Raw genomic sequence first — 144179 nt, 5'->3', positions numbered from 1 at the left:
AAGGCCAGGACTCCCAGTTAGTGAATATGCATCCCAAAGGGGTGTGCTGCCTACAACAATATTAGACCTTGGTCCTTGAATTTGGCTAAGAAATAACTCAGTTCCAAGAACTCAAATATAAGCAAAAGTTTATTCAGAAAGTCACAGGGTGCAAGAAGTGAGCCAACTGGTTTGCTCAACAAGTTACAGAAGTAAAAGGCCCTTGGAGGTAAAAAGAAAGAAAGTAAAGGCACATTCCTTGAAAGAAGAAAGGGGGAAAAGAAAGGCATAGCCGAGAGCGCGAGAGAGAGAGAGAGAGAGAGAGAGAGAGAGAGAGAGAGACAGCACACACTGGGTCTGTCTCCTTAAGGGGTTTTAGGGAAGGTCTCAGGGGACGTGTCCTTTGAGGGATGTGGTTTTTACTAATTGGTAGGTACCAAGGCAGAGTGTCATTAGTCACTGCAACTGGTCCTGATGTCAGCCATGGAATCACTTCATCTGGTTTTGCTCCTTTTCTGGGCCTAGAATTGCAACAGAACTTAGGCCTAAATGTCTAGTTTAACCAAAACTGTCTCTGTGGTCAACACAGCCAAGGCTTTGCTCTTAAGGTTATTTGATGTGGATCAGAAACTCACTGTCTTGAGTCTTTAGTACCTAAAGGGGTGGTCATGTAAGGGCTTATATGGGAGTAGTATGTGGCTATTCTCTGGCCCCCTTGTTCCTCCTCTAAGGGGTCTACCACATACTAGTGACATGCCAGGGAAGGAAAGGTCAGCTAAGGGTCTCATCTCATGACTAGCTGTATGAAAGTTCACAGGGTCTAACCACATAATCAGCAATATGCTGGAAGGGGGATGCAGGGGAAAGGTCACCCTGGGGCAAGGTTCCACCCTCTAATATCTGTTTTCGTAGTTTTGCCTGTTATTAGGCACCAGGGTCTTTCCACCCTGGCAACCTCCTGTACCTGGCCTATTCTTCCTACTCTGCTCGTGTCTGCCTAACTGTCTAGTATATCAGTTATGATGCCAGCTTTCTTTTATTCAAGCATAATGAAGCAGGACAGAAAGAAGTGAGGGGAAAATCCCCACACGCGGAATGACAAAGTGGGAGCCAACCTCCTCTCACCAGAGCCCCCACTTCCAGGCATGGTCGAGGGGACACAGTCAATGGCAGAAAACTCCTGAGGTGGTCCTGAAAGGCACAGCAACAAGGATCCTCCCAATCTGAAGACAACGCTCCACCCCTGGAAACACATAAAATCCCAAGAACTAACCACCCGCGTGCACAGCTCACTCTGGAGCTGGCCTGCCTCACCGGGTTGCTTTCCCCTTCATTCACAGCAGCCACCGCGACCTGGACTCTTTCTTTTCCTTTACCTGAGTCAAACTTGCTTTTATTCTCACTCCAATTGGTCCTTAAAACCTTCCCTGAGTGAGTCAAGGACCTGGAGGTCACCGGACATTCAAAAGGTCCTGGGCCATGCCCAGGAAGGGCCAGCCTCTAGCTCAGAAGCAGTCTGGTAATAATAATAGACTGTGGTTCAAAAGCTACTTTCAATATCAGATTCATGGTTTCCTTTGGTACTCACATACTTTGAGAATTGGAGTTAATAGAGTTAAAACTTTAATAGAAGTTCTCATTGACTGCAGCTTTTTAAATCTGTATTTTTAAATTCTTTAGCATAATCTTCCCTATGCTAAATCTCTTATTCAAAAACAAAAACAAATATAAGAAAGTCAAGACCACCACTTGCTCCTAAGCCATGGCCATTCCCTGATGAATATGGATGAATAGAACACAGTGAAACAATGTGTCCCCCAAAACATTGTAGCTCAGTAGATGAGATCTTTGTAGGTTTGAGGAAATGGATAGAAATACAAAGTTTGATTCACTAAAATCTTTGTGCTTAAAAAAAAATCCATTACAGAGGCTGTCATCATGAACACTCTGGTTCACATTCTCTGTACATTTGGAGAGCTCTTAGAGATTAAGATCTGAGCCCTGCAAGGGGCCTACAAGATCAGCACTCCCGAGACTCTTTTAAAAAATCAATTTATATCTCTGCACTGTGTATGTGAGAGAGTGTGCATGTGTGTATAACTTTATTCACTCTTCCTGGGATCATTTTTCCTCCAGTGCTCTTCGATGTCACAGATTGTTTCTAATGTCACTTCCACGGGAGCTCCGTTCTCATCTTCCTTGTGGACACTCAGCACGTTGAAGAGCAACGATCTGCTTCTGTTTCTGACTCGTGCTTCCTGATAGCGCTTGCATGGAAAATATAGACTGCACTCTGTACTTTATTTTTGTAACTGTACCACCCAGCAGAAGGCCTGATGTACAATTAGCACTTGAATTATATTTGCTTCAGAAGAAACCAACCAGTCACATATTCTGTCATGCTTAGTTTATAGTATTTTTATTTTAAGTGGAAACCTTCAAGGTGAATACTTTTCAGCCAGTTTGATAATATTTTTCATATCTTTTTTTTTTTTTTAATTGAAGAGCTACAAAAAGGTCAACTGCAAAGTAAATTAGACCTTACTCCCAATGGCATAAAATATCAAACTCTTCACTTTCTGACAGTGAACGGGGTAAAACATTTTAAGGATCTTGTTAACTAATATACAACCCAAAGGAGAAAAGGAGGTATAAAAATGAATTTTAGCAAAATAGTATAAAGGCAATGGGTGTGATCAGATTAATTCACAAATGCAAAGACTTTGGGGAAATAATCTTAGTGTTAATTAATGGCCATGGACACTTCAAAAAAATGCCTGGTGTTTGTGAATAATTATATTGTCTTTCTTCACTGGGTCCTTTACTTCCAGCCACTTGCATGTCATTTCATCCAAAAATACTAACACGAAGCATCAGACTTAATCACTGTCAATGCTTCATTATCCTTTGTAATTTCATAGAGCAATAAGCCATTCACGACCTTCCTGAAGAATCCAGCCTGGATATCAATTCTTACAATGGCAATATGGATACAGAGTAAACGAATCTGATAACAGCTGTATCGTTTGGATCCCCAGAAAGCTTGGGGGTTTTACATTTCTTTCTTCATTGCTGTACTTCTGGATGAATAACATTAGTGTTATTTTTAAATACAAGACGACTTTTCAGTCAACTTAACCACCTCTGTAACTCCAATCCAAAGAGAAAGTGGGTTTTTGTAATTGGACCTTTTGCAAACTGTTCCTCAATGATTCTTCTCTTCACTCCCTGCAAAGTGAGTGGTCTCAAATCCATTTTTCTCCAAATTATAAATACCCCACATTTTATGTATGTGCTGGTAGCATTTATAATTCTAATTCTCTAGCATCAGTGATATCTGGTGTCAGCAGTTACACAGCAGATAAGATCACAGCTTCCTTTTAATTCCCCTAGCTGCTTGCTTCTTTGTCCATTGCTTCCTCAAGTTTGCATCACTGGCAAATTAAATGTATTTAATATATATATAGTTATATATATATTAAATACATTTAATTTATCTATATCTATATCTATATCTATATCTATATCTATATCTATATATGTATATTTAATCATCATCTGAGGATATTTTTCCATTATATCTTCAGGTAGAGTGGGAGGAAGAGAGAGAGAGCAGGAGAGAGAGAGAAACATCCACATGAGAGGGACACATCAACTGGTTGCCTCCCTCTTGCATAACCCCAACCAGGGCTAGGGATGAACCACAGCTGAGGTACATGCCCTTGACAGGAACTGAACCTGCCACTCATTGGTCCATGGGTGGATGCTCTAACAGCTGAGCCAAACTGGCCTGGGCTTAATTAAATTATGGAGTAGATTATTTAGCCTAAGAGACATGAACATTATTGAGAGTTTCTGAGTCCAATATAATGTCTTATGCATTCAGTTTATTACATATTTTATTGAATAATTTCACTCACTCTAAAAGACTTAGCAGTGATAGTGCAATGTGGAATTTTAATCTAGAATATATGGTGCAAGAACTCCATTTTGTTGAATAATTCTCTATTATCAATCTAATAACACTTTATATAAAAATTTAATATTATGAGAAATATAGCATTTCACTATCAGTGTAGCAGGGACTGACTAGTTATATGTATTATACTTAGAGATCTTGGAGCATTTTTACTCTAAAACTTTCATAGGATTTACTTTAGTAGGTGAATTATTGAACAATATTTGTCAAGGACCCACTCTATGGAGTATTGTAGTGGTGTAAGTGTAGTGTTCAGTAAAGAAAAAGATACAGAATTGAGTTCGTAGAATCAAGAATATGAAAACAAAACAACAGCAACAAAAACAAAGTCAAGGAATAGTTTGATGAATTTATAACCTGTGGAACAACAGAAAATACTACTGTAAGGGTAAAGGAAAATAATTTGGCAAAAAATTTATTCTCTTTCCCCCTTCCTCCTTTTTAGAATGTTTTCTTGAACACATAGTGAATCTGAATCAGTATTCTCACTTTTGGAATAGATATAAATCTCTCTAGAGATAAGCTCAGTTTGTAGGTTTTACAATAAAGAGATATCTCCAAGGCATATCTAGATAATCGAGAGGTTATCTCAAATAAGCTCTAGATTTGTAAAAACACACCTTTAGAACTAATTTAGGAGTCTTTTAGAAGACTTACAAAATATTGTCACAACGAGGAGCCCCCTTTGTTTGTGGAAGATAAGGAAATTATTGTTCCTTCTCTTGCTTTGCTTTATGAAATGTGTAACATTTTGTCCTAAGTTTGTAGTTACTTTCATGCTAATTTACATAAAAATAAATCTGTTAATCCAACCCAGTGATAAATTGTATTTTCTCTCTCTTCCATGTTGACATGATAGTGTCTTCCATGGACAGGACTGTTTTATTTCATTAACATACACACTCACACATAGACATAGGCATACATTCACACATAGGAAGACATAAAGATTTAGGGCAACTTTGAAAACCAAATATTGTACAATTGTATATATAAGTGCTAAAGGAACACAGATTCAGTCTACATAGATTTAAATCAGCAATTCCCAAATTGGGAGTCCTGAGATGAAGAGAGTTAAAGTATTTCCCTAGTTAAATTATTTGGGGGAAAACTACTTACTACTTTTCTTTACTCCTATTTCAATTTTTATAACACGTCTGAGCATATTAATGTCTTTGTAATAGAAAAAAATACCTTTTCATTTTTATATTTATAAATATATGTACCTAATGACACATTTTTTTCTGTGCATGTGGCCAATTTACACAATCTAGAGATAACTTCCTCTGGAATACATTTTGTGAAAAACTAATCTTGCTAGATTAAATGAAGGAAGACAGGTGACTGCTGGGAAACTTTGGAGAGTTTGAATATTGGAAAAGGTACAGTGGCAGCAAAGGATGAGGGAGAATTGCGGGTATGGTAGGGAGAGTGCAGCAAGAAATAGATGTGCCTATATACACAGTGGGTATCTTACATTCTTACATAACTGAACATGTATACCCATTGAACAGCGACCCTTCCATCTTTCTCCTTTGCCCCATTCTCTGGCAATTTTCATTCTATTTTCTGTTGCTATTAGTTTGACTATTTTAGATATCTCATATAAAGTGAACTTGATTTGTTCTTCTGTGACTGGCTTATCTCACTTGGTGTTATGTCCTCCAGGTTCATCCATGTTTTATGTAGGGTAAGATTTTCTTTTTTAAAAAGATTGAATAATATTTTATTATATGTATATACCATATTTACTTTATCTATCAGTGAACATTTAGGTTATTTTTATATCTAGTACATTGGAAATAATGCTGGAGATATGCTATGTAGAAAGCCTTAAAGACCCCACCAAATAGTGGAACTAATAAGAGACTTCTTATTCTGAAACCTTGGCTATTGGGAACACCGGGAATTCAGATAGCTCTTTGAGATCCTACTTTTGATTATTTTTGCTATGTACCCTAAAGTAGAATTGCCGGATCACATGGTAATTTTTAGTTTTTCTGAAAAGTAGTCCTACTCTTTTCTATAGAGATTGTGCCAATTTACATTTCCCTCAACAGTGTATAAGGATTCCAATTTTTCCATGGCCTCAATAATATTGTGTGGGTGTGTTTTTCTTAATAGCCATCCTAACAAGAGTGAGGTGATGTATCTAATAAGTTTTGCTTTGCATTTACCTTATGATTGGTGGCGCTGAGCTTTTTTTTTTTTTTTTTTTATGCCTGTTTCCCTATTAGCCACTGGTATATATTCTTTGGAGAAATGTCTATTCAATTTTATGCCCATTTTAAAGTCAGGTTGTTTTTTTGTTACTGTTGTTATTGACTTGTATGAGTACTTTACATATTTTAGATATTAAAAGCAGATTAGATAGTTTGCAAATATTTTCCCCTTGTGATTCAATTTTCCCTTGTGATGATTATTTACTTTGCTGTATAAAAATATTTTATTTTGACATTTCCCACTTGTCTATTTATTGCTTTATTCTTGTGCTTTGTGTCATATTCAAAAAAACTATTGCCAAGACTTATGTCAATAAATGTTTGCCCTATGTTTTATTCTAGGACTTTTACAGTTTTAATCCTTACATTTAAAGCTTTAATCCATTGTGAGTTGATTTTTTGTGTGTATGGTGTAGGATATGGGTCCAGTTTCATGCTTCTGCATGTAGAACCCCATTTGTTAAACAGAACAACATTTTCCCATATTGTGTTCTTGCAACCTTGTGGAAAATCAATTGGTTGTATCTATATATATTTTTTTCTGGACTCTCTATTTTGTTCTACTGGAATATATTTCTGGTTTTATGCCAAAATTATACTGTTTTAATTAGTATAGCTTTTTACTATATTTTGAAATCAGGAAGTGTGATGTTTCTTCTTTTTCAAGTATGCTTTGACTCTATCCAGGGTCTTTAGTGGTTTCATGTAAATTTTACCATTGTTTTTCTATTTCTGTAAAAAATATAATTAGGATTTTATCAGATTTATTCAGGTACTATAAACATTTTAACACTATTAAGTCTTTCAAACCATGAATATGGATGTTTTTCTACTTATTTAGGTCTATTTAAATTTGTCATCAATATTTTATAGTTTTTAGTGTGCAAGTATTTTGCCTATTTAAGTTTAATCCTAAGTATTTTAGGATGCTATTATAAATGAGATTTTTAGTTAATCTTATTTGTAAATAGTTTGTTGTTAATGTATAGAAATGCCATTTATTTATTTTTTTGTTGTTGTTTATTTTATATTCTGAAACGTTACTAAATGATCTAGGTATAGAATGAATTTAGCTCAACATAAAGTTTATATATGAAAAACTCATAGCTAACTAACATCATACTCAATGAGGGAAATATGATAAAGTTTTTCTCTAAAATCAGAAAAAAGGCAAGGATGTTCACTTTTGCTACTTCTATTTAACACAGTAGAGCAATTAGGCAAGACGTAATAAGAGGCATCCTATCAGAAAGTACAAAGTAAAATTATCTTTGTTAGCTAGAGATGCATTATGTAGAAAGCCTTAATCCCTGCCTCCCCACCCCCCAAAAAGACCTCTTATTCTGAGTACTTTATTTCTTTGCATGTCTTAGGTAACCCAAATAGGAATAGGGAGGAGAAGTAGTGTTGATCAGTCAGTCCAAAGGATAGACAGCTCATCAGTGTTAGACCAGCTACTATAACATAGATCTGTAAGTCTAAAGTTCTCTAAGGTTTAAGTTATATTCACAATGACTTTCAAAACACATGAAATAGAGGGTAGGCCAACATATTATAAAATAAATGAAATAGAGAGTAGAAAATTAAATAACACAATAAATTAATTAGGCTAGCTTTACTTTTACCTGTTTTAAAATTGTTTCATTCATTTAAAAAATAATAGTTAAAAGATGTGAAAGTGGGATACAGACTGACAATCCCCTGAAGAGGGGGTGGGGAGAGATAAACCACAGACTTTATATGCATGTATGTATAAACGATGGACATGGAAAACAAAGGTGGGTACAGGGTGGGGAGGTAGGGGGAGGGGGGAATCAACTGGGGGAAAAAGAGAAACATCTGTAACAAAAATTAATTAATTTAAAAAAATAATAAAATAAAATAAAATCATAAAAAATAATAGTTAATATGATTGTTTATAACAGATAAATTGCTTCTCAATAGTATCTAAAATATAATTTCCAAAATTAAAAATAAATGTATCTTAGAAAAATTTACAATTGACTTTCAACTTGTAGTCTCTAAATTTTATAAAAGTGCATTTTATATCAATGTTGTGCTATTATATCTAATTTAAATTCATATAAACATGTATTACTCTATTAAATCTTAATACTTCTATATTTTGTCATATGCTTTTAATAATTTTCTAAACATAAAATTAGATAGTAAAATTTGCAATGTGAATTGATCAAAGTAGGAGTAATATGATGCTTTTAATGCTTTCTATCAATCAATCAACACTCAATAAAGATGGAATATTTTTAATTACATAAAAGCAAGGTTAATGCTGATAGACTTAAAAGCTTATTGTTAGCATTAAAATCCATTATATAATCTGTTTTTAAAATAATTGCTAATTAATGGGTGCCATCACTCATTTGTGAAGAGTGCTTGGAGTGAAGTTTTAAAACAGGAAAACTTTCAATTCAGTTGCTATATAATTTAATTTAAATTTCTGGTTGTAATTTTCTACTTTTGCCCCCTTTTCAAGCTCAGCTCACCAATCCTGCTTTTAATGCTTTCTGTTAACAGACCAATTCATTCTACATGGAGTTGCTATTTATTCTTCTATTCTCAAGATTATTTCTCCTTTAAATCCTGCCCAGCAGGGGGTGGCACAGGATACTTTAATGGGTGGAACAAGAAACATCTAAATGATAAAATTGAAGATAGCAGTAACAGGCTATTGAAAAAGAAGTTTGGAGATATGTATCAGGCTTTCTACTTCCTTTGATATTATTGGGTGCAGAATACAACCAAATTTTCCAAGAGTTATAAGTCTTTTTTTGGGGGGGGACATGCTGAGAGAAAATTGAAATTATATTCAAATCAACCACCTGTGTTAGGCGGCTTAACCTTCGTGTTGAAGTATTTAGAAGTTCCTACCTGCATGAAATTTCCCTTCACAGCAGATATGTACCATTGCCTTTGATTATCTTTTCTGAAATTCTTTGGTTAGAATTACTCCTTATGGTTAAACTATGAGTACATACACCCACTTGGCTGTTAACAGCCTCAAAAAGCAAACAAGCAATCAAAGCAAATAAGCTTGCTCAGAGCAGAGGAAACATGCCAGAACTTTGTTAAACAATTACTTGACCAATGAGAATATGGCCACAAATATTCCTCAAACAATGCCTCTTTGTAAATGCCCTTAAGACAAATTCACACCTGGCAGACAGCATTAACATGGACTGCTTAATTAGAAATCCAATCTCTTCTTCATACACATTTCTACATACAAGTGATGGTAATGGTCAAAGAAATTAATGGGAAACTGTACTGAAGACACTCTAGTTTAATACTTAATATCCATGTGTATATATATATTTTTTATAGAGAGGTCAGAATGATTAAAAGAACAGGTAGACATTCATTGACTGAGCTAATAGCATTAGTTTTAGGAGGAAAGCTTAAAGTGCTATATAAGAAAGTAGTCATTTGAGTGTGATACTAACTGCAGAAGACATTCCCTGCAGAGTTCTGGCGGCATGCCTAGTATTTCAGAAGACATTTAACTTTGATTCAAACTTTCAAAGAAAAAAATGGAATAGTTCTTTATTTTCTCAAATATGCTTCATAACTATAGTTATTTTAAGAATGTTTTACTCTTATCACAGAATACATTCTTGTAGCAAATTGATCTTGAAGAGGTCCTCTTTCAATTAATTCAGCATGGCTGATTCATTGGTTGTAGAGTATTTCAAGAATCAATCGAGGAGAATATTCGAACTTACTTCTAAAGCTTAGCTTAGAATGATAGCATATTAAAAACAGAAAAAGAGAAGGAAATTAGTCATTTTAATTCTATAATTACACTGTAATATTTAATATTGGAAAGGCAATTAATAAAGTTAATGGCAACCTACTAAAATAAACTTAAATGAAACATTTAATTTATATAATATTAATAAAATGTTTGGAAATTGAAAGCATCCTATTCATAATTTCACAGTAATAAATTAGACTCTTCTTTTTAAAATGTAAATGTGAGAGAGACTATAACCCTGGCCGGTTTTTCTCAGTGGTTAGAGCGTCGGCATGCGGTCCAGAGAGACCTGGGTCCGGTGTCCGCTAAGGGCGCATACCTCGGTTGCAGTTTGTCCCCGGCCCTGGTTGGTCGTGTAGGTGGCAGCCACTTGATGTGTCCCTTTCACATCCAAAAAATGGAAAAATGTCCCCTCAGGTGAGGATAAAATATCTCAATATTTTTATTGTTATCTTCAAATGAATTGTATCCTGAAAATGGAGGACACATTTACAAATATTGAAGAATCTTAAGAAGAGACTCCAAAATTATAGCACTTTTTTTTGGCTAACTTTTAAAGATGACTTGAAGGTATACATAAATCAGGTGTGTGTGTGTGTGTGTGTGTGTGTGTGTGTGTTTTTAATAACAATATCAAAATGCAGTCTTAGAGGGCAATAAAATATTTCATCTCCCTTTTTTTAGAAAATTTTTTTTTTATTTTTTAATCTAGAAAATACAGTGCTTTGCCACCATACTCATATAGAAAGAGCAATATACACACTCCCAAACATAACTTCTTCAAAATGTTAGTTTTCTTATACAATAAATTGTAAGCCATTTTAAACAACATATTTACATTATATTCCTAAGTATATCACATGGGAAAAGCTGATCAAATTTGAAGAAATAATAATATACATAGATACAATAGCAATGATGCTAATAAATACACGATGTGCATTAAGTCAGGTTTGCCACAAGAAAAATGTGTGCTCTTCCTCATATAAATTGTTCCCAATTCAGAGTTATGAAGGTCACTCTTGCAACAAAGTAGAAATTCAGGCGTCCCAGGTTAAAAAAAAAAAAAAAAAAAAATCAGAGCTGGCTTTTATCAGAACTCTGTTGGAGTCCACATGATCAAATCAAGTCCATGTAACTAAATCCATTGAACCACATTGAACCATGGGTTGAGAGGGCAATGGAAGGATGGGCAGCTGGCCAGCAGGAAGTCTTTTTAACAGATCTTCTAGGTTAAAACACATAATACCAAAATAATCTTATTGCTTATTATTATCACAAAGTTTTGTACAAGTTTGTAAGTGAGAGGTCAGTCATGGGAAGACTTTTACTTTTGAGTATGTAAGAACATTTTCTGAAAAGTTCAACTGATGTTCATCTCATAACACGTTTTTCCCATGTTGTTCCATACCTTATTCTCTGCTTTCCACTCTAGGGTGGTGCTACCAGGTGGCATGTGAGAGGTCGGGACTTGGACTAGGTTAAACTCCGGTATGTTTTCCAATGTAGAACTTTTTCTCAGGTAGAGTGGGTCAGAGCCTGGTCAGTTACCGTTGCTGTGACTGGTGGCTTGAGTTGAACATTTTCTCATGAAAGCAGTAGTAAATAAGTTAAAAAGGGGTCTCCCAGTTTACCTCAAAACAAATCTAGAGACCAAACACACATACAGTGATACCTCGGTTCTCGAACATAATTCGTTCCAGGAGGACTGTCGAGAACCAAATTGTTCGAGAACCGAAGCAATGAAACCAATAGGAAATAATGGAAACTGGATTAATTCGTTCCAAGCCCAGAAAATGCCTATTTACTGGCCTAATTTGTATATAATATGTAGAAAAACATAAGTCTCAACAAGAAATAAAAGTGTACAGTATGTCTAAGGGTTAAATTCAGTGTAAAGCGTGACTCTCTCCACAAAGCATGACTCTCTCTCTGCACTCACACTGATGACGCAAGCAAGGCGCTCTGGGCCGAATGAACGCCATTCGGCTCAACTCGGCTCATCTCGGAAGTTCGAGTTCCAAATATTTGTTCGGATTCCAAGACAAAAGTTTCTCGAATCTCCTGGTCGAATACCGACTTGGTCGAAATCCGAGGCGTTCGAGAACCGAGGTATCACTGTACTTACACTTGTCTAGCTTCTTTACCACCAGTTGATCCATCCTCCCCATCACTCTCAAGGCAGAGTAAAGTAAATATACTTCTTGTGACTGTAATTCCTTTCCACAGGTACCTGTGATGCTAATTCTAATAAAATAACTCAAATTATATATGTATGTATATATGTGTCTGTATATACATATACACTCTAATATTAGGTATATCTATCTATATTATATATCTACTAATTATATATAATATATTCTATCTATCATCTATCAATCTATTTATCTATCTATCTATCTACTTACCTATCTATTATCTAAATTTATTATTGGCCAAGTTTCATGAAGAATGTGTTGGAGAGACAGTTAGGGAAACACAGATTGTGTCATTAATGTTATGACTTGCATCCTTATTCCAGTCAGACAATCCTGTCTAGCTATATTTGTCAAGGCAAGTCATTGGTTTAGATCTTTTTGGTCTCCAGTTAAAAAATCTGTTAGACGTTTTAGTTATGCTGAAATAATATATTTCTTTCTTTTGATTGTGTTCTTTCCTAGCTAAAGTTGAGCTAAATTCTACATTTCAGTAAGAGCTGACTAACTCTTCTAGAGTTATATTTTCTCATTAATGATCTGCTCTTTGGGTAATCTGTATAAAAGTGTTACTCTTAAAAATAGACATTTCAAAATGGCTGCATCAGAGAAACTGACTTTGTAATTTGGATATAATGTTTAATTATTTGTGCACATTTTCAGGGCCACTAGTCAGTCCATTTTGTATTAAAATAAAATAAATTGTTGTCAACAGTGGCAAAACGTCTCAACTTTATTCATTTGCCTCTCCTACAATAAGACAACACATTGTGATTGCTAGAGTATGTTAGCTCTGAAAAATACAAAAAGTCACCATGATAGAGGAATAGAGACACCTGGAAAGGGACATTAGGTATAATGGTCCACCTATCTCATTGTTTTTTCTGGTAGATACTAAATTTGAAAAAAATATACAATACAAGGAACTAGCAAACATTTACTGACATTTCATCAGTCTCAAATGATTTAAGAGCACATCTGCCTGAATTTAGAAATTAACAAAATGACTCTGACATATATCCAACATTATGAACTTCCACAATAGGAGCAAATGTAAACATGTCAAGTTTCTCAGGTTATAGAAACTAAATTTCCTCAAGAAAACTATTAAAAATTACTATTAATACTACAAATTTATAAAGAACTATTAACTGAAAAAACATAATTAAACATGATCTACATATTGAACTGTACATTATTTTGTTTCTAATTTTTAGTTTGCTCAATTATTATTTTTATTTTTATAGTGGAAACATAGCCCTCTTATATAATCATTACAGGCTGACTCACACAGATTGAAATCATACTATTAAAGAAATACTTTTATTTCCTCCAAAAATAAGCAAGCTAGCTTGTATTTATTTTACATTGAGCATTTTTTCAATGTATCAATGTATTTTCAACTGCACTACAAGGGATGAAGAATAACTTTGCGCAAAATAAAGAACATCCAGTATAGTAATTATATTACTCAACAGCAAAGAAATATGAGAACAGTGAAAAAGGAATGATACTAGGAATATTGGTAATTGCTAGGGTATGCTGAGTTCTGTATACTTGCTCAAACACACCACATAAATTATGATTTAGCTATCAAAAGAAAGAGTCTACATTTTAAAGTGGTTTAAGTCAACATAACAAATTTTATGAATTCATCCCTCATTTATTTTCTCCCCATGCAACAGAGCTTCAAATTGTAATATCCACAGAGCATGTCAAGAAAATATTAGGAATATTTTACTAGAATTCATCAACTAGAATGATTTTTATTTCTCAATATTCTATCTGCTGCACTATAAATCTAACATGTTTAGACATATTTCATTTTTTTCCTCATTAGTTTTTGAAGTATTACAGCATCTCCAATGTCCAAGAAAATTCATTAAAGAAATTAGCCGATCAATGTTTCTCCCTCACATGGATGTTTCCATCTCTCCCTCCCTCCCTCTTTCTAAAAAGTCAATAAAAACATATTTTAAAATATAAAAAAATAAAAAAAGAAATTTGATTTTTTTATTGTGCACTTTTGATTAATACATAATCTTGCGAAATAAAAAAAGTTCTAAAATTGATCTAGAATCTTAGGAACCATAGATAACCAAAACAATCTCAAAAGAAAAAGAAAAAAGTTGGAATACTCATATTTCCTGATTTCAAAACTTACTACAAAGCTAAAGTAATTTAAACAGTGTGGTACTGGCATTATAATAGACATAGAAGTAAAATGAAGTAAACCCTCACAAATATGGGCAGATGATTTTAAAAAGGATGCCATGAGTATTCAATGAAGAAAGGGTGATCTTTTCAACAAAAGATGTTTGAAAAATAAAGATATACATGTAAAAGAATGACTCAAATATTTTTTGATATATTTAAAAAAACATTTAATTTCATAGATTTTTCTCAATTGTTTTTGGTTTTCAATTTTATTGATTTTTTGTCTAAGTTTATTATTTCTTTTTTTTTCTCTCTTTGCCTCTGATTTTATTTATTCTTCCTTTTTTGTTTTTTAAGATGTAAATTGAGGTCAATGACCTTTCTTTCTTCAAGGTTGTTTTGGTTACCCGGTATGCTTTGAATCCTATATTAGTGTGCCTGTGTGTGTATATGTAATTTGGGATTATATAGCTTCACTAGTAAACTTTACAACATTTAATGAAGAAATAATATAAATTCTGCAAATCTCTTATAAATAAATTTTTTAAAGAAAATATACTTCCTAATACATTATATGAGGCCACCATTATTCTGACACCCAAACTAGACAAATTCATCATAAAAAAAAAAAAAATAGACCAATATTCATCATGAAAAAGACATACATTGTTCTGTAATTTATTTGTAATTTTTAGATGGTTTGGGGGAAAATGCACATGCCACATTTACAAATATTCTAAAAAATGTTTTTCTTTTTTTTATCCTCATCCAAGAACATTTTGTCAGATAAAATGGGAGGGGGAGAGAGAGAGAGAGAGGGAGAGAAACGTCGACGTGAAAGGGACACATTGAGTGGCTGCCACCTGTACGACCCAACCAGGACCGGGGACAAACTGCAACCGAAGTACGTGCCCTTAGAGGGAACTGAACCTGGGTCTCTCTGGACCGCAGGCCGATGCTCTAACTGCTGAGCCAAACCAGCCAGGGCTGTAAAAAAAAAAAAATTTAACCTATAAAATCCAAAGCTGGGAAAGGGGCTTCTAGTCAGATGATGGCATAGGTAAATGTGGCATGTGCATCTTCACCTCAAAATTACAAATAAACTACAGAACAACCAGCATTCAAAACTGCCTGAAATCTAGCTAAATGGAAGTCCTACAACTAGGTATTAAAGAAGAAGCCACATTGAGACTGGTAGGAGGGACAGAGACACTGAGGGGGCTGATCCCACACCCACTGTGGTGGATAAAAATTGGGAGGTGCTCTGGTTAGTGTGACTCAGTGGTTGGAGCATCATACTGCAGACCGAAGGGTTGCAGGTTCAATCCTCGTCCCTGGTCTTACAAGAGGCAACTGGTCAATGTATCTCTCTTGCCAATGTTGCTTTCCTCTCTTCCACTCTCTCTCTCAAAATCAATGGGAAAATATCCTGGGGTAAAGATTAACACAAACAAATTGGGAGTGATATATTGTCTGCGGAGGTCCCAGCCCCACACCAGGTGCCCTCAACCCACAGGTCCAGAGCCAGGAGAGAAGTCCCATAATTTCTGGCTATAAAAACCAGTGGGATTCGAGGCTGAGGGAGACTGAGGCTCATGGAGTCCCAGGTGTTCCTCTTAAAGGGCCTGTACATGACTTACTCAAACTTACTTCCCCTGAGCTGCAGTGCATGGGTAGCAGCCCTAAAAAGTACCAAGGACATATGGAGAAGATCTGCATTATCTGGCATCTGAGAGAGAGCGAGAGGGGCAGATTTCTCCCAGACAAAAGTACAGGCAGAGGGCATTGTTCCTTTTCTGAAACACTCCCCACCTCCACAGGGCCTGCAGATGGGTGCCATATGAGTCTCCATCAACCTGGCTCACATTGTTGCCCCTCCCTGATGATTCCCTAATACCCCACACCATCCAACTTGCAAGCCCCCAAGCTATTTCTGGGGGCTTTTCTATACAAATATCCTCTCTTGGCTCATGCTTCAAACTTTCCTAAAATCTTTCCAAGAGCAACATCTGGCCTCAGTGTGCCTTGTACCTCTGGCTAAGTGGTCCCAGGCCTGGCATTAGCAGCAGCCAGCCTTGGTCTGCAGCCTGTCCCTGCCTGGGCACCTCCAAGCCCAACACTAGTAGCAGCCACCTGCAGATCATTTCCATTTCTGAAATAGGATAAGAAAATAAAATTAAAGGCAACAAGATTTGAAGAAAAAGAACTAAAATTGCTTAATTAATAGACAACATGATTATCTACAACAGAAAAGATGATGAAATCTACTTAAATGTTAGTAGAACACATCTGTATACCTATCAAGGTTGCAGGGTAGAAGATTGATACAAAATATTATATCACATGTATGTTTTCTCTACTTTCATCAAACAATTCAAAATTAAATTAATAAAGTAATGCCATTTTAAGATAGCATTTACAATATAAAGTGCTTATGGAAAAATTAGAACTGACTTATGCAAGACCTTTACTTATGCAATTGAAAAATATTGCTGAGAGAATTTTTAGGAGAATTATTAGATAAATTGAGAGACAAACCAAGTTATTGAATTGGAAAATACAATATAGTTAAGACATCAATTTTCCCAAAATTATCTAAAGATTCAAGGCATTCCCTGTCAAAATTAAAGCAAGTATTTTTTATAGAAATTGACAACCTGATTGTAAAATTCATACGAATATACAAAGAATCTAGAATAGCCAAAATAAGCTTGAAGAAGAACAAAGTTAAATGACTAACAATACATAATTTCAAGACATTATTAAGCTACAGTTACCAAGAAAGTGTGTAATTGGCATCAAAACAGATAAATAGATTAAGGGAGTAGAATAGAGATTCCAGAAATAGACCCACAGTTATTTGGACAATGAATTTTTAACAGAGGTGGAAAGACCAGTAGTGAAGTCTAGACTTTTCAGCAAATGATGGCAGAACAACTGGATATGTATATGCAAACAAACAAAAATAGGATGTGGACTCTAATCTCAAATTATACATAGAAATTAATTTAGAATGCACCTAAGTCCTAAATTTAATAATACTGTAAATCATCTCTTAAAGATATGAGCATATCATTGTGACCTGAATTAAGAAATTATATTTTAAGTACACTAGCAAAAGCATGATACATTAAAGAAAAGCAGTATAAAGTTACTGTTAAGAGTAGGATACTGCAAGTCAAAGAATGTGAGAAAATATTTACAAATCATATAGCTAATAGAGTATTTTTATTCAGAATATTTAAAGGTTAAAATTTAATAAAATAAAACAATGAAACACAAATGGGCAAAAGTTTTTTTTACAGATTCCTCACCAAAGGAGATCTATTGATTGAAATTAGCAGAAAAATGATGCTTTATCACATTATTAGAGAAATACAAATAAAATCATAACAAATTAACATAACACACTAATTAGAATATCTAAAAGTAAAGATTGATCATGCTAAGTGTTGACAAGGATGTGGAGTTACTGGAACTTTAATGTGCCATTGGGATAATGCAAAGTGGTACAACTATAATTTAAGAGTTCTTAACAAGTTAAAAATATACCTATGATTGAGGCATTTTACTACTATGTATTTATTGGAGAGAACACATGTCCATACAAAGGCTTGTACATAAATGTTCACACCAACTTTATTTATAATAGCTAAAAGCTGGAAAAAGAAATAAATGTCCATAAACAGGGACATGGATACAGTGTGGTACAGTTATATAATAGAATAATTACTACTCAGCAATAAACACAAACTTGCTATCAATATACATATGCAAGTATCAACATGGATGAATCACAAAATAATTATGTTGAGTGAGTGAAACTAGGTAAAAGAGAATGCACAATGTGTGATCTCATTTTATAAAATTGTAGAAAATGCAATGCAATGTAGAGTGAAAAAAGAACACATGTTTGGCAAGAAATGGAGCAAGAGAAGTAGGGAGAAGGATTGAGTCATTACAAAGGGGCACCAGGAAACTATGGGGGCTACTGGTTATATTCATTGTCTTCATTGTTTTAATGGTTTTGTTGTATACATAGTCAAAACTGACCAAATCATGCAGTTTAAGTATGTGCTGATGATCATATATTAATGTACCTCAATTAACTGTTAAAAACTTAATACATAAAACATTTATTACTTGGGAATATTGTTAAAGGACAAATCTGGACTAAGCAGGTTGGGGTGGGCCTGAGATTCTGCATTTCTAACAAGTTCCCAGGTAATGCCAAACCACTTGTCTGAATGCTGTACTTTGAGTATCAAGACTGTATTTCAGTTCTTCGCAAACTCTCTGTGTGAATGAGCATGGTTTCCAGCCCTCCCCATTGTTCACTGATTTTTTATATATATGTGTGTGTGTGTGTGTGTGTGTGTGTGTACATATATCACTATAAAAATAAAATAAAAACAAAGATATAAAAATATGAGCCAATTTTATTTGATTTCACAGACATAAGGTCTTCTGTGAAATTGCTATTAAAGTTTTCTAATTGCTTTCTCTAATTTCTGCAGTCAAGTTCTGTGGAGTGCTAACAGTTGGTGGTAAGACGCTGTCCCATATACCACACTGTGAGCATTGCTGCCCTGTCACATACTCAGAAAAATGGCAATGCAGCACTGTTTCTTTTTCTGAAACTAATCTCCATCCACGCTGAGGTTAGGAATCCTGGGACAGTATGCTGTGTATTTTATGTTTCATGCTTCATGCTGTATCAGTACGGCATTCACATCTGGCTGATTCACAAAGCTAGCACTTGTCTTGCAGAACAGTCATTAAATGATATTTGTTGAAATGTTGACATCACACAGTGCCTTGGTAGGTACTTAATGATATTTTTTTCAATAACTACTTTAAATAATTTAATGAGACAAGAAAGCTAAAGGATCTCCTTCAGAGTGTGTTAAGAGATGGGGAATGAATGGCAGCAATTTGAAGGCAGCCTCTGCTAAGAGTAGTAAATAGGCTTGTCTTACCTAAATAAGTTCAAACCCTAGAACAGGACAAGAGGGCATGGATGGATTAGTACAGATCCAGCTCTATTACTACAAGAAAAATGTATGATATATTATTTTTCTTATTGTGGCTTCTTGAGGTAAGAGAGCAACCTTTTCATTTTGACTAATCATTTCTTCATAATAATGAAACGTGAAAAAGATAATTATTTCTAATGATTTTCATGTTAATAAAGAAAATACAGGTCATCATTTTTTCTGACCACTTATAAAGCATTGTGAAGGAGCATTGGCATTGCATGTGTATATAACTACCTTACATAGGGTGGTATTCATTGACAGTGAGGCCTTGATAGTTGAAAAAAATAATTGTTTGCAAAAGCAAAAAATCATATCTGAATAGGCATTTAACCTATTTAGTGGCCCTAGCAAATTAGACAGCATCAATTAAATTATTTCTCTGAATAGTAACTTTTCCACCCTACTTATCTTTCATTATTCTCATTTTCAATTCCCACAGTGGTATTCTCCATCTTTTAGTCAGTCTCAGTCTTTCTTTTAATGAGAATAACTACCACCATTCATGGGAAACTTACTATATTTAAGGAACTAAGTATTTTAACATATTATCTCTGTGACCGCCCCACCCCTCACCCTTTTCTTTCTACAACAAAACCAGTTTTCAAAAGCACTGCATAAATTTCCCTGCATCTCACCACTAGTAAAGGGAAGACCTGGGATTCAAAATAAAATCTGACTCAAAAGCTCAGTCCTCAGACACAATACTGCCTTACTAATAATCATGCAGGGTATACCATACCAAGACAATAAATTTGCAAATAGTAACCATTTTATGACTCTTTTCTCTGCCTTAGGTGAGAAATATTTTCAGCTAATACAGAGACAGGAGATACTTATTCTCTAAAACATTAAGCAGCAAGTATATATTTATAAAACAGACAAAAGGAACGTGTTTGCCTCCACCCAATATGTCCTGCCTTGTCACATAGAGTTAAATCTGTCATTGCTGTTCTTTTACATAGCGGCCCTAGCAAATTTATTCCTAGTTTGCGATAAGTTATAGGTTGAAGAATAAGATGGGTTGTATTTTTTAAAGTGTGGCATGAGAAATAATTTCTAGGGAGGAATTACCACTTTAGGCCAGTTTTGGTATGTTTGTTTATTTGTGTTTTCAAAGAACTGTGTGCGTGATGAACAAGGACTCTGGAACGACATTCCTTGCAACCTACCCCGGTGCACAGTCACATCTCTCAAACTCTGAACCTCAACAACAACAATAGGTACTCACTCTACCCCAGCCCCATGGCAGTCCATTACCAGAAAAAAAATATATACAAAGAGCATGTTTCTGTTTTACGACATTTCTACATTGATAACGTCTAAATGATACTAAATATCAAAACAATGACATGGGAGGGAAAATGAGAAGGGATGAAGAGGAAAAGATGAATTCAGCTATTTCTTCCTTAGCACTTGAGGGATTGAGCATGTGTTCAATAAAATACAGATTTTTTGTTGTTGTTGTTATTTGAAACAAAGTTTTCAATGTCAAGTAAGTATAAAATTAAATTTCTATTACTTTCTCTCTCTAAAAAAAAAATGTGGGTCTCTAAATTCATTGTCATATATTTTGTGCAAACACACAAACATTTTCCATTTTCCTAGAATACTGCCCCTGACCCTCATCAAATGAGAAAAATAAATAAAACCAGTATAGAAAATGTGTATGTTTAAAGGAACTTGAGGTGGAAGAAGGTGAACTGCCCCAAATAAAAACGGTTGAAAGATGTGACTTCCTTTGTGTTCTATACATCACTCTTGATATTGATGCATCTCACAGTTTTTGAGTCCTGCTTTGTCTAGTGCATTTTCTAACATATATTCTACCTCTATCCTTAACTACAACTTTGATTTTCTATAATTCTCCTTCTGCATTTTCTTACCGGAATCACTCTGTTGTTAGCTGACCAACAGTACAATAGAATAAACAATTTTACGGCTGTGATTTTTTTTTTCTTTTGTCACTTTAAAAAGTCAAAAGGATGAGAAGAGTCAATAATGTTATTCATCTCTTATTCTTCAGAGTTGTGTGTGATAAATAAATTAATTTCATTGACTTACTGACAGTGTTTTGTGGCAGGAAGGGAACTATAGAAAATCTTTTCTTTTTCTATCAAGACAAATATAATGTAATTCATCAACCTTTGTCTTACTTCACAATACTGAATCTTAGAAATTGTGGTTAAGTATATATTATATCATGAAACTGACATTGTATACTTTATATTGCAAGTTGTATTATTAAATAACTCATTACCAAACGTGCTCTGTGTCATTTTCACATCCTTCCTTGGATTGAAATAATTAACAAAGATTCTATTACAGAAATTGAATAGGACATAAGACTGACTGATTAAATATCAGCATAGATTCTTCTTATGTATAAGTTCTTATAGTAATAATTAGTATCAATGTTTAAAATCTAAGCAAAATTTGATTAAAATGTATTTTTAGTAACTACAACTATTTTCATATTAAATACTTGAAATGTGTATTTATGGTTAAACAAGCAGTACTTGTAACAATTAACAACTTAACAGCATTTAAAAGCTGTTCTTTTCATTAGTGGAATGAAAGAATGGGCTGCGGAGTGATCTAGGACAGTAGTTTCCCTATTCAAAAGTGCAAATGTATATTTACATGGGTAATAGGTTTTGGAGATGGTATTATATTTCTGCAACATAGTAGCTGTTTCTGTATGCATTAAATCTCCCTTTGTTTAAATTACTCATTATTGTTTTATTTAAAGAAACAATAAGAAACACATTACATATCAGCACAAATAACATTTTTTTCAATGAAAAATAATTTTTTAGAACAAAAGCATCGGTGAGAATATCAACATTGTTTTAGAGTATGGCAAACTTAATTTCTGGTTTAACAGAAGATGGCTGGATGCTTATATTTTCTTCTGCATTCAATCTGTTGTGATGTGTTGTTTGGTTGAATTTTGCAGAATTGGAAAAGTTATGAGGACTATTTTACAAGCCTTTCAAATAATTGTAGATATTCTTTGACACTATACTAAAACTTGGTAAATAATAGTTTCTTAAATGTTAGTGCAATGTGAAATCTGTGATCATATCAATGGACTTTTCATACTTTTATTATATTAAAGTCAGTTTGCCAATCTTGTGGGTTGTTTTACACATTTATAATATTATATCTTCATTTGTTAGCCATTTGCAAAAGATTGTCTTATTGAGTTCTACAGGTCTTCAGGAGACTGACACATATAATGTAAAAAATACATTTGTTAATGTCACCTATTTCATCAGAAAATATGCAGCTATAAGAAAGCAGTGAAGCTGTCAGTGGTGGGAAAAAGTTCAGTGGCAACAAAAGTATCTGTTGTTATCCTGTGTGACAGGCTCACTCAGTTTTCATTTTTGAGAGATGGTAGACCAATTGCCTAAATCTGAATAAACACGGATAGTATATAAATTGGTCTTTCAGGTAAAAATTGTGTACTGTGAAAAAGGTTCAGCTGGTTCAGTTCATAATTCACCCCACCCCCGCCAAAATCACAGAGAGCTATTTTTTGCGATAACTTCTCTACTTCATGTAGCAAACAGGCCTTTACTTCCCATTTCATCAAATATCACAAAGTCTGAGTTGAGTAAATTTCCCTTTCTACACAACTTTCTTTTGTGAATTGCATCACTGAAAACATCTTCCTTTTCACTTTATTTTCTTCAGACTTTCATCATTCTTCAACAAGTCATAGTATTTCATCTAAATATAATAATTTTATACATTTTAATTATGAAATAAAACATGAACAATATAATTCACTAATCATGCAAAAATCCACAGTTAGTGAATAAAAATATGTTACATTAGCTCCATATTTTTTAAATGAAGAAAAAAATAGACATTTTCTCTATCACTTCCCTTTGTCCATTTTCATCCCTTCTTTTTAAAATATATAATTAATGTATCTAATTATATGTAAACTTTTTAACATTCGTCTTTAAGCTTATAAATGTTATTACATAATTTCTATTGTCTCATCTGTCTATAGGGACTTATAGCTATACTGATACAGAGAGATTCCATTTTCTCACTTTAACTGCTAGATTATAATTCATTTTATTAACAAACCATGCTTTAGTTATCTACATCCTATATAATGGGCTTTTGGAATTTTTCATTCGTCTTCTTTACTAAAAGCGATCCAATAAACATCTCTATAAATGTTTTCCACTGCACATCTGTAAATATTTATATAGGTGATATATCTAGAACTGTAAGCTATTCACACAATAAAAACATTTTCAATTCTCTCAGATATTCTCTAATACATTGCACAGTGGTGGTAACAATTTACTTTCTTCCCAACAGGCTAGAGAGTTTTCATTTCTCTAAACCTTTCCAACACCGTTGTTTGCCTTCTTTTAAATTATTGTTACCTTTAATAGGTATAAATTTGTATCTCAACATGTTTCTTTACCCCTCTTATTTTTCTGATTACTAAAAAAAGATTAAACACCTTCAATATAGTATGTTCTGCTCCTATTTAATGCAAACCATTTGACGTTTGTCTCCTGATTGAGTTTTTCTAGTGATTTGTTGGACTTCTTTATATATTGTAGGTATTCATTCTCTTCATCTTATAAACGACAATTGTTAAATGTCAACTGCTTATCATTTAATGAAGATTAAAATGGATTTTTCATTAAACCCATATTAAATCTCTAGCTACTGCTCTTCCTAATTTGATTCTGAAGAGATCCATGTAATGCAGAATTATTATTTTTGCTCTTCTTTAGGATACTTTCATCAAGATTTCACCAGCATCTGCTGGGTGCACAGGAATGGATTATTTTCATGTGTGCCAAATCTCTGCTCTACACTTTGTCTTTGCTCAGCATTGTGGCAGTAGTAGCAAGGATTTGAGTTAGGAGTGGTGGGAAGAAAATCGCTTAAAGGTTACCTGGAAAAAATATCTTCCCTACTGGGCAGAAGTAATTGATTCTATGTCAGTTGTTTAATGGCACTATAAGGCATGCACCCTACGAACAACCCAGCTGTAATAGCCTAGAACTTTGCTACTTACATTTTTCATGTCCACTAAGTGTGCACTACATAAACATTTTCATCAATATTTTCTAAGTATTTTAAAATCTTTTGTGAATGCTTGGGTTTTGCTGAAGCAGATACACTAATACTTTTTTAAAAAAAATAAATTTACTGTGGTGACATTGGTTAATAGACCCTAACACTTCCAATCAAGAATTCTTCATGACATATCTGTCATGGTGGTACAATTTCAACCTTACAGAACAAAAAATGACTTAAAAAACATTTAATTAATTTTCATTGTAGAAACTTGACTCCCCTATAAAAGTAATCACTCCCGTGTGTTTCTAATTTACTACTCACACAGAACAATCACTTCACTGTGGACATTTCTGGTGCTAAAGAGAAAGTTTTGAATGACACTTGTTAAAGATGGTAGGGCAGACGTTATTCAGGATCACTGTGAGAGGAATCGAGACTCGTACAATGGGATTTTACAGTGAGGGGTAGATTAGTTTCAACACTGAATATAGCATTGGCAAGTGGGAATTTATAGTCTGGGAGCAGAATGGGGATCACTGAATGGCAAGTCACTATGAAGAAACATCAAGGGTGAGAGGAATTATGACTAAATCAAACTTACAGGATTCTTGCTGAGGCCAGGACTGGGAGAATGGTAGGGAACCTGATCAGATATCATGGGTGACCAGGTATCACAAGAGGGGGTTTCTAGCTAAACTGACTTAGCAGGGTTCTTCGTAAAATTGGACTTTACAAGAAAATGCTTAGAGAGCCCTAGACAAAGTTTCAGCAGCCTGTCTAAAGTTTGGTCAAGTAAAGAATCTTTGTCACTGGTAACCAAATATGTGGGTTTTTAAAAAACCCCACACCAAGCAATTGTCTGGGACACCATCTGGGTGTCCTATGTTTCAATTCAATTTTGATGCTACCTACATGGAGTTAGCATCAGATTCCGAAAGTTAAGTGCTTAGTCCCACAAAACTGCCTAAATTTTATCGATTTAACATTGATCTATTTTCCCTCTGTCTTACACAAAATTTTCTTTGCCAAACAATATAATATTATAAATATTGGGTCAATTTCACAAAAATTACATTTACACATTGTGACATAATAAGGAATATTACTATTACTTGGAAGTCCTTGCTTGTCACCTGTACTTCTGACCTGCTGTCTATAAATTGGGTTCTCATGATCCTCTCCTTCAGTCATTTGCTAGGGTGACTCACAGAACTCAGAGAAACACTTGTTTACCTGATTATGATATAATAAAGGCTATGATAAAGAACACAGATGAACATCCAGATAAAAACATAGATAGGGCAAGATCTGGAGGGGCCTTGGATGCAAGAGCTTCTGTCCCCATGAAGTGGGGATGCCTCTCTCTCCCCGCATGTGGATGCATTCACTAATCTGGCAACACCCCAAATCCAATACTGTCGGAATTTTTATGGAGGCTTCATAACATGGATTGATCAATTATTAACCTCATTCCCAGGCCCTTTCCTCTCTCTATAGAATGGGGGATGAGATTGGGCTAAAAGTCCCAAGCTTCTAATCACGGTTTGGTTTTTCTGGCAACTGGTTCCTTCCAGGAACCCACCAAGACTCACCTCACTGAAACGAAAGAGGTTCTTATTGCCTATGAAGTTCCAAAGGATTTAAGAGGTTGGTGTTGGATGCTCCTCTCATTCAGGAAGTTGTCAGGAATGGGAGTCAAAGACTATATGTTAGAACAAATGATTCTCCTAGCACCCTTACTTTTAAAGGTTTTAGGAGTTCTTTGTGAGTAACCGATGTACATATATCTTATTATTTCATAATGTATAGAAGAATATTTTTGTCAAATTTTTGTAAGATTAATATTATACTGTTTGGCAAAGAAAATCTTTGTAAAATGTTTTTAAAGTAAGGAACTAGGTCAAATGTTAAATTGATACCATACAATTTCTCAATTTTCTCTTCTCCTCTGACCCATGTGTAATACTTTTTTTGGTGTTGTTAATCCTCACCTGAGGATATATTTCCACTGATTTTTAGATAGAATAGAAGGGAAAGAAGAAGAAGAAGAAGAAAAGAAGAAGAAGAAGAAGAAGAAGAAGAAGAAGAAGAAGAAGGAGGAGGAGGAGGAGGAAGAAGGAGGAGGAGGAAGAAGAAGAAGAAGAAGAAGAAGAAGAAGAAAGAGGAGAGAGAGAGAGAGAGAGAGAGAGAGAGAGAAAGAGAGAGACATTTATGTGAGAGAGATATCAATTGGTTATCTCTTGCATGACCCCAAATTGAGTGAGGGAAAGGTATATGCCCTTGACCTGGAATCGAACACATGACCATTTGGTCTGTGGGCTGATGCTCTAACCCCTAAGACAAATTGAAGAGGGCTATATGTAATTACTTGAAAACAGTTGTAAAGTTTTGTTTTAGAACATTCACTTAACAAGAGTTATTTATATGCCTGAGAAAAGAAAATGTAATATGTTATGATTGTGGAGATTATTATTTTTTTCCTCCTGAAATAGTTTTGCTTGAGATATTATTTACAAAGACCTTTTCACCTTCAGCTGTGTACTAGCTGTTTGCCTTTCTAAGAACCTCATCATCACCATCTTCTCCCCTGTCCCAAACTTTCTACAAAGTCACACTCAAATTTGGTCACAGCTTATGAATCAGTCACCCAAAGCATGAATGTGTGGCTGTCTAGGTGCTAGACAAGAGAGGAGATATTCTCTAGTGTGTTTTGTATTTCGAACCTAAACCCAAAGTTCCAGGGAGTTAAAAATCCATCACAAAAATGTTGAGAGCGATTTGTCCTCCGACATTTGCTTAACAATCTCAAACAACTTTGTCATTTCATTATCCAGAGTTGTATGGTTTATAGAACACTCATTCCAGATCTCTCTAGATGACTTTCCTATCATGCTTTGGAATATAAAATAGCTAAATGAAAAGATCATGCATTAATTTCTTCTTCTTACAGAACAATTGCATGTGTAAGCATTCCAATAAAGGGGAAGGTGTAAGAGGATGTCATAGCCAAAATTTTCAGGCAAGAAGCATGTATTAAAAACTATATATAACCAACTTTGGTTTCAACTATATTATATGATGTTCGAATGTCTCCAACTCATTATTATAACCATTATTCATTTATGCCTGAATATCAGAATAAACTACTGAATATTAAAAATGGCATTTGTTCTGTTCTTTTGTTGTGTTTTTCACTTACTGCATCACTGACTGTGTTTTTCAGTTACTTTTTAATAAGCATTATTTCTTTATGCTTAAATCTACATAATGATGCATCCATGTATTTTCTTTCTTCAAGATTATCTCACACATACTGAAAAAAGTAATCATATTGAGAGTTCACTGTATTTCCATAACTTAAACAATGGCTCTAAATATTTTTGTGCTCTTTGCAATTGATTTTTAGTGCTTTAGTTTAAAAAATAAGAAAAGCCCTGGGAGGAGGCAGTGGGAGCGGCTAGGGCCCACCAAACTGAGCCACCAGTGCACCTGGCACCATTGGACCAGTGGACACTCTGTGTCAACACAGACCAGTACACAATAGTGGCACTCCCAAGGTGCTGGTCGTGGAAGCCACAGATAGCCCGGAGCCCAGCACCATCCTGCATAGTAGCAGCCTGATCAGACTCCAGATATACCCCCAGCAACAGAGGGTGGGAAGCAGATATCCATCCCCAGGCAGCAGAAGCACAGACCAGCAGCTGAGACCCATCCCCAAAAACTACAGCAAAAGTTGAGCAGGAGTTGAGCCCCACAGTGCAGCAGCACTCACCAGCCTCCAGCGGCAGGACCTGGGGCTCCACAGAGGCCTGTGTGGTCCAGTAGCCCACAAGAGCAGTGGGAAGCCTGAGCCCTAGAGAGACTGGTGCTATCCAGCTGCCCTCCCTGAGGAACTGTAGGGCGCAGAGAGGCCTGTGTGACCAAGCAGGGACTGTGCCATCCAATGACCACTGGACCTGCAGGGTGCGGAAGCACCTGAGAGGCCTGTGCGACCCAGCAGCCCATAAATAGGCATAGAACTGGGTCCCCAAAGGGAATGAGTGATCCAGTTACCCAGGGGACCAGCAGGGTGCACCAGGAAGGACTTCGTGACCCAGCTATGCACAAGAAAGGCATAGAGGATATGAAAATGGAGGCAGAATGAATGGAAGCTACACAGATGATCTCCCAGGACCAAATGGGAATTGCAACTAAAATAAAGACTAATCCTCAGAAAAATAAAGCAACAGGAAAGCAGCAGGACAGGACCATATAACCAGGGACACTGGTAGGATATGCAGAGGCATGAGAGGGTGGCAGGCTGGGAGCCCATGGACAGCAACAGTCTTAGCTGGGAGCAGTGCCCTTGGGGAATAAAAACCAAGCCCACTCCACAGAACAGAAAGCCGGGATAGAGCATTAAAATAGCCACAGCCACTCACCTGGGGGCTATGGCAGAGGGAGGGCAGACTGAGCTAAAACTCTGAGGGGACCTCCGGGATTTGGAGGGCACTCAGAGTTTTTGCTGAGTTGCGGCCACAAAGGACAGTGGCCACTGTGCTCCTTCCCAGAGCTGTGGGGAAAAGCAGCAGCACTTCCGCCCCCCCTGAGATTCAGCCTTTCCCAGGTGAGGAAAATAAATGCAAAGTGAGGCTCATTAACAACCAGCATATATCCCACCCTCTGGAAATCCTCTTATGCAGAACAGCAGGGCTACATTCCAAGGCACTGAGTAACAGAGACTACTAGCCACCAGGAAAAAGCTAGAGGATAACTGAACCATTCCTGGGCTTGCAAATCTACCCAGGAAAGTAAGACTTGACAGTAGTATTTAATGTGGACCCACCCAGGCTCATCCAAACCCAGTAGAGGGAGCCACAAACAGCAGAACACCAACACCTGCAGGGAAAATTTGGCAGACTCCAAAACCCACTGAGACAGCCAAAATGGTGAAACAAAGAAACAAATCCCAAATGAAAGAACAAGAGAACTCTATCAAAGATGAGACAAATGAAAGGACTGCTGTAATTAGTAAAAGAAATAGGAAGAAAAATAGAACCACACTAAACAAAAATGGCAGTAAATAAGTACATATCAATTTTCACCTTAAATGTGAATGGTTTGAATGCTCCCATAAAAAGACACAGAGTAGCTGACTGGATAAGAAAGCATGACTCACATATATGTTGTTTACAAGAGACCCACCTGATAACAAAAGACTCACATAAGTTGAAAGTGAAGGAATAGAAAAAATCTTTCAAGCAAACGGAAAGCAAAACAAAAAGCTGGGGTAGCAATACTCATATCTGATAAAGTAGATTTCAAAATGAAGGCCATAACTAGAGACAAAGAAGGCCACTACATAATATTGAAAGGATCTATCCAACAGGAAGATACAACCTTTGTAAACATATATGCACCCAATTTAGGACCACATAAATTAAAAATCTTCTGGAGGACTTCAAAGGAGAAATCAACAGCAATACAATCATAGCAAGGAACTTCAATACCCTGCTGACACCACTGGATAGATCTTCTAGACAAAAATTAACAAGAAAACACAGAATCTAAATGAATCACTAGACCAAATGGATTTAATAAATATCTACAGAGAATTACACCCCAAAACTACAGAATTCACATTCTTTTCAAGTGCACATGGGACATTCTCAAAGACAGACCACATGTTAGGACACAAACTAAGTCTCTACAAGTTCAAGAAAATTGAAATCATATCAAGCATCTTCTCAGATCGCAATGGCATGAAACTGGAAATCAATTGCAACAAAAACATGCAAAGACATTTGAAAACACAGAGGCTAAATAGCATGTTATTGAACAATGAATCGGTTACCATGGAGATCAAGGGAGAAATTAAAAACTTCCTGGAAATCGATGAAAATGAACACACAACAACATAAAATCTATGGGATGCAGCGAAAGCAGTTCTGAGAGGGAAGTTCATAGCACTACAGGCCTACCTCAAGAGGCAAAAAAAATTTCTAGTAGACTACCTAACGTCACAACTTAAAGAACTAGAAAACAAACAAAAAGGAAACCCCAGAGCAAGTAGAAGGAAGGAAATAGTAAAGATCAGAGCAGAAATAAATGACATGGAGACCAAAAAAAAAAACAATACAAAGGATCAATGAAACAAAGAGCTGGTTCTTTGAAAAGATAAACAAGATTGATGAACCCTTAGCTACACTCACCAAGAAACAAAGAGACAGAACCCAAATATACAAAATCAGAAATGAAAGAGGAGAAGTAACAACTGACACCACAGAAATACAAAGGATTGTTAACAAATATTATTAGCAATTACACGGCAACAAATTGGACAATCAAAGCAAAATGGACAAATTTCTAGAAACACATACATAGTCTCCCAAAACTGAACCGGGAGAAGATAGAAAACTTGAACAAAATAATAACGACAAAATAAATTGAAGATGTAATCAAGACTCTCCAAGAAAACAAAAGCCCAGGCCCAGAGAACTTCACGGGGGAATTTTACCGAACATTCAAAGAACAAATACCCATTCTTCTCAAACTATTTCAAAAACTTCAAGAAAAAGGAAGATTTCCAAACTCATTTTATGAGGCCAGCACAATTCTAATTCCAAAACCAGAAAATGACACTACAAAGAGAGAAAACTACAGTCCAATATCCCTGATGAACATAGATACCAAAATCCTGAACAAAATACTAGCAAATCGAATCCAGCAATACATCAAAAAACTTATTCACCATGACCAAGTGGGATTCATCCCAGGGATGCAAGGCTAGTACAATATTCGCAAATCAATAAATGTGATACACCACATAAACAAACTGAAAGATAAAAATCATATAATCATATCAATAGACTATATCAAGAGAACATTTGACAAAATCCAGAACCTATTTCTGATAAAAACGTTCAGCAATCTGGAAATAGAGAAATTATATCTCGACCTAATAAAGGCCATATATGAAAGACCCACAGTCAACATCATACTCAATGGGCAGAAACTAAAAGCATTTCCCTTAAGAACAGGAACAAGACAGGGATGCTCACTTTTGCCACTCTTATTTAACATAGTACTGGAAGTCTTAGCCCCAACAATCAGACAGGAGGAAAAAATGAAAAGAATCCAAATTGGAAAGGAGAAAGTGAAAATGTCATTATTTGCAGATGACATGATATTATACATAGAAAACCCTAAAGACTCCATCAAAAACCTACTAGACTTAATAAATTAATTTGACAAAGTAGCAGGATACAAAATTAACGTCAAGAAATCAACAACATTCTTATACACCAATGATGAATTCACAGAAAGAGAAACTGAAAAAAGAATCCCATTTACCATTGCAGTACAAAAATTAAGATACTTAGGAATAAACTTAACCAAAGAAGTAAAGGACCTATTTGCAGAAAACTGCAGGACATTGACATGAGAAATAAAGGAAGTTATAAAAAAGTGGAAGCACATACCTTGTTCATGAATTGGAAGAATTAACATCAATAAAATGTCCATACTACCCAAAGCAATCTATAGATTCAACGCAATCCCCATCAAAATACCAACGACGTACTTCACAGAACTAGAACAAATACTTCAAAAGTTCACATGGAACCAAAAAAGACCTGGAATAGCCACAGCAATTTTGAAAAGGAAGAACAAAGTTGGAGGGATCACAATACCAGATATCAGGTTATACTACAAAGCCACAGTAATCAAAACAGCCTGGTACTGGCACAAGAACAGGCATATAGACCAGTGGAACAGAATAGAGAACCCAGAAATAGACCCAAGAAAATATGCCCAATTAATATTTGACAAAGGTGGCAAGAGCATACAGTGGAGTAAAGACAGCCTCTTTAATAAATGGTGCTGGGAAAATTGGACAGCTACATGCAGAAAAATGAAACTAGACCATCAATTCACACCATACACAAGAATAAACTCAAAATGGATAAAAGACTTAAATGTGACTCATGAATACATAAAATTTCTAGAAGAAACTGTAGGCAACAAAATTTCAGACATCGTCCATAGCAGAATTTTTACTGATACATTACCTATGACAACAGAAACAAAGGAGAAAATGAACACATGGGACTACATCAAACTCAAAAGTTTCTGCACAGCAAAAGATACAATCATCAAAATAAAAAGACAACTGACTGTATGGGAGAGCATAATTGACAATGATACATCAGATAAGGGGTTAATTTCCAATATATATAGAGCTCATACAACTCAACAAAAAGAAAACAAACAACCCATTAAAATATGGGCAGAGGATCTAAATAGACACCTCTCCAAACAGGACATACAAATGGCTAAGGGACATCTGAAGAAATGCTCAACATCACTAATCATCAGAGAAATGCAAATTAAAACAACAGTGAGGTATCACCTCTCACCTGTCACAATGGCTGCCATCAACAAATTATCAAACAAGTGTTGGCGAGGGCATGGAGAAAAGGGGACTCTAGTACACTGCTGGTGGGAATGCAGACTGCTGCAGCCACTATGGAAAACAATATGGTGCTACCTCAAATAATTAAAAATTGAACTTCCATTTGATCCAGTAATCCCACTTCTAGGAATATACCCTAAGAAGCCTGAAACACCAATCAGAAAAAATATATGTACCCCCATGTTTGTAGCAGTACTATTTACAACAGCTAAGATCTGGAAACAGGCCAAATGTCCATCAGTAGTTGAATGATTACAAATCAGTGGTACATATACAAAATGGGGTACTATGAAGCTGTAAGAAAGAAAGATCTTTTATTCTTTGAGATGACGTGGAGGGACCTGGAAAGTATCATCCTAAGCGAAACAAGCCAAACAGAGAAAGACAAATATCATATGATCTCACTTATTTGTGGAATATAATGAACATAACAGTTTGAGGAATGGGGTAGTCCCAGAGACGTGGAAGTGGGGTACAGACTGACAATCCCCAGAAGGGGGGGTGGTGGGGGTAAGATAATCCACAGAACTTATATGCATGTGTGCATGAACAATGGACATGGACAACAAAGCTGGGGACAGGTCATGAAGGGAGGGGGAGGGGGGAATCAGTGGGGGAAAAGGGAGAAACATCTGTAACAAAAATTAATTAATTAATTAATAAAAAGGAGGATAAACAAAAAAAGAATGAAAATAAAATAAAAATAAGTAGAAAATATAATATAAAAATAGAAAAAATAAGAAAAATTATGTGTTTAACTTTAAATGTACAAGTGTTACTAAGTAGACAAACACGAAACAATATAAAAATACAAGACATTTTTATTTAGAATTATAATATATAAGCTGGCATTTGTTAACCACCTAGATGTGAGGTCAGTCTTAATTTAAAATATATTTATTTGAGGTTTCTATTATTACCTTTCTTGTAAAAACATATAACTTCCAGAACTAGAATTTTTAACTTTAAGTTGAAATGTCTAAAAAATAAATACTAACCTATGAAACAAACGGAATGCAGAATATATTTAATTTCTTCTTATTAAATTATTTTCTAATTATGCTCATTCATTAGCTTTTTTTTTTAGCAATTCACTTTTATCACATTCAAAACATTTTTATACCAAAAGCTCTATTTTTCTTCCTTATAGTTCATTTATTTGCATGATCAATTAAATGCAATAACAAGTTCAACTGGCATAAACAGGTTTGGGTACAAATACAATGGAAACTTAGTCATCTTAAATTTAGTTTTAGAGGACTTATAAGTATATAGAAAACTGCAGTATTCAGTATTGTACAACTACTAGTGTGCGGTTTCTTAGAGGCATTGCCAGTATGATTTACACAGGAACTATAAGATGTATGAACATTTTGGGGAAAATGAAATTTAATAATAATTCCTTGAGTATAATACTAGAATTTTAAAAAAACTTTAGTAGTATCATGAACGGTAATTTTCTTCCAATCATCAGCATTTAAAGATATTAGTATTCCCTCTTGGAATAATTTAAATATTTCAAATAGCGACTGAATTTAGTAAATGTGTCTGCAGTCCCAGGAATATAACCTTGTTCAAAAATCAGAAGTGCCTATTTCTCCCAAGTAGCATTGACTGGGATACTTGGTCCCCTAGTGAGCAGTCCCAAGAAGGCATGTTTGACCTTCTTAGGACCAAGACTCTGGCAGATTAGTTTCACAGTCTTAAAGTCCAGAGTAACCAGGGTGTTACATTTCAAACAGTTGCCCTGGATCCCACATATGCCCGACACTGTCATGCTTTCTTGAACTGCTCAACAATTGATGAGTTCTCCAGGGTTTGAGGTAAAGGGGCTGCTGCAGAACCTGTTTTCATATAAGATTAAAAACAGTAAGCCATCATGTGAGTTGAGTATTTGATGCAGAAAGATGTAAAGTTTTTCTTCAAATATTAAATTCTTTGAAAATCAGTGTTCCCTCATCTTTTAATAACCAATGAATAAAATGGTGTCATATTACCAGTAATAACCTACCTTTTATAGGATAATGCTCCAAATTATTTATGATTATCCTCAACACAGCAATCTCAAAGTACTTCCAGGGATGCCAAGAAACTTTTTACAATGACTCGTGAAGAATTCTTATCTGTCATCACAGACAGTGTCCAGCTCAACTATGATATACATAGGGCTACCACAACCGTGGCTGAACCAGGATTCCACACACATGTCTCTGATGATTCTGACAGCTGCCACTTCCCAAGAGAGTTAGTCTGGGGGAAAGCCGGGACACATTTTCTCATTCATACTATTATATTCTCTTAGTTAATTCCCAAACAGTGCAGTTTTGGCTCCAGTGTCTTACAATCAGGGTTTTGGAAAACATCTTTCAATTTTTTAAAATAATGTTTTCTTTATTGACTTTAGAGAGAGGAAGGGAGAAGAAGAGAGATGGAAACATCGACAAGAGAGACCATCAACTGGCCGCCTCCTGCATGCCCCCCACTAGGGATTTGGGCCACAACCTGGGCATGTGCCCTGACCAGGAATCAAACCGGCGAACTCTTGGTGCATGGGTCGACACTCAACCACTGAGCCACACCGGCCAGGCGAGATCTTTCCATTTTTACTTATAGTGCTCTATCTCCATAGAACTAAAAGTTGAATCAACTCAAAGACTGAACACGAAGACAATCCAAATGACATATAGTATGTCATGCTGAGAATTGGCCTTTTCTGAATGAATTGCGTTTAAAAGCAAAATGAGAGTCAGAGAGGCAAAGTTTAGCACATCCCTTTCAAGCCACCAGACTATGGATACTCCAGTCACTTTGATAATAATGTCCCCATTGTGAAGACAGATGCACCAGGTTCACTTCTCCAGATTTTACCTCTTATGACTTTTGTATAAGATTATTTCACAATAACGTGTTAAATATTTTAAAGCATATAATACTGTCACATACTTAGTCCTGAGGATGTGCTCATAAAGCAACTTTTCAATTATATTTGGTTCCATGTTGATATACTAAAAAAGACATAGATTTCAGTCCAAGTGATTTAACTAAATTAATGTATTTTATATGGGTTTGTTCTTTGTATGGCAAAGTTTCTGGGTGCCAGTGCCGAGGAACACTAAGGTAGACCAGATTGTGCTAAACTGGCTAAAGGCCAACATGAAAGGATTCTTGGGGGTTAACCCATCACTTTTGTTGTTGTTAAATCTATTGTATTGGTTTTGTTAATCTAACTATTTTATTTGAAATCTTCTAATACCAGGCTTCTCTCTGTCCCTTCAAACTGTGAACTTTACATAGATGTATGCTGCTGGAAATTTACCTTTTTTTTTTTTTTTTTTTTGATAGGCTCACCATTTATATCTCCTTTGATTGCTGCTGTGTGTTAGGTCTGGGTAGGGCTAAGGCTCTGCTGATTGTTATTTGCCTTGGATGTTTGGACAGGCAAAATATGAAGACTTTTTTCTCACATGATCCTAGGTCAAGATGTTACATTGGACATGTGGGTTCAGATGAATAGCTTTAGTGCTTACTCCACATCTGTTCTGTGAAGGTTGCTTTTTTTTTTTTTATCCTCACCCTAGGACATTTTTCCAATTTTTGTACAGATAGAGTGGGAGGGAGAGAAAGGAAGAGAGAGAGAGAGAGAAACATCGACATGAAAGGGACACATCGAGTGGTTGCCACCTGCACGACCAACCAGGGCCGGGGACAAACTGCAACCGAAGTACATGCCCTTAGCAGGAACCGAACCCGGGTCTCTCCGGACCGCAGGCCAACGCTCTAACCGCTGAGCCAAACCGGCCAGGGCTGTTCTGTGAAGGTTTCTAAACAACTGGACCTGCTTTTAACTGCTGAAAATCCTGGCTTCTCCATCCTCACTTAGGTAATTACATCTTCTAAGCAAAAACCCTATTACCTTAAGCATTACATGAGTTTCAACTTCCTAAATAAACTCAAGATTTTGAATATCAAAATAAAATCACATTAAAAGTAATATTGATTTCAATCTATAAAAGGCTAAAAGATGACTGTCTGAAGGCTAAATGGTAATTGCCACATTTGAAGTTCCGAAACCTAGATTCCAATTCTGTGGCTGTTTGATTTTAGAAAGTCACTTTAATTCTCTAGAACTCTATGAATTCATCTGTAATAGGGTTCAGCTGGATTAGTATTTTTTTTCAAATTGCATTTCAGAGTGGTAAATATTTTAAATTATATTACAGAGACCCTAGAAGAGAAGCAGAAAAGAAATGAAGAAAAAAGGAAAGCAACAATTTGCTTTTGTTGATTCAAAGACAAGAGTTGTGAAGTCTTCACACATGTAAACTTGAATTCTGTGCCACTACTGACCCATTATTAGCCCATCATTCCTCGTAAATGACGTGAAGACTCATTGATTTTCCACTTTCTCCCCTAGTGTCTTTCTTTAAACAAAAGAAAGCCTTTTGAAAAGAGCTTTTGAAGCACCAACAATAAAGTTTATAACTACACAACAGAATAAAGTATACATTGGTTTTAAATTCATGACCTTGTTCTCATAATCAATGTTCCTTACATAAATGGGTTAACAGAAAGAGGGCAAAACTTGATTATGTTTATCATATTTCAGAGGTATTATTAAAAAGTACATGTCACCATTTTGCTTTCAGATCATTAAATGTAGCACAAATGGAACACATTTATTAAAACATAATTATAGCCCTGGCTGGTTTGGCTCAGTGGTTGGAGTGTCAGCCTGTGAACCAGAGAGTCCCGGGTTCGGTTCCAGCAAGGGGCACATGCCAAAAAAAAATATATATATATATATAAAATATCTACATTTTCAAAAGCTATCATGGCACAGATATATTAGTGATTTTGAGATGCTGCTGAACAAAGACTTGGAATCACTTGGTCAATGCAATACCTCTGACACTTACAGCGCCCCCAGTTCTCCGGAATGTACTCATCATGTATTTATATATCTATCTATGTCTGTATCTATATCTATATCTATATCTATATCTATATCTATATCTATATCTATGTCTATGTCTATGTCTATGTCTATGTCTATGTCTATGTCTATGTCTATATCTATATCTACTTATCTATATATATTCTCTCTCTCTCTCTCTCTCTCAGCTAATTAGATCTCTCAATTAGGTAGGGTTATTAAAATCTAAGTATATTTATGCACTCTAATATAGCTCACAGAAATACAAACTTCATGGATGCTACTTTATAATCTCCTTTATTCACTGATCTGTTTTCTCCTTTTTTATCTCTATCATAAAGATACAGTTGAAGAAGTATATAAGTTCTAATTTTGCTCTCAGGAGAATGTATGTTGTCCAATTGTTATTGAAATTCTAATTGATTATTTCACTGTGTATGCAGTTCATTCTTAGTCAAACAGACATTCATGAAAACACATCCCCAAGGAATCATTGGCATCACAGTAGCACCAGGGTACTTCATTGATTGGGGCCTTTGCTAATTGGCACTGGTGGGGATTTTGATTCTCGAACAAACCACTTTGAGTCCCTCTATCACACAGACTACACTTATAAACATTGGCAGTCAAGGTTACTGGAGCATAGCATTACTCACAGAAGAATGGAAAAGTACACATGGATAGGTCAGCATAAATCTATCTGCACTGCCAGAAAAGATAATGCAATGTATATAGATTTTTAGCACTAGAAAGGGCTTTGGAGATCAACAACTGCCTCATTTTACAGAATAGAAATTTATATCCAGAGACACAGAGACGATCTTGCTCAGACAGCTAATTAGTGGCAACAAGATAAAAGTCCCAGTCTCCTGGTTTTTAGTCCATTGCTTTTCTTTTTCACCTGATGTATATCCTGCTCATAGTAGGTCAAAAGCTGCCTTGCTCTGTGAATTAGCACCTTACAATTAACTGCATTTTGAAAAACTTAAAAAAAAAAGTCTTATAAACATCATTAAAGACAACAATATTTTGGATGTTGTTTACAAACTAAATTAGATGGAAAGATTGGGGTTTGTCTTTTCCAATTATGTAGGCTGTCAGTTGTAAATAAATCCAGTTCTCAATTCAATAGTACATAATTGCCTATGAATCTCATGAAACGTGTTTCAGAAAGCTAATACAACAGCTTAGCTCAGGGTGCACCTCTTTCTCCCTCCCACAACATTCTTTTCTTTGCCAAATCTCACAAGCGTGTTGAACTTGAGAATAATGAGAAATTTCCCCTTTGTGGCATTATCACTTATCTGTTGTTGCTACTCTAACATTAAGCTTTCTCCCATTTCCTATCCTCATATGCATGAGCAAGCACTGGAAGAGATCACAGGCTGGTAAATTTCACCAAGTTCTTCCCACTGACTTTGCTGCGAACGTTTGAAATGCATTCGGGTAGAGGAGATGAGATGTCCTTCCCTGACCTCGTAACTCTGAGGAAGCATTATTCTCAGTACATAATGGTTTTGACATACTTTGTCCTTCATCCCCCGTTCTAAGGATGAGCATAAAGACCTCTTGCTGAAAGTCTCTTTTACGTTCTACTTTAGTACAAAATCATCTTTTGATTGAAAATTTGAAACAAGTTAGTTTGAATATATTTATTCCTAGTTAACTAATAAAAAGGCCTATACATTTAAAGGAAAGTAGCAAGGTTCTTAGCTTAGCTTTCAAGGTATTTGTAATCTTAGTAAACTAATCAAACTATTGAGTAGTTGTTACATGTTTGGAAGTATTTCAGAGTTGTGAACTTAAATTTTCTTTTCTCCTATTAGTTATTTTCTTGTCTGAATTTCTTTATATTTGTTCCAGTTTCTTAGGTAGTAAATGTACACACAGTATCCAGAAGATTTAATGCCAAAATCCCTATATTTGAAAGACAGTTTATCATGATGTGTTTTCCTAATATTTCTTTCAATTTATTGTCTTCATCTCTTTGCCACTGCGTGCCCTTCTCCTGTCTCCCCTTCTCTTTCATCCTATTTCTTACCTGCTTTCTCTTTTACCAGTTCCCTTATTTGACAATTCTAACATTATTTTCTCCTAAAAACATATAAGCTTTTATTAGTATAAAAGGAAGTGGAACAAACTACACCCATGGTGGTGGTGGGGGAGACTCTGCAGGCCTATTCTAGGTGGTCTCTTAAGCAAACTTACTTTGAAAGATGTACTTAACAACAATAATCAGGACGACTTTTCCTGATGATCCTAAAAATGAGCTCTAAAATGTTAACAACACATATTTTAAATAATATTCCACTTGTTTATAAAATTGCAAATGGCATTTTTAGCTATCTGAAACATCCTCCATAGCCTGTTCAAAGATGGCTAGATAACACTAGGTTTTCTTACAGCAAGGTATACTGAAACCCCGGCACTCTATGTGAAAATGCATAATAGGGCCCATTAAAATGAAAAACAGAGTAGGAGGATTCATCTGGTCGTCCACAGATGTCTAATTCATTTGCGGGAATATGGTATGGTGCATTCGGTACAGCGTGAATATCTGTAAAACAAAAGAGATGTGCGTGCCTAAGTGCACACAGTCAGAGAGAAGTCAGTCTCGGGAGCTTATCCTGAGGAAGTGAGAGTGTTCTACATTCTCGTCATCTGTCGCATGATTTATTACAACTGTTCCACACGCAGCACCCAGCAGAGGAGCTCTAGTAAAAGTTGGCTTATTCTTTCCATCATAAATCCCCTTTTTTTGAATAATTCATAATTTGGCTGTTTTTATTTGCTTTTCCCTGAAAGTTGGCATATATATACTTATACTTTAAACAGTTACTTTCTTAAATTTAAATGAATGTAGTCTTTGCTTTATTTTCTCATCATCATCAACAACAAAACAAGCACAAAATATGCCACATGGTACATCATCACAGAATGTTTCAAAACAGGACAGTTGCCAACAGGAAGCGGATAATTATCATGTGAGCATCCTCTTTTAAACCCCTGCTGGGGAAAATGAGTATGCAGAGTATTCAGGGTCATTCAGTCCTCTTTAAAAAACCAGCTTCTTATATAAGTCAATAAAGCTTATTTCCAAATACAATTTGCAGCACTGCAACTACAATTATAATTTAAGGTATCAAGAACTCTAAATATATACATAATAGTAATTATATTTTTCAAAACACCTGAGTGACTTGTGACTTACTCGAAGATCCAAAACTTTCCAATTCTCTCAAAAAACTGGGTTGGCTCTCATATTAATCTATTTTATTTTAAAAATTTTATTTTTCTCTATGGAAACATATTTTACATCATAGGGTCATGCTATAAACAAATATGATCACAAATCTTATTTTAAGTTTTACTTTCTACTAAAGCTCAGTATTTCTGCACATATTCATTAAGTGCCATAAATAGGCACATAGAAGTTAGTCGTACCTCCTGATTTTGCCCTTCGACTTTCCCGGCTTTACTCTATCGTGTTTTTTTCAAATATAATCATTAAAAAGTTGATCGAGACAGTGAAAATGATACAGCACGCACTCGGTTGTCTGAGTCAATTATACACCCCTGTGTTACAATTAAAATTAAAATTATTGTACGTATGGACTGTAGGCCTATGTATTTGAGCACCCCAGGAATCCTCCAATGCCAGGTGCAACCGCTAGAGTCTGGAATGGATTAACCACGATAAATGAGGGATGACTGTATATAAATAAATATGCATTAGTTAAAATGTTGAAATAGTTTATTTAATTGTGAAGTGCACGCAGCATACCTTGGCATGTAAACGACTTGTGGCTGTATGGTGTTTGGGGGACATGCATTCCCTCCTACCTCTGTCATCACCCCTATGCTGTCTGTTGCCATCTCTACCTGCTGTGTTTCATCTTTACATTTTGTTTGTCAGGTGTTGTTTTGTGCGCTCTTCTATTCTTCATCTAGCAGATCTTATTAAACTTATACTATATCCTTATTTCACTTCACATCTGTGTTGAGTCTTGACTTCATGACGCAGTCCAAGGCTCTGCCTTGCACTGTGCACCCGTGTACCACGTACCTTAGTATATGCATTTACCTGAAGGTTCTGCAGTTCCTGAAACTCAGCTACACCAGAATTCTTTATCTTGTTCTCAAAGACTCCTCACCCCCTTTTTCTCTAGTTTCAGTGAAAGCCATAATCCTGTATCCTTTCCCTCAAGCCATTTATTGGAGAGCTTTCCTTAAATTTATTTTTAAATTACAGTTGACATACACTATTAATTTCAGGTGTACAACATAAGGATTAGACATTTATCTCACATCAATTTTTTTCTAGAAGTGCATTCTTTTAAATTCTACAGATTAAATAAAATGATTGACTAAAAAGCACCCTGAGTGCTTTTATTTTTAGGTACATATTCAATCATTGGAACTTAAAAGAAAACAGTTCTAGGGAAAAAAAATGTGTTCCTATACCACTTTGCATAAACCTTAGCATACTATCTGAACACTGAATCTTTAGTGGTCTATCTTCTTATATGCATGGAAGAATATTTTTCAGGATATAAATTAAATATAATATAATAATGTATAACTATTATATCAAAAGCAACAAATAAATTCAATGCTAAATAAATTCAATTCAATTTATTTAACAATACATTTAATTCAAGGCATCCTTGGTACCTCTAAAACATTCAGCTCATAGACTACATTCAAGATGTTCATTCGATAAAAGCATTCAATATAAAAACATACTAAGAGATTTAATTGTATTTTGAATCCTTTTCTTTGTTTCAACCATTTTTATTAGCTTTCATACTTATCTATATAATTTATTCGATCTCTTTTTATATTTTATTATATGCCAGTGATATTTATAGTTTATTGAGTAATAAAAGGGAAGCCATCTAAGTTATGACTTAACTCATAGCTATAAATTATTATGTTTGTTCCCAACTAGAACATTGACATTATATTCCCATATTCCCCATTAGCTTATTCAAACCTTACAAATGATCTAAACTGAATTCATTCCACTCTAGTCTATAAATCCATCCCTGATTACTTCAACCAACTATACTTCTCCTTTCTTTAAAGCTCATTATTGCAGTTATTTTTGTTGTATTCCATTGAAATAGCCATTGCATGCTTAAATTACATTGTGTCATAAATAGATCATATGTCATTGGGAATGGAATTTAGGAAATTGTAATTTCTTTGTGTACTTTGTAAATTTTTTTCTGTGTGTACTGAATTGCACTAAATATATAAAATAGCAGGTATGTTAAGAAATGATTTAATTAAGTAATTAATTACAAATATTAAATTTATGTGTTTATTACTACGAATATTTTTGCGAAAATGCCTTTTTTATTTTTGGATTTGGCTAAGTGATGCACAATTACTGAAATAAGTTAATACATTTAATTTAGTTGAACTAATATTTGGATTTGGATAAAAATCAATCAATTAAACTTTTGGAAGTCTAATTGCTCTATTCCTTCAAAATACTTGGTATGATAGATTATTTTATTACAGATATTCTAATGGGTGTCATTTTAAGGTTCATTATCCTAATTGTTACTGCTGTTGAGCATCTTTTCATGTTCTAATTTGTCATAAGTATAGTCTTTTTAGTGAATTTTCTGTTTAAATATTTTGTCAAATTTAGAATTAGCTTGTTACTTACAATTGAATATAGAGTTATTTTATGTACATAGTTCTTTAATAGGTATGCGATTTGCAAATATTTCCTCCTAGTGTGTGAATTGTCCTTGTTTTAGCAGTGTCTTTTGAAGAGCAAGTTTTCAGTTTTTACATAGCTTATTTTATTAATGTGTCTTATTATGGATGCTGTTTTTGAAATTGTGTCTAAAAAAACTATTTGCCTAATATAAGGTCATAAAATTATTCTATAATTCTAAAAGTTTATTTAATTTAGGTTTTACATTTATTTTTGTGATCCATTTTAAGTTAGTTTTTGTATATGGTGTGGTACAAAATTAAAAGTTTTCTCTTTTGCTTCTGTTTTTTGCATATGGATTTCTAGTTGTTGGGGTACCACTTCTTGAAAGACTGTCCTTTCTCCAATGAAGTGCTCCTGTACCTTTGTTAAAATACATACATATCTATTTCTAGACTTTATATTCAATTCAGTTGATGCCCTTATACATAGTTATGCCAATATCCCAGTCTTGAATACTGTATATTGTTTTATTTGTCTGAAATAAGATACTGTTAGCTCTACAACTTTGTACTACTTTTTTGTTATGGCTTTGAACAACCAAGGTCTTTTGGGTTTCTTTATGTTCTTTGAGTCAGTTTATAAATTTCTACAAAATGTTGTGCTGAAATATTAATTGAGAAAGTTGAATGTATAGATCTATTTTAGGAAAATTGACAAGTAGCAATGTTACATATGACTCATGAACATGGTATATCTCTACATTTATTTAGGTCTTCCTTAATTTTTCTTAGTATTATGTTGTAGTTTTTACTGTACAGATCTTCTATATTTTGTCAGATTTAGGCATAATATTTTATATTATTTCTTGCTACTATACATGATATTGATTATTATAATTTTATTTTCTGGTTATTTTTAAATATTTATTTTGTATCCTTCGACTTTGTTTAATTCACTCATTAGTTCTCATAGCTATTTTGTAGACACATAACATTTTTCTACATAGATAATCAGGTCATCTACAAATAAGGACAAATTCTTCCAATCTTCTTTTTGAAATTGAATGACTTTTATTTCATCTTCATTTTGCCTTACTATACTATTTAGTTAGTAATGCTTAATGTAAGTAGAGAGAGTGGAATCTTTGTTGTTGTTTTTCTAAGTTTAAGGAGTATAGATTCATTCTTTCATAAGTAAGAATGATATTAACCTTAACATTTATAACAGGTCAAGGAAATTTCCTTCTATTCTGAAGTAACTGAAAGTTCAGATTAGAATTAAATATAGGATTTCTAAATACCTTTTTTAATCAATAGAGATGATCATAAGATTATAATTTTTAGTTTTATAGTGTAGTTGATTACATTAATTTTTAATTATGTCAACCTTGCATTCTTGGAATAAAGTCCCATGATCATAATGCATTATCATTTTGTGTATTATTGGATTCAATCACATAATGTTGTGGTCAGAATAGCTGCACCTTTGTTTAGGAGAGATGTTGCTCTGTAGTCTGATTCTCTTATAAAATGTTTGCTTTGGACATCAAGATAAAGCTCATCTATTAAAATAAATAGGAATATATTCAATCAATTTTACATTAATGGAAATTTTTATGTATAATATATAATATTTTACATAAATATTTGGTAAAATTCATCAATTAATTTTTGGAATTTTTGGGGGGAGGAAGCTTTAAAATACAAATTAATTTTCTTTATCAGAAATATGGCTATTCAGGTTATCTCTGTCTTTGTCAGTAAGCTTTGTGTCTTTCAAGGTTTTTTTTAATCCTCACCCAAGGACATATTTCTGTTTATCATCAGATAGAATGGGAGGGATGGAGAGGGAAGGGGAGAGAAAGAGAAACATCAATGTGAGAGGGACTCATTGAAGGGTTGTCTCCTGCACGACCCCTACCAGGGATGGGGATGAATCGCAACCAAGTACATGCCCTTGGACTGAAATCAAACCCGCAACTCATTGGTTCCGGGCTGACACTATAACCACTAAGCCAAACCAGCCAGGGCTCAAGGTACTTTTTCCCTATCTATTCTAAGTTGTCAAATGTTTGATCATAAATTGTTCAAGATATTTCCTTATTGTTGTTTTAATATCTAACACTCTCCAGTGATTTCACATTTCTCATTCTTGAAATCAGAAATATATATTCTCTCCCTCTTGCTCTTGCTCTGATCTTCGCTCTTAATTTTTTCTGCTTATTTTTGATTTTATTTATTCTTACTTTTTATTTTCTTTTTAGGTTGAAGCTGAGATTATTGATTTGGTATCTTTCTTATTTTCTCCCAGAAGTGATAAATACTGTGAATTTTACCATAAATCATGTTTTATCAGTTTCTCACAAATTTGGATATTTTGTACTTTTATTTTTATTTAGTTCAACATACTTTTTTTTAATCCTCACCTGAGGACACTTTTTCATTTATCTTCAGATAGAGTGGGAGGGAGGGAGGGAAGAAGAGACAGAGAGAGAGAAACATCAATGTGAGACAGACACATCAACTTGTTGCCATCCACACAACCCCAATTGGGGCTGGGGACAAACTGCAACCGAGGTACGTGTTCTTAGCCAGAACCGAACCCGGGACTCTCTGGTCCATGGGTTGATGCTCTAACTGCTATGCCAAACCGGCCAGGGCAGTTCAACATACTTTTTTTTTTTATCCTCACCTGAGGACATTTTTCTATTTTTTGTGCAGAAAGAGTGGGAGGGAGAGAGAGGAAGAGAGAGAGAGAAAAACATCAACGTGAAAGAGACACATCGAGTGGCTGTCAGCTGCACAACCAACCAGGGCCGGCAACAGAGGTATGCGCCCTTAGCGGGAACCGAACCTGGGTCTCTCTGGACCACAGACCGACGCTCTAACTGTTGAGCCAAACCAGCAGGGCTCAACATACTTTTAAATTTATTATTGAATTTTAATTTTTCCATTAGGTTATTTAAAAAAGTGTTATTTTGTTTCTAATTTTTTTGTGATTTTCTAGTGACTTCCCTAAATTGCATTAACTTAGTTTAATTAAAGTCAGATAAGAGAATTTGTATAATTTAAATATTTTAATATTTATAGAGACTTGTTTTATAGCCCAAAATATCTCCTATTATGGTAAGTGTTCCATATAAACTTGAATATTCAAATTGATTGATAGTATTTTCAAAGTCATCTGTTTTGTATTTACTGATTTTAGGCCTACTTCTTCTACTGATTTTTGAGGGAAAACTATTAATTATAATCTTAGAAATTTTTTTGAATTTGTTATCTATTTCTCCTTACATTTCTCTAGGTTATTACTTCATATTGTTTTAATCTGTTATTAGGTCTATAACCATTTAGGATTGTTGTATCTTCTGCATGAATTGATTGCTTCATTATCATGATATGATTGTTTTATTACAAGTAATATTCTTACCTTCACTAGGAAAGTAATGCCTGAAGTCTACTTTGATTAGTATTAACACAAGATGTCAGGTTTTCTTTGATTAGAGCTAAAATGGTCTTTTTTTTAAAAAAAAATCATTTTAAACTATTTGTGTCTTTATATTCAAACCATATGTAGGCAACATAGTTGATTTTTGTTCTTTTAACCAATTTGACAATATCTGCCTTTAACCAGAGAATTAGACCATTTGCATTTAATATGATTATTAATAAAGATAATTTTATCATCTTGCTGTTTTCAAAAGGATTCATCTGTGCTTTAAAACATGAGAAAATCCTCCATGGCCAGGTTGGCTCAACAGTAGAGTGTCATCACATGGTTCAATGAGTCGCAGGTTCGATTCTGGCCAAGGACATGAACCTTGGTTGCCGGTTGTTCCTGGCCCTGGTCAGGGTTGTGCAGTAGGCGACCAGTCAATGTGTCCCTCTCACGTCGATATTTCTCTCTCTTTCCCTTTCTCTCTCTCTCCTTCTCACTCTATCTGAAGATAAACAGAAAAATATTCTCAGGTGAGGATTAAAATAAATAAAATAAAATAATAAAAAATGAGAAAATTCATAGAAATTAATAATGTCTTCCATAACTTCACCATCAACTGAAAATGGTTTTTAAAGTTTTAGGGAAATAATTCCCTTCCTTGATTATATTCACATGTAGGAAACACCTATTTTACATTTAGTACATTTCAAATTTTATATATTTTTCATTTTTCATTATATGATACTTTGAAAATATCATATTGAATAAAATAACTTCATACTTTATATTATATCTGGTACAAAATAGGCATAAGACAGTCATTCACGTAATTCATATCTCCTTATCTCATTTTATTTCTATAGGATAAATACTAAATTGCTAGTCAAAGCTTTGAGTTTTCTGAACTTCCCACCGTTTTTATTTATTGAAACATAAAGAAAATAAATTGCAGCATTTTGAGAGACAAAAATATTACATTGAACTATAAGGCTTGGAGAAAGGAATTAGAAAAGCAGAAAACTGCTTTGAATACAAAAAAATAAAAAAGACACGAAGTCTTTGAATTCTTATTTCCTGCGGCTCTCCACAGTAGAGACGAAGCTCTTCATGCCTGACCTACCTCAGAGTCTAGATTTGGGAGCAGCTTTCTTGCTAAGCTTCAGTCACTTTCTGAATCTTGCTCTTCTGTTTATTTTCCATTTTCCCTTTCCTTTGAAATGTATGCTTTCTCACTTCCTTGAATGTATAATTTAATGGTAACTGGCTTATGCACTATAGAAATTGGGCTCTGCTCTTGTCCTTCATTCCGATTCAGCTCACCTTTTGGGGCTAGAGTCATTTTATTGTTCATGTAGATGGCCTATTAAAAACCCTTTTGTCATAGTTACTTTACTTCTTCAATTTCAACTACCAATTCCCTATGGCCACATTTTACACGTTTAAAATCTAAATTTAATATAAGGCTAGACCTACCATTCAATTCCAGTTCTCTCTTCATAGTCTTCCCTCTAGACTGATTTTTCCAAGTCATTGAAATAAATCTCCTTTTTATACCTTCATGTGATCTGCTTCTATTATAGTTTCTTCCTTTTCTTTCAGACCATGTTCTGCTCTAACATCTGACATGATTCTGAGTTACGCCAGCATCCCTGAGTCACTTTCTCTCTCACACTTCTCCCCAGAAGTATAGCAAAACCTCTACCCTGAAATCATGCCAAACACTGACATTTTCTCCTCTGTTCCTGTATGATATAGAAATACAGGCAAATGGATAGATTGATTCTTCCTTAAGAATACAGTCTCAAACATCAGCAGAACCTTCAAAGCCAATCATCAACCTATTTACTTTTTCTGGGTCAGTTACAATGTGCTTGCCCTGTAATAATTATTCCAAACTTTAATGAATCTTCATAAGCGCCATACCCAATATCCACTCTATCATTCACAGCAGACAATGGTGCTTCTTATTATATGGAGAAAATGAGGAATATTGATGTGTTATCCTTTAATAAACCTCTTCCCACCTACAGAAAAATATCAATTTTGCAGGCCTGCTGCTAACCCTTTCCTGCTCAGTAGGCCCTTTCTCCTCTCCTTTGCGGGTAATCTGTGAGGAAATGGAAATCATATTCCTGTGGCTGGTGTGAAATAGCCTGCAGTTCATGTGTTTGAATTGAAATATGGAAAATAAAGTATATGGACTATATTGCTAATAGTAATCTTAGTCTCTCTGCCCTCAAAGAATATATAATTTAGGATTCTATGTGCATGACTTATCTCACTTTTACAAAATAATTGCAAACAAATGTAATTTAGGAAATGGAACAAGGAGCAGCAATAGATTGGCTCAGCCACCCTGTAAAGCCACCCCAGATGTCAGCCAAAGGCTCAGGCCTCCATCCTCCCATGGGGTAGTGTGCAGTGGGAACAATGAACTGTTATCTTTCATGTGGCTTGTTAGGTCCTTCAATATTTTTTTCTCAAATCTGGTTTTTATTAATTATATTGAAAGTTTTACTTTCTTTCTTTTTAGGTTTTTTTTTTTTTTTTTTTTTTATACTAACCCGAGGACATTTTTCCATTTTTTGTTCAGGTAGAGTGGGAGGGAGAGAGAGGAACAGAGAGAGAGAGAGAAACATCGATGTGAAAGGAACACATCAAGTGGCTGCCACCCGCACAACCGATCAGGGCCGGGGAAAAACTGCAACCGAGGTACGCGCCCTTAGGGTCTCTCAGGACCGCAGGCTGATGCTCTAACCGCTGAGCCAAACCGGCCAGGGCTCTTTTTAGTTTTTTTTTTATTAAATTTATTGGGGGTGACAATTGCTAATAAAATTATATAGGTTCAGGTGTACAATTCTATAATTCATCATCTGTATATTGTATTGTGTGTTCACCACCCCAAGTCAAGTCTCCTTCCATCACATTTATCCCCCCTTTACTCTCTTCTGTCTCTCCCCACCCCCCTTTCCATCTTGTAATCACTGAACTGTTGTCTGTGTCTATGAGGTCTTTTTTTTTTTGTTTTTGCTTAATCTCACCTTCACCTTTTTGGCAGATTGGTGCAGCCACTGTGGAAAGCAGTATAGCAGTATAGACTTACCTCAACAATTAAAAATGAAACTGACTTATGACCCAGTAATTCCAATTCTAGGAATATATCTGAAGAAAACTGAAACACTAATTCAAGAGTTGGTTTCTGAAAGAAAATGACGAACATTTAATTATTATTCCCAACATGTTTTTCCTTAATTTTTGCATATTTCTATGTAATGGCCTATGAGAGCAAACAGCCACATCAGGCTGACAAAATCCAATCCCAGAAGTCAGGAGCAAGTAGGGTAACACCTTTAATAAAAATCTTGGGTTTAGATTCTGGTCTCAGCTCTATCATTAATCAACCATTACCTTGAATAAGTCTAATGAGCTCTGAAGTACTCAGGATCTTTATGAAAAATTATAAAGTCAGCCTGGATAATCCCTGAGGTCCCATTCTGGTCTATCATTCTATACTATATTCACTTAAATGACTTCTGTGTAACAGCATCGTCAGTACTCAAAGGACCCTGCTATGAATACAACAAATGTAAATCTACGGGCATGCCAACCAGACCCATATAATACAACCAGTGTACTCCAGAAGTTACATCTATACATTCATATTTGTTTTTTGTTTCAGTCTTAAAGATTCCATTTTCCTTGATCTTTGATGCTGCTATAGTGACACAAACTCACTAAATAATTTGTGTTCTGCATTATTTAAAGCATATTTTTTTTTTATTTAAAAACATAAAGGCAGAAAAATATCACCCATTATACTGAAGCACCAGTAGGAAATACCTAAAGTTATAGATATGATTACTATGTTTTCATTAAAATAAACCTATATGAAAATAAAATCTAATTTCTAAGCATATTATAATTCCCCAATATTCAATGAATAATCAAAATGATTAAATTGACTACAAAAGGTAATATTGAGATCATTTGTATAACTCAGTGAACATACAATTTTCTTTTTTTTTTTATTGATTTTTTAGAGAGAGAGTGATAGAAATATCTATGTGAGACAAAAACATCAATCGGCTGCCTCCTGCACATGCCCCACTGGGGATCAATCCTATAACCTGGGTGTGTACCCTGACCGTGAATCGAACTGGGACCTATCAGTCCATGAGACCATGCATGCTTAATCGACTGAGCCACACCTGCCAGGCTACAATTTTCATATAACAATATTATGATGTTATATTATGTATGAAAAAATAAATAAATGAATTTTAACTCAAAAGAGTATAAACAGGCTATAAGTGTGGTTTTAGATTCCACATTGTAACCAATTATCACTTGTCAACCTTGTATAGAACCAAGAAAGAATATTCACAATTATATGAAAATGTTAAAATACACCACCCTTTTCTTTCTTATCTGGAAGAGACTAAATTATCTTATTATTATTATTCAGCCAAACATCAAATTGAAACATATTGAATGTAAAGCAGATATGTAAATCCAGCTTTTTTTTTTTTTAAGCCACACAATTAAAAAGAATTAACAAAAACTTAAAAGCAGCAAGGTTTTCAATTTCTTGTTCTCTCTTTTAAAATTTAGTTCTGATAGATGGGTAAGTCAGTAGTTATTCAGTCACTGCTAGAGTGTATTAGTTTATCTTCACTGTGAAATAGTACATTATTTTCAATTGAATGTTACGTTTTTAGGGTCCCAGATTTTAGATTTCTTTGGTTGACTTATTTTGGAACATTATATCAAATGTAGTATCAAACATTATATCAAACTTCTCAAAGATGACTCAACTGCAGCTAAATAAGACCTTCATTTTTGAAATGGCATGACTGTATAAATACATATCTGTTTATGTCATATTTAATGATTGTTAATTAAAGAGATTTTAACTAGAGTATTAAAAATGTTCACGGGATTCCAAAATGGCAGTGAAGTGAATGGAAGCTACACAGATCATCTCCCAGGACCAAACTGGAATTACAACTAAACTAAAGACAAATCATCTGTGAAAAGCAACAGAAAAGCAGCTGGAGAGGACCCATATAACCAGAGACAGGAAAAAATGACAATGAGTTGAGCTTGGTAGGTCTGCGGAGGTGCAAGGGGGCGGGCAAGGAGCCCATGGACAGCAGATGTTTTAGCTGTGAGCAGCTTCATCGGGGTTAAAATTATTATAATTATTAGGTCATTAAGAATTGAGATATTTAGTGTTAATGATAATAATAATGGCTAACATGTACTGGGTACTTCCTCTGTGGTAGGCATTATACATAGGCATTTAATGCTCTATGGGAATGTTCTGTTTTAATAGTCGCAGTGACTTTATGGTATAGTTACTAACATTCACACATTTTACAATTGTGGAAACCTGAGCCACACAAATTTTAAAAGTTTCCTGGGGGTGGCTCAGCAAGTGGTGGAACAAGGATTGGAATCCAGAAATTCTGTCTTTAAGAGTCCAGGTTTCTAACTGCATTGCCTGCTGTGGTATATAGATTTGAAAAGCTGAGAGACAGGAAAACGTGAAAATTACAACCCATCATTAAGTTTTTCAAAAAGCTTCTAGTACAGACATATGCCGTTTAATAGACATGGGAGGGAAACTGCGCAAAAAGAATTAAGGGAGGACACATTTTGCAGAAGTACTTGATTTAAAATTCAAAGATTGCACCACACAAGTGAAAAATTAAATTATTTAGGCCTAGGTTTCCTAAATTAAGGCAAATGGATGCAAATCAGAGTGTTAATGAGTCTCTTGAAATTGTTTGTAATACTGAATGTAGGTGGGTAATACTTAAAATAATTTTTAGCAATAAAATCCTGTAGCTCTCATCAACCTCTCTAAGAAATACTGTAGCATATAATAAATAACTGATTGAAATTTATTATTTTCCTTTTAAAAAAGATGAATGGAAAGAATAAATTATGAGAAACAACACAATAAAATAATAATGTTAAAAAATATAACAAAATAGAAAAACATTGGTAAATATCAATTCTTATACTGTTATTATGCCCATGAACCATTCTATGTAATGGCATAATACATTAATAATACTAAAACATTTTTATGCATATGTGGTAAAGACATTTTGAAAATAGGAGTGTTTTTTATTTTGAACTTCTCTAAACAAGTTTGGATTGTTGGTAATAATATATCAACATTTTGCCCCGCCACTGTGGCTCAGTGGATTGAGCGTCATCCCATGGACTGAGAGGTCCCGGTTCTATTTCTTGTTAACATACATGCTTGATCCCCAGTAGGGGGCGTGCAAGAGGCAGCTGATGTATGTTTATCTCTCACACCAATGTTTCTATCTCTCTCCCTTCCTCTCTCTCTGAAAAAATAAATATAAACATATTTTTAAAAATTATATATCAACATTTTAACTTTTAATGTATTAAGTTTTATTTATTTATTTTTTTTGTGAGTTATCATAGAGTGGTAGCATAAATAAATACTTACCATTTTTTTACTCCTCTGAGTGAGTGAATAGATGTACTGGTATTCTCCTGAAAACATTGCCACTGGCTTTCTCTCGGACGTTTCTCTGCTGTATTTTGAGAACTGTTTAAAATATGTCATAGTTGTGTTGACTTGTACAGAGGAGAAAGTTTTTCTTGATTAAAATGGGAATAAGGTAAAGAGTTTCTTCTTTTTTACCACCAGGAAGAATGGTATCACTAATCGAAAGATAGAATTTGGCTAAATAAAAATTTACTTCTGAGAAAGAACTATACAGTCAACGACTTAGAAATAAACACTTCAAAAATATTTGACTCGTTTTTCTTCATCGCTTAATTTCAAAGAATGGACATGCATTCTTTAAACTGGTTATATATTAGAAAGCTGATTGACCTTTTAATTTATTTGCTCAGGGTTGTAGACTAATGAGAGAAATGTCTATTTTGGCATTTCTTTTTAGTAAATTTTGCATGATTTTCTGGTTTATGCATCTATAAGGTACATTCAGGTAATGGAAATCTTTTTAATGTTGTGACACTTGTGTTTACATGTGAAATGAGAATATTTCTCAAAGGGCTAAGACAAAATATATTTATATTCTATATATTTAGAGTTCTGTAAAAATTATCTGTGAAAAAATTTAGACATATTTTACACAAAAACTCCTCAGCTTATAATGAGGTTATATCCCAACAAACCTACTGTAAGTCAAAAACTCATTTAATACACCTAACATATGAGACATCATAGCCTAGCCTAGCTCAGCATGTGCTCAGAACACTTACATTAGCCCACAGTTGGCCAAAGTCATCTAACACAAAGCCTATTTTGAAATGAAGTGCTGAATATCTCATGTCATTTATTGAATGCTGTACTGAAAGTAAAAAATAGAATGATTTATTGGTACTCACATATTATTCTCCCTTCAAGAATTTTCAGATTGGTCTTTCTGTGATATTTACTTTGTTTTGTGTTAACTCTGCACCTGTGCTTTTCACTCATCAATTTACTTGCTTTATGTTTTCAAAATCGTGTAATTGAATTTAAGCTTCACGACTATATAAAATGAGATAAATCATTCAGATTCATCACGAATGTAGTTAAATGTTCATATAAATATATGCAAAGAAACATCTGATTTTCAAACCTCAGTTCTTTGAAATGTGGTGACTTTTGATTTCCCAAAGTAACATTTTCTTGAATATTTTATGACATACACTTTTTAGGTCTATAAAGCTAAAACAAATTATCTATGAATGTGCCTCAACAAACTGGATTGGCAATTGAGAAATTCATGTGCTAAGTAATGCATTTTCCCAATGATCATAGCCAGATATCTGTCATGTCTCTTTCACTTTGATCTCTGTAGACATAGCGACGGTGAATCATCAGCAAGCATTTAAAAAATATTAAATGTATTTTTTCTCTGCTGCAGAGCATTAGGAATAGCCAATTATGTGCCATACAGATTAGTGCAGATCAAAATTGCAGGATGGATGTAACACTTTACTGATTTTATTTAAGTGCATCCACGGCAATAAAGCATTTCAGTACATTTTGGCTGCTTTACCTACAAACACGCTAAAAACGTTACAGACCGGGTGGGGTGGACAGAGCCCACTGAGTGTTAGATGAAAGCACTGTCTCTGATGTGGCTGTGACCACACTGTGCCCAGCAAAATAGACAAAGCAACTCTCAGGTAAATTAGAAGGTGAGTGAGTTTGCATAAAACAGGCTCTACTGCATTGACTTGAACTTTCCAGGTTGTTTAGTAACAACTGAAAGTGAAAAAAAGTTTGTTGTTAAATTAAGACCTGAAGCAATAATCAAGGCAGGAGAAAACAACAGCGTTTTGGTGTTTAAAAAGACTATACCAAGTGGCAAGGCTAGAGGTTACAGACAAAGCAAACAGCTCCACTAAATCAAGGATTCTCTTTTCTCAGCCCTTTTGGTGCTACTTGTCCAAATCTCCTTTAAGTTATGCATTTTGAATAAATTTTTTTTTCTGATTTTACATTTGTGATTTATTAGATGCCTCCATCAGAAACAGAAGTGTTCTGAATGTGTACCAAGTTATTCTTTTGTTAATTGGTAGAAAGCCAGAATCTTCATTAGTTGTTTTTTTTTTTTTTTCTTTTTAGTCCTTTTTAATCTGAAATAATGTCAAGACATTGCATCTTTTCCTGAGAAAGAGAAGATTATAGACAGTAGTAATTAGGATTCAGATCACACTTCCTTCTAGGCTTATTTAAGGTCTTCAATTTCTGACGTACTTACTAAAACTTCTCTCTTTTAGTTCACTAATTACCAAGGACTGCTAGGCTGGAGAGCTTCACTGTGATGGAAAGACTGTATTAAGTGTCAAGAAACAAACCAGGCAACAAGAAGCTGGGTTTGCAGCAGCAAGCATTGTTTAATTTAGCTCTCTGGGGCTTCCAGAAAATCCTCCTCATTCTGGGCTGTTAGAAAGATTACCCTCTGGAAACCAAAAGTGGAAGGGAGGAAATTTCACTTCTAGTTGTTTAGCTTTCCACGCCAAGCGACCTGCACCTTCCTGCCATCTGCCTTTGCTTGAGTATATGCCTCTTAAGTTAGTGGTTTGAGCTAAGCCTCTTTGATCTGAGGACTTGATATTATTGATTGTATTTGAAATACAGCTGTGAGACCTAATCTATTAATTCATGTAGGGAGGGATAGAAGAAAGAAACAATTTGTTATAAAGTATAAGAAAAAATAAAAATATGATGGGATTCTATAAATAACTTAAGGGTGGAGAGTACAGACAAGACTTTTATATATCCCTAGTAATTTTATATTATTATTATTATTTTATTGTTTTACAACTCTGAGTTCTTTGTGTGGAAAGCTAAACCACCAAGGGATATATCTAAGGTTGAAAATTCAAGAAACGTGATAGATAGGCCAAAAAAGATAGAATCAAAATATTTAAAAAACATGGATAGCGATAATGGGTAAAGAAGAACAGATTTGTATACCACAACTTTTTCCTTGATTTGTTTATTCTTTACAAATGCCACACCATCTTTGTAACTGTAGCTTTATAAAAAGTCTCAACATCAAGTAGTGTAAGTCCTTGAACTTTATTTTTTTTTAGTATTTTATTGGTTATTGAATGTTGTTTATCTTTCCATATAAATATTAGAAGCAAATTGTTGGTAATTATAAAACAACTTGCTGGAATTTTGACTGGAATTGCATTGAATCTCTAGATCAACCTAGAAGAAAACTGACATCTTGACAATATTGAATCTTCCAATCTACAAACATATTATATCTCTCCATTTATTTAGATCTTTTGCTTTTTTAAATCAAATTTTGTAGTTGTTTTGTATATGGATCCTGTATATATTTGGTAGATTTATACCCAATATTTCATTTTCTTGGTGCTATGGATAATGGCATCGTGAATTTTCTATTAGGTAATCACATCATCCGTGAGCAAAGACAGTTTTTTTTCTTATTCTCAGTCTATACACCTTCATTTCTTTCTAATTGCACTAGACAAGACTTCCAGGACAATGGCAAACAGCAGTAGTAAGGGGAGGGAAGCATCCAGTTATTTGCCGTTAGGATGTTAACGGTGAGCTTTTTGTAATGGTGAGCCCTTTATCAAGTTGAGGAAGTTTCCTCTTCTTTATGGGGGGTGTTTTTTGTTGTTGTTGTTTTGTTTTGTTTTTGAATGTCTGTTGAATCTTGTCAAATGCATTTCTTTATTAATGGATATACCATTTCTTTTTGTTAATCTGCTGGTGTGGTAGATTATACTGATTGATTTTCAAGTGTTGAAAGAGCCTAACAGGAGTAAATACCTGAAATAAAATCTCACTTGGTCATAGCGTATACCTTTTAAATATGTTGTTTATATACATTTGCTATTCTTTGAAGATTTTTCCGTCTATGTTCATGAGAGATGTCAGTGTATGCTTTTGATTTTTGTGATATCTCTATACGGTTTTCATATACGAATAATCTGGTCTTATAAACTGAGTTATAAAGTGTTCCCTCTCTTTTGGGAATCCATTGGAACAGAAAAAGCAGCCGAACTATTGCAATCAGGGCAAAAGAAGATAGTCGAGTTAACTGGACAGTAAAAACAGAGGCAACAAAAGCTGAATGCTGCTAATGTCTGTTTTATTTTTTTATTAATTAATTTTTGTTACAGATGTTTCTCCTTTTCCCCCCACTGATTCGATCCTCCCTCTCCCTCCCTGCCCTGTCCCCAGTTTGCTGTCCATGTCCACTGTTCATGCATATAAGTTCTGTGGTTTATCTCTCCCTCCCATCCCCTCTTCTGGGGATTGTCAGTCTGTACTCCACTTCCACGTCTCTGGGACTACCCCATTCCTCAGACTGTTATGTTCATTATATTCCAGAAATAAGTGAGATCATATGAAACTTGTCTTTCTCTCTTTGGCTTGTTTCACTTAGGATGATACTTTCCAGGTCCCTCCATGTAGTCTCAAAGGATAAGAGATCTTTCTTTCTTACAGCTGCTTAGTATTCCATTGTGTATATGTACCACTGCTTTTTTATCCATTCGTCTACTGATGGACACTTGGACTGTTTCCAGATCTTAGCTATTATAAATAGTGCTGCTACAAACATGGGAGTACATATATTCTTTCTGATTGGTGTTTCAGGCTTCTTAGGGTATATTCTTGGAAGTGGGATCACTGGGTCAAATGGAAGTTCAACTTTTAATTTTTTGAGGTAACACCATAGTGTTTTCCATAGTGGCTGCACCAGTCTGCATTCCCACCAGCAGTGCACTAGAGTCCCCTTTTCTCCACACCCTTGCCAACACTTGTTGTTTGATGATTTATTGATGGCGGCCATTCTGACAGGTGTGAGGTGATACCTCATTGTTGTTTTAATTTGCATCTTTCTGGTGATTAGTGATATTGAGCATTTCTTCATATGTCTCTTAGCTATTTGTATGTCCTGTTTGGAGAGGTGTCTATTTAGTTCCTCTGCCCATTTTTTAATTGGGTTCTTTGTCTTCCTTTTGTGGAGTTGTATGAGCACTTTTAAAAGTAGAGGACATGCTGGTTTTGCATGTATGTGACAAGGAAAGGAGAAGTGCTAAATGATGTAAGTTTTTGTCTTGAGTATTTAAGTAGCTCTTGATGTCAGTTACTGAACAATGAAGACAGAGAGGAGTAAGTTCAGGAGGCAATACACTTCTGGTTGAGCTCTTAGGTTGTGATTTCTTTAGACATAAAAGTGAGAGCTGTGATGAAAATTGCAAAGATAGCAGCAGCTACTTCACTTGGTGAGAATACCTAGGAAAGCATCAATGAGCCACAAAGGAGAGAATATTGTGATCAAAATGTGAGGATGCTTACTGTAAAAACACTTGAAATGAACATGGGGAAAGTATAAACAAACAAGCAAAAACATATTCCAAGAGTTCTCCTGTAGGGAATTGAAGTGTCAGGCAGAAATGATCATTATGAATGAACACAGCTTATATGTATGTGAAAATAATATAAAAACCAGAACTTGAAGGCCCCAAACTAAATTTAAATACTGAACATGCAGATGTAAAGGAGCTGTGTCCCTCGCCTGGCACAAATATGTTCATGTTTAATTAGATTGGCATATAACCAACTCCAAAAAAAATGAAAGACCAAATGAGAAAGATTTACAAAAGCAGTCATCAAGTCATTGTTTTACAAGATGTCACAGCTTTCCACTAAGGATGACGTTTTGACTTTTAAAATGAGTAAGAAGGCAGAAGCAGCAGCAGCCTTAGATCTTAGAAAGAAACATGAGCCATTTATGGAGAATTAGTCAGCCTTTGTGAGGACAGCTGTACCAGGAATTCTGTATTACTTCTGTTAACCTTAAATCAATACTTTCATTCCAAAAAAAAACCCAGAAGACATAATACTATTTCTTGTTCATTGTCATTCATTCAGATGAACATGATTTTGTTTCCTAATTATAAAGAAGTTTGAAATGTACATTCTAGATAATTCACTGAAACATCCTCATTTTTTTTATTAAACTAGCTGAGATGCAAGTAAATAGCTGTATTAAAGTCACATAGCTACTTACTGGAAAATTTTAATTCAGAATTTAGGACTTCCATTCACCATATTGGAATATTTTATTTTATTTTATTGTTTGATTTTAGAAAGAGAGAAAGGATAGGGAGAGAGGTGATGGAAACATCGATGAGAGAGAACATCAACTGGCAGCCTCCTGCATGTCCCCTACTGGGGATCAGGCCCACAACCTGGGCATGTGCCCTGATCGGGAATCAAACTGGCGATCCAAAATGTCCATACTACCCAAAGCAATCTATAGATTCAATGCAATCCTCATCAAAATACCAACAACATACTTCACAGAACTAGAACAAATATTTCAAAAGTTCATATGGAACCAAAAAAGACCCTGAATAGCCACAGCGATGTTGAAAAAGAAGGAAAAAGTAGGTGGGATCACAATACCATATTTCAGGTTATACTACAAAGCTACTGTAATCAAACAGCCTGGTACTGGCACAAGAACAGGCATATAGACAAGTGGAACAAAACGGAGAACCCAGAAATGTACCCAAGACCTTATGCTCTAATAATATTTGACAACGGAGGTGAGAGCATACAGTGGAGTAAACATAGCCTCTTTAATAAATGATGTGGGGAAAATTGGACAGCTACATGCAAAAAAATGAAACTAAACCATCAACTTACACCATACACAAAAGTAAACTCAAAATGGATAAAAGACTTAAATGTGACCCGTGAATTCATAAAAATTCTAGAAGAAAATGTAGGCAACAAAATTCTGGACATCATACACAGATGAATTTTCACTGATGCATCACCAAAGAAAACAGAAACAAAGGAAAAAATAAACACACAGGACTACATCAAACTCAACAGCTTCTACACAGCAAAAGAAACAACCATCAAAATGGAAAGGCAATCCACTGTATGTGGGAGCATAATTGTCAATAATACATCAGATAAGGGGTTAATTTCCAAAATATATAGATTGCTCATACAACTCAACAAAAGGAAGACAAAGAACCCAATTAAAAATGGGCAGAGGAGCTGAATAGGCACCTCTCCAAACAGGACATACAAATGGCCAAGAGACATATGAAGAAATGCTCAACATCACTAATCATCAGAGAGATGCAAATTAAAACAACAATGAGGTATCACCTCACACTTGTCAGAATGGCCACCATCAATAAATCATCAAACAAGTGTTGGCGAGGGTGTGGAGAAAAGGGGACTCTAGCACACTGCTGCTGGTAAGAATGCAGACTGGTGCAGCCACTATGGAAAACACTATAGTGTTACCTCAAAAAATTAAAAGTTGAACTTTCATTTGACCCAGTGATCTCACTTCTAAGAATATACCCTAAGAAGCCTGAAACACCAATCAGAAAGAATATATGTACCCTCATGTTTGTAGAAGCACTATTTACAATAGCTAAGAGCTGGAAACAGCCCAAGTGTCTATCAGTAGACGAATGGATAACAAAGCAGTGGTACATATACACAATGGAGTACTATGCAACTGTAAGAAAGAAAGATCTCTTATCCTGTGAAACGACATGGAAAGTATTATCCTAAGCGAAACAAGCTAAGGAGAAAAAGTCAAATAACACATGATCTCACTTATTTGTAGAATATAATGAACATAACAGTCTGAGGAATAGGGTAGACCCAGATACATGGAAGTAGGGTATGGACTGACAATCCTCAGAAGGGAGGGTGATGGGGGGAAGGAAGAGATAAACCACACAACTTATATGCATGTACACATAACCAATGGACATGGACAACAAAGCCGGGGACGGGGTAATGGGGATGGGGAGGAGGGTGTCAATTGGGTAAAAAAGGAGAAACATCTGTAACAAAAATAAAATTTAAAAAAATTAAAAAACAAACAAACTAACAAACTGGCGACCTCTTGGTGCATGGGTCTATGCTCAACCACTGAGCCACACTGGCTGGGCTGCTGGACTTTTTATTTTTTTTGGTGATCTTTTAAATATAAGAAAATTCAGAAAAATGATAACTCTGCTTCTGTCCTTTATAACCAACATATTTATATGACTCACTAATTTTGTTTGATAATGATCTTTATTATATACATATATTAGATAATAAGCTACAGAAAAATTTAAAAATATATATATTTTTTTGCTTAAGTGTGAATATTTAACTTTAAAAAATAGGACTTCAAGAAGTGAGTAGTTTAATATTGTTGTTATAAGTTACTGGCAATCCATTTATTAGGACTTTATTGTTAAAACTTTCTTTTACTATATTATGGTATTTTGGAATGAAGCATGTATTTTCCAACTTCTCTTTTTTGGGAAGTGGGTCCTAATATAAATCAATTACAGGACAGCACTGTTGATCTTTATTGTGAGAAATAATGTTTTGGAAAGACTGCTATTCTTTTTTCTATATTTAATATTCAATAATAGTTTGTAAAAGGATGTATAAATCCAAGGACCCTCAAAAATGTGATTAACACAAAGTTTTTACTGGAGCAAGCACCAGTTCCCTAAAATAAAAATGTCGATATGAGACCCGATTTTAATCCTAGTTGTGTGATGCCGAGAAGACAGGTTTTTCTCAAAGACATATCTCCCCACAGAGATTACACAGTACACCTGTATGATTACACAGCACACCTGTGTGATTACACAGCACACCTATATGATTACATAGCACATCTGTATGATTACACAGCACACCTGTGTGATTACACAGCACACCTGTATGATTACACAGAACACCTGTATGATCACACAGCACACTTGTGTGATTACACAGCACACCTGCCTAATCACACAGCACACCTGTGTGATTACACAGCACACCTGTATGATCAATAGTGCAGCAAGCGACTCGCCCTTCCACACCTAACAAGCTCCTTTCGAGAAATAGCACACCTGTGTCAGCTTGTCAAGTACAAGTTAACTAGGTGTTGGAATTGTGTAGTCCATACTATCTTTTTGCACAGGAGGGATTGTGAGCATGCTTATAATTCTACTCCTCATTATTTAATATAGTAGAGAGAGAGTAATTAACTTTTCGTTTCACATATGTTCTCCTTAGGATCTGAGTCAGTGTGATGGTAATGGTTTTGCATTGATGAGTTATAGCCTTTTTTTTCTCTGAAAAATATTATGCTGAGTACTTGAGATTAGCTAAATTAAAGTTTCTACAGAACGTTCACTTTTTTAAAATTTTTATGGAATCAGTTGTTAGTATGGTGGTCCAAAATACTTAGGTTGATAATACTCTTTTTATAATCCCTATAGTTCAAATGGTTTCTGGGTAATAAGGGGCCCTGGTCATTGTAATATTATTTCACAATATGAGGCCTTTTTCTTTCTGTGGAGTTTTAGCTCTGAGTCTATACTTATACTGGTTAAATATGTTTCTTGAACATGGCAATAACAGCAACAAAAGTTATATTTTTATTAAAACGATATATTAATTCTATGATACTAATGCAATATCAACTTATTGCAAAAGGAGTTATTAAAATGTTTTATTGGAAGCTACTCAGAGACAGAATAGCAAAGCAAAATAGGAGATAAACTAAATAAAAAAATAATGAATATTAATAATTCAAGGTTTTTGTAGGTATAGAGTCTTGAACATATATATCACAGAGAATTTTGTAGGTTTCCAAAGATATCTGGCAGGTGAGAGTAAGCAACTAAGAAATTAATGCTTAACTAAATCTCAGAAAGCAAGATTCTAGCATTACCTTATCAACTCACACTGCACTGAAAATATGTACATGTTTATCTACAAATATATTGAAAATTTCTCAAATAAAAATGGTCCAGCAGATATCTATGGTCTATTTGAATAAAAATTTTTTTAATCTGCATATTAAATTTTTTTTAAAGTGAGTTTTGGGGAAAACATTTTTTCCCTTGGAAGAAAAATATAGAGAACTTGTGTTTGGCACTGTAGATATACTGGCTCCAAACAAGGACACGGTCCCAGCTCTCAGGCAGTTTTCAGTCCATATTGGAAGCATCATTACTCACTAATCCTCCAATTGTAATCATGGGCAGTGCTCCTCATTCATTCTCATTAACGAAATATAAACTTAGTGTCTACTATGTGACTGACTCTGTGGTACATGCTGGTAGTAAAATGGTAAGCAAAAACAAAATGAAGCAAAAACAAAACAGCAAAAATCACAATTCTTTGCAGTTGTTTTCATTGGGTACAAAGATTTGTGGATGAGAAATATATTACCCAGATTGTTACACAACTGAACATAAAAAGGCAAACTGAAACAAGTATCTGAGTAAAAAGAATATAATTATTTATGCAGGCATGTTAACAACAACAACAAAACAGACCAATGAAATGTGTGATGCTGAGAACGTTTTTTTTTTTACAGGAAGCAACACAGGCTATGAGTAGACATTGAGACAAAGGTAGGGTTATTATCAGAAAATTTGAAAGAGCATGAGCCTTCTGGTGAACAGGAACATAGCACATTGGTGCAACTGATAAGAAGACATGGGGATTGACATCAAAGAATAAAAAAAAAAAATGAATCAAAAATGTTTGAGAGTCTGGCCGGTGTGGCGCAGTGGTAGAGCATCGACCCATGCACCAAGAGGTTGCCAGTTCGATTCCTGATCAGGACACATGCCCAGGTTATGGGCCTGATTCCTAGCAGGGGGCACACAGAAGGCGGCCAATCGATGTTCTCTCTCATCGATATTTCTATCTCTGTCTCCTTCTTACTTCCTCTTTCTCTAAAAATCAATAAAGTAAACAAATTAAAAAAAAAATGTTTGGAGAGTAAAACTAATCTAGCAGTATTAGAAGTGACTTTAATTCATGGAAAAGTAAGTAAGAGTACAGAAAATATTTCAGGAAGAAGGCAAGAATTTTAAATGTTTAATGTCTTTGTTGATTTTTTTTAGAGAGAGAGGAAGAAAGAAAGAGATAGAAACGTTGATGTGAGAGAGAAACATCAATCGGCTGCCTCCTACAAGGCCCCCATTAGGGGTTGAGCCCACAACCCCAGGCATGTACCCTGACCGGGAATCATACCGGGACCTCTCAGTCCATGGGACAATGCTCAATCCACCGAGCCACACCAGCCAGGCCAGAGGCAATAATTTTAATGGATTTGAGGTAGAAAATAAAAGAACATTATTATAAAATTTAAAAGAGCAACATTGGCACCCAATTTTGATAAAAAGCTGTCAGCAACCTGAGAATAGAGGTATCATATCTCAACATAATTAAGGCCATATATGACAGACCTATAACCAACATCATACTCAATGGGCATAAACTAAAAGCATCTCACTTTAGAACAGGGACAAATAGGGATGTCTGCTTTCACCACTCTTATTTAACATAGTCCTGGAAGTCTTAGCCACAGTGATCAGACAAGAAGAAAAAATAAAAGGCACCCAAATTGTAAAGGAGGAATGGAAACTATCATTATGACATGATAGCGCACATAGAAAACCTTAGACTCCACCAAAAACTACTAGATTTAATAAATGAATTTGGCAAAGTAACAGAATACAAAATTAACATTCAGAAATTGATAGCATTTTTATACACCAATAATGAACTCTCAGAAAGAGAAACTACAAAAACAATCTCACTTACCATTGCAACAAAAAAAATTAAGATACCTAGGAATAAACTTAAGAAAGGAGGTAAAAGATCTGTTCTCAGAAAACTACAGGACATTGAAAAAATAAATAAATAAAGGAAGATATAAAAAAGTGGAAGCATTTGCTATGCTCATGGATTGAAAGAATTAACGTCATTAAAATGTCCATACTACCCAAAGCAATCTATAGATTCAACGCAATCCCTATTAAAATACAATGACATATTACACAGATCTAGAACAAATACTCCAAAAATGAATATGGAACCCCCCTCAAAAAAAGACCATATATAGCTGCAGCAATCTTGAGAAGAAGAACAAAGTAGGAAGGATCAAACACTGGATATCGAATTATACTACAAAGCCACTGTAATAAAAATAGCTTGGTACTGGCACAAGACAAGCATATACATCAATGGAACAGAACAGAGAACACAGAAATCGACCCAAGACATCACACTCAATTAGTATTTGACAAAGGAGGCAAGAGCATACAATAGAGTAAAGACAGTCTCTTCAAAAAATGGTAATGGAAAAATTGGACAGGTACATGCAAAAAAATGAAACTAGACCACCAACTTCCATCATACACAAGAATAAACTCAAAATGAGTAAAAGACTTCAATGCAAGTTGTGAAACCATAAAAATCCCTGAAGGAACTATAGGCAGCACAATCTCAGACATCTCACTTAGCAGAGTTTTCACTGACACATTTAGTAGGGCAAGAAAAAAAAGGAAAAAAAATAAACAAATGGGACTGCAGCAAAATAAAAGCTTCAGCACAGAAAAATAAACTATCAAAAAAATAAAAAATGGATCCCACTGTATGGGAGAACTTATTTGCCAGTGTTACATCTGATAAGGTTAATTTCCAAAATATATAAAGAACTCAGGCAACTTAACAAAAGAAAGACATACAATCCAATTAAAAAATGGGCAAAGAACCTAAATAGCCACTTCTCCAAAGAGGACATGCAGATGACCAAGAGGCATGTGAAAAAATGCTCAAAGTCACTTATCATCAGAGAGATGCAAATTAAAATGACAATGAAGTATCACCACACACCTACCAGAATGGGTGCAATCAACAAATCATCAAACAACAAGTGCTGATGAAGATGTGGAGAAAAGGGAACCCTACTTTACTGCTGGTGGGAATGCAGACTGGTGCAGCCACTATAAAAAGTAGTATGGAGTTTCCTTAAAAATTAAAAATGGAACTGCCATTTGACTCAGTGATCCTACTTCTTGAACCCTGAACCACCAATCAGAAAGAATATACACACCCTATGTTCATAGCAGTATTATTTACAATAGTTAAGATCTGAAAACAGCCCAAATGTTCATTAGTAGATGAGTGAATAAAAAAGCTGTGGTACATTTACACAATGAAATACTCTGCAACTATAAAAATAGGGCTCTCTTACCTTTTGAGACAGTGTGGAGAGTATTATGCTAAGCTAAGTAAGCCCATCAGAGACAGACAAGTATCACATGATCTCACTTATATGTGGAATCTAATGAACAAAATCAACTAACAAACAAAGTAGATCTAGAGGCATAGAAGCAGGAACAGACTGACGAACCTCAGAGGGAAGGGAAGAGGGAGGGTGGGAAGAGATTAACCAAAGAATTTATATGCATACATGCATAACCAATGGACACAGACAATAGTGAGGTGAATGCCAGGGGGGGTGGGGCAGGAGCCGGTGGAGAGGCACAATAGAGGGAAAAGGAGAGGACATCTGTAATACTTAAAACAATAAAGGTAAAAAAAACCAACAACATGTACCTAGAACAGTGGTTCTTAACCAGGATGATTTTTCTCCACAGGGGACATTTGTCAATGTTTGAGGACATTTTGACACAATTAGGTTGATGCTATTGGCAGTCAGTGAGTAGAGCACAGAGATATGCTAAATAATCTGTAATGCCCCTCACAACAAAGAACTGTCTGGTGCAAAACATCAATACTTCCAAGATTATGCAACCATTGTCTAGAATGTTTATAGCTAAAGGGATATAAATATTAAATGTGGCTGGAGAGTTAGGTAGTTAACCAAATCACTTTAGAATTTATCATGAAGGCAATGGAAAATTATTGAGACATTTTCTCTTCAGGAGTGACATGGAGATAATTACATTTCTAAAAGTTTGTTTTGACTAATATGATGAATGCATTATAGCAAGAGAAGAGGGAGAGACAGAAATTATTACAGAGTGTTCCAGTAATACAAGTGAAAACTAATGATGAATTGATAAAAATTAGCACAAGGTGAAGTAGAAGTGGACTGAACGGAGAGAAATTAATGAAAGAGCCCCGTGATTGATTGGCTGTGTGCTTAAGAGATTGGTAATGACTTCCATCTTCTGACATGAGCAGGTGAATAGCTGGTAGTGATATTTCTTGAAAAATTTTGGGAGGCTTGTAGAAATATTTCAGGCAGTTATACCTGCTCATGTTCTCCTTCAGAAAGGCAAGTTGAAAAAAATAAAAAACAAAATTTTGTAGAAACAGATCCAGACCTAGAGAATACTTGAACATCTTGACATAAATGCTCCAATTTGAATAAGTCAGCACTCTCAGTTTTAAGAGAGAAAGAAAACCATTAGTTTTTAGAAAAGAGAATTAATTCAGATATCCAGAAATTTATTTAAGAACACATAGCAACTTGTTTTTCCACTTCTATACACACAAAATATTAGATTGGTATCCCCATAGCTCACAAGTTTACATGTCTATAGTTTAAATAATTACAGGAAACAAATGTTTCAAATCTGTGTAATCAAATACAAATTCCCTGGAAAGATGATTTTATTGCTAATTGTGAATAAATTATTCACTCTTCACCTAGTCAACTACAGCAAGAATGACTGGGTCTTGTAGATGACATACAATTGCTGTGGTCAAAACCCATTATGGTGACTGTCGGTTTTATAAGGAAAGATTCTGGGTTGAGAAGATTGCACAAAATTGTCCAGTATACCTGATCCATTTCTTTCACAGTCACCATTTTTTGACATCTAGAAATAATATAAACTTAACATTACTGAATTATCCACAGTGCAAGTAAAAATATACTTTCCGTTTTTCAATGTCGCCTCCAGACAGTCTATATGGTTGTAATGCCAGGGGCCAGTGTATTCAGCTCATACCCTCCCAACATAACACCCATTTCCTCCCCAGTTGATAGAAATTTGAGACAAACCTGGCTATTTATAATTTTGCAAACTCTGTGTATCAAATTCTTATTTTGTGTCACTTAAGATTATCATGGCCTCAGCTATCTCTTATTCCTACTAGCGCTCAAGTAACTACCGGGAGGGCACGGACGGGCAACGTGGGGTTGTGATATGACAGCATACACACTCACACGCTCTCTCAGAATTTGTGATCAGAAGAGACTGAATTGCATGTCTGACACTCAGTTCCACACTCCAAGGATAAAAAAAAAAATCTGTTTGGCGTGGGTCCCTTGTCCTCACCTGATACAGTCAACCATAGATTGGACTCTACAGCATAAGGACTTCTGAGACTTCCATGTTTTGGTAGCATTGGGTAGGCAGATAGGGTAGGGACAATACATTTCCCAGGAAAGAAGGCTTCATTAGTGGGAAGGCACCCAAGAGTAAGTCCTTAACACCTCAACATCTCAGAAAAATTACAAATTTTATTCTAATAAGCATGAAAATATTTTGTGTATTATCTCATATATTAAAGCATGTTTTGCTCCCAAATAGGTAAATATTGACTAGGAGATGGAACATCTCCCACTTCTTTTATGAATTAAAAAGAAACAAACACATTTAGGACATTTCGACAATTATATTGAGTTCTACTTATTTTTTAAAATTTTGCCACACTTACAAATAAAGATATAATCTATTAGTGTATGTTTTCATTAATACCATAATATATGCAACAGTATATTTTTAATATTAAAAGAATTTTTAAGTGCCATAGTTTTCAGTTTTTTTGTATTATAAGAGGAACAAAAAATGATGAATGTCACCCATTTTCATATATTTTATTTATTTATTTTATTTATTTTTTGTTCAGGTAGAGTGGGAGGGAGAGAGAGGAACAGAGAGAGAGAGAGAAACATCGATGTGAAAGGAACACATCGAGTGGCTGCCACCCGCACAACCGACCAGGGCCGGGGACAAACTGCAACCAAGGTACGTGCCCTTAGCGGGAACCGAACCCGGGTCTCTCAGGACCGCAGGCCGACGCTCTAACCGCTGAGCCAAACCGGCCAGGGCAGAATGTCACCCATTTTCAAAAGAAATGGATTAGTGCAAAAATAAATAGAATTTTTGCAAGTCAAAAAAGAAATACATTAAAAAGAAAACTTGTCTAAGTTTGACAGCCTTCCACAATACTCCTGCTTTCGTTTAATTTTATATTTGCCGAATGGTTGCTTTCTAATTTATCAGAGCTCCTACTTACAATAGGTAAGGGAAACGGGTTGTTAGGGTACAAGCACCACCAGACCAGAAACAAAGCCGGGTCATTTAATAGGTCCATTTAGTAACTCTACAAATCTGTGTGTCTACTGTAATTCAATTAGTTTTTCACACAGAAAATTCACCTTAAAATGTGTATTTTAAATAAAATAAAATAGAAGGTGAAAGATATAGACAGACTAGACCACAGGCATTCTAACCCCAAAGCCTCTGCATGAACTTCTGAGCCTCAAATAATACTTTTTGGTTACAATCAGAATGAAATATTTAGATTTGATTTTCAGTTTCATGTTAAATGGCATACACCTGATGGGTCTATGAAATTGATTAGAATTAAATAATATAAAAATAATTTTATGTGGTAATATTCTGTGTATATCTTCACCTAAACTGTGTTCACCAAAAAAGAGGATTAAACTGAAGGAGTAATAAAAAGCATTTATTTGAGGTCAGAGCTTGCAACAGAGAGAAACAGACTTAGGGAGTACCCTAAAGTGTGCTCTGGGAGAACAAAGAAAGGCAGGATTTATGAAGCTGGGACTGCATGTATTGTTCTCAATCCAGTCTTTTTTATGTAAATGAATAATTCCGGCTAAATTAGTAGGTATTGGTTCAGCCCAATATACAAATGAAGGAAGGTAGTTGGCACAAAAGGTTGGCTCCTTTGGAAGTAAGAAATGTAGAATGTCTGGTTGTCATAGTGAAAAGGAGAATAAATTCAGGCACCATTTAAAAGCTCAAACACTCATGGAGAAACAAGCTGGGTGGGACATGTATAAGACAAATGTCTTCATGTCTGCCTGACTCTATTTTAGTTCCCTTGATATAAATGACACCACTTGGCCATGTCTGTTAACAGATTCAATAGAAACAGTTTGTCTCCCCGACTTTTCGTGCCAAAACTGTTCTCATCTAGTTCCTAGGGAATTTTCAGTGCCATGTTTATAGTAAAATAAGCTTTCATATATATATATAAATATATATATATATATATATTTCATTAATTTTGTAAAAGGAAAGTATATATCAGTCCAAAATAAAGCAATAAACAAAATATACAAACCAAAATATTTTCCAAATGGTTTCCATTAAAGTTATGCCCACATCCATTAAAGAACATGGTCTTTTGAGAAATCCTCACTCGCACTCACTTGGAAAAATAAGAAACTGTTCTAAATCATTAGGCATCTGAAATAATGTGTAAAATATTGTTTCAATATATGTAATTTTGGGAAATTCATATAAAATTATTCCAGTTGTTCCTTCCACAAAAATACCAGAAACAAAGTAATCTTTAAGTGGTCAAGTAAATACTTATGGATATTTGACACTCTAAATATCAGTGAAAATTATAAATGAAATGGTGTACTATTTAATTCCAACTTAAGCTGTGATTTTTTAATTTGTTTTGACTTGGACTCTACTTGAAAAATAGTTATTAATTTATAATACTTGAATGCTACCATTCATTACATTATGTATATATAATTATAGGAAAAAGAACATGTAAAATTCATAAACTTTAAAAACAATTGTATTTTCTTCTCCTCCTCCTCCTTACTATTATTATTATATTTGTATTAATTATGTCATCCTCCCTATGTTAAATAAGTAAAGTAGCATATTCATTTTTTTCTGTTCAAACCATAAAAGTTCCATTTTAAAGTACTCAAATTACCCCAGAAGGTAAATTTCAACATGAAGGTAGAAAAATTTATATTAAATTGACTATAGTCTACATGCATATTTTTTACATTGAGCAAAAATATAATTTGAATGAGTCCCAAGAAAGAATACAGCTCCTAATACCATGATTTTATTTTATTTGTTCAGTTTTTAAAATTATTCTTATTGAATTTACTGCGATGAAATTGGTCAATAGAACTATCCAGGCTTGAAGTGTACTCTATACACGTCATTATAACACATCATCTGCTCACTGCATCATGTGCTCACCACCCAGAACCAAGTCTCTTTCCACCACCGTTCATCCCCCATTTGCTCTCTGTTACCTCTCCTCACCCTGTTTTCCTGTGGCAATCACCATACTGTTGTGTGTGTCTGGTGTTTGGTTTGGTTTTTGCTTTATCTCTTTACCTTTGTCACCCAGCCCCTCTCCCTCTGACTGCTGCCAGCTTGTTTAAGTATCTGAGTTTGTTCCTATTTTATTTGTTAGTTTATTTTGTTCATTAGATTCCACATAGAAGTGAAATTGTATGGTATTTGTCTTTCTCTGTCTAGCTTATGCCATTTAACATAAGACTCTCCAGGTCCATCCATGCTGCCACAAAAAGTAATATTTTTAGAACAAAGTAAATATTAGAGAATTGCTTTGAAAAAATTGCTGTGCCCTACTTTAATAATTTAATGGTCTTCATTCTTGTAAGTTTCTAATTTATTACTTAAGGTTTTGTTATGTTTTAAATGAAATTAGTGATTGGGTATCTATAATTTTTTATTTAGGGCATTAAAATAGGTAACTTCTTTTAAGTAATTATATTAAACTGTTTTAAACTGCTCTGTTTTATTCTTTACCTTAAATTCTACAATTTTTAAGCATCATAATAAATTAGAACCAATGAGCATGGGTTCTGTGAGACTCATTTGGCTTTGAATCTGTCTTTGTTTCGTATTAGTTACCTTGGGCCAGTCACTTACATGCTTTGAGACTCATAATTTTTTTTCTCTCTCAGAATATACTTGCTTTGAAAAGTTATGAGAAATAAAGTCATTGAGTTTAAAATGTCTAATATAGCATCTGGTCAATGGCCAGTGCTAAATTAATGGTAGCTGGTTATGGTTATGGCACAGAAGAAGCCCGTGGCGGTAGTAGTAATGATGGTGATGTTTGTCACATGACTTTTAAACGCTTACAGAGGTTTCCGTATTTTTTTAAATTTATTTTTATTGTTGAGAATATTACAAGTGTCCCCTCTTTCCCCCTCAATCTATTAAGACAAATTAAAAAATGCAAAATCATTGATAGCTAGGTAATTACCAAGGGCTTGTTACACATACACTGGAAACTAGCCAGTATCTCCTTGGAATAGGAGACAAAATAGACAGTGATAGGTCAGGTCAAGATCAGAACTTTAATTAGCCAAAGAAAGACCCTTAAAATATACCAAAATCAAATTCTGTCATATTTTAGAAAGAGAGTCACTTAAAGCCAGGATTAGAGATCATGATGAGGTCAAGTTGATATTCTTGAAATAGGCAGATTAAAAAAAGAATGAAAGAAAGCTGTGAGAACAGGCTCTGGGATTCAGAAAGCCATAATAAAGGAGGGAGACTATTAATTCAATATATATTTGTTAAGGACCTGCCATTCATAATAGTTAATAGATTTCATGGACAATATAGCAGAGAAAAATACATGACTCTTGATATAAAGAGCTTTTAACATAATATGGAAGAAAGGCTAGATCAAGTTCTTCAAGCCACAGTGAGAGAGATATAGAAACAGAGACCAGGCGGGACTGTTTAAATAACAAGGGAAATTTCAGAGTTGGGAAAATGAATTGAATAAAGGGCAGGGAGCACCAGTGAATAAATGGAGCATAGCATTTAGCCAGTTGCTCTCCTGCTCATGCCCATAAAGAGTTGTAAGTTAGGGGTAGCTTAGGCTAAGTAAAATGTATATAGGTTAGATAAAAGACAGTATCTTTTCCTCAAGAAAGAAATTACTCACAGTATTTTTCATTTCATTTCTTGTACACACGTTAGCCTATATATATATATATATGGATAGATGTATTTATATACAGCTAAATTCCTCAAATATATTAAATCATCTATTTTAACTTAGATGTCAAAATAGTTTTTCCATTGAGATTTTATTGAAATCTTTAGAAGACAGAAATACCTTCAGATAGTTTTGTCTTGTTTTTATATGCTTTTTTCACAATTAGATAACCAAATTGAATTAAATGCTATCTATACAATTAGGTCCTTATAGCCACTCTTGTAAATTTCCTACTATGATCTAAATTTTCCTATCTATTCACTTCTCTAATGATGAATCTTCATTTTGAAAGTGATAATTATATACTCTGAATGCATGGTTTAATTGAAAAAAAAAAAGACATAAATAAAATTTAAGTTAATAAGCATACTACTGTTTTTCTTTCAAGGAAATTTATTTTCCTCTTTTATTTAGACTATCTTTTTTTTTTCCAGGAAAAATTTCTAAACTATTAAATATACTCTATATATTATGTGTATTTGAAATATTTCTTTTTGTGATATTTTCCTTGTGTAGGTATGTTGTATAAAAAGTTTGTGTGTATACATATCTATATACACACACATATACATGTATGTATATACGGAGTGGGGCAAAAGTAAGTTTATAGTTGTTTGTGTGGAAAATAATACAATAATTAATAAATAATAATAATACAAGAATACACTCTGTTTCGTGTACTCACAACTGTAAACCTACTTTTGCCCCATCCTGTATGTTTTGCCCCATCCTGTGTATATTTTGCCCAATCTTGTATATTTTTCCCCATCCTGTGTATTTTGCCCAATTCTATATATTTTGTCCCATCCTGTATATTTTGTCCCAGAGAGTACTGTGTGTCAGACAATGGAAGCAGCTTCTGTCATATCCAATTTCTTTACTATTTGTGTCTTTGTCTGAAACATAGACAGCTAGTCTACTTTTTTTCTATTAATCCCAGTCTAAAAATATTATCTCATGAGTCTTTCAAGCAATAGTCTCTCCCCTGGTATAAGACTAATAATTCTCTAAAAAGAGTTAAAAAATAATTTGAAATCTTATTTGAAACTTTCTATTCAGCTATAACTCAATGACTTTCTATTAAAACATAAATATTAAATCATACTAGAAAGCACTGATAAGCACAGTTAACTTTAAGACTGTGGTGAACTATGTCTAACTATAAATCACACCTTCTGTTGTAATATCTGTCAATGTGAAAGCATTCTTTGATTTGATTTCATAGAATTTTCTATATCATCTTTAGTTTTAAAAATATAACAGATTTACAGAATCTAACTATTTAAAAAAATAAACATAGGATGCAAGGTGAAAGTAAATTGACTAATTTTATATATTTATAGTGTAGCCATATTTCACATTTCTGCTTGAATAATATTTACCATATTTAGTCATGTATATTCTATGGATATATGTCAAAACTTATATCCAAATTTATCTTCCCATGGTCACCACCAATTTTTAAAACGTACGCTTAAAACAAAAATGCAGATTAACTATGATAATTTTTTTTCCTTTATTGATTTTAGAAAGAGAGAAAGGGAGAGGGAGAGAGAGAACATCAATGAGAGAACATTGATCGGCTACCTCCCACATGCCCCCTACTGGGGATCGAGCCTACAACCCAGGCATGTGCCTGACTGGGAATTGAACCAGGGAGGTCTTGGTTCATGGGTCGATGCTCAACCATTGAGCCATCCCGGCCACACATGATCATTTTATTTTATTATTATTTATTTTATTTTATTTATTTTTTAGGTACGTGCCACTAGCGAAAACCAAAAGCGGGACTCTCTGGTCCACAGGCCAATGTTCCAACCGTTGAGCCAAACCAGCCAGGGTGATCATTTTATTTCTTTACTAAAGAAAACACTATAGAAAATCAACATGTGTTGTTAGAAGGAAAACATTAGGCAGCATGCAATGAAGAACATTCTGTTTGTGAGGATGAATTGAGTTTCTTAAGAGCTTGCGAATTTCTACTCCTTGGAAACTTTTAGAATACAATTTAAATTTTTATTTTATTTTAATAATTGTTCTTCTTTCCTGAGAAAGACAGCCATGTATAATTTTACTCAGTATACAAATAGTTCATAGACATTATTTCATTGGACCTCTCCACAGTGTTCTGGGGCAGAGAGCTCAGGAAATATTTTGGGTATTTTTAAGGTGGTCCATTGAAATCCAGTGAGGATCTGACCACAGAACACAGCTAATCTTAAAGCAGGACCTAAAAATCATTTCTGTGTAAGTATTGAATGATTTTTTCCATTTCTTAGAATCTTAAAGGAGATACAAAAATGTAAACAACAAAATAGTTCACTTCTTAGATTGTTCCAGGAAACAAGATCTAACTAAAGAAATGTGACTTTTTTTTTTCTTTCTTTTTTTTTAATCCTCACCTGAGGACATTTTTCCATTTTTTGTTCAGGTAGAGTGGGAGGGAGAGAGAGGAACAGAGAGAGAGAGAAACATCAATGCGAAAGGAACACATCGAGTGGCTGCCACGCTCACAACCGACCAGGGCCGGGGACAAACTGCAACCTAGGTACGCGCCCTTAGCGGGAACCGAACCCGGGTCTCTCAGGACCGCAGGCTGACGCTCTTACCGCTGAGCCAAACAGGCCAGGGCTATTATTTTTTTTTTTTTCTATCTCCACTTCCCATTTAATCTGACCTCCTAAATGGCTACTGAATCTGCATACTTCATTTCCAAATCCACTCATCTTGTTCTATCACCCATACTCAGATTACTGTAACGACCTCCTAATCTGCACTTGGTGTGTTTGCTTGTTTTCCTTTCTTTTATCCATTCTCCATATTACAGACACAGTGATTTTTTTTTTAAATGTCAATCCAATAGTTGTCCCTCTATGCTGTTATGATAAAGCTCAACTATTCCCTAAATTGCAGAAAACTCATGTTTAATGCTTATATATATATATATATTTTAATTAAATGTATTGGGCTGACATTGGTTAATAAGATTATATAATTTTCAAGTATATATTTCTTTGATGCATTATCTTCACAGTGCATTGTGTGCCCACCACCCAAAAGATTCAATATCAAGAGTATATATCCTGTCCCTGTCATAGCCGATGTGCTATGATTCTTTGACACACACAAGTTTTAATGGACATGCCACAAACCTGAAGTTACTTCAAATTGTTTATTTTTTCTGAATAGAGAAAAATAATTTAGAAAGAACAGAAAACTAATTTTATATTATATCTTAGACTTGCCAACTTAATAAAAACACCTCTTAGAGAGTATTAACTTTTATTACTTGTTATATTATATCACTTAGATTTGGAGAATACATTTATACCTACTGCATAGTGATAAATATAAATGAGAATTTAAAAAATCATTTAAATGGCATTTATAAATATTTGACTGACTCACAAAATCATTTGTTTTAGATACAAGTACAGTAATTGATACACTGGTAAATCTTTACAGATATTGAATTTACTGTGTATAAATTATATTTAATAATTTAAAAAATCTAAAACAAACTACAATGATCAATAAATATTTTTTAATGATATAGTGTATGATATTTTGCTTTATTTTTCTTTAGGGACTCAGGTCTAAGTTGCATGAATAAAAAAATATACTGTTCTGGCCCTGGCTGATTTGCCTCAGCAGTAGAGCGTCGGCCTGCAGTCCAGAGAGACCCAGGTTTGGTTCCCACTAGAGGCATGTACCTCAGTTGCAGTTTGTCCCCGGCCCTGGTTGGGTAGTGCAGGTGGCAACCACTCGATGTGTCCCTTTCATGTCGATGTTCCTCTCTCTCTCTCTCTCTCTCTCTCTCTCTCTCTCTCTCTCTCTCTCCCTCCCCACTCTATCTGAATAAAAAATAGAAAAATGTCCTCGAGTGAAGATAAAAAAAAATAAAAAAAATAAAAAAAAAATAAACAGTTCTAAAGCATTTTTCTGCTAGGAACAAATATAGTTATTAATCTGTAGTTCAACACAGGCCAAAATGGTGAATTAAGTAAAAAATAAATAAATAAATAAATAAATAAACTATTTATTTCTCTCATACCCTTTATAGAATGAAATTGCAAATAAACACATAAACAAATAGATAATTATATACATACGGTTGTCTTTTCAACAGAAGAATATTTATTATATCTATTCAAATTATACCTTGCTTTAGTTGGGTCTGTGGAATAAATAGGCCAACAATTTTAAGATTTAGACAAAGACATTAGGACTCTCCTTCCTGCCCCTTTTCTCTGGGAAGGTCTGCCACATGAACTCTTGTAAAGCATAATGTAATGCATCAGCCAGATCACAATTCAGAAATGGAGCACCCAGTTGCAGCAAGGACAGCCCTCAGCTATATTAGCTTCCTTCAAATACAAATTAAGAAAATTGTGTTGCCCAAGGTTGTGTCCCCTTCCTGAGTTGGCTTGTATCCAATAATGTATGAAGACACAACCCCCTGCTCCAAAGTGAGACAATTCTGAAGGGTTATCTCAGCGTCAGAGCTCCCAACATGGGTAGCTGAGGCCTTTGTATGTCTGTGCTGCAGCCGTATTTCTTCACCATCTCAATTGTGCCTTCTTCCTGTCCCTTCTGGAGGTGTTTACACCAAGAGCAGTGCCTAATAAGTTACCTGCATACTAATATCCAATTCAGAGTCTGTTTCCTCAAAAATCAACGAAAAAACTTTCATTTTGTGCATACATTCCATTACACTATATATATATATTTTTTTTTTTTTTTGTATTGAGGTAATATTGATTAATAACATTACATGTTTCATGTATACAACCTTTTAATTTAATATTTGTATACTTTTATATTTTATTTTGTTTTTTTCTCAACACCCAGCCCCCCTCACCGCAATCACCACACTGTTGTCCATGTCCACGAGTTCTCTCCGGTTTTTATTTTATGCTTGATTTCTACACACACACACACACACACACACACACACACACACACTCACATACACACACACCCAATACCTGTCCCCGCCTGCTCTCTATGAGCTGCCTGCCTCCTCTCTATATATGAGTCTGTCTCTATTTTGCTTGGTTGTTCAGTTTGAATTGAGCTGGTCCTTTTGTATCCTAGCTCTCTAGAGCTCTGCAGTGACAGACAGTTGTCCAAGGGACTAAAAGTATCAAAGTATTTTTTACCAAACAAAACATATGCAAATTGCCTAAGAAACTATTATTATTATAATTATTGTTCTTTAATACATTGTACATCTTCTATTAAGTATTTGATAACCAATGCATTAAGGCATTTAGTACTTTGCTGAAATTATCAGGATTGGTGAGGTATTGAGGAAATAAGATAAAAATGGGTTCTAATTATGGTTTGTTACTAATTAAATGTGTGACCTTTGACAAACCACCTAATATCTCTGGATTTCAATATTTTCTTCAATAAAATGAATGTTTGAATCAAGATGGTGTAAGTCTCCTTTGGAAAGGTGTAGTAGGGGAAGAATAACTCAGAAAAAAAAAAGTAACTACACAAAATATGTCTATTTGTTCAGTCAAATAATAGTGTGTTTCCCCATGTGTCATGAAAAGCGGACTTGGAGCATGGTGGGAAACATGGAAAGTTTCTGTGTGAGCACTGTGACAGATATTCTGTAATGTAGCCATCAATAGGAAGTGTGTCCAGCTTCAAGACAAAGACAACCACAGCCCCTAAGAGAAGGTGGAACCGCAACATGAAAAGAGTTAGCATCTTTGAACCACTGTGTGGATAAAGGCAGTCTGCCAACCAGAGACACTGCACTGTCCTGTTATGTGTGTGTGAAGGAGATTTCAGTTGTCACTAAACTACTGCCATTTTGTTCTGTGTTAGTGATTGATTGAGTGGTGACCATTACCCATATAAAGTGTAACACTAAGCAATTTCAAATTACTCCCCCCAAACTCATATTTTTTTCTAATATAAATACACTGAGAGACAATTAATTATATAAAGGAAAAAAACTCAATAATTATCTGTAACCTGCTAAAATAAGGCTGTATTCTTTTTGCTTTAATTTTTTTTTTTATCATTGATTTCTTTTTTATTCATGACAAGCAATGGAGACTTTTTCATTTGATTGTATCACTTACAAAATGTATGGCTCCATGTGTAATTTCATAACAGGTTTTCATTTAAACTATTTCACAAATAACATTCTATGTCCATATACAAACAACTACATCAAAATAAAATATTTGTACATTTTGTATTCTGTAGATTTATTATAATTTATTAAATAAATATTGTGAGAGAAAATTTTCAGGACATTTTTAATGTTTGGCTATTATATACATTGTCTTGAGATTATATTTCTTAACTCTTAAGAAATGTTTGGTTGTAGCTGATCGGTGGGTTAAACAGTATTTTAAATATTAGATAAATCTCACAAAAATGAGTTTGCATTGGTATCAGAACATTCAACCCTGGCCAGTTTGGCTCAGCAGTTGAAGCGTTGGCCTGTGGACCAGAGAGTCCCGGGTTCAGTTCCCGCTAGGGGCACATACCAAAAAAAAAGAAAGAAATCAGAACATTTAACTACATAAATATAACTTACTTGAGATAAATTCTGTAACCTTAATTATCTATATATTCTTTCTAAGTGTACAGTTGTTTTTTTTAACATCTATTCTTAGCTTAGGCAAATGTACACAAAGCTATTAATATTTACACATTTTACATATAGTCAAAGGCAAAAATATAGCTAATGTATTTTATTTAGTGTACTACTGCTATTAATACATGTGTTTATAATGTATGGGATGACATTAATGGTAAAAGGTGTTAGGCAATTTAATATATTAAGATATCGAAATACAGAATAGAGTAAAAGTCTACATAAGAAAACAAATTTTGAGTCTACAAAAATTACAAATGAATTAATAATTTTATAAGGAACATGGGGGCTAAAAGAAGTGATTTAATATCAAAGTGGTGCCTATGTTTCTAGATATCCACAGTAAAAATAAATGAATAAAAATATATATATATGTATATCTGAATCATAATTCTAATTTTCTTTCATAAAGAAAATAGGCAAAATTATCTAGAAAGGCCATTCTCACTGTAAATTTAGTGAAAATTTCTGTTTACAATTTTGTTCCTACATTGGAATCATTGAGAAATAATAGTGTACCTCTGCTACTCTGATATTATCTGAGGGTGGGGCAAAAGTAGGTTTACAGCTGTTCAAATGGGAAATAATATAATAAATAATAATACAAGAATAAACTGTCTGTCACATATTCACAACTATACCCTAATTTTGCCACCCTCATATATATTCATATTATAATGGCTATAGATGATAAGCTATTGAAGTATATTTAAAACATATCAACCAAATATTTTAAAATTCAGAGAATCATTAATCCTCAAAGTTATATTTCAGCAAGTAATATAAAATGTTCTTTTGTGAAGATCATTTGAGGAAAGAGAATAAGGCATGACTATTTTCTTACTAACATATTCTTCTGTCTATAGGAGTGCATACTTTATGCAAAGACCAGTCCCACGGCTAATGAATAATGAAAGTAAAGTACCTCAGAAGAGATAAAGATAATTAGAAGATTATTGAGTCTTGGCATTCTGTTATTTTAACTATATATGAGGTCAGCTACATAAATCTATGTGGAAATCCAAATCAAATAAATGAGAGGGGAGCAGGGATTTTTGTATGTAAAATAATTTTGGACCTTTAAAGTCAATGAAAATAAATAAATAAATAAGTACCATAACATATAGTGCAATTAAAATTTATACATTTATTAGTTTGCCATTTCAAAATAAGTCAAGTTGATAGGACTCTGCTTTCTGAGGCTTACAGTCAGTGAAATGGTAAGATTATTAATATAAATAAAATATATGTGGGTATAAATATAAATATATAATAAAGGTATGAACTCAACATGATAAATTATTAATCATTTAATTTAAATAAAAAAATGTAGAGCTATTGTAAAAAGAATACAATCAAGACTTTCAGACACAAATGTAGAAAATAAATATAGAGCGTCCATGCAATGCAACTATCCTATCCCATCAAATATCTTTTAAAGTGTTGATTTCCTTCTGAGATATACATATGAAAAAAAGATGTAATGAATTAGCAGAGACATTATTTAAAAATATACCAAGATCACCAAACATCTGAGAAATAAATCCAAATACAAAATGCTTAAGTAATCAGAGTTTGTTCTAACTCATTGGGGAAAAAATGACTGAGATGAAATGAAATAGAATGTAATATCTAATGATACAATAGATTTGGTGAACATGAGTAGAAAAGGGAGTTTGATTTACTGAATCACTTGCCTTTAAAAATAAAAGCAATTGGAGTTGGCCCTAAATAACTCTGAGGTTTTAGAAATCATTCACCTCGTCTTTCAACAATGAGCATATACCTTATACCTGACATGGTGCTTATCACTTGGAGAACTAAAATATTAGACTTGTTCTCTGTATATAAATGGCTCTCATTCTAAGTAGAAATACAGAAGGAAGCCTACATATTAGAACTAAGAGCTACAGGTAGTTGACAAGATAAATATGGGCATTTGTCCCATCTCTGTACTTTCATTCTATCCCTACATGCCCAATCCATTCTTCAGATTGACATTTTAAGCCAATCACCTTCTGTGGTACCCTTGTGTTACTTCTAGTGATTAGTATCTAATGATTTCTCATTCAACTGAGAATAAATTCAATACTGCTTTCTCTTTTCTAACAGCCAGCCTTATGGGATTTGCTTCTGGAAAGTCTTCCTCCTCATCTGACACTATACTCCCCCTTGCCCTCTGGACACATTAGTTTGCTGTTGTTGTTATTGTTTCCAGATATATCAAAATACACTGTATGCTCTTTACACTTGCCATTTCCTCTGTGTGTACCTTCCATTCCTCAGAGTACCCAAGGACACTTCACACATTGTGTGTCAATGTCAGTGGAGCTGCCCAGGACGATTTACACAGTATCCCTCTCCAACTCGTCAGTTTTCTAACAATTACTGTATTTTACTACTTTACAGTATTTATCTCTATATGAAATTATATTTGCATTCATTTATTAATTTCTTTTTCATTTTTCCCTCTCCGTTAGAATGTAATTTCTATGACAGCTAAGAACTGGTATGTCTGATTTATCCCCAACTAGTAGAACTATTTTTGGTATATATAACTTAAGTGCTCAAAAAAGTGTTGAATGTTAAGTGAATGAGTAAGGACAACTGAACTTATAATGGCTTTGGCCAGTGTATATCAATGGTTAGAGCTTTGGCTCTTCCACCTAAGGGTTGTGGGTTCAGTTCCAGTCAAGGGAATGTACCTGGGTTCAGGTTTGATGCCTGGCCCCAGTCGGGGCACATGCAGGAGGCAACCAATCAGTGTATACATGGATGTGTCTCTCTCTCTTTCTCTCTTTTCCTTCTTCTCTCTCTCTAAAAACAATAAGTAAATAAAAATTTTAAGTCATATAAAAATATAAAAACAGTGGTGGAAATAGTGTCATGGCAAAAGATCAAATGATGTTGAGAACCTTTCCAAACACTTCAGTACAAACCTTATGTGTTTACTCACGGAGATAAGGATATATATAGTCTGCTTTAAGTTGAGTTCCCCAAAAGTGTATCCTGAGATAAGGGTTGATGTGATGGAGAGAGAGGAGGAATTAGTCCCAGGAGAACAGGCAGGGAGTAGACTACTGGGAACGAAAAAGAGAGAAAGCAACAGTGGGTTCCCGAGCAAAGTCTCATGGAAGACAACTGGCTGGATCCCACAGGGGAGATCCAGACAGAGTGTGAGTCATTTTTTCAGAATATCTTCAAGAAAAGAAAGCTAGATTGAACATTTGCACACCTTAGTTACTGGTTAAGCTGGCGCAAGGTGAGAACAGGTGCTGTAAATTACCATAAATGCCCCACTACCGGGAGGCAGGCAAATTCTGGCAGCCTGAGGTCTACCTTCTGACAAAGACACAGGTGCTAGCTATTGGAACTACAAGCATCCTGGAAGCTAGAAATGATGAAGGGCTCTAAGGAGACACAGCTGGAACACTGGACTGATTTGATTTCTGCAGTCGAATCTTTGAACTACCTACTTCGATCCCAGCAGCTCTGCACAACCTGGGTTATTTCAGAAGGAGTCGCTAACAATAGCAATCCGTGTAAGGTGTTTAACCATAGTGACACTTTAGAGTGTATCACATTACTGTGCCCACCACCAGAATTTTTGGTTAGCAGGCCTGGGGTGGAGCTTAGAATTTGTATTGGTAACAAGTTTTCAGTTGATGCTGATACTGTTGATCTGGGGAACACCATTCCTGTGTTATGGATTCCCAAAGTATGATTAGTAAATATTTGTAAGCTATGAATGTGCATGTGTTGTGTAAAATTGGTGTTAGTAATTATGGATTCTTATAATGTTCCATTATATTAAATAAACCCTCTTATTTGATATAAATGATTGGCATTATTTAAATAGTTAAGAAACATTGGGAGATCACAATGACATGGATTATAATTCATTAAATAGTACACATACAACAAAAATCAACAGAATACACCATGAGAAAATGAAAGAATAAACTATTGCATTTTTATTTCTTAGTAAAATTTTATCATCTCAGTAGAATATGAATTTTTGGTTGCTCTAGTTGATAATATATTTTCTATAAATACTTAAATTAGGAGCATTAATAGATTAATGTAGCATTTTATTTTCAATTGAACATGGAGTGAAGTTTTACTTCAGGTCAAAAATAAATTAACTCAGTAAATTGTATTTTGCGTATTACACAAATATGTATATAAGTCAAAATGCCTAAAAATAATTTTTATGTTTACAAATCTTAGGCTTCAAAGATGAGACTCAGGGTTCCTTACAAAAAAAATTACTGTGGAAAAATTCTAGGTTCTTTCAAATGAAAATTAGCTATAGTAAAATTGTTCATACATATTCATATAACAAAGCTGCCATAGAGCTAAACCTTACATAGTGCCCTTCGTGAGTATAGGTTTTTTACTGGGGTTTTGTTTAAGTACTGGGATTCTGTACTCCTACTTAAGAATGTCTTAGTCTTCTTGTTCTCTTATGCATCTGACTCTGTGACATTTGACTCTTTAGCCAGAATTCTTACTATGTGCTGTACCTAGTTTGGTGGCAAACTGTTTTTTTTTTTGTTTTTTTTTCCAGAGCAACTGAATACAGACATTTGTTCAATCTTTGAAGCATTTTTATTAATGTTTATTAAACATTGATATTATATTATAAACTCTAATATATATGCATTGTAGGATATATTAGAGAGAGCTGATATATGTTTGCATTTTTATCAATAATCCCCAATTCAAAATGGCAACTTTAAAGATCCCTCTTAACTTGCAATATTATCAAATAGATAGTCATTTATTCTTTGGAGGCACTGACAGCCATTCACTATTCTTCATAGGCAGAAATACAATTTGAGCAAAGTACTTTGAACTACATATTATAAAAATATGAATAAAATCAGAAACTATAATCACACTATAAAATCAGCTCTTTAAAATCTCCATTATTTACATGTCTGGCCTCACATATTCTTTATTGTTAAAATAAATAAAGCTAGAAAAAAAATAAAGACAGAGATCTCTGAAGACTCAGGTACTAGAAGTAGTGTAGTGAACTTCAGCAACATTAAGCTTGTCTCTTGTTGAGAGCATCAGCTCACTGTGTAGGTGTACTCTGATCCTGGCCCACGCAGGTGGGTGGAGGGGTTGCAATATGCATAAACCAGCAGAACATCCTAGGGAAACTACAGTGCTCAGCTGCCCACAGATGGCAGAACGTACTTGACTAACTAATTATCAGCAGAGTGGTTGGTCAGGACCCCCTGCCCGCACTGGGAAGACTCCAACTCTGGAATACTCTGTTTTCCTGAAAGATGGGAATTACCTGCAACATAAGGATAGGCCTGGTGAATTCCTGCAAGGGGATTTACAGAGAAAATTACTTCCCACTTGGCAGTCACGCATTTGGATACCTTGAATTTTAATATTCTCTGATACCTTTTGTCCTTCAACATTTTGAACTTTAGATCTTTTTTTTTTTCATCAATAACCAGTAGGAATATTTTTTCTATATTCCATGTCCTCATTTATTCTGAATCTTTTCTTTATACTTACTGTCAATTTAAACCCTCCTTTTTTTTTTTTTTTTTTCAAATTAGTCCTCTGCTTCTTACCCTTCTGGCTTCTGTTGCCAATATGTATGCCTGGGTCAACCCAGGTCTCCCTGACACCCTGCATTGCTGTGCCCAGTCCATCCTACCACTTGCCAACCAATTACAAACTGCTGCTCAATAACATTATTAACATGATGCAAACTGGGTCTAAATAGGAACATAAAAGTACTAGGTTAGACTGGCTGAGAGAGAAGAATGTAAGAATAGGAGGTTTGCCACAAGCCATTCAGAGACAGGACTCCGTGAATGTGGGTTAAAAATAAAAACAAATAGAAAGAAAGAGCATATAGAGAAAATACAGTGCTAATATAGAGGTGCCCACATGTTACAGTTTTAATAGTAGCTCCTATTTAAATTAATCCTTTTAAAATTACATTAAAACATAATAGATAGCCCTGGCCGGTTTGGCTCAGTGATTAGAGTATCAGACCGCGGACCAGAGAGTCCTGGGTTCAGTTCCCGCTAAGGGCATGTACTTTGGTTGTAGTTTGTCCCCAGCTCCATGGGGTTGTGTGGGTGGCAGCCAGTTGATGTGTCTCTCTTACATCAATGTTTCTCTCTCTCTTCCTCCATCTCTCCTTCCTGCTCTATCTGAAAATAAATGCAAAAATGTCGTTGGGTGAGGATAAAAAAAAAAAAAAAAACCATAGTAGATATACACGGGAAACTTCAAAATTACTTGGAAGGTACCCAGCCAGTGTAGCTCAGTGGTTGAGCAACAACCCATGCACCAAGAAGTCGCTGGTTTGATTCCTGGTCAGAGCACATGCCCAGGTTGTGGACCTGCTCCACAGTGGAGGGGTGAGGTGCAGGAGGCGGCCGATCGATGTTCATTCTCATCAATGTTTCTATCTCTCTCCCTCTCTCTCTAAAATCAATAAAAAAAAAAAATTGCTTACAAGGCTTTCAAAGGAAAAGTAAAGCTTAGCTTCTTCTCCCCATAAATAATCAGTTAACAGTTTCTTTTGTTTCCTTGAAAAATATGAGTATTGGGCCTATTTTCTCAAAACAAACATGTTAATGAGATTTTGGCATATGTAAGGTCAAGAACCATTATTTTTCCTACCCAAAATATATTTTCATATGAACATTTATAGATACAACTTACCCTATTTAATAGCTACCAGGTATTCTACCACAGTGTGATTCATACTTACTTATCTAGGTCCAGATTGATAAAATTCAAGTGTTTCTAATGTTTCCCCTCAATAATATAAATTAGCCGTTGAAGATTTTGTATATGAACACATCCACAGAAACATTCCTAGAAGTTGATTAACTGGGACCAAAAATCATGTGCCGTGTCCAGGCTTAACACTGGTCTACCCCACTTAAATCTTCTCACAGTTGGTTCCTTGACATTGAGGTCTCAGTTTAATATCACCCTCTTAGGCCTTCATGGACAACATAGTAATTCTTTCCTCTTTGTTTTATGTTCGTCCTTGCACTTACCACTAAGTGATACATCCTTTCACTACATTAGTCATTGTTATTTGAGTGTTTTCTGTGTCCTCTGCCTATAGAATGAAAGTGCTGTGAGATTTGTTCATTAACTCTCCAGAATTTCCCCCCAAAATTCATACCCTCGGTCTAACCAAGAAACAACATCCAACACATTTAAATTGAATGAGATTCTACAAATTGCTTGACCAGTATTTTTCAAATTTGTCAAGGCCATCAAAAAAATGGGTGGGGGTGAACAAATTATTACAGATTGGAGGAGACATAAATAAATGTAACATGATATCCTGGATTGAATCCTGAAACAGAAAAAGTACGTTAGTAGGAAAAAATGGGGAAATTTGAATGAAATGTGTAGTTGATATTATTATAGCAACCATACTTTTATTTATTTATTTATTTTTGCCTTTTATCTTCAGGTAGAGTGGGAGGGAAGAAGGGAGGGGGAGAGAGAGAGAGAGAGAAACATCGATGTGAGAGAGACACATTGATTGCTTGACACCCGCACAACACCAACCAGGGCGGGAGACGAACTGCAACTGAGGTACGTGCCCTTAGCGGGAACCAAACCCTGGACTCCCCGGTCTGTGGGCCGATGCTCTAACCACTGAGAAAACCGGCCAGGGCCAACCATAATTTTTTTAAAACTTGGATTCAAGCATCATGGTTATCTAACTTGTTAACATTACAGAAAACTGAAAAAGAGGATATGGAGACACTTGTATCTTCACAACTCTTCTGTAAATCTAATTTTAAAATTCAAGTTTAAAAAAAAAAAATCTGTTGGGAGGTTCACATTTTACTTTAAGAAGAGAAAAGGTATTTTTGTGTACCTACACATTCTGCCTCTGCATTTGCCTTTCCCTAGCTCCTCTTATCACATCTTATCTCATTTCTTCTCACTCACTTGATCACTCGGCTCAACCTTGATATTTTAAGACACCAAGAAGCTCAGGCCTCACTTTCAGCTTGGAATTTCTTCCCTTGAAGACCCACAGGCGCTCTTCCACGCATCTCTCAGGTAGGCCTCTGCTCAGATATAACCGTATGAGCGAGGCCTTCCCTGACCACCCTTCAAAATACACCTCTCCCTCAGAAACCCCACCAGCGGTCACTATTCTACCAACCCCCTTTACTTTTCCTCATAGCACCAGTCAGTATCTAAGTAGAAATTTATTTATGTGTCTATTCATTTTTTGGTCACAATATTCTGTGAGGCCAAAAACTTGTTGTATTCACTGCTTTATTTCCAGTTCTTAGAATTTTATCAGCCATGTAACAGATAATCGACAAATGTTTGTAGTTACTGCATGCTCTCACTTACACGTAGAACCCCAAAATACGTCAAACTTATAGAAATAGAGAGTAGAGTGGCTGTTGCCAGGGTTTTGGTGGTGGGAGATTTGGGGATCTGTTGGTCAAAGGATACAAAGTTCCAGGGATAAGATGAATAAGTTCTGGGGTTGTAATTTACAGCATGGTGACTATAGTTAACAATGCTATATTAAATACTTGGAAATTGCTATGGGAATAGATCTTAAAAGTTCTTACCACATACAAAAAGGTAACTATGTGAGGTGATGGTAACTATGTGTTAACTAACCTCACTGAAGTAGTAATTTTGCAATGTGTCAAATCATCATGCTATACATCTTAAACAACATTATATGTCCATTACATCTCAATAAAGTTGAAACAATAAATATTTGTTAAATGTGTAAAAGAAATTACAAATAAATTGATTTTGCTGGAAAATCATTTAGAAACAAAATAGATTTTAAAAACTTAAAAATTATAATTACAATTATTCTCCATTTGATGTTTACATTCTAATGTATCTAGCAGATATGCAGCAAGAAGTACACATTTTCTCAAATAGTTAAAATATACAGTTATAGTTATAGTACTGTGTTATATAAGATAAATACAACTGAAGGGTCCAAATTAGTATTTATAGTATTGTATGCCTTTAATGATTATTATATTTACAATTATTTGTAGAACAAATGAGTTAAAGGCACACATGAATGAAAAAAAATGACTACGATTTATCTTCTTGTACTCACAAGAGTTTAATTTCTGGTTCAATTATTCATTCCATGTAGAGTTCCAAATGACAGGCAAATTTCAAAAGCAGGTAATTAAATTTAATAGCAACACAAAGAAAAATTATCCCTCATTAATAGCTGTTTTCCTTCAGGTAATCACAGAATGCTTTCAAATGAATGCTTTTCCGGATGTTAGTAACCTTTAAGAATAATATTTGCATGTACAAATGAACCAAATAATGAATTGTTTTACTAAAGTCTCCAGTTCTTGCTCTCTGATTCCGCAGAGAAATTCTGTTGCCTTTCTTAAGGCCAGTCGCTGAGTAGGATTTAAATAGTGTGATATCACACTGTGTAGTAAAATCGTATTGTATCGGTAGGAAGTTTTAGTATACTCTGGAGTTACCTCAAAACCACAAAGCAATTAGCCAATAATGTTAAAAAGTTATGGCTAATTTAACTAATGGTTAATGGAGCCTAGTAAAACTGTCAAGAGTTGATGAGCCCAGGGAGATTTTGTGCAGGAATACACATTAAAGTCGGGGTCTTTTATTTCCTTTTAAGAGTTTAATCGGTATCTGGAAGGATTGGCTCTCATTGTAATGGTATGTCAAAAATATGGTTTTCAGTTTTTAACCTTTTTAAAATTTAACTGTGACTAGCAACTAGTAAAAAGGTAGAGATGTGTCACTGAGTGTATTGTGTCGGCCCCGAAATCATGTTTAGAAAGTCCCTAAAAAAGCATACTTTCCTATGACTAGTAGGCATTTTCATAGATGTAAATAAGATTATTTCCTGTATAGTTTGAAAACACAGCAGTAACTATATTTGTGATCTACTGAATGACAATGAAATGCAATCAAATAAACCAGTGGTTGAAAGGACATGAAAGGGGGTAGAGAGGAGATGCATTTACAGAACTAAGTCTTTCTAAAAGGTTAGAAAAAAATGCCAGTGTCTTCTCAACAAAAGTACTGAAGTCCCTAGCTAAAGGACAATGCGCTGCTCCTTAAGAGCTTCATGTTTTATTCATTAAATGGTTTGAGCTGGTAGAAGTTATGTGTTTTCACAAAGCTTCTGTTACAGAATAGATCCTTTACTCCATGAAAACTCAGCTTCCCACTGTGAGAAATTCACTTGTTTTCAAAGTACCACATTTATGTAATGCATGAGAATGTAGACTTGTGTAGCAAAGAGAGAAGAACACAAATTCCACACAAACAATGGAAAAGAATAGTCTTTTAAAAAATGCACCAAATAGTTACACTCGCTCAGCAAAGTTTGGGATAACTAGAGTTCACTGCTCAGAATGTTTCACATGTTTCTTGCCTTCTATTAAGATTTTCTTATTCCAGGTATCTGAAATAAATCTTCTGTGACCAATTTATTGCAGATGAAAATAGTGGGGGTGGTTGCGATAACCAGCACATTTGAAATAAACAAAAGTGTCAACTTGGTTCCCAGTTTCTATCATAAAAATACACCTGCTACCAAGCTTCACTTTAATATAAAAATGGAGACAACATCATCAATGACATGACAGGAATCAGATTATTAATGCTAAATAAATCAGAATTTCTTCAAAGTCATAACAGAGGCTTTGCAAATATAATAGAGTTAGCCAAAATAACCTTATGAATAATTTAAAATATAAATGCAGTGTATTATTGATTTTCACATGAAAATTATGTATTTATATATATTGAGCTTCGATTATTGAGTATGTACAGTGAGCAAAGCTCTGTGTCAAGTGTTGTGGAGAGGTGAATAAAAATGATTTTAATTTGCATTCCGGATGAGAAAAAAATTAAATATATAGTTTTAAACAAGTCAGACTGTAATAAGCTTTAGCACAGAAATAGATTGTAATAATTCCTAGTATAGAGTCCAAGTTTACCATAAGATTATAGTTAAGGAAAGGTTGATTTTTTAAATATGTTTTATTGATTTTTTTAGAGAGAGAAGAAGGGAAAGAGAAATAGAAACATCGAGATAGAAACATCAATGAGAGAGAAACATTGATCGGCTGCCTCCTGTACGCCTCGCACTGTGGATTGAGCCCACAACCCAGGCACGTACCCTGACTGGGAATCGAACTGGGACCTCTCAGTCCATGGGACTGATGCTCAGTCCACTGAGCCACACCAGCCAGGCAAGGAAAGGCTGAATATTAACAAGGACACATGTGGTTTGAATGTTTGTGTCCCTCTAAAATATATATGTTGAAATTCTAACCCAGAAAGGTGATGGTATTAATAGACAGGGCCGTTGGGAGATGATTAGACCCTCATGCATGAGATTGGTGCCTTTATAAAAGAAGCCATAGGGAGCTGGTTATCTTTTTCTACCATATGAGGAAAGTGTAAGAAGTCTTTGACTGGAAGAGAGCCCAAACCTGACCATGCTGGCACCCTGATCTCGGATCTTGAGTTTCCAGAACTGTGAGAAATGAATTCTCACTGTTTATAAGCTATCCAGTCTGCAGTGTTTTGTTATAGCACCTCGAACGAACTGAGATATAGAGGGACTCTAAAGCCACTTTAAGAAGGTGGAGTTTGGATAGGATTTCAGAAAGAGAATGTGATGGGAAAGATATATTAGGCCATTTTGTTAATAGCAATTCATCTATCCACTTCTTAACATGACAAATAGGAAATACCTATTTCCCAGGCAGTATGGTGTATACTAGAGATGCAAAAACAAGTATGTTAGACAAGGTATCTGCACTTAAGATGATCAAAGTTTAGAGAGAATAGCAGACAAATTGAATATTAACAATATAGCATTTTTTGTTTCAACCATAAAAGTACAAACAATTTATGATTAATGGACAAGGGTGAAGCTCATAGCCAAGCCTGACATTGTCAAATTAGATTTTCAGAGGATTCATATAAAAGTTAAATGTGTTTAGTCACAATCCAGGAAGAGGGAACTGAAAAATAAATGCACAGTTCAGAAACTGCATGGCATAGAGTACGTGATGCAAGAAGTCAAAGATATTAACGGAGCAGTGATTTTAAGTAATGCAGCTTTGAGAGACAAGATGGGAGAGGAAGGTGTGGGAACTTAGAGGTCAGCAGAATTGAGATGCACAGAGATACAAGTGCTTGTTTAACTTGAGACGTGACACAATGTAGCTAGTTAGGGGACATGCTCCACTTGGTGGTAAAGCACATATAATTCCCCCAGTGCCTTCTTTATCCTTCAAGATGACTTTCCTGAGATTGATGAGCTTGTGTTTCCCGTATGCATAGAAATAGAGTTAGGTAGGATTCCTCCTAAGTCTATGTAAATTTGGGCTTTTACTCTAGCCATGTCATTAACATCCTGGTCTCAAATTCTGCCCCTACACAACAATGCTACTACCATCCCTCCTGTTTCCCAAACCTGAAACATGGAATTATCTATTTATCCTCCCCAACTTACCCCAACATCCCCAGATAGAAAGTCACCAAGTCCCATCAATCTTGTTTCTGAAATATTTCTCCAAATGTTCCAGTTACTCACTGGCACGTCCACATGTTCCGTCATTGTCCCCACTCTCTTGGCATTCACTCCCTACTGACTCATCTCTCTGTTTTAAATGTTCATCCTTTAGATTTGTCTTACACAATATCGCCAGAGTTATCTCTTTAAAACACAAAATTGAATATGATACTATCCTACACACAACTCTTGATTAAGTTTGTTTTCATCTCAACTGGGTCATAGAACTCTTTGAGAAGACGTATTAAAGGTTTGAAACCTCTCAACAAATAAAAATACTTATAAGCCATATTTTTTTCTTATAAAATTTCAGAAAATTCACAGAACACAGGCTCATACATGATGTGTTACAATGGGTATAAACTCCATTAAAAGTCATGTTTTCAATGGCTCCTCACGGCTATAGGATAAGATCAGAACTTAATAGGTGGCCTAAAGAAGTTCCCAATTCTCTCCTAGCTCATCTCTCGCTAGTTTCCACTTCATCTGAGTGAGCCTTACTCTCACTGCAGAAACTTTACACGTGATTTTCCTAAACTCCATAATTCTCTTCCAACATCAGAACCCTTCTGCACTTCATCAGGCTTCTTGTTAAAAGGTCTTCCTCAACTGGTTTCTCTTCTGCTATAATTTTCATCTCTGAGTAATATATTAGCTATTATTGTATTTGTTTCACTATGCTAACTTCTTAGGCATAAGTTCTACTTTTGTATCCACTGTCACGAATAGTGTCTAGTCATCTACAGGTTTTCAGTGAGTATTTGTTGAATAAATGAATATTTATGTAACAAGGGTAATATATTATTTAGTGGTACCCGAGGATTATAGCATAACAAACAAATCCAAATTTTAGTGGTTTATAATAAAGCATTATATCACAAGGTTAGGGCTCTCTGACAGCCATAGTTTGACTGATCTTATCAGTCTTGAATAGGCAAGCCTTCTGGCCTATGGTTGGATTTAAATTAAGATTTGTTAATGCAAGCGATATCAACCCCAATAGGGTAAAAATTGGTTATTGACATATGTGTGTAATTTTAGATAATACAATGATTTGTATTCTTTCAAAGGGCCATAATATAAAAATTAAAAATTAATAGTATATCTATAGTAATAAAATGTTATGCATGGGAGGAAGCATTAGAAAATAGAGTCTAAAAAGTTTTCTTAGAGAATGTCAGTAAAGGTGTTGAAACACTGGTTTAGATCTTCCCATGTGTTTTCATTCTGGGATCCAGGGTGAGTGGTCAGCTCTGGCATAATTTTTATCGAGGCAGAAATTGGAAGCTCTGAAAAGACAGGCCAAATCACTCACGCACATTGAAAGCCTCTATGTGCGGTATTTCCGCTCAGGTTCTATTGGAGAAACCAAATCGTAAGCCCCACATTTAATGAGGGGAAAATATTTACTCTGAATAGTCTAGTAGGAAGCACTGCAAATTCACAAAGCAAAGGGCATGGTGTGTAATTGGATTATAATCATGAGTGGGAAGTTAGATACAATAATCCTATCTACCACACATGAAGTCTGGAGTTCTAGAATGAAAATAACAACCTACAAAGGTGTCAATCTTTAGCACAAACATTTGAGATAGAAATAGGTCAAATAAGTACGGCTGAAATGGGCCAAACAGAGAAGTGTTTTCCTGTTGCCTTTGTTTTCCTCTTGAACTTGCATCTGACAGTCTGTACAAGATGCTTGTCAGTTGACAGTAGACAGCATTTTGGATCTATTGAGCTTTCATGTGAAACCTGAAACATTTGAAAAATCTCTCCAGTTTAAGCTACAGTAAAATAATTCAGGAGTTAAATCATATAAACTGGAAATGAGGTTCCCAGAGCTTAATTGCATTAACATTTTTACCATTTTAAAATATTAACAAAATTTCTATATAGCATGTTCTTACGACTGAAGAAATCATGCCAATAAGCATAAGTTACCATGAAGTGATATGGTAAGTAAAGTTACTGCATAGTGTAGGGTGTTCATCAATAAGGTGGAAATAAATATCTCATAGACAATAAATTCAAACCGATCAAGATTTGTACAATGAAGAAAAGCAGCTAATGCGAAGGCTCATTGACTTCACATATACTATTAATAGTACCAGAGCATTTTCTTATTGGACTTGGAAAAAGTCATTGATTACTAAAGTGAACACTTAAAACAAGCTATTCTAAGTAATATTAATAATGATAATAATAATAGCAAGGCTAATCCACAATACCAAAATATCTTACTAATTAAAGCGAAGCTAACAAAAAAAAAAAAAAAAAAAGAACAAAAGTCTGTGATTCTTTCAAATAGACTTCTGGGTAAAGACAATTCATGGAGTAAAAGCATTCTGGAATCAAACACTGACTACAAGGTAAAATGTGGTTAAGTAAGCAGGCTTTAATGTCAACTGCCAGTGCTGTGTCTTAACTCAATGCAATCATAGAAAACTTCACTCTCCTCATCTAACACGCAAGACTAAATATTCAACAAGTATGATTTAGAATTCATATTTAATTACTAGTTTTATCCTCTAACCTCCTGAAGCAGGCTTACACAAACTTTCTCTGCAAGGGGACACATAATAAATCTTTTCAGCTTTGTGGAACATGGATGGCATCCATGTCACGACAACTCAGCTCTGTCACTGTAGGGTGAAAGCAGTCATCGACACTACATCATTGAATGGGCGTGGCTGTGTTTAAATAAAGCTTGTGCTATAAAGAAAGGCAGTGAGCTAGATTTCGCCTACAAGCTGTAGTTCACTGACCCCTGAGGTAGGGGATGCTGAGTCCTGGCAAAGAGTCCAAGTTCAGCCAGATCTATCTGATGCTATAATATATTTTAATTTTGCTGTAAAATATCACCTCCAAATACTATCATTCATTCTCAAAATTGTTGATTATTTAATTAGCATTATATTTTGCCCCCAAACTATCTTGTTTCAGTATACTTAGGATCATGGTGACAATTTATAAAAGGAACAATTATTAAATATATGGGTTTACCATATATGATATGATCTTAACCACACAAGAAGAAAAGAGTTATATATAAAAATTTACCAACAATATAGACCAAAATACTAATATTGGTTGCCTTTTGATAAGAGGTCTAGAGATGACCTTAATTTTTCTGTCTCTATTTTTCTGCATTTTCTCTATATTATATGGAGCAAATATATTATAATATTTAAAAATAAGTTTAATTTTAAATTCAGCCTAATTTAACAAAGGAAGAACTGCATTTTCCACTGCAGCAAAAAAAAAAAAAAAAAGATTGATATTTCGTGTAGTATACATTTGTTTTTTTCATTTGTCATTTTCCTCCAAAGTAGCTTGCAGAGAAAGTTAAAAACTACTGGTTTTGTATTTACTTATATTAACATCAATATCTATTTTATTTTTCAGTTTAAGGTGGGGGTGAGTAAAAGTGAGTGAGGAAAAACCAATGCCCTGGGTGAGGGTGACCTTGGGTCACTGCCTGGGAAGAGTTAAAGGAAGCCATCCTCATGGCAGCCATTCAGTTCTGCTTCTTAGATCCCTGTAGGCAGGCGCTGGGCTCCCAGGCAATGCAGAACCAGTCTCCAGCATTGGTTTTGGAACTGCAGCTCCCTGGTCCTCAGGTTTATCAGCTGCTCTGGTAGGCTTGAGATAAGGGCTTGCTTGAAATGCAGTCATAGTGCTAGAAACTTGAAGTGTTTACCAATTTGGAGCATTCCTCATACACTTAATAGTTCACCAAATATTTTTAATACCAAAGATCACTGTTACCAAGAAATGTTGTAGACCAAAGCATGACAATTATGTTACAAAGAAAAGGTTAGCTTTCCTGTAAAGTGTGTGCTCATGGCGGAGAAAGATTCCTGGAAAACAGACACCCAGACACAGACAATATTTCCTGGTTGGCCTTCAGGTTATAGGTGGCCATATGACTAATTTGTAAACCAATATAATGTTAGTCTGGTCTATGTAGGCGACTTTTAACCCAATACATAAACAAAACCTTCCCTACATACTTCCTCATAGATGTCTGAGATGGAGCGCTAGAGCAAGTACACCTGGAAGACTTGAGCACCTCCAGCATCCAAACTGTGAGCCGAGTCTTCCTGTTACCAAACAGGAACATCCATAGTGGACCATCAGATGAGTCAGCAATAGATTTCATATTACTGAGAAACTGCAATTAGGAAGTTTATTTGTTATTGCAGTGTATATAAAAATAAGTAATAGACAATGTGCTACTTGGAAGTGAGGTCGATTCGCAGTAAATCTTGAACATATGTGGGATTGATTGAGGTGGTATTCACAGAAGAAAATGAGGTAACAGGATAGAAGGCTGAAAGAGCACCACTCTGCCATGGAATATAGGTAGTGAAACTGATGCCTGAGATAACGAGAGACCAAATGCCTGCTGCACGTGTGGCTGTGGGGAAATGGTTGGAAGCCATGATGTTAGTATATAGTAGTTGCTTCCCATTCATTATAGAAATTGATGAGCTCAGGTGAGACATTTGTTGGCAGAACTGAAATAAAATAAAAATAGGCCACACATTTTGTTTGGAAAATTGACTTTTTTTCTGGAATCCAACTAGCAAGAAATGAGAGGGTAAAGGTCCTGAACTCAAAAAATCCCATTGAGATTTTTTAGGTGGAGTAAATATTAAGTTCAAATTTCTTCACAAAATCTATTATTTTACATGCCCGTAAGGTAGCTGCTTTTAAAAGGAAAGAAAGAACAAAACAAAATAAAACAATATGCCCGAAGTAGCAAACAAGCCATCACGCTGAAGAATTGTGTCTGGAAAACTGGACATGAAGGATGTAGGGTTAGCCTCCTTTATTGTTTTAAGTAACTAAGTTTCAGAGAATGTTTTTTACTACAATTTAAACCATCTCTATTTTATACATTCCTTTTTTTCTAATAACTGGAAAGAAATTAAAAAGGTGACATAGAGTTTATGATGTCTGGTTGTAAGAAAATGAGGAAAATCCTGTCTTGTCATTACTTAGGAGATGAAGTTATCTGCTGAGAGAGAAGAACAGAGTTTTTGCTTAGAATATTTGAAGAGGATAGAGAATGTGGACATTGTTACTATGTAGAGGAGGAGACAGCTAAATCAAAGTAATGAGAGTCATGGCCATCACCGACCAAGTGACCAGCCACAATATGAGACTCTAATTTTGTGGAGACACCTTTATCTTAATGTGCATGTGTGTGTGTTGAGTATCATTCAGCAGCTCCTGTTTGAGGCCAGAAAAAGACAAACATCAACTTATAATATTGATGTTTTCCAAGGTCAGCCTTTCTGTGCATGGGATGATGGCCAGCCACCTGAGCCACTTGAGCCAAGGCTAGATGAGTTTTAAAAGATAGTCATTTTGATAAACACACACACAAGAAAATGTTTATCTACTGAAGACGAGAATCTTCACAATAAAGGTACTCATGAAGTCCTACAGAGTATGAAAAACAAAACAAATGAATCACACCTAGCAGCTTCATTCTGTTGTATCAATAAGACTTCGAGGAGGTAAAAAAAAAAAAAAAAAAGGCTTTATCTTTCAAAAAGAAAACAATAAGCTATTTTTTAAAAATCACATTAGCATTTGTTTATCTTACTAAAATAAATGTGTTAGAGGAAAATGGGAAATGAATTAAAACACAAGAAAATTATTTTGATTGCAGGATTCTGTATGCTGCAAATTAACCATACAAATAGACATCTACTAATTATCAATAGAAATAAAGACATTTCTCAGATATACAGATAAACAGAAATGTTACCTTTTTGTACCTTTACTGAGGGATATTAATTGAGGCAACGTAGAGTAAAAGGAAGAGGAGAATAAAAGCAAAATTACAGCCCTGGATGGTTTGGCTCAGCAGATAGAGCTCAGCCTGCGATCCCAAGAGACCCGGGTTCGGTTCCCGCTAAGGGCATGTACCTCGGTGGCATGTACCTCGGTTGCATGTACCTCGGTTTGGCCCTGGCCCTGGTTGGATTGTGCGGGTGGCAGGCACTCAATGTGTCCCTTTCACATCGATGTTTCTCTCTCTCTCTCTCCCCCTCTCTTTCCCTTCCACTCTATCTGGACAAAAAAATGGAAAAATGTCCTTGGGTGAGGATAAAAAATAAAAATAAAATAAATAAATAAAAGCAAAATTACAGCTGCTAGGATACTCTTGTTCTAATGTCTGAGCCTATGATGGGAGATCACTGCATACTGGATCTGTAATAAGCCAAGAGAAAAACCTGTACAGATTGTAGCAGAAGATTAGAAGTCCCTTAGGAGAATACCACTAGGAAAAACAATTATAAATACTGAAAAGAATGATACTGGTTAATTTTGAGGGTCTATTGGAAGCTTCTATTAGAGCATGTTCATCAAGAAAAAAAAAAAAAACAACAACAACAACAAAAAACATCAAATGAAAACCTCAAAAGAATCAGCAGTGGTAAGAGAACACCAAGTCAAAGTAGAAAGCAAAAAAAAAAAACAAAAACGTGATTGTGCCTAATTATTTAGGCTACCTAAAGTATGCTGCAGTTGACACACATATAATATCTCATTGGCAACAAATAGAGGTTTTTATGTTATCAGTCAGGGTCTGTCCTGGGCTCAGTAGTTCTCAGTAGCGGCTGCCTTGCAATTGATGACTTGGGGATTCAGCTTGCTGAGATCTCACCATCATACCCCCTGGAACACATGAGGTGCAGATGACTGCAACAGGAGAAGAATGTGCCGGAGGATGATGCGATAGTGTGGGTCTAGAAAAAATACCACTTCCATTCATTAGTAGGCTCTGGTTCCATATCCCTGCCTGTAAATATGTGGGAATTGAAAAGACCCCATACACTTTCAGTTAAGAGTAAATGCTTCCACCACAGAGTATAGAATACGAAAATCAATTTGACACCTGAACATTTTTTATCCAAGTGATACAGAGAATCTGGCTTTGGACCTGCAGAGAAGAAAATTAATCTCAGCTACTTATTGGATCTGCCATAGTCAGTATTATTATAACCATAAAAAGATAATTATTTTTTATTGTTTACACTGTAGCTAATAGAATATTAATTTATTTATGATTTTAAAGCGAAATGTGATATAAAAACACTTTTATGATATAAAGGGGTTAAGAGGTACATATTGGCAATTATAAAATTGTCAAGGGGGTGTGAAGTGTAGCATAAGAAATATAGTCGATAATATTGTAATAATAACTATGTATAGTACAGGTGTGTACTGGAAATATCAGGGAACACTTTGTAAAATATGTAGTTGTCTAGCCACTATGTTGTATACCTGAAACCAATACAAAATAATATTAAAAATTAAAGAGAAAGGCAAAATCATAGTCGTCAACATGGAAGTTAGCAGGGGAGAGTTAAAGTAAATAGAAGGAATATCATTAATATCTACATCTTACATATTATGGAATAAAAAATACTGCTTACATTTAATGAAACAAGAAAGAAAATGAGTAAATCATCTGCAAAGATGGCCAATTAAACTAACAGAAAATATGAACAATTTGAAGACTGAAGTAGGAATAAACATGACATGGTGTTTGTTAAAAAAAAAAATAGCATTTTTCATAGTGAAAAACAATAATTTTTTGATTAAGAAAGACAAGGTTATTATTTAAGATACTGGAGAAATTAAAATAATTCAAAATGAAAACATTTAAAAGCATTTCTATAGCAATAAAACGGGAGGACAGAAGGGAGGGTTGGAAGACTACCTATTTATTTTGTTCTGTATTATTTCATTGAAACAGGATGACTTATGGGACTTTGTTATTGCAGATGAAATTCTGAAGTCTCAAAGTTGAAGACTGAGTAGTAAGGACCCATTCATTCTCAGGAGAATTGTTAGTGATCCAGAGGGTCCACAGGACAGTTCTCTGATTCTTAGCCCATTATCCACTTTCTGGTTATGAGAAAAATAGTATGAGAAGTTCAAAAGTGCAGAAGGTTTCCAAGATTTACCAACATTGCCAATTCATTGATTCAGAATTCTAGGATAAAACATCTTTTCTCCATGGTAAATGGGTAGTGATGTTTCCCATCCATCTTAAGGCAAGTGAGGGGAGGATTCAAGAATATAACTCAAGAAGATTGGGTTTATCTGTCCAAAGGGACTGACGTTTTGCCTCTGCCTGGAGATGGCTGCTCTGCAGAACCATGCAGACTAACCTTAGCCACTACTCGACCCGAGAGGCTGAGAGAGGTTTGAGAATATATTTGCCTCTGGAGTTGAGAAGTTACAGAAGGAAGCTTCTTATAAATGACTTTCAACAATGAGAGACTAGATGAGAAGCTGGCTGGAACTCAATGGGAATACCAGGTTAAAAGAGGTCAGGAAGATGTGTCTCTCTTCTGGAATTCATCATTCTTATAATGGCTTTGGTGGACACCAGCGAAGGAAGCCAGGTTGGGCCACCTCAAAAGGATCCAGCTAACAGGGTTAGCTGCTGTGGAGAGACAACTCCAAAAGAGTACACGTTGTGATTTGTGCCATCAGAGGAGGAATTGAGATGTTACAGTAGAGTAGTTTCCCATTTCAAGGGATGCTTTAATTATCCGTTTACTAACCTGGCAAGTCTCTGAGGCACCACAATCAGCCTAGAGGAGAAAGAGGCAGCATTTGGGTGTGTGTTGCTCAGAGAGCACTGCCCCAGAGGACAACACTGTCAAATGAGACCTTGTTATTTTCCTTTAATTCCTCCCTGAATTGTGTTTCAGGGAATAGGATTGAACAAACAAGACAAAAGGACAGGTCATGTGATGTTTGTTATCACAAGTTAAAGAGCCTGGGTCAGTTCAGGGCAGAGAGATGAATATAAAGGTTTAACTAAGATGTAAGATTAAAGAGTTTAATTTAGCCCTGGCCTGTTTGACTTAGTGATTAGAGTGTCTGCCCATGGACCAGAGAGTCCTGGGTTCGGTTCCTACTAAAGGCACGTACCTCAGTTGCAGTTTGTCCCTGGCCCCGGTTGGGGTTGTGTGGGTGGCAACCACTCGACCTGTCTCTCTCACATTGATGTTTTTCTCTCTCTCTCTTCCTCCCTCTCTCCCTCCAGCTCTATCTGAAGATACATGCAAAAATGTCCTCAGGTGAGGATTTAAAAAAAAAAAAAAAGTTTAATTTAGATTGGAACAGGTTTCTTAATATTAGAACAAGACCTAGAATTCTTTGATGGGACACAGTGTCCTTGTCATCCTTAATTGGTGTTGGCAAAGTGGGAAACTGATATAAACAGTGGATAAGATAGGATGTCATAGCCATTTCATATCAAGTAAGCTTCCTTAGCCTTTTATTTTTCCTTTGAAGATGAAGCAGCTTCTACATTTATTGCTTTGAAGGTCTGAGAACTTACATTTTGAATCTGTATTCAATTGTTTTTTTTTTCTTCTTTCAAATGTTATTTTTGAACCTTTTGATCTCAAAGATATTATGCATTCCCTAGATGTGTTGAGGCAAGCTTTGCATTTTACATTATTCATAGTGTTCCAATTTTTAGTTCATTTAAAAAAAATGTACTATTTGTTTAATTAACCAACTTTCAAGCTTTTATTACTTATCAGAATAGGAACAAGTGCATTGTCAGTTTTGTCTGTGTGCAAGAGTGTGTGTTTGTGTAAAACATTGAAAATAATTTATGCTATTTTGGAATAGTTTTAGAGGACATCAAATTCAATCAGCAACACTGTTCTAATTATTGTTTCAACATAAATCTTTTGCCTATAACAGTTGTATCTTTGGTTGCTGCAATTTACCAGAGTAGGTATATTCTTAGCTCTATTTTTATCCATTCTTTTAACAAACAGCCAACTTACTGTGAGGTACAAGAATATCAGGCAAACAAAAGAGAGAGAGTTATTATCCTTAGATACTAGAAGGGGGAGCTAGAGATAGTAAATAAATAAATAATTACCATAATTACAAACATATTTAATAAAAACTATAAAGGAGCCCTGGCTGGTGTGACTTAGTTGGTTGAGCATCATCATGTACCAAAGGTCACTGGTTGAATTCTCGTTCAGGGCTCGTGGCCAGGTTGTGGGTTCAGTCCCTTGTCCAAAGGCAACTGAATAATGTTTCTGTCTCACATCAGTGTCTCTGTCTCTCTCTCCCTTCATCTTTCTCTAAAAATAAGTAAAAACACATTTAAAAAAAGCTGTAAAGAAAAAACACCGGGTGTCCTAATAAACAAATATTAGCACTGTGAACTTAAGCATGAGTAAGATTCATGAGAAGAGAGGTGACAGAGGTTTTCACGAACATGTTTATTCTTTGTGCTGATGCTCTGAGATCAAAAGATGGAGTTCATATTAGAGGAGCAGAGAGATTAGATTTCATGACTCTCCACCAAAATAAAAATTTTCAAACTTGTTTCTCAACATATCTATGATATTGTAACACCTTTCTTTTTCTAGTTGTTATAAACATTTTTCAGAGAGATTATTTCTGCTTCAGAGAGAATATTTATGTTATTTCATCTGAGCTTTATCATTTTGGAAAAGAAAACCCAAGGAATGAATATGTGATTATGAAGGCAGGACACACATCTACATCGGAAATTGTGTAGCTAGAGTCACCTTTGATCCTGACAACATAGACAATGTCCATTTTCAGCAAACACACATTAATACCTCAGAATAATGCAGATGAAAGTTGACAACATGTAACTGCTTTTTCTTCTTTGTTTATTTACTTTCTACTTGGTTTAATTTGCTGGCAAAATAGAGATTGCAAATTTGCATTATTTAAAACACTGTGATTATCCTTGCTAAAGAGCATTAATTACTAAAAATCAAATCAAAGCTAATAAATACAAAGAGCAAAGAATAAAACACATTAATGGCTCTTTAAATAAAATACTTGACTAAGTACAATAACGAGTACTTATTTTTAAGATTATTTAAAATTATGCAACTTGAATGCAATCATCTTATTTTTGGGAGGTGAATATCAATGATCCAATTACTTATGGTAATAGAAGCCTCCTTCACTACTTACTGTTGTTCCCATTGACAAGACTTGATCAAATAGGCATTTATTAATAAACACTTTTTTGCACCCTATCTTACCCTTGATATTTTATTTGAATGCAATAACAAAAACCTAATGTACTTATTATTGAGTTTATATTTTCAAAGTCCAGATGAGGAATAAAGAGAGAGTCCACATGTGCAAAAGAAACAGATCTTTATTTTTCTCAATCCCATGGAATGTAAGCAAAAGAAGTAAGATGCCTGAATTTCCCAGATACTGACTTGTACTGTTCATTTTACCTTTAAAAAAATGTTCAGTGATTCCTGATGGGTTTTGCCCTCTTGTCTGAATACATTTTTTAGTGATTTATCATCTATTTGTGCTAACAATAATCATGACAGATACGTTATTGAATAAAACAAAACTTAGGCTAGCTGTGAAATTTAGGCTTATTATAATGATTTCAGCCATAAGTATTTTGTATGTTTTCATCTGCATCTCGATTAATAAAAATAAAAAAAATAAAAAAATAAAAAAAAGTGCACATCACTTTTGAGAAGCCTTAAGAAGGAAAAACACACAAATATACCAAACTATACTCATTTCAATCACAGTTTATAAAAAATTCAGAGAGCTGAGCTGCCAAATATCATCCTTTGAAATATAGAAACACACTCTACAGACATTTCTAAAAATCTCCACTCCAGTTTGAATTGATTTAAAATTTATAGTAGGGGAAAATCTCCTATAATAATAGATAGACTCTGTGTAAAGAATGTCTTTAAAAAAAAAAAAAAAAAACAGCATAAGTTCTCTGTTTTGCTCTTAGTCTGCTTTTGAGCATACTCTGCCAAATTGTATTATTAATGTTTAATTAGACTCATAAGTCCTAAAAATAACATCTGTGGTCTTGGCCATACCTGGCCCACATAAGATATTTCTAACTCCTACAAAAATATATGCACATTCTATGGTCAACATGCATGTTACTGTAAATATAGGCTAGATTAAGGGATGGTACATTTCAAACACAAGACTGTCTTTGAAATGGATTGGACCTCCTGACTCTCCCCTTTCCATATTATGCTTTAACATTTGTCTGTATTCTTCCCCAAAAAGGTAGAGGATTCAGAGTTCATTAAATATGTAAGGGGCAAACAAACGCATTAGGAGGAGAAGAAGTGTGAGGAGAAACCTTAGAAACAGTGGCCTGAAATCAGCAGAGTAATATCAAATATTGCTTAATGTTACTTGAGCAGAAAAAAAATTGTGCAGAGTCACTAACAAATACAAAACAACACCAATCAAAAACATCTGACCCTAGGTATCTTGGTACCAGAACATATTAGTATATTCGGTTCTTGCTTTTTTTTTAATCTGTAATAATATATTGCAAATATCAGAGATAAAGTATATTGAGTGCTTTTGGATTTTACCAAAAACTATAATTATGCTATTTTCTTTCTGCTCAACCCAGGATGTATAATACTACCATGACACAGCAGCCCTTTCCTTCCATTCCTAATGATATATGTGATGATTGTGAACTTTCACTCAATGGGGAATTAGATGAGATAAAATAATGCTTGGGGTGTGACTACTCTTTTCTGGTAACAACTGGACCTCAGAAAGATTAAATTTCGTTTAAGGTCACAGTGCCAGTCGTGTTGCCAAAATGATATGCGAATTAAGTCATATTTAATTTTAAAGCCTTGTCTTTTTCCACCAAGTGGAAATCAGAAATACCTATGAGTCACTAGAGACCATAGATGTTTCTGAAAAGAAGAAATGTAGGACCTGCCAAGGTGTATCTGTGTCTGTAACCTTTTATCTATATGTCAACTCAATTTTTCTCTAACACACACACACACACACACACACACACTCTATATGTGCATATTTTATAGGTAGTAAAGGCAAATCAGAAGAAAATAGATTACAAATTGCTAGGCCACATGACCCTTTAAAATGGTATGGTCCTAATTTATTTTATTCACTTCAAATCACACATGCCCATACTTCTACAAATCTACTAATAAGTATTTTAATTTTAGAACTGACTTTGTTTTGGTAAAATTATACTTCAGAAAAACAAAAGCAAAGCAACCTGTCCCTTGAAAAAAATGCAGTGTCATCTTAATCTGAGAGCTGAAACTGAATGATTCATTGTGCTATTAAGTACAGTTTACATCCAAGTTCTTCTTCTTTTTTTTTAATTGAAAGAACATTTTTTTTATTAATTTATTTTTGTTACAAATGTTTCTCCTTTTTCCCCCCATTACATCCAATTTCTGATATTAAAACATTGGAGACATGTTTCTTCCCAAAGAGGATGTGGATTAGACGACTGGTTTTCCCAACATAAATTTAACTCAATTTTGAAAAATTGAGACATATAGCAATTTACTCTCAAGTTTTATGGTTACTTTATGGCATGAAGTTCAGATCACATCTTGTGATTGGACATAAGACTTTACACACAAGGAATATATTTGTCCTTGCCTCCTGTCAGCACCTCCATTCTCTGCAAGATCTCAGATTAGAAGACAAGAGGACCCCTTTACTTCTGGAAGGTGGATGCTACATAAACGATAACCAGTTCCAGAGATTTCTTATGATGGGCATTGAGCTAGCCCTCACATATGAGAACATGATATAAACTATTCAAACACGTAAGCCTAAGATTTTAAGGTCTTTTGGTGGCTTGGACTCTGTCAGCTTCATGCAACATTTCCCCAAATTCTCTAGACTGAGTGGTTCTGGTTTAGAATTGACCACAAGAAAAATATGTGTGAGGCTTGGAAGGCAGAAGAGGGTGGCAGCCATTATGCTGTGAAGGTCAGTGCCTCTGAAGTTTGCAGATGTCTCTGACATGACAGCTTGCCTGGGTGGTATGGTTGGGGGAGTGACAGGACATACAGCTACACAAGGGTGCACCAGCACAAGTCCTTCATCTTCTCTGAGTCCTAAAGGACATGCATGTTTAGCTCTGTGGCCAAGGTCAGCGGTCTCCTCTGTGGGTCACCTATTCCGTCAACACCGGGGTCATGGAGAAACAAATGTGCATTCCAGTGTGTCCTTGCTGTTCCCATTTTACATCCAGCTTTTCTTTCCAACTTCAGCCCCATTGACTTATAGGCACTTCAGAAACAACAACCGTCCATGGACTTCTTTACCCTTCCTCTCTATTGTGCAACCCTAATCTCTATACTATACCCCTTCCTGCAGGTCACTAACACTGCTTCTGCGTGTCTGTGAGACTACGGCTGACCTGTGCCTGTGGGCTAATAAGAGAGGCAGCCATGCTCAGCACTTTTTGTCTCCTATCCCTCAGAAATTGTCACAACTTTTAAAACACATATTATGACCTTAATAATAGGACTCATAGGAAGTTAAAGCAACGTAATACGAATGTGAAGTAAACAAGTACAAAGCGAGCTAATGGCCTGGAGTGAAAGATGAAGAGCTTTAAAAGACTTGGTGGCTCCAGCTAGAAACATGGAGTGTGAAAAAAGGAAAGGCAGGTGGATTTCCAGTGCCTGTATTAGTTTTCTGTTGATGCCATTAAAAAATCAACACAAATTTAGGGCTGTGTTCCTCCTGAAGAATCTAGGGGGGAGTGAGTGTTCTTGGCTTTTCAAGCTTCTAGAGGTCACTTAATATAACCCTTCTCTTCATCTTCACAATCAGAACTGTTGCATCATCCTCGGACCTCAGCCTGAAATAATTCTTCCCTTTAAAGGACTCATGTGATTAGACTGGCCCATCTGGATAACCCAGGCTAATCTTGCCATCTTTCGGGACCTTGGTCACATCTGTAGCCCTTTTGGCATGGGATTTAATCTAGTGTCAGGTTACAAGGATTGGAATGTGGACATTTTGGGGGGGGTGCCATTTTTTTTTTTTTTTTTACCTACGACAGTGGTAATAGAGGAACCTTAGGAAAAAGCTAGACTTTCTATCTGTTAGGAGGATTTATGGTTTGCATATGTTGTGATTTGAATTCTAACAAAATATGATCTTGGACATAAAAATTTGCAGTAGTTATATGTTTTTTTAATGTATGCCTTTTTTTTAATAACACAAGATAATTTATTGTCTTATATTATTCCCATATTTTCCTTTAGTACATGGCACACACTTGCTTCAGTTCTTGAATGAGATCATACAATCAGGAAAGTGGAAGACTTGAGAAAGATGAGTAAGAAATATTGCACCTATTTTCATGTCAAGTCCTGTGTATGAATGCCAAGGAAATGAAATTAGTATCCCTTTAAATTTAATCTTTTTATATGTCTCAATTACTTTTACTTTTATAAACCTAGGCAATAAAAGGCTTTGCATTCGTTATTCTAAATACAATAAAATCTATAGTTTTTCTTTTTTATCATCTGCAGGGTTAGTCCTAACAAGACTATTGCATTCATAATCAGCAGTTATTTCTCATAATCTTTTGACATAATTTTTCACCTTAAGGGGATATACATGTTCTTCTACCATGGGAATTTTAACACATATAATTTCAAAGTCAACAGTCCTTAGATGATAACTCTTAAAACTTAATATATTTCCTTCTTTGGTAAACAGAGAAAGACCATAATTTAATTTTACAGTGAAGAAATATAGAAAAAGAAAAACAAGATTTTAATTTGAATTTTAAAATAAATGACATGCAAATGTCTTCTCATTTTCTTCAATAGTACTCCAGAGTTCTTCACTCTCAAAAAACATTGGGTCAATAAATTCTTCTCTAAAAATGTCACTATACGGCCTATAATTTAAACTAACATTTTACAAAAATCAAAAACAATGTATTGGAGCCTGGCCAGTGTGGCTCAGTGGTTGAGCGTCAACCCATGCACCAAGAAGTTGCCAGTTCGATTCCTGGTCAGGATACATGCCCAGGTTGTGGGTCCAATCCCTAGTGGGGGACATATAGGAGCAGCCAATTGATGTTCTCTCTCATCGATGTTTCTATCTCTGTCTCTCTCCCTCTCTCTAAAATCAATAAAGAAAAAAGAAATTAACAATGTATTGGAGACCTGCAATGGTTTCCATACATAAATTATCTCATTTATTTTTCCTGAGCTAGGTATTAAATTCAACATTGTATAGATGATTACTCTGACGCTCTGGAGTTGAATAAACCTGCACTCTAGTGAACCTGAATTCACACCTTATGCCCTTCCTACCACACCAATAGCTTTCTCAGTTTTTCTAAGCATAGCTATTATGAGCTGTTGGTCCTTAGCTTCTGCACCTGCACAGTTTCCTTTGTGGTACCTTTTCCATCTAGATCAGCGATTTTCAACCTTTTGCATCTCATGGCACACATAAACTCATTACTACAATTCTGCAGCTCACCAAAAAATATATATTTTGTCAATCTAACACACACATAAAAGGTATAATTTTGATTCATTCACACTGGATGGCTATTATTGTGTTGGCAGCGGTTATTTTTCTATTTGACGATCTAAGGGAAAAGAGGTCAGTGCCCCTGACTATGTAGTCAGGTAATGTTTTAAAAATTCTTGCCGCACACCAGTTGAAAACCCTTGCACTAGATGAAAGTCAGATATGTGCTTCTATAACATACTACTTTTTAAAATCTGAATGTTTCTTCTCACCCACAATTTACTAGTTGACTGTCTCTGAGTCTGTTAGCCACCCATCAAAACACACTTTGTAGTAGATTAATTTTTCTTTTAATATTGATAATCTTAATAAAAAATTTCTAAGATTTGTATTTAACAAAAATGCCTGCCAGGTGGATTTGTAATATGTTGCACTTGACTGTAAAACTTGCTACTACTTATCATGGTGACTTTAGCAGTTCCTTTGCAGAGACGCACGATGTCTTTATGTGAAAAAACAGATGTGAATACATTTTGTAAAATTCAAAATCTATTAGGATATAAAAACAATGATTAAAGTAAACTATTTTGAATAAATTTTCAAGCATTATTTGATATTTTACACAAATACATCAATAAGATTTATAAAAGTAAGTTAACATTGCCAAACTAAAAGTTGGTTACTGGGCAAGAATGGACCTTCTTGAAATATCCCAAATGTATTTATTGTGCAGAATTGTAATATGATAGTCAATTTGCCTTGATTAATAGGAAGGAAAATAACTTCTGTTTGGTTACATTCTCCCTCATTATTTTATTATATGCTACTGTCAACATTATTTTCTGAAGTTAAAAATATAACTCACATATAAATACAGAATTAACACATGTCAAAATGAACAACTCAATAAGATGGCATAGTTACTTCTAAGAGCACTCCAGAAAAAGAGGTTACATAATACAAATGTTGGCAAATTATGCCCCAAAGGCCAAATTCAGTCACTTATAAATTTTTAATTAATTAATTTTTTAATCCTCACCCAAGGATATTTTTTTATTTATCTTCAGATAGAATGGGAAAGAGGGAGAGAGAAGAAACATCAATGTGAGAGAGACACATCAATTGGTTGCTTCCTGCATAACCCCCACCAGGGCCAGGGAGGAACCGCAACCGAGGTACGTGCCCTTGACTGGAATTGAACTTGCGACTCATTGGTCCATCGGCCGACACTCTAACCACTGACCAAAATAGCCAGGGCGACTTATCAATTTTTTTAAATAAAGTTTTATTGGAATACAGCCATATTCTTTCTCTGATTATATATTGTTTATGGCAGCCTTTAAGCTGCAACAACAGAGTAGTTTAGGCAGAAAAATGTCTTGCAAAACAGACTATATTTATTACCTGAATTTATACAAGAAAACCTAGCTAGCCCTAATACAGCACTTCAGAAAGCCATTTTTAAAAATGCCAAAAATGATGCTAGGTGACATACAAAACTGGTTTGTGTCCTATAGGACAATTAAAGCATAAACTTTGTGGTCATCTTGTTCATAGGACTGTGGTCTACAAGTTAGCATTTAACTTCCAACCACCTGGCATCTGATGAAATTGCATACTGCTATGTAGAAGCCTCCTACCTACTCCTGGGTCATTAGAAAACAGTCCTTTGGCACGCTTGGTAAATACTGCCTCTATGTCACTGAAAGGGTATACTATACTCTTGATTTCCAAGTTAGAGATAATTTTTCTTAAAACCACTGGAGTAAAAAATCAATCAATCCAAATTCAATCTTCTGGTCTTTACTCCGTTACCTAATCATATCTCTGTCCTAATTTTATTGTAATTGCTTATGAAGGCAGTTGCTAATGCACATACAGAATGTATAAAATGTAGTGTCTTAAAAATTTCCATAGAAAGAATCCCCATTTATTATTTTATCTCTCTATCCCTTAGGCTATGACATTACCTTTATACCTCTGGCATTTGTTTTAGTCCACATAATGCTATATAGTCATTTGTTACACACGAGGCTCTCTTTTTAGACTATAATATAGTTCACATCATAGCTGAATCCACAGCTGTGACTGTTTGTTAAGGTAGTTTTTTTTAATGTCAACTGACTTAATTTTTATAAGATGTTTTAATTTTTGTAAGTAATCTCACATCATATGAAACAGTATGAGATGTTGTAAATAAGTACCATAAAGTTATCTCATCTGTTTGGAAACCTTTAATACATTCCCAAGATATTATTCTCCTATATTATTTGTAACAGCATTTCATTGTTCTCTTACTGCCTACTAAGATGGGAACATAAAGAGTTTTTTTTTTTTTTTAATTACATCTTCTAAAGCAATAGAAATAATATTTGACTCCCTTCATATTGCAGAAGCAAATACTCTGAGGGAAATTTGTTGTTTTCAACTTGTTAGGTAGCTTCTGCTTTGACATATATTTATAGATTCAATCATCTACTGTAGCCAATAATACTATTCTGTCAATGTATTTGGTCTTGGTTCTACAAACCATTCTAATTTTACTAATATATTTAGGTAAGAAGACATGTTTTTGTAAAAAACCAAGCAAACAAACAAAAAAACAAAGCATTTTTTTCATATGTCTTTATGATGTACCTAAATTCTAAACTATCAAGAGATGATTTCAAACACCATAAAATATAGAGAGGATAAATATTATCCAAAAATTTTAAAAATATGTGTAAATACATAGCAGCAAGCTTCAAATTTTAGTATGCATAATAATTACATGGAAAACACTTTATCATGAGGATAACAGAAATCCACCCTGAGAGATTTTTAAGATTAGAAGTCATCAACATTTCCAGAAATCTACATTGTGCCCAGTACACAAAGAGAATGTATTAAAGATTGTCTGATTTCAAATTGATAAAAATGCTCTACGGTATTTTTACTGCTATTTACTTTTAAAAACTCTTAGAATAGTGTGTAAACTGTATTTATCTCCTTATATTTAGGAGAGTGATATTTCTGGTTTTAGTCACTTTAAGATATTGAATCTCATACACACGTTGAACTGATAAATCCTTGGCATAAATTTTATAGAAATTTAAATAATTGGTCCAATCTGTCTTCCCAACAAAGGAACCCATAAGGTGGAATTGTTCAGGTCTGTGGTCCATGTGGGAGATTGGGAAGAAATCTTTCATCTGAGGCCTTTCTCAGTGTTCATGGGGAGTGAATATCAATGGTAGACTCTTTCTGAAGAGCTGTGTTAGATCAAACTGGAAAGAAACAGCAAATATGTTTCTCAAATAAGGACAAATGGTAAATAAGAATTGGAAGCAAAGTCAAGGCAATAAGCCAAGTGGGCCTGAAGAAACAGAGGAGAGTGAGTTGGAGTAGGTAAATAGATTGAATAGATTTTATTGATGTAGAAAATGGATTAACGCAAGGAGTTTAAGGTGTTATTTAATCTGTTCACATATAGGGCAGATCCATTCAGAGAAGACAGTAAATGTGGGGAAACCACTCAAAACAATTAAACGTAGTAGGCACAGAAAGTCTAATGTCATACATTTCTTCAATGTATATAGTTAAAATAGAAAATTTCATAATTCTATAAAGATACCATACACAGATATCCAGATGGGGAAAAAGACATACTACATGCGGCTGTTTGTTTAAAAAGAAAGAAAGAATCACACCAGTCTTCTTAACAGAAGCTAGGAAAGAATAAATTGGTATCTATAAAGTACTGAAAGAAAAAAAGAAACTCTCAAATTATATTTCTATACCTAGAAAAGTATCTTTCAAAAACGATGCCTATATGATTTTCCAAACAATAAGCTGAGAAAATCCATTGCCAGAAGACCTGAACAATAAGAAATATTAAAGTAAATTTTACCAGCAGAAAATGACAGGCACCTAACAAAACAGCAAAATGTGAATCTATACAAATAAATGAAGAGCACTAAAAAGTGTGTGTGTGGGGGGGAGATAAACATTACATTTTTCTTCGTATTGTAATTGCTCTCAAAGATACTTAAGAGTCCAGAGGAATACATTTTGAGATTTATAACTTATGTAAAAGTAAAATGCATGACTATTTTGAATGGAAAATTTGCTCTTCCACTAATTTGCTGAGCACATCTTAAGTTATTTAACATTCTTTTCCTTGGTCTACTTGTCTTTAAAATGAGATTGATAGACCTGGCAGGTTTGGCTCAGCGGTTAAGAGCATCGGCCTGCGCACCAGAGTCCTGGGTTCTGTTCCTGTAAGGGTATGTACCTCGGTTGCAGTTTGTTCCCAGTCCCGGCTGAGGTCATATGGATGGCAACCACTCGGTGTGCTCTCTCACACTGATGTTTCTCTCTCCCTTCCTCTCTCCTTCCTGCTCTATCTAAAGATACATGCAAAAAATAAAAATAAAAAATAAAATGAGATTGATAATAATACCTTATATCATAGGATTACTGTCTGCATAAAATGAGCAAATAAAAATGTCTTAGAACACCTTCTAATTCATTGTAGAAGTAATAAAAATAATTGTTGCCTTAATATTATTTATTATTTTATTACTATGAATAAATATTAGATTAAATAAAATTTTATTGAAGACTATGTTATAAAAGCCAGAATGCTTAAAGCATAGAAATTTACACTAAAAAAATGGCTTGCTATTATCATAATTACTTGGGATTACATTTTAAACACAGAATCCAAGACCCCTTTCCAGTGGCTCTGAGGACATAAGTCCAGGCTAGAGTCCAGTAAGTTTTAAAATATGCCTAGTTGATTATGATGTAGGTTGTTATCATTCCCTAAGAAAACTCTATACTTCTATTAGGTCAAGGACCCTGTCTATTTTTTACTGTTTGTCTTAATTTCTATAATAATTCTCAGCACTAAACAAGCACTCAAAATTATTAATTTTGAAAATTTTGCTTTAAAGATTCACAATAATTGAGAGAGAGAGAGGGAGAAAGAATTTTTTTTTTTTTAATCCTCACCCGAGGACATTTTTCCATTTTTTGTTCAGGTAGAGTGGGAGGGAGAGAGAGGAACAGAGAGAGAGAGAGAGAAACATCAACGTGAAAGGGACACATCGAGTGGCTGCCACCCGCACAACCGACCAGGGCCGGGGACAAACTGCAACCGAGGTACGTGCCCTTAGCGGGAACCGAACCCGGGTCTCTCAGGACCGCAGGCCGACATTCTAACCGCTGAGCCAAACCGGCCAGGGCGAGGGAGAGAGAATTAAGATAGATACATAAGTTTAAGTCCACGTGGAGAAACAAATCGGTATCACAATATCAACACAGATTTGCCTACACACCACTACCAATAAAAACAAAACAAAATCAAACAAAAAAGTGTTGACAAGAAAAGTAAAATTACTAGGCTCTAATATCATACATTAGAAGCCACAGACTCAAGACTTAAGTGCTCCTAAATTAACTGGCATTGCTTATAAAAAGAGTGTGCTATACCTATCAATCAGATCTAGAATGTTTTATTAAAATGCTGTAGCATACACATTTCCTCTGTAATTTGACCAGAAGTTTTTATATTTATTTGTTTTTTATTTAAAAATAACAATGTAAGGGGAAAATAGAATATAAGAAAAAGCTATATATGAAAGTAGCTGTATTTTTAGGCAGGCTAAGATTTAAACAATTACCATGTTTAAATTGTTATCATTTTAACCAAATGGATTATCATATACCTATAGAAATAAATCTCTAAGACTATATTAGATCTTTTTCTTTCAGGATCCATCAGCAAACACCTTGATATTATATTTAAAGCACCCACTACATTTAAAAAATTATTTTATAATGTGTTCTCTGACAAAGAATTGTTTATGGGACACAGATATTTCATTCCCAACAGTATCTCCAGCTTCAACAGAGTGCTGGTACATAGCAAACCTTCAATAAATATTTGCGAAATAAATGGCTGACTGAATGAATGGTGTCTGTGATTAGAATTTTCTGTTTTTAAAAGTGAGTTCATAGCACCTGTACTTGCAGGAGGTAGATTGATTTCAATGAAAGTGATTTTGAATACGATCCTAGAATTGTTTTGGCTAGTTGGCTTCAGACTTGGATTTAAAGGAGACTTTTGTTAATGTTCAGAAATTTAATTTGAATTTTGAAAGAAGTTGCAGCCATAGAAGCCTTCTAGAAGGTTTTGATGAGTATATAAATACATGAAGGAAATAATTTTGGCACTATTATTAGGTGAGGAAGAGAGGAATGAGGCAAAGGGATTCTCTGTCTGTTCTTCTCCATCTTATATGAATAAATTCAGTTCCCCCAGCATGAGAAAGAGTGAAGCCCTAACCCTGGAAATTCTTTAGAGACCCCTGGAAATTTATGTAATATGGCAAAAATTGAGGAAAACTGGCTCAAACCTCTGTGGAAAGTAAAACCAATCTATCTAAAACCTGTTGGTTAATGGCCAAAGGGGATCTGTGTAAAAAAAAAAAAAAAGTGGAAAAAAACTTTGTTTCTACATAGAATAGATCAGTAGCCACTAGTTGCTGGCATGGCTATAGCTTAGGAGAAGCTATAGCTTAGACTCAGATGTTTATTAAGTTGCTTATTTTCAGATTTGTTCATTATTTTGGAGAATGAAAACTATTGAGTTTTAGTGTGTTAAGTAGCTAAACGAGATATAAAAACTGAGTCAAATGCTATTTGTGGCATTGCACTTTTGTTGAGAAAATTTATATACATACACACACACACACAAAAAAAAACAATGCAAGGTAGCAATATATATTATTAAAAATTGTACATGAGCCTATAGACATAAGAAAGAATTGAATTATTTGTGCATATCAATCCATATGCAAGGATCTAGGTTGTATATTTTCTTTTTCCATTTCTCTTGTTCAAAGGTCTTTGAAAATAGCACTAAAGTACCAGTTTATACATTCATAAAGTGATATGGCAGGAATGAACCTTAGAGGTTACCTATTTTACTTATTGACTACAGATTTCTCTAATATCAAATTAGCATAAAGAAAATAACTGCTGGAAATATCTTACACTCAGCTCTCATGCAGTGGGTATCTGATCATTAAAAGACAGATATATTTGTCCTGGCCAGTTTGTCTCTGAACCAGAGAGACCCGTGGTCAGTTCCACTAAGGGCATGTACCTCAGTTGCAGTTTGTCCCCAGCCCCGGTTGGGATTTTTCGGGTGACAACCAGTCGATGTGTCTCTTTCAAATGGATGTTTCTCTCTCTCTCTTCCTTCTTCTCTTGCTCCTGCTCTATCTAAAGATAAATGCAAAAATGTCGTCAGGTGAGGATGAAAAAAAAAACACATATGTGTTCCACCACACTCTTTTATGGGAAAGAGAATTTTACCTAGGTGAGCTAGAGGATCTTGGACAGACTAAAAATTTGGAAGAATAATTTTGTATTAGCAATCCTAAATTATTTTTTTCCCCACACTCAAAAGAAAGAACAAGAGATGTTTTCCATGTCTAATTATATAGGTCTCTGTGTTTTATATATTTTCTATTTTTTTTTTATTGATTTTGGAGAGAGGAGAAAGAAGAGGAGGAAAGATAAAAATATCAATGAAAGAGAACATGAATTAGCCACAGCCTGCATGCCTCACACTGGGGATCTGGCCCACAACCTGGGCATGTGCCCTGACCGGGAATCGAACCAGCAACCTCTTCGTGCATGGGTCGATGGTCAACTACTGAGCCACACTGGCTGGGCTGTTTTATATATTTTCTAAGTTGAAATTACCTTGCCATAGACAAGAATTTGCAGGAACTTGTCCTTAAATTAGTCCAAATTCTATGGCATCAAATACTGATCAGCTTGCGACAGTTTATGCAAGTGAATTGATTCTGTGCAATTTTTCCTTTGACTGCTTTTGGTTGAAGACATTGTGCAATATTATATTACTATGTTTATTTGAATTCATTTTAATTGAATTAAATCCTGAGAAACATGACATATTTTCTTTTAATATCATAATGGGTCTTTTGGATTTAAGAATATTTGTTTATTTTACCCATCATCCATCCCTCTAGTCACCAAGAAGATAATCGTCTTACTATCTAGAGAACAACTTTGTGCTCTTTATCACAGTCATATTTTCAGGGAATCAATTTGCAAGTTCTTGTGTACATAAGTTGAGCACTTGAATTCCCTTGTCTGTAATATATGCCTCCAAATATACTGGAGCAAAACCTGAGGATGGTGAGAACAAGTAACTTCTTGAAATTACTTTCTGGCATTCATATTCTGCTTTTTTTGGGCATGAAGCAGGGATAATAACAATTCTTTATTTGTTATTTGTTCAACTCAACACCATCCAGGAGTATGAAGAATCAGCTGTTTGCAATGAGCCCATTTATTCTGGAAGCTCTGGTCTGTGCGAAGCCAGCTATCTCCCATAGCAATGCACTAGCATGCAGGACACCAGTGAAGACCACAGTGTGTGCGGCAGGCACCCCACATTGAACCCCTCTCCTCATTTGCATCCCCACAAAAACAACCAAAGTTGAAATATTTTTCAACTTCTGCCTAAACTCTTCTGAAATATTCTTCATATTTCTATATTTTTAGTCTATTTTCTATCTCATGGAGACCACACATTCCCTGTGATTAGGATCTGTGCTTTATTCATAATCGTATCCCAAGGGTCCAGCATAGTGTCTAGCATATAGCTAAAAATGAATGTGTGCTGTTGAAAATTCACATGAATTCATACTGCCTGTGCAGACTGATTAATGTATCAATATTGCCTAACAAGTGTACATTTATCCCTTATCTCTCCTTTTTCTCTGACTCTACCTATTGCCTATTTGCACTCATAAAATACCCAGCCTCCTTCTTCCTTGAACATTCTCAGCAGTTACAATGCTTCCCACTTCGAAAAAGGCCGCAAGTCAAAAATAGTAAAACTTCTTCAACTTTCTCCCATCCTGTTATCTATAGAGATAAGTTTCTTTAAACACGATTCAAACAGTGCATTTCTTCTCGCCCAGGGCTATTTCCTATGTGTGTTGTTTTTAATTGAGATATAATTTACATATAATATTGTGCAGGTTTGAGGTATTTATTTTAGTCATGAAGCATTTTTTATGCTCTAAAAGTTTAGCTTTTGTGATATTTTCAAGGTAGTAATATACCTTAAAACCATAGATTTAACTAAATACAGCTTAAAGCATATTTTGAGCCTAGCCAGAGTGACTTAGTGGTTAAGCGTCGACCCATGCACCAAGAGATTGCCGGTTTGATACCCGGTCAGGGCACATGCCCAGGTTGTGGGCCCGATCGCCAGTGGGGGCCATGCAGGAGGCGGCCAATCAATGTTCTCTCTCATTGATGTTTCTATTTCTCTCTCCATGTCCTTCCTCTCTCTCTAAAATCAATAAAGAAAAATAGAATAAAAAAAATACATAACTTGAGAGGGACTCCCCAGAAGTATATACCAATAACGTTTTTAAATTCTGTGAATTTGGTTCATCAAGTGTGGCTCAGTAGTTGAGCATCAACCCATGCACCAAGAGGTCGCCAATTCAATTCCTGGTCAGGGCCCAGGCCCAGGTTATGGGCCTGATCCCCAGTGGGAGACATGCAGGAGGCAGCCAATCAGTGTTCTTTCTCATTAATGTTTCTATCTCTCTCTCTCAAAATAAATAAAGAAAAAGAAATTTAAATTAAATAAATAAATAAATAAATATTGTGAATTTTCTAGCAGGTTTGTCATTGACTAGGAGGGATAAATGATGATAGAAAAAAAATAAAATAAAATGAAGGAAGAAAAAAATATAAATAAAAAAGGTTTGACATCACTTGTCTTTTTTCTTGGTCATCCCCTTAGAAAGGAGATAGTGAATCACGGGTCTGCTGATAACCCTTCATTTACAACAATACAAGCAATACTTACACAAAATAAGAGTATACCCATTGGCTATACAAATCCAAATTGGGAACTGAGGCTGATTATCAATAAACCTGGAAGTTAAGTCTACTGCAATGATTTTCTCAATGCTGATTCAGACATCAATACATGTAAATATATGAAAAGCTATAACTTCTTCTAGAAAATTTTAACCAGCATTTGTTTATTGAAATAAAAATCTTTCCAGCAATCTGGAGGACTGTTCAATACAAATTGGACCTAAAACCTCTAATAAGCTATTGAATAAAGATCAAACAATTTCAAACAGCCCTAAACCAAATATGAGAAGCACTGATCATCTGTGCGTGTCTAGTGTCCAATTTAAAATGAGGGATTGTTTTGGACCGTATAGATATAGACTCAACCATGAAAGGAGCAGTTTTGCTCAATTGCCCTAAGAAAATGAAGAAATCCCTTGAAAAAATAAAAGATTAAGCCAGAGTGCTAGGAGCAAATTGTTAATAATCATTATGGGACTTGATTGGCTCATAAATGCTTAACTGTATCATATTAACCACTCCCTTCTGAGGAAAGGCCCATGAGGTAGTTTCCATTTGCTTACTGGAGCTAGTAAAGAACTGGGCTGGAAAGACAGAACTTTCTTAGGAAAAGAAATGAATCTTATTTTATGTATATTCTCTAGGAGGAAGCAGCAGTAGAAGAAAATTGGTGAGTGGAAGAGACGTAAGAATTAGTAAAACCCTAGAGTTTTGAAAATGTGTATGGTAAAATTTTAAAGCAACATTATCTATAACAGAGATTGAAATTGCGAAGATATCACTTTCTACTACAATTGTGAAATAAAAAAAAATGAAGAGATTTCTATTTCTGAATAGACAGTATCATTGCTTCTGGCTTGCTGGGACTTTGTCGTAAGTGTAGGTCATTGTCATATGGAAGACACACAGTGTCCCAGCAGCATACCTGCTCTCTTGCTTACCTGCTGGGTAACCTTAAGCTCCTCCCTTAACTGCTCTAAGCCTGTTTCCTCAGTTCCACAGACAACAATAAATGTTACGTGATTAAATGAAACACTTATAGAAGTTTCTGACATATAGAAAGCACAAAATAAATAGTGCTTCATCTTCTACTCACTTATCATCTAAGACATCATTAATTATAAGACACTTTAATAATATAGATGTTACTGCAAAAATATGAGTTCTGATACATTTAAAAAGAATCACAGAATAAGTTGTAAATAAAAATATGGCTCTAGGTCAAGCAGGCTGGCCTAAAATTTTATGAAACTTATAGGTATTCATAATCCGGTAATATATATTTTTGGACCAGCAGGTTTAACTACTTTAATATGCTTTTTAAATTTTTCTGAAATATATTGTTCTTAATTGTTGAATCAAAGTTTATAAAATAAATACTTATCATCCGAAACTACTTTAAAGTGGACCCCATTATTTATGCTACTTAGATGAAAAGAATAAACATTATATATTTGAAACACACACACACACACAAAAAACAAATAAAATAGAAACAAAATAAAAATAATCATTCTTATTTAGAGACTCTGGTTACATCACTTATTAAATAGTGGAGCAAGAAAAGATTAAGAAAAGGGACATAATTAGCCTTATCCATTTGTTAGAATTTAACTGCTGGTACGATAGTCCACATTACAAACATTTGTTCATAAAATAAATAAAAGACACACAGTGTTGTACAGAAATAATGACAGTACTATTACACATGTAACTAACTTGTCTCTCTTTGTCATTTTGACATAAGTTTCAATTATAATGAGTCTAATATCCCTCTGCCCAGATCAGCACAGGAATGCCCAACAGAAGAAGCCATATACACTGCCTCTTGGCCAAATACAATATTCTCTAAAAAAAGATCAAGTAAAATTGTATCATGCAGTTTGATGGAAGGCTCTTTGTTGTGCTGCTGACATAACTGGTAGCTGTGTCATGTGGGCTGCACAGACCAGCAGTTAGTCCTGGGGTTCAGTATTTACTACAATGACTGCTCCTGCACTTCTTTTACCAGAGGGAAAATGCTATTTTCCTCAGGGTTATACTCAACTAGGATGTTTCAGAGCTAAACAGTACTTGGGGCTCCATGTGCCCCAGGTTTTAGTGACTATCTTCTTCAAGGCTATACACCTGTGTCCATGTTCTCCAGGTTGCCCAAAGTGTATAGTTAGGAGGTATTTCAGTATCAACTGCATGCTTAACCTAGATCCAGTTAGTCTTTACAATAATCTGAAGCCTTGCAGTTACTCAGCTCAGTACCAGGTGATTGATATTTATTCAGTCGTGCTGGAACCTTTGACCTCTTTTGTCACTGATTTTATAAAGTGAGGCCAACTCAGGTCATGAGCATTCTCGTAGTTGGTGTTCTGATCCTCTACAAGGCTCCAATCACAGGTATGAATATTCCTGATAGTTTTATCTCCATAGAAAGAGAACAGACAGAGAGCTGTCAGAGGGGAGAGGATAGGGGACTGGGTAAAAAAGGTGCAGGGATTAAGCCAAAACAAAAACAAAAACAAAACCCTCATAGACAAATAACAGTATGGTGATTACCAGAGGGAAAGGGGGTGGGGAAGGTAGGTGAAGGGAAAGGGGAGATAAATGGTGATGGAAGGAGACTTGACTTGTAGTGGTGAACACACAATACAATATACGGATGGTATATTATAGAACTGTACCCCCGAAATCTATAAAAATTATTAACCAACATCACCCAAATAAATTAAAAAAAAAACACAAAAAACCTCAAAATGCTTTATCTTTGGGGAAACAGAAAACCATCAGCTAAGAACATCGTGGTGGATAGGATTGGTTTCCTAAAGCAAAATTTCTTTTTGCCATCTAAGTATATTTTCTGCTTTGGGATCTGCAATTTTTTGGTGTGATCTAAAATAGCCTTGTTATAAACTAAATTCTGAGATCCAAAATGTGTTGAAAAAATTCAAGAAAGACTCTGATCACTGTGGACATATTTTTTTTTTTCTTTATTGATTTTTCTTTTTAGAGAGAGAGAGAGAGATAGAAACATTGATGAGAGAGAACACTGATTGGCCACCTGCTACACAACCCCCCTGGGTATCGGGCCCACAACCTGGGTATGTGTCCTGACTGGGAATTGAACGGGCAACCTCTTTGTGCATGGGTGGATGCTAAACCACTGAGCCACACCAACGGGGCTATGGACATTCTTCATATGTGTTCCCTCAATGTATAAACTATACAGACTGGTTAGGTACCAGAACACCCTATGGACAGACCCTCATTTTATTACCATCTGTATCTAAAAATTATTCCTCATATAGTCAGAAGACTAGTAACACATGCTAATGTTGTCTGTCCTGCTATGCCTAAATATACTTAAAGTCTAATGTCTGAGGAGCAGAAGATAGGAAAAATTCAGTTCAGACTGAGAGATATCATTTCTTGTAGTCCCTAGATATGATGGGTACTAACTAGAAGAGAAAAGCTGAATGACTCCTTAAAGTAATATTTATGAAAAGTTTGTTATGATTAAAATGCATTTTTTGACATGAATCAGATAACAGATTTGGTGCTATTCTAATGATTCTGTTTATATGAAGCTTCACTCATTTTCTTTATCGAAAGGTTGATATTCCTTGGTCACTACAATGATCCCAGACTTACTACACTGTTTGTAGTTGTGTATAGCTGGCACTATAAAACTCATATCATAGACTGGGCTAAATTGTTCTTCAATAAAGCACATACCTGACCACCTTTAGAGTTTTGAAGAAAGTGTCGAAGTACAAAAGTGTTTAAGTACAAATGAGTCTCGCACTGTTTTTGTGTACACAGAGGTGACATATCTAGTTCTTCATCAGTACGGGGTTAATCTGCCCCCACGTCCCCCCATGCTCACGCACACTAGCAATACCCCATGATTTACGACATTAAGGGTGGCATCCTCACATCCATGAACACAAAATTTTTCATCTTGTTTTTCGGCAGCAACCCTCTTATTCTGTTTTGTTATCTGCCTGCATTTCCACTATTTTCACAGTTAGTAGTGACTAGCTACACTGGCATTATGTAGAAATTAAATCTTTTCCCTTTCTTCCACTGACATATTCTGGTCTTTTTCTTTTCTCTTTTCTTTTTGTTTACTTGGATGTCCAGCCCTAGCTGCTTCTCCTATACTTGTTTATTTTTCACCAAAAAGGATGAACTCTTGTATGTATAAAATCACAACATTTACTTTTATTTATGAAGGATTTTTATACTTTATACCTTATCTCTCATATGTGATATGTAGGTTTTTAGCTTATAGGCTCTTTTTAATTATTTTATTCATTGTTTGCTCAAAAATTACATTTTTAATTTAAAAATCTTGTTTATTTTGGTTTGATTTTTTTTAATTTAATTTATTTTTTCATCACCTTTTATCCCCTGTATGCTCTCTACCACTTTCACCCACCCCCATTCCACCCCACAATCACCACACTGTTGTCTATGACCATGAGTTCTCTCTTTTTTGGATTTCTTATTTTGAATTCTGAAGCTGGCACCATACTGGAAATCTAAGTTTCCCAAAAGACTAATCTCTGAGTTCGAGATGCCTTACAAAGGAGTCTCAAGTATAATAAATATAAATGCATTTTCAGCATGATATAATCCATATTCATTTTCTGACTTTATTTTTTTCTTTGATTAAACTGAGACAGGTGGTAAATTTAATCACTACTCATTATCTTATATTCATCACATAGTATTTTACTGAAATTCTTGTAAAATGTCATGATTAGAACTATTTCAGTTCTTTTGTTCACACTTCAATGCATAATATCCATTATTGCTCGAGGAAATATTTAATTGAAGTACAGTATTACTGAATGAATAGATAAGTGAGTCACAATTTTGTTCATCATAATTTATTTGTGAATACTTAGAAGTAGGAAAATTGACATATGCAGAGCAAAATAATTACTTTGGCATTGGAATATACAACTTAAACATGAAAATTCAAATCATCAAAGAATATCTACAAAGAATATTACTGTGTAAATTATTTGTTTTTTTATCCAGCATTTGAGTGTGTGTGTGTGTATATATATATATATATATGAAATGCTGAAATGCACACACACACACACACACACTCAAATGCTGAGTCCAAATGCTGAATATAAAAATAAAAATATAAAAAAATAAATAAATATGCATTAGGGCAGATAAATAAGTAAAATAAGGAATCCAAAGCAATTAACAAGCTCCCCACATATATTTCCAAATATGATTTTAGAAAATAAATAAATAGTAGCTTTCCAAAAGTATTAGTTTGGGGAGCTGCTTCCAAATCTTGGCTACTGAAAACAATTGCCAGGGAGTTAGGGTGTTAGGGAAAGAGGGAGGAGGGTTTAGGGGGTATAAATGGTGATGAAGGAGACTTGACTTGGGTGTTCAACACACAATACGGTGTACAGATGAAGTGTGGAATTGTGCACCTGAAACCTATATAATTTTGTTAACCAGTGTCACCCCAATAAATTGAATAAAAAAGGAAAAAGAGTCCAGCCAATGTGGCTCAGTGGTTTAGTGTCAACCCATACACCAAAAGGTCACCAGTTTGATTCCCATTCAGGCACATGCCCAGGTTGTGGGCCAAATCCCCAATTGGGGGGCATACTGGAGGCGACCAATGGATGTTCTCTCTCATCGATGTTTCTATCTTTCTTCCCCTCTCTCCCTCTCTCTCTCAAGATCAATAAAGGAAAAAAAAATTAAAAAGGGAAAAATAAATATTCAAAAGAGTATTAATTTTTTAAGTAATAAAATGTTAGAAATTAACAGTGAAACTACTATGTAAACATATCTCATTCAATAGGTGAATGGAAGAGCCTGGATTATGGTAATTATTATTATTATTATTTTTTTTTATCATCACCCGAGGACATTTTTCCATTTTTTGTTCAGGTAGAGTGAGAGGGAGAGAGAGGAACAGAGAAAGAGAGAGAAACATCGACGTGAAAGGAACACATCGAGTGGCTGCCACCCGCACTACCGACCAGGGCCGGGGACAAACTGCAACCGAGGTACGCGCCCTTAGCGGGAACTGAACCCGGGTCTCTCAGGACCACAGGCCGACGCTCAAACCGCTGAGCCAAACCGGCCAGGGCTATGGTAATTATTTTTGAGGTGAAAGTAAAATAATGGGGCATCTTTGTTATGTGACAACCAACAGCTTCTCTCCAATATAAAAAATCCAGTTCACTGCTCTTCTTCACCTGTGTTGCCAAGCAAGTTAAAATAATACTAATCTGATGGTGTAGACAAGAGAGCCTGAGTATGTCCCTAAGGAAGAAAAGAAGAAATGACCTTTCAAGTTTTGAGAAATCCACTTGTTCCAAATGTAGGTCCTATTCCCAGAAGAAGGTTTAAGAGAAAAATCAATAGGAAAACACACAAATAAGTATTTGATAGCAGTCTTGTGAGTTGTTAAATATATTGTGTCCATTTAAAACATTGGAAATTCTCATTACTCATAAAAAAAAAAAAAAAAGGATTTTGGACAGATACCATGTAATCTTCATCTTTCAGCAGGAAATGACAGTTTCATTGATTGCTTTGTGTACAAAGGCATTTTTTAAGTAGAATTTTAATAAAACTTCATAAATAAATCAAATGAATTAAAAACATATCTGATGCATTAAGTAACACCTGTGGCTACTGAGCAAGAAATATGTACAAGAAAGAAAACAATTTTTTTCCAGAAAGAAATCTTACATGTGTGCCAATTTAAAAACATCAGGGAAAAGGGATGAAATTTCTTTAAGCAAGTGTCTCTTGTAATGAATGGCAGAGTCTATTATTTAATTCTAGGAACTAGAAATGGAAGCCAGACCAAAAAAAAAAAGCAACAAATGATGCATAATTTTACAGCAGCATGGGATATCTATGAATTAATAGCTGCAGGACATGTTATATAAGAAATACATTTGCATATACCTAGTAGAATGACAAAGTGAAGAGCAGAATTGGACACATATAGGTTATTTCAAAATACAACAGAGCACGTTGTAGCAATTAGTTATGCAAGTTCAGCAACAGGCCAGGCATTGGAGTATTAAGAAGAGAGATGGTGAACATGCGGATCTCCAAAGAACAAATATGTCTAGCATTCATGACGCTCTGACACAATCTGCATTGCTAAAACTTACAGATATGGTAATTCATGGAGGGTTGAGGTTTGATTGCAGCATTGTTTTAATATTTAATTTAAATTTAATTTACATTCTCAGTGTAAATGTAGCCCATGTGGTGAGGAGAGGAGAAATGTGGTTGCTTTAAGCGGCAATGGTAGAATGTATTATGCAATCTCTAACAGAGGAAGAAACAGTCAAATTATCTGCTTCTCAGGGAAAACTAAATGCCAGATAACATTTATCTTGCAAAACCTCTTGTTGATGTGTGGCACAGAATTTAAGTTGCTCATTTGTCTTTTATTAGGGTAATTCAGTTCTCTTGCTATGGGGTAGACAACAGGATGCAGAAGTTCAAAAGACATTATTTTTTTAGCACTAATAGACAAACACTTAATACATAATGCACTTAACATACTATGATTTACACAAATTACCCCCTGGTTTTGTTCCCAGCAGACAGATCTTGGCATCTCACGGAAACAAAGATTGGAACATCTGTTCTATTATTGAACAAATCTCTTCCTAGAAGTTGTTCTGTGGCAATACCATATGGAGGAAATGTTTTCACATTTCTCTCATTCATTAGACATCACATGAAAAGATTTGCACAATTACTAAAAAAGAAAAGAGGATAAAATAAAACCACTTGTAACATTTATTTTCTTACAATAATATAAATACACTATTCTTTTTATCATTCACACCTGCGTTGTTTGCAAAGATACTCCTATTTTTTTATATTCAGAAAAGATTGTGAATAATAAAATTGAACATAAACCAATAATAATAATAATAATAATTGCTAACACTGATATTGCATCTGCTAGGAACCAGGCACTGTTCCAACCACTTTATATGTAATAATTCATTTAACCAACACTCGGGGTGGGCCACCACCTTCTCAGTTGTAGAGATGTGAGAACAGAGACATCGAGAGTGTCTAATAAGTGCTACTAAGTGGCAGCTATATTCAGTTGACTCTAAGTTCTCCCTCACTATGCATTTGTTTCTAAAAAGAGAATAATTGAGTAATAGAATGTAATATTTTGAATAAAAATAAAATTAATTACCTTGTAATTGACACTATAGATATATGCATTTGTGTTCAAATTTACATCATTTAACAGTAAACTTTAAAACCCAATACTTTGGTACAAGTTTTCTTCCAACATTAAGTCAAATCCAGATTTATTTTACTATAGATACACAAGCACATCTTTCCAAATATTTTCAGGAATATGTCAATATTTATTGATGCATTTTTATCAAAAAACCTCTTAGGGATAATTCAAACAATAACTTCATAAAGGGGCTAGATAATAGTTTGTGCTCAGTTTGGCTTATATAAAATAATGTAAATTTTCCCACTTTTGATGGTTAACTTCAAGTGTTAGAAACACCATAACAAAGTTGTAAATTAGAATTCTGTAAAAAAATTTAATAGTCTTCTGTTTGGTCTGTGATTTATGCTCTCCTTTATTCCATTATCCACAAGTGAAAAAGAGTACTTCAGGGTCAGTTCCTGTACTTAAAATTTTATCTATGGTATTGTTTAGCCATTATCCTTTATCAACTTCTGTATATGGTTACATATAGTCAAGGAAGGTAAGGGCTATTACAGTCTCTTCTGATGGCATGTCCATGCTGGGCTTCCCCCAAGTAAGACCATGTTTCTTTGTAGTGTAAGGATCATGTTACTTAATACAGAATTATTTCAGAAAGGCCTACAATACAGATTATAAACAATTAACAAAAGCATGAAATTTTGGAAACCAGTGTTTCTCATAATACAGTGAAAACAACAATTTTGTGAGTATAATCATTATCTCTTAAAAATGCATACTTCTAAACTTTACCATAGACATTTTAGGTCACTGAACCAAATAATCTGCAAATATAGTAAGGACGCCAGATGATTCTGATACAGGTAGCCCATGGTCACATTTTGTCAACACTTCTCTTAATTTGTCATTTCTCAGTATATGCAACTCCCTGTTCTCATTTAATGATGCCCATATATGTTGCAAAGGTCACAGAAAACACTGGATATTCCTTGATGCTTTAAATTAAGCCTATATAATTTTACCACTACCTCACCCTTGAGAAAATCAAGTAAAACATTACAACACATGCTTAACCTGACTAATGAGAAAGTTGCTAAGAGCTTTGCAATTCTGTACAAGCTAGGAGCAAACAACGATTAAGTCTATTGGAATGATCAAATTCAGGGATTGTGAGTCTTTATGCCCCTTTACTATACAAGAATTGCCTTCTGATTTATTTTTCTGACCTGTACTCTGGTGACGGGTCCTCTCTTCCTCCCTTCCTCCCTTCCTCCCTTCCTTCCTCCCTTCCCTCCTTCCTTCCTTCTGATGCTTGCTTTGGCCAGTTAACATCATGAAAAGGAGAGTTCAAATCGCTCCTGATGTCATAGAATGTTTTCCTATTTTAGAAGGGAGTTGGACTTTCATTAAGTCCATTCTATCATCCACATTCTTTGAGTTAATGACCCTTCCCATTCATCAACATACATCATTTGGGGTCGGCAAGAGTATCAGTTAAACAGAGTGGATCGGTTAAGCACAATTGAGCACAGTGGAGCTTCTATACATTTCCAATTTCCTGCTCACCATCCAGCAATAAGTATAATCAGAAATAATCTCTCTGTTTCTCTCTCTCTCTCTCTCTCACTCTCTCTCTCTCTCTCTCTCTCTCTCCCCCCTCCACCATCTCTTTTTCTTTCTTTCCTTTTCTCTCTTTTACTCCAATCTCTTTTCTTTATAAGGTAACCTATTAAAAGTATTTCAATGATATACAAATATATTTTGCATTTTAACCTAATAAATTGTTAAAAATTCAGGTAAAGAGAGCTAAATTTACAGTTAAACAAGATATTTTTTGTCACTTGTCCAACCTCAACCTTTTTTTCAAAAAATTTTAATAGAATGAGCAGCAGAGAAGTTTTCAGCACTTTGAATCTTTTTCAGCCTGTAGCTAGAAATTGTCTTGGAATAAAGTTACCAGTTGCAAAACACGTAACCTATAGCAAACTGTTAACCTAGTTTCTGCAGTGCACAGATATCTTTCAATTAGATGGGAAATAAAAGTTGAGTTGTATATTTCATAGACCTGGACATAAAATGTGTATTCCCTGAAGTATATTTAATTATGCTGTATCCCCATAATCCAAACACTAGATTCACTTTGTTAGGTCACATGTGAAGTTGTATAGACACTGGGAGACGTGTCACTTACTCATCTACATTGAAATATACTAGAGTTTGCAATGAACACGATAGAGTAAATATAGTAATATATTTGTAAATTAGGATTTTTTTTTTCTTTTTTGATATTTTTAGAAGGGTAGATAGAGAGGGAGTTCTAATTTACACTAAAATGGCCCAGCATATGTAGGGTCACCTGACTCAAATACATTTTCATTTAGTCCTGAAACCAAGAATAGATTGGATCCAAATATCTCCCAAAATTGCTACGATATTTAGGAAGCTAGAAACGTTGTAAATTCATGAATAATTCCCCACAAATATTTTATTTTCAGTTGTAAAATTGTGGTATTATTTTTATTTATTTATTTTTTTATCGTCACCCGAGGACATTTTTCCACTTTTTGTTCAGATAAAGTAGGAGAGAGAGAGAGAGAGAAACATCGACATGAAAGGAACACATCGAGTGGCTGCCACCCACACAACCCAACCGGGGCCGGGGACAAACTGCAACTGAGGTACATGCCCTTAGCGGGAACCAAACCCGGGTGTCTCTAGACCACAGGTCGATTCTCTAACCACTGAGCCAAACTGGCCAGGGCTATGTGGTATTATTTTTTAACATAATTTCAGTAAATATTTAATTGTTGAAATAGTCTTTCTAAGACTCACTTCAAATTTGAAAGAGATAAACATGAAGTTTAAACAAAAAAGTCACCAAACCTGATGCAGTCAAGCCTTTACTTTCCCCTGGATTTTAGATTCATGATCCTAACCCCAGATTTGCATTCTCTTCCTCTATCCTCTATCCAGGCTCCAGGTGAAGGGTTAGACATTCCCAGCATCGTGAAATTTCTATGCTTAAACTTGTCATTGACTCTGTGAGGTCTAAGAGGCAAAGTGAAATGCTCAGATAGTCTGCAAATCTTCCTTCTTGTGCTCATGCTTACATCTTCGACATCATTTTTCAGGTCCTTCATGCCCTTTTGGTCTGAGAAAAACAAATTATTTGCTGTTCTGGTAACACATTTCCTCTTATACAGGTTTCTTTGCTCTTTACCTTCTCTTATATTGGCTCAAAAAGGATCTCATCTTTTATATTTAGCTAACTTATAACCTCTTCTAAGCTGCAGCCTCTATGCTGGATTCTCACCTGGAATGAATCATGCTCAACCATGCCCCCTTGTTTCTTTTACCTATTTTTGTAAGACTTGAATGTTTTATAACGATGGGATGTAAGTCTATTTTTTCTTATTAGTAAGATCATAAGATTCCATATGATGCATATGTTTATGTCCTCAGCACTAAACACATTTTACAGAGATAATCAATGTTCATTAAAGTAGAGAAGAAAGGAAGAAGGAAAGAGAAGGAAGAAAGAATTGCTGAATTATACTAGGAAAAATTGATATGGCCAATTTAGAGAAGGGAGTGGATATGTACCAACTATAATTTATTGCACCAGATACTATATAAAACATATGTAATTTTTTAAAAGAATATAAAGGCTCAAACATCCCTTCATTTGTCCATGATGCTAAGATTTCATAATAATCACTGTACTAGCTAGAACAATGGAAGGAAAACTCCAGATTCAAGGTAAAATTAATTTACTTGTTTTGCTCTCTGTACCAAGTCTTGATATCTTAAGAAATCTTGACCTCTAAAAATCTCTAATTTTTTTCCTCCTTACTTGTATCCTTAGTTTCTCACAGAAATTGGCACCTTAGAGTTAATGACATTTGTATTATCAGTTCTATTTATTTTAGCCACTTTAATGGTTATGAAATAATATCTCACTGCAGGGTAGTTGCTCTGTTTTTGTTTGTTCCTGTTTTTTTGTTTTGTTTTGTTTTGTTTTTTTTTAATGATATTACTAACTTTATTTAGATCTTTCATTTCTCTCAACAGCATTCTGTAATTTTCTTTTTTTATTAATTAATATATTTTTGTTACAGATATTTCTCCTTATTCCCCCACTGATTCCCCCCTCCCCTTCCCTCCCTGCCCTGTGCCCAGCTTTGTTGTCCATGTCCATTGTTCATGCATACATGCATATAAGTTCTGTGGTTTATCACTCCCCCACGATCCCCTCTTCTGGGGATTGTCAGTCGGTACCTCACTTCCACATCTCTGGGACTACCCCATTCCTCAGACTGTTATGTTCATTATATTCCACAAATAAGTGAGATCATGTGATACTTGTCCTTCTCTGTTTGGCTTGTTTTACTTAGGATAATACTTTCCAGGTCCCTCCATGTAGTCTCAAACAATAAGAGATCTTTCTTTCTTACAGCTGGGTAGTACGCCATTGTATATATGTACCACCGCTTTTTTATCCATTCATCTGCTGATGGACACTTGGGCTGTTTCCAGATCTTAGCTATTGTAAATAGAGCTGCTACAAACATGGGGGTACATATATTCTTTCTGATTGGTGTTTCAGGCTTCTTAGGGTCTATTCCTAGAAGTGGGATCACTGGATCAAATGGCAATTCAATTTTTAACTTTTTGAGGTAACACCATATTGTTTTCCATAGTGGCTGCAGCAGTCTGCATCCCCACCAGCAGTGTACTAGAGTCCCCTTTTCTCCACACCCTCGCCAACACTTGTTGTTTGATGATTTGTTGATTGCGGCCTTTCTGACAGGTGTGAGGTGATACCTCATTGTTGTTTTAATTTTATCTCTCTGATTAGTGATGTTGAGTATTTCTTCATATGTCCCTTAGCCATTTGTATGTCCTGTTTGGAGAGGTCTCTATTTACTTCCTCTGCCCATTTTTTAATTGGGTTCTTTGTCTTCCATTTGTGGAGTTGTATGAGCACTCTCTATATATTGGAAATGAACCCCTTATCTGATATATCACTGGCAATTATGCTCTCCCATACAGTGGGTAGCCTTTCCGTTTTGATGATTATATCTTTCGCTGTGCAGAAGCTTTTTAGTTTGATGTAGTTCCATGTGTTCATTTTCTCCTTTGTTTCTATTGCCTTAGGTGATGTATCAGTGAAAATTCTGCTGCGTATGATGTCTGAAATTTTGTTGCCTACAGTTTCTTCTAGGATTTTTATGGATTCATGAGTCACATTTAAGTATTTTATCCATTTTTCAGTTTATTCTTGTGTATGGTATAAGTTGATGGTCTAGTTTCATTTTTCTCCATGTGGCTGTCCAATTTTCCCAACACCATTTATTAAAGAGGCTGTCCTTACTCCACTGTATGCTCTTGCCACCTTTGTCAAATATTAATTGAGCATATTGCCTTGGGTCCATTTCTGGGTTCTCTGTTCTGTTCCAATGGTCTATATGCCTGTTCTTGTGCCAGTACCAGGGTGTTTTGATCACAGTGGTTTTGTAGTATAACCTGAAATCTGGTAATGTGATCCATCCAACTTTGTTCTTATTTTCAAGATTGCTGTGGCTATTCGAGGTCTTTTTTGGTTCCATATGAACTTTTGTACCATTTGTTCTAATTCTGTGAAGTATGCCGTTTGTTTTTTGTTGGGGATTGCATTGAATCTATAGATTGCTTTGGGTAGTATAGACATTTTAATTATGTTAATTCTCCCAATCCATGAAACGGGTATGTACTTCCACTTTTTTATATCTTCCTCTATTTCTTTTTTCAATGACCTGTAGTTTTCTGCGAATAGGTTCTTTATTTCTTTGGTTAAGTTTATTCCTAGGTATCTTAATTTTCTGCCACGATGATAAATGGGATTGTTTTCTCAGTTTCTCTTTCTGTAAGTTCATCATTGTTGTATAAGAATGTCATCAATTTCTTGATGTTAATTTTGTATCCTGCTACTTTTCCAAATTCATTTATTAAGTCTAGTAAATTTTTGATGGAGTCTGGGGTTTTCTACGTATAGTATCATGTCATCTGCAAATAATGACAGTTTCACTTCCTCCTTTCCAATTTGAATCCCTTTTATTTTTTCTTCCTGTCTGTTTGCTATGGCTAAGACTTCCTGTACTATGTTAAATAAGAGTGGTGAAAGTGGGCATCATTGCCTTGTTCCTGTGCTTAAGGAAAATTGTTATTTTTACCCATTGAGTATGATGTTGGCTGTAGGTCTTTCATATATGGCCTTTATTATGTCTAGATATGATCCCTCTATTCCCACATTGTTGAGCGTTTTTATCAGAAATGGATGCTGGATTTTGTCGAAGGCTTTTTGCATCTATTGATATGATCATGTGGTTTTTATTCTTCAATTTATTTATGTGGTGTATCACGTTTATTAATTTGTGATTATTGCACCATCCTTGCATTCCTGGGATGAATCCCACTTGGTCATGGTGGATAATTTTTTTGGTGTATTGCTGGATCCCATTTGCTAGTATTTTGTTCAGGATTTTGGCGTCTATGTTCATCAGGGATATTGGCCTGTAGTTTTCTTTCTTTGTAGTGTCTTTTTCTGGTTTTGGAATTAGAATTGCTGGCCTCATAAAACGAGTTTGGAAGTCTTCCTTCTTCTTGAATTTTTTGAAATAGTTCAAGGAGAATGGGTGTTAGTTCTTTTTTGAATGTTCGGTAAAACTCCCCTGTGAAGCCATCCGGGCCTGGGCTTTTGTTTGCTGGGAGAGTCTTGATTACATCTTCAATTTATTCTGTTGATATTGGTCTGTTCAAGTTTTCTATCTCTTCCTGGTCCAGTTTTGGGAGACTATGTGTTTCTAGAAATTTGTCCATTTCACTTAGATTGTCGAATTTGTTACCATATAATTGTTCATCGTAGTTGTTAACGATCTTTTGTATTTCTGTGTTGCCAGTTGTTACTTCTCCTCTTTCATTTCTGATTTTGTGTATTTGAGTTCTCTCTCTCTTGGTGAGTCTAGCTAAGGGTCCATCAATCTTGTATATCTTTTCAAAAAACCAGCTCTTTGTTTCATTGATCCTTTGAATTGTTTTTTTCGACTCTATGTCATTTATTTCTGCTCTGATCTTTACTATTTTCTTCCTTCTACTTGCTCTGGGGTTTTCTTTTTGTTTGCTCTCTAGTTCTTTACGTTGTGAGGTTAGATAGTCTATTAGAGATTTTTCTTCTTTTTTGAGGTAGGTCTGTAGTGCTATAAACTTCCCTCTCAGAACTGCTTTCTCTGCATCCCATAGAATTTGTGTTGCTGTGTCTTCATTTTCATTGGTGTTCAGGACGTTTTTAATTTTTTCCTTGATCTCCTCGGTAACGCGTTCGTTGTTTAATAACATGCTATTTAGCTTCCATGTGTTCAAATGTCTTTGCATGTTCTTGTTGCAATTGATTTCTAGTTTCATGCCATTTTAATCTGAGAAGATGCTTGACATGATTTCAGTCTTTTTGAACTTGTATAGACTTAGTTTGTGTCCTGATATGTGTTCTATCTTTGAGAATGTCCCATGTGCACTTGAGAAGAATGTGAATTCTGTAGTTTGGGGGTGTAATTCTCTGTAGATATCTATTAAATCCATTTGGTCTAGTGCTTCATTTAGAGTCTCTGTTTCCTTGCTAATTTTTTGTCTAGAGGATCTATCCAGTGATGTCAGCGGGGTATTGAAGTCCCTTGCTATTATTGTATTGCTGTTAATTTCTTCTTTACAGTCCACCAGAAGATTTTTAATAAATGTTGGTGCTCCTATATTGGGTGCATATATGTTTATCAAGGTTATATCTTCCTGTTGGATAGATCCTTTCAATATTATGTAGTAGCCTTCTTTGTCTCTAGTTATGGCCTTCATTTTGAAATCTATTTTATCAGATATGAGTATTGCTACCCCAGCTTTTTTTTTCCTTTCAGTTTGCTTGGAGGATTTTTTTCCATCCCTTCACTTTCAACCTATGTGAGTCTTTAATTGTGAGGTGGGTCTCTTGTAAACAACATATAGATGAGTCATGCTTTCTTATCCAATCAGCCACTCTGTGTCTTTTTATGGGAGCATTCAAGCCATTTACATTTAAGGTGATTATTGATATGTACTTATTTACTGCCATTTTTGTTTAGTGTGGTTTTATTTTTCTTCCTATTTCTCCTAATTACAGCAGTCCTTTTAACATTTCTTGCAGTGCTGGTTTGGTGCTAATGTATTCCCTTAGCTTTATTTATTTATTTATTTTGTCTGAGAAGCTCTTTATTTGACCTTCTATTTTGAATGATAGCCTTGCTGGATAGAGTAGTCTTGGATTCAGATCCTTGTTTTTCATGACCTTGATTACCTCATGCCATTCCCCTCTGGCCTGTAGTGTTTTAGTTGAGAAGTCAGCTGAGAGTCTTATGAGGTTTCCTTTTGTAGGTAACCTGTTGCTTCTCTCTTGATGCTTTTAGGATTCTCTCTTTGTCTTGTAGTTTTGGCACTTTGATTACTATGTGTCTTGGTGTGGGCCTGTTTGGGTTCTTCTTACTTGGGGCTCTCTGTGCTTCTTGAACTTGAATGCCATCCTCCTTTACCAAATTAGGGAAGTTTTCTGTCATTATTTTTTCAAATATATTCTCTAACCCTTGCTCATTTTATTCTTCTTCGGAGACTCTTATAATGCAAATATTATTACATTTCCTGTTGTCCCACAGTTCTCTTAAGCTGTTTTCCTGTTTTTAAATTATTTTTTCCTTTTGGTTTTCTGATTGGTTGATTTTTTTCTACCCTATCTTCTAATTCACTGATCCGGTCCTTAGCTTCCTCTACTCTGATATTTAGACTTTCCAATGTGTTTTTTATTTCTGATATGTCATTCTTCATTTTTTCTTGGTGTTTTTAATTTCCAACTGGTTGATTTTCAGCATTTCTATGTCTTTATTCATGGTGTTCATGTCCTTACACATGCTGTTGAGGTTCCTCAAGATTATACCTCTGAATTCTAGTTCTGTTAACTTGTTTAAGTGCACCTCATTTATCTCATCTTTGGTAGAGTTCTCTTGTTCTTTCATTTGGCTTTTGTTCCTCACTTTTTTTTTTTTTTTTTTTTTTTTTTTTTTACCATTTTGACTATCACAGTGTGCTTTGGAAACTGCCAAATTTTCCCTGTGGTTGCTTGTATTCTTCTGTTTGTGGCTCCCTCTCCTGGGTTTCAATGAGGCAGGGAGGACCCACTTTAAACACCACTGTCAAGTCTTACCTTCCTGGTTAGAGTTGCTAACCCAGAGAATGGTAGTTATCCTCTAGCTTTTTTGCCTTGAGGCTATTAGTAGGGGTCACTGGAAGAACCTTGGTTGCTGTGTTGAATGAAAAACTCCCTCAGGTGCTCAGTGTAAGAGGATTTCCTGAGTGTGGGGCAGCTGCTGGTTGTTAATGGGCCTCATTTAGCATTTCAATGGCCACCGGTGGGGTTGAATGTCTGAAGGATGGGCTGCTGTCTCTCCCCAGTGTCCTGAGAAGGAGTAAGATGACCACTGTCCTGTGTGGCTGCATTCAGCAAAAGCTCTGAGCACCCTCCATATCCCCAGTGTCCCCACACAGTTCCTGTCCAGTCTGCCCTTCCTCTGCTGGAGCCCAAGGTGAGTGGCTGCTGCCAATTTAGCCTCTGTCCGGGCTCTGTGCCATGGAGATGCCTGGGACTTTAACCCGAGGGCGCTGCTCCCAGCCAAGGGTGGCTGAGGCTGCAGCAGCTCCCAGCCCAGGGCACAGCACCCAGCAGTGGGTGCAGGACCCAGCTGAGGGTTCAGCTTCAAGCCTAGGCCACTGGTTTCAGCCAAGGCTGCAGCAGGTCCTAGCAGAGGCCGCAGGTCCCAGTTGATGCCGCTGGTCCCAGTGAGGCCACAGCAGATCCCAGCCAGGGTCACAGGTCTTAGCCAAGGCCGCTGAAGGTCCCAACCCAGGTCGCTGCAGGTCCCAGCCCAGGCCGCTGTGGACCATGGGCTCTTGGTCCCCTCTTGCGTCCTTGCAAGCCTACCAGGATTGAGTCAGTGTCCCTGGTTATGTGGTCCTCCATGCTGCCTTTCGGTTGCCCCTTTCTGATGATTTGTCTTTATTTTTGTTGTAATTCCAGTTTGGTCCTGGGAGATGGTCTGTGTAGCTTCCATTCACTCCACCGCCATTTTTTTTTTTTTTTCTCTGTTAGTTCCTGTTTTACTATGTCTTGATGACTAATGATGTTGAGAAACTTACTGGTCATTCTTCTATCTTATTTAATGAAGTTTGTTGTATTTTCTCTTCTTATTTAATCCGGTTATTTGACTTTATATACAGGATACAAGTTCTTTATCTGATATATATATTGCAAATATTTTTTCCCAGTCTATGGCTTCACTATGTATTTTATTTATGGTAATTTTTTGGAAAGTGATAATATATAATTTGGCTTAAGTTCAATTTGTGCTTTTTCTTAATGCCCATGCTTTTGTAACCTAAGATATCTTTGCTACTTCCTAAGTATTTTTTTGCATACTTTCTATTAACCATTTTACAAGCCACTGATGCTTTTGTTTGCTCTGCCAGTTGGTTGTTAAAGCTTTGAATACATTCTTTTCTGACATTATATTTTGTATTTCAAGTATTTCTACTTGGTTCCTTTCTATTATTTTCATCTCTCTACTGAAATTCTTCTTTTTACAAATACTGTCATCTTTTTCACTAGATCCTTTTATGTATTTTACATAATTTAAGACTTTTTTTTGCATCCTGGGTTACATTTTCTTGTGCCATTGAATGTTTTTGTAATTTTTATTGCATTTCGAACATTGTGTTTTAAAGAGCTATAAATAAGTAGATAACATTTACTCCACAGAATAGGGCATGCCTTTATTAATTTATTTATATATTTATTTATTTCTTGCCAGGCTGCCTGTATTGTTTGTCCCTACATTTACTTTGTTCTCCTGTCCAGCCCAGATGTTTTGTCATGCTGTCCTGCTCTCAGATGTTTAAGGCTACAGCTATGCATTTGGTGAAAAGCAAACCAAATCACAATGCAAAAGACTGTTTCCTTTTCATAGCTGCCTATTAAAATCCAATAACTCTAGCGAATGTAAGGGATCTTTTTCTTTTACACTATTAGAAAATATATACATTTGTATAGTTTACCAAAGCAGAGCTATTAAACTGAGTTCTTCAACCAAAAATAAATGTTTATAAATTTAGGAATTATATGTTGTTATTTCCTTAAAAGCAAATATTCAAAAAAGGTTTAAACAGTGAATCCACACATATTACTAAGAAAATGTCATAATATGACAGCCACAAAAGACATTTCCCTACCATTCGTCCTGCGAATACCTTATTGAAAACTTGTCCATAACAACATTTATTTAGTTTTACAAAAAAAACAACAACCAGAAACAGACATAACACTAATGGCACTACCATGTATTCCTTTTGAGTTTGCCCATCACTTTCACAAACACAATTTTATTTTTACTGTTAGAAACAACAAGAAGGATATAGTATTGTATTAATTTTACTGTAGAGGAAGTGTGGGTCAGTCGGGCTCCATGGTTTTCACAAGGCCATAGTGAGGAGGTACCAGAACAGGGATTGAAAGGACCAAAACCAACTTTCCTGAGCCAGTCAAATGAGGAATGGATGAAAGGAACAGACAGTGGTTAATAGCTCTAGAGTTTGTGTGTTTATTTAAAAAAATGACTATATGAAAACAAGAGAAACTGTTTCTGATAGTGATTTGCATTTGACTATCAGCAAACGTGCCTAATGATGTTAAAAAAAGGGATGTGATAATTATCACATGTTAGGGGAAAAAATTGAAGTGCAGGTTTTGACTCTCATTCCCTGCCTACCAATTTAACTTTCACATTTAGAGCTGTTTACTCTGCCTACCAAACCCACCCTAGTAGACAAGGAAAATAACTGAACACAATGTAACAGGCTTGAGAATTTTGAAACTTGTGTTTGGAAACCATACCTGGAGCACACAATTATTTTGTGTGGGAGCAAATTAATTTATTCTGATTTCAATTGATGCTCCGGAAAAAGTTTATATTTCTATTATATGTTAGAGACCGTCTATATGAGGTACAGAATATTATTTTTGTTCTTAACTTTTATAGAAAATATGGCATCTTGTTTCTGTCATTAACTGGAAAATCTAGCTTCAGATGGGGGATTAAAAAGAGTTTTAAAAGGCCTTGTGACCTAGTTGCACTCAAACTAGAGAGGTATGAGTGTTACTAAAAAGGGTAATATTTACATATTGCTTTAAAAATATAATATTTTCACATGCATATTCTTCCATTTTATTACCAGGTCACCCTGTTAAGAAGGTGATTTTATTGTGATAGTTTTATGGATGAAGAGACTGAGTTCCAGAACTTGAAATGATTACTCAGATTTGACATCTAGTTAGTAGAAAATTTATAGACTGAATCTCATTTTTCTTACATGAGACTATAAATTCTGGTTTCCACAACAAATGCAAATGCAATATTCAGATCCGTTTATAAGCCTCCTGCCCTCAAAACAAGTGGTAGTGAAGAAGCAACCTGAGAGTCATCACAACATACCCTGTTTTACAGCAGTGGTTTCCGAAAATTAGTGCAAGTTGGAAATCTCTGGGGAATTTTCTTAGAAATACCAACACCATGTCCCATGCCTAGAAATTCATACTAAACTTATTTGGATTGGGTCCTGGCTGCTAGCATGTAAAGTTCTATAGATTTTTTAACTTTAATGTGTAGAGGGAGATTAGAACTACTGATTTAGAAATCAAAAGTTAGAAACAAACTCATTTTTCATTTGTTTTTTAACTCTTCTATACATCAGTAGCCTCCATTTATATAACCAGTCTTACATCAGTATTTATTTCAATTTCATGTGTGTGACGGAATAGTGACTTTATTTTTATTTATTTTTATTTTTTAAATTAATTAATTTATATTTGTTACAGATGTTTCTCCTTTTCCCCCCACTGATTCCCCCCTCTCCCTTCCTCCCTGACCTGTCCCCAGCTTTGTTGTCCATGGCCATTGTTCATGCATACATGCGTATAAGTTCCGTGGTTTATCTCTCCCTCACCACCCCTCTTCTGGGGGTTGTCAGTCTGTACCCCACTTCCATGTCTCTGAGACTACCCCATTCCTCAGATTGTTATGTTTATTATCGGAATAGTAACTTTAATATTGTTTGATATGTGGACTTATTTCTGTTTTGAAGATAGTATATATATATATCTTCTCAGTCTTTTGAAGGAATTTAAGGATTAATTCTTCATTTGTCTCTAAGAAAGAGGAATTCCTACTTTTAGTTGTTTGTTATTGTAATACACATGCTTGTTAACATCTTTGGCTGTAGGTGTAATAAGACAAGAAAGGAAATGATGAAAAAAGGATATTTCTGGGTGAGTGGTCAGGCATGTCACAAGGGAGGCCTAGAGACTTAGGTGATATTGGGGAGGTTTCTAAAAAGATAAAGCCTGTTATTAAGAAAAAATATTAACAAAATACTCAAGGCTATTGCTAAATCACGGTAGAGATTATAGAGTAGTTATCAAGATATTTCTGAACCTTCACAAGAGAGACAACCTTATCTCTTGCCCAAGGCCCATATTAGTTGTGCCGTTATCTGAGATAGAAAATTAACTTCTTATAGCACCCAGTCCTTCAACTATTGATTACCAAATATGAAGTACACTTTCTAATGAAATATTACTGCATTCTAAAACGTACATATTTTATGCCCACTTTTTTTTTTTGACATTGAAGCCTGGATTGCATAGATTAAAATCGCTGCAAAAACTTACGTTGTTTTGTATTACATGAGCTAAGTTCTGACTGAAGATTAATTTGACCCTAAAGCCCACTGTCATTTTAGCACATTTGCGTTTCTGAAAGTGCATCTGTGTAAAGACATTTTTGTGGGATGTTAATACATTTCTTGGGAATCTAGCATGAAAATATATTAAAAAGCTGCGTTTTGTTGTAGAGATTCCCAATACCGATAGTGTATCTGTGACAAGGCCCACAGTAAAAGGCATCCTTAACTTTGTTACACATGGTTTCTAAACATTTAACTTGGTGCTTTTTTTTCACAGTGTACTCAGTCACACCTGTAGAACAAACAAACAAACACAGTTTGAGAAACGCTGCCTTTTGTAATATTTCATGAGGAAAAAAGGTGTCTCCTCAGTTTTACCACTCCTTAAGTAGGATGTCAGCCAAATCTACTGTCACAATAGACAGTCTGTAGTTTCTGCCACCTGGTAGTCCATACATCTTCCTCCCTGTGACATGCCTCACCACTCACCCAGAAATATCCTTTTCTCATCATTTCCTTTCTTGTCTTATCACACCCACAGCCAAAGAAATTAACAAGCATGTGTATTACAATTACAAACAACTAAAAAATAGAAATTTCCCTTTCTTAGAGACAAAGAATTGATCTTTAAATCCTTTCAAAAGACTGAGAATATATATATGAAAAAATATATATATGTATGTATATTCAGATCCACACAATAACCCCATAGTACATTTATGAGTTCATATATTTAACTACTGCCATCTATTTTTTTTTTTTTTTTTTTTTATCCTCACCCGAGGACATTTTTCCAATTTTTGTACAGATAGAGTGAGAGGGAGAGAGAGAGAGAGAGAAACATCGACATGAAAGGGACACATCGAGTGGCTGCCACCCGCACGACCAACCAGGGCCGGGGACAAACTGCAACCGAAGTACGTGCCCTTAGCGGGATCCGAACCCGGGTCTCTTCGGACCGCAGGCCGACGCTCTAACCGCTGAGCCAAACCGGCCAGGGCTGCCATCTATTTTTTTTTTCCTGTGATTCCTGCCTACCCTTGGACAGCCAGGAGGTATCTCCATTTACTGACTTTCAGCCGCTCATTGTTATTCTTTATGTGATGGGTGAGCATTTACTCATTTCTTTAATTACCCATATTCTGGACACTTTGAAAGATATTTGAGATAAAAAAAATTAAAAAAACAATAAAAACAAAAAAACACCACATAGTGCCTAACATATAAAATGAAGGAGGCTGAGTGGGAGGAAGAGACCTACTAAAACAATAGGAATGTATCTACTAAAATACAGTTCTGACTGAGGTTGAACAGACTCAGAAGGACAACTCAGACATTTGGGAGAGACTTTACAGAGGAAGTAATGACTCAGTGAGTCTTGACATAAGATGAAGTTCTAAGTTATGGGTTCTAAGGTGTAAGGATGGAGGACTGGAATAGAGGAAAGATAATAAGAGAAAGCAACTGAGAAAATTAGAGAGAAAGAGGGATAGAGAGAGAGAGGGTATTGTGAGGAAAGAAAAGGGTAAGGAGAGCAAGGAAGGTAGATTTCACAAGAATTTTAAGTAAATGGAACATGAGACTATATGCTATATCAATATCAATACCAGGTCAATGGAGGCATGGGGGTAAATTATGAGGAATCTTGTTGTCTTGAAAAGTTGTATCTCTGACTTTCTGTCTGTCCTGCATTTGTTCTCCCCACACTCCTTTTTTTAAATGACAATACCCATCTTTCTTCTGGGAGATTTCTCCTCCTTTCTCTGTGTACTAGGGCTGTTTATTGCATACTTGCCCAGAAAACTCAAATCATGCCATTTTTTTCTTCTCAGTTATTAAGCAAAATACCTTTTCTAGTTCTTCATGGATTGCAAATTATAAAGATGCTATCTCAGAGGTAACCATAGACATTATCCATAGTACAGAGTTAAAGTCTGAAAAAAAAAAAAACATTAAAACCAGTCAAAGTTTTTCATCATTGTTATTATAAAAGATAACTATAAAAGCAGAAAATATTATTATTTGCCCTATCTTGAGTTTATATTAGATTTATGTAATTTAGAATTGATTAAATTCATTAAAAATCCACCATGCAAAAGAGTCTTGACTTCAGTCTGGAAGCAATAGCGAGCTATTGATGGATTTGAAATGGGCAGAGATCAACAAGGTCAGAATTACATTTTGGAAGATTAATTTTCTGGCAGTGTGTAGGATGGGTTACAGGAGAATAACCTACTGTCACAAAATCTCTCTTGAAATTTAGAGTGGTAATGCAGCTGAACTTTGACAGGATAAATTGACATTCTATTATGAAGACATATATATATGTCTTTTTCTAATGGTAGGTCTAGATAAGAGGATATGATACCCCCATGCAAAACCTTTCAGTGATTTCTCATTATAATTCTAATACTTTTTAAAGTTTTTAACACCATTTGCACTGCCTCGCATAATCTGACCCCCATTTGTGATCTCACCTAATTCTAAACTACCTTTTTTTGCACATTACAATTTAGCCCCATTTACCTGTTTGACAGGAGAGAACATGAACACTGGAATTGAAATTGGCAAAGGGAGAATAGCAGTGTCAGGCAGCCATCAGATCTCAGCAGATTAGAGTGGCTATGAAGACACTGCAGTCAACAGAGTTAAAGAAACTGTTCAGAATCTTTGTCATGTCCTCATCCCCACAGACATTGCAGTGACTTCAGCTAATATCAGATCATGGATTAGAGAGTAAATCTGTGAACCAGGTGTAAAAGTCCATCTGAAGTGGAATATGGCTTCACTCACTATTAGGAATTATACACTGGACCATCTTGTGATACAGGATTGTCCCCAAAGCCTCACCTCAGCAATTCTACTGCCTAACTGTAGAAAACACAAGTGGTTTTATTTCTAGATAGAACTGTCTGCCACTCAAGCTGCCAGTTCCAGGTTAAGAATCTCACTCTCCTCAATTAATAATACATAATTAAAGTAATTTTGCTTTTTAGATTTCAATGTACATATACATATATACATGTATATGTATGTGTGTGTGTGTATGTATACATATATACATATATATGTATATGACGTATCAACATGAAAGAATTTTAAAGTAAGCCAGACATTCATTTCTTCATTTAACTTTGAAAGGCTTTGGAATACAATGTTTGAAAAGTAATTGAGGCAGTTTTGAAATCTAATTTGTTAGTGATTCTTAATGTTCACTCTCACTCTTTGACCCCCTTTACTACTACTGTTGCTCCTGCAAAGTCAGCATGGTCTCAATGGAACATTTTCCTTTAACCACTAATCTACAATCTATTTAATTAAAA

This window comes from Molossus molossus, unplaced genomic scaffold, assembly GCF_014108415.1.
Source record: "Molossus molossus isolate mMolMol1 unplaced genomic scaffold, mMolMol1.p scaffold_m16_p_8, whole genome shotgun sequence".
NCBI lineage: Eukaryota > Metazoa > Chordata > Mammalia > Chiroptera > Molossidae > Molossus > Molossus molossus.
Note: the sequence above shows the minus strand (reverse complement) of the source record.